Source organism: Mesoplodon bidens (genome assembly GCF_964165515.1).
Source record: "Mesoplodon bidens genome assembly, chromosome: 3".
Lineage (NCBI taxonomy): Eukaryota > Metazoa > Chordata > Mammalia > Artiodactyla > Ziphiidae > Mesoplodon > Mesoplodon bidens.
Window position 1 is genome coordinate 32,853,492 of NC_138178.1, and position 132,515 is coordinate 32,986,006.

Genomic DNA, 132,515 nt, shown 5'->3' on the forward strand with positions numbered 1-132,515 from the left:
GACGAAGTGGCTCCAAGTAATACCCAGTCCCTGTGTCCAACCCTCCTCTCCTCTCCCTGCCCTGAGGGGAGCTCACCACATTCCAGTGCCATCTGCTTGGGCACAGAAGGCCAGGCTCACCCTGGCAGGAAGGGCCCTGTTGGCAACAACGGTCCCAGGGCCACCATGGAACCAGCAGCCAGAGTAGGTGGGCAGAAGGTGGACACAATGGTCTGGGGTCAGGGACACAGTCCCAGCTGCTGAGTCCCATGGAGGACATGGGAGGTGAGCCAAAGGTCTCTACGGAAGGCAGGATGGTGGAACGGGCTGGCTCTGGGGGAAAACTGTCAAGCCATGAGGGATGGCGTCCTGCTGGCACTGGGTGTGCCCTGAATCCAGAGGGTGAAAGTAAAGAAAGAATGCAGTCAGGACAAGGTGAGGAGTCTGGCTCAACACCCCTAAAGGCCAGACTGGCTGGAGAAAAGGGGTGTTGGGACTTTGTTAATATCCGTTAGTAGAGCCCTGGGTGGGGTGCTGGATGGTAAGCCACGGTTCAAAGGGCCACAAGGGAAGGTGAGGTAGAGAAGTCTACTCCTCCCACGTCTGCGGCACACCTGGAGGGACCCCAAGGGGAGGTCAAGGCACGGGGCAGACAGTGTGAGCAGCAAGACCGGGGGCACATACCTTTATTAGGGCTCAGGGTGGAGTGTTTCTGGGGTTCCCAGGCTAAGGCAGGAGAGCAGGGTTTTGGCAAGCTCCACGGGGTTCTGATCTAAGGGACACAGAAGGGGAAGGAGCTGGGAGGAACAAGAGACTGTTCATCACCAAGGCCTTTGGGGAAGTCATGTCAGGAACTGACACTCACCTGTGACTGTGGGCTGTTACCTGGGGCGTGCTCTCAAGGGAGGGGTTCTTGTCAGCTCACGGCCCCTGCAGGAGGCTCAGCCCACAACATGGATGCCGAGGCAACAGTCTTAAGCTGTCGTTTAACTAAACTCTCCACGAGGGGCTAACGTGTGTCCTCATGTACCAGCTGGAGTCAGGATCCGGTCTACACCAGCACAAGAGAAGGCAGGAAACATCCTCCAGACTAGGAGAGAGGCCACCAACAGCAAATCCACAGTACTGCTCAACTGCGACAAGGCCCTTGGTGCTAAGATGAAGGCCACCTGCCATCTCTGAAACAGGCTTGCGGTGTGGTACTCCCTCAGGAATGTTAGTAAAAAGAGCAAGGCTTGTAACTGGGGAGATGTGGGTATGAATTCCAGCTCATCCCCAACCAGCTGTGTGACCTCAGGTAAGTCACTTAACTTCTCTGAGCCTCCTCATCTATATGGGATTTGTAAACACTGCCTCACAGGATTAAGGAAAAGATTTAGGTAAAGTGCTTACTGTGTGCCAAGCAGTGAGCAAGGCTCTGTAGATGAAATTGTGAGCAAAGCCAGGCATGGCTCCTGCTCTTATAGGACTCGGGGCCTAATGGGAAAGATGGACCTGAAGCAAGTTATCTCACAAATAAATGTTTCATCACAAGTTGCAGTAAACTCTAGGAATAAAATGTATCAGAAAGCTCAACATCTCTAATAATTAGGGAAATGCAAATCAAAACTACAATGTGATACCATCTCACACCCATGCGGATGGCTAGTATCAAAAAAAAACAGAAAGAAACAAGTGTTGACCAGGATGTGGAATAATTGCAACTTTTGTCCACTGTTGGTAAGAATGTAGAAATGGTACAGTTGCTATGGAAAAACAGTATGGGGGTTCCTCAAAATATTAAATACAGAATTACCATATGACCCAGCATTTCCATACCGGGGTATACACCCAAAAGAAATGAAAGCAGGATCTTAAATAGATATTTGTACACCCAAGTTCATAGCAGCATTATTCACAAGAGTCAAAAGGTGGAATCAACCCGTGTCCATCAATAGATAAATGGATAAACAATATGGTATATATACAAGGGAATATTATTCAGCCTTAAAAAGGAAGGAAATTCTGACACCTGCTACAACATGGAAACACCTCAAAAACAGTACATTAAGTGAAATGTCAGTCACAAAAGGACAAATACTGCATGATTCCACTTACATGAGGGCCCGACAAGAGTCAAATTCATAGAGACAGAAAGTAGAAGGGTGGTTACCAGGGGCTGAGGAGGGGGTGTGGGGAGTTAGTGTTTCACGGGTACAGAGTTTCATTTAGCAAGATGAACAGAGTTCTGGGGATGGATGGTGGTGATGGTTGCACAACAGTGTGAATGTACTTGACGCCACTGAACTGTGCACTTAAAAATGCTTAAGATGGGGACTTCCCTGGTGGTCCAGTGGCTAAGGCTCCATGCTCCCAATGTAGGGGGCCAGGGTTCGATCCCTGATCAGGGAACTAGATCCCCCATGCTGCAACTAAGTGCTGGCATGCTGCAACTACGGATCCCACATGCCACAACTAAGGCCTGGTGCAGCCAAATAAATAAATAAATATTTTTTTTAAAAAATGGTTAAGATGGTAAATTTTATGTTTCATATATAGTAACACATAACATTTTTTCAATTGGAAAAAAAACCATCAGAAGCTAGAGAGTGGGTAACAGTAGGCCTTTACCTGGTGTAGTTTTGGGGTCCTCCTGGAGAAAATGACATCAGAGCTCTGACGGATGAGCAGGGAGATCAACAACAGCCTAGGATTAAAGGGGGGAGAGGAAAAGAGCACCTTCCAGGGTGAGGGGTGTGTGTGGCAGCTTGGGTGGGAGGAGCTGGCACTTTGGAGGGACTGAGAGGAGGTCACAGAAGCAGCCAGCGGATCCCAGAGGGCACTGTCACCCCCGACAGGAAGCTGTGACAAGCTTCCTAGGTCTGGCTTAGCATCCATCAGGAGGGCAACCCTCAGCCTTACACACAAAAGAGCACAGCACCTACCTCAGGATGGTTACCAAGTTATTCAGACATTCCCCCAAGAGCATAGGGCAGCCTTGATTGAGAAATCTTTGAGGTTTCTTGATTGAGAAGCCTCTGAATTGAGAAATCTTGATCCCTTTGTCCCCAGATCGGGACCTAGTCCCAAAAGGCCTCTCTACTACTGCTCTTGGAAAGCCCAGCACATGCTCAGGACAAGGGTTTCTGGGAGCCAGGCTAAGATCCCAGGATCCTCAGGATGGGTGTGCACATAAGGTGAGCTCTGCACCCACCTGTCCCGGCACCCAGCCTGCTCACTCAACAGGACGGACCATGGTGCTTACATCCACCAATCTCCTTGTCAAAGCACCAGCAGGGATTCTTTTTATGTATTTCTTGGCTTTCTCCCCCAAGTCACCTTTTCTTAGAGTCTCTGCCCACAAGCTCCAATAGCTACAGCTTTACAAAAGGGGGAATGCAATACAGCAGTTTCCAACCTCTCAGCTCCCTTAAGTCTCTGCCTCTTCTGTCTCTGTCGACTTTGCCTCTTCTAGAGTGTGTAATTAAACAAAAGAGCATGGAAAACCCCCTTCTAATCAATAAATCAAAACGTTGGTCTCCTGTGACATTTTTTTCATTACAGTTCTGTAGGTCAGGTACTCATTAATTCTCCAGGATGGAGTTCCCTGCTGGGACATCCAAGTAGAATTAATGTAGTCTTTGAGTAATTATGTATTTTTTAACTATCCTCCTTTTCTTTCCTAAACAGCCAGAAAGAATTGTTTATAAATGAATGAAAATGTTATGGTCTCATGAGTTGGGTATTTGTAAAGAAGGAGATTCAAATGAGGGTACAAATTAGAGTAGCAGGAAACATTTGGGGTAATTGCTGAGTCAAGGAAGACCCATAGAAAGAGGTGAAAATAGTTCAAGCACTGTTTAAAAACTCCTGACATGACATTTCAGCTTTATAATGAGTACAACTGGGGTACCAGTGGCTTTGAGCTCTCATCCTTATGCCCTCCCCCCACCTCCGCCATCCCAACATCTCTTTCTGCCTAGTTGTGATAGACATTGCTAGTGGCTTATCCAACACTGTTTCTCTCCTTCTCTCAATATTCTATTCCAATAATAGAACCCTGATTTTGTTCAGCATGTCAACATGTCTAATTTAAAACATCTCCCCAACTCCACTGCAGGTAGAGGTGACCTGGTGAACCTGACTAGCCAGGGATATGTCAACAGTAGTCTGCTGTGTGGGACCTCAGGGATAACAAAACCAACTCACCTGGCATATGGCTGTGCCTTTCTATCCTCTTCCTGCCTGCGATGTGAAAGTGATGCCTAGAGGAAAGGCAGCCATCTTGCAACCATGAGGATAAAACCCACAGGTTAAGAATGACAAAGCAGAGAGCCAAAAGAAAACTAGACTCTTGGTTTCTCCCTTAAGCAGCTGCGCCGGCCCTGAATAGGCTTCTTTAGGAAATTCCTGTGTGTTTAAGACATTGTTAGATAAGTTTTCTGTGACATGCAGCCAGTGCAAGCCCTATATGATGTACATTTCTAGCTATCAGGACACTTGCAGAGCCAACTAAATCATCCCAATTTGCAAGAGTTCCCCTCTGTTAACTGGAAAACTATTACAACAACCCAATTCAGGCAGGACTGCTAATGACCTAGGCAGTAATCAGCAAAATGTAGCCCACAGGCCAAATCCGTCTCTCCACCTATTTTTGTAAATAAAGTTTTATCATAACACCCATTTGTTTATGTGTTGTCTATGGCTGTTTTGCATTGTAACCACAGAGTTGCATAGCTGAGAGAGAAACTCTATAACCCTCAAAGCCCGAATGTTTACTATCTGACCCTTTACAAAAAAGTTTGCCAATTCCTGGCCTAGATCCACCATGTAGGGAATCTGCTGAAAGCAAAGGAAATATTGAATGAGTAATGAAAGAAGGTAATTATAAATGCCAGCTATGGCCAGCTGTAGAAAATGAGACTACAATACTCATGAATATTTCTTTCTTATTTTGATATAAATATTTGTACAAATAAGCCAAGTACTTTTTGCTTTATCATCCCCTGATCATTTGCATAAGCTGTGTTAATAGCAGTTAGCCTTATATGTCAGTATTTAATATCTCAAAGGGAGAGTGTGAATTGGCTATGAAAAGAGTGAACCTTACCCCAAGACCAAAAAAGGGACTTTATATCCTGTTCTGAGGAAAGAGTTAGTGCCTCTTTGGCTGAATGCAGGTTAGTTGTAGCACATGACACAGAAGCATGACTTTGTCGTTGTCTTTATTTGGAGACTAAGTATGGATTAAAGAGATGCGTGTGGGTGCCAAGCTGACAGAAGTGGACCATAGTGACTTTCTTAGGCTGAACTACATTTCCCAGAGCCCCCTTTCCTGTAGGCTTCTGGTTAGGGCAGGGCACGGGGGGATCACTGTGGGAGATCCGGGCAGTGGGAAGGGAGCAGTAGCCATTTTACTCACATGTATGGTCACTGCTCTGCTGACCCAGCCCATTGGTGTGATGCAGGAAGTCAGGCCTGCAACTGCCCCACCTGCCTCTGAATCCTTCAGCTTCTCCAATTCCTGGGCCAGGTGTGTATGGTTAGCTCCAGGATAAAGGGCCTGGCTTCTGCAGACCACCCACACCATCGACGTCAGAGGCAAAAGAACTGACACGGGTTCAGTCTATCCTTGTGGCCCAGCTTGTACCTGTGGTTCCAGCATATTCTTTCCCTCCTCTATCCATCTTCTCTTCCCTACGGCCCACCCCGTGATCTTCAAGCTTCAACACCAAATGCAACACATGAAATTCCTGTAACTAACCCTGTCACAGAACCAAATATATATGTATACAAGTTTCTAGGGTTTCTGCTTCTCTGTTTAAACCCTGACTGATACACTGAGTATCTTCCAAATGCAAGATATGCTTGAGGAGCTGCTGGCAGAGGAGGGGACAGAAAGCAATACCTGGAGCTCCCACTGTGACAGAAGGAAAATGGGTTCCAATTTTTTTTTTTTAGATTATTCATTCCTTTAATTTCTCCTCAGATGCAACCATAAATCCATATTATTAGATTTTCAATGAATATTAATTTCTTAAGGGAAATACATAGATGCTCTAATTTTCTTTTCCCCTCCTAGGTTTATTGAGATGTAAATGATGTAGGACACTGTATAAGTTTAAGTTATATAAAGTGGTGATTTGATACAAGTATATATTGCGAAATGATGACCACAGTTGGGTTAGTTAACACCTCCATAACCTCATATAACTATCTTTTTTTTAAAATTAATTTTTATTGGGGTATAGTTGCTTTACAGTGTTGTGTTAGTTTCTGCTATACAACAAAGTGAATCAGCTATACGTATACATATACCCCCTCTTTTTTTGGATTTCCCTCCCATTTAGGTCACCACAGAGCGCTGAGTAGAGTTCCCTGTGCTATACAGTAGGTTCTCATTAGTTATCTGTTTTATATGTAGTAGTGTATGTATGTCAATCCCAATCTCCCAATGGACACAAGGGGGTGGGGGGAGCGGGATGAATTGGAAAATGTGTTCCAATTGCTCAAATAAAAAGGAAAAGGGGATAAAGGCCACAGGACAGGTATAAACAATGTGCTCCAGGGATGTGGAAGTAGCTAGAGCTTTGGAGACAGCCAGACCTGAATTATAATCCTGGTACCACCACCTACCAGCTGTGTGACCTTGGTAATATCACCCAGTAGATGCCTTTGTTCCTTCCCCTTTTCTCTCTGGAAGGGAAATGACATTTTTTGGTGGTGGGGAACACGTCAGGAAACGTTTCATAGAAAAAGATGTGATGTTTCAACCAGGCCTTGCAGGAGGGTGGTTCATATTTTTCCATGGCATGTAGAATGAGTTAATGCATTTCCATGGGATAGAGTGGGAAAAGGTCATTCTGCAAATATTCAAAAGCAATTTCATGAAACAGTGAGCTCTCATCCATCTGCTGTAACAAACTGGCTGGGCACTGTGGAGCCTTAAGCAGTATACATTCAGTGAAATTATGACTCCCACCGGGGATATATCATATTTTCTTCAAGGCTGAAATGAAAAGATATACAGTACACTGTACACATAGGCCTATTAGGCTGGGAGAAATCTCAGAGCCATTTTGCTGTTCATGGAAGATCAATGATAAATCAACCTGTATAATCTGCAACCGACTGTTTCATTTGTTCTTTAATGTTCCTCTGATCTTTTGGAGATGAAGGAATTTCACATAAAACAAGTAGTTTGATGAACTTTAATCTTGCCCATAATTGGATAATAAAATTGGGTACGTGCAGTAATTAAAAGGATTGTGATAGAAGAGTCAATTTGCAGTTTCATACTGAGCCTCTTCCATAAACAGAGGAGTTCAGTTCAGGGCACACTCAGCATCAAAAAGTGGCCCCATGGGCAGGAAAGCTACACTTTTTTGTTAGAGGAAAATGTATTTATGGAGAAGATATACCATGTCAGTCATGGCTCATATTACCACCTAAGGCACCTTGAGATCAGGGACATCAGTTTTAAAGATTAGGCCCTGACCTGTTAGTGAGCAGGAGGTTAACCACTCGATTTTTACTTAAGTGAGTTCATTTTTCCAGGTTATCTGTAGATTGGTTCATCTATTACCCATTCTCCACTGCTGCTGGTTTTGCATAAGTGCAGACTTGCAACTTGCACACAAGTCTGCATGTGTCAAATCTTTGTTTCTGGGCTCCCTAGTGAGGCCTTCCATGCTTGGTCCCAGCCTTAAAAATCTCCAGTCTCCCCTCTGCCCAGTTGGGCTGGCTCCAACTCTTTTCTTAGGGCCTTCAAGTCCTATATCTGGACGCTGAGCTGGACCTCCAGGGAAACCACCTTTCCTTGGTCAATCCCTGCACCTTGAGGAGCTTTCTCCATCATCACTTTCTGGTTTTTCCAACACTTCTCTTTGGCCTGCTCCAGTCCTGGTCATGGCTTGCTACCAACCTCTCCATCCTCAATTAGTAACTGACCACAGACCCAACAGTGTGGACTGTCTGCCACCCAGATCCTGCCCAGCTTTAACTCGGCTACCACACCAGGCCATTCTAGTTCCTTCAAAGCCTTGCCCTTCGTGATCTTTAGGAAGCCTTTCTTTGCAATACAGCACATAAAAATATGATGGATTTCTCATTTATCAACTGATAATAAAATAGCCAATGGCCTACAGATTGTTGATCTCTTTGATCAATCCTGCAAGATACAGTTATGAGGACAAAATCAAACAATGGATTAAAAAAAGGATCTGTAATCAGGAAAGTCCTAAACACATATGAATGCTATTACATGGAGCAAGGGCTACTTCTATTTTACAGATAAGGAAACTGCCCCTCAAAGAACAAAGGTGACCTGCTCTAAGCCTCTCAAAGCACAGGAGGCAAATTCAGGACTAGAATGCAAGCCACTCTTCCTACACTCTAGTGATCAGTATTACTGCTTTCCTTCTATCGCTTTTAATAAATCATGCTTCTTTGATTTTTGTGTATGATAAAACAGAGATATAGCCATATTAACATTTTAGTATATATTCTTCCATTGATTTTTTTTCCTACAAAATGCAATTGCTGTTTTTTCCCCACAAAATGCAATTATTATGACATATTGCTTTGTAACCTGTTTTTTTTTTTTTTAACCTGAGAACTTGAACATTCCTCCTCTTTAAACATTCATCAACAATATATATTTTTTTTTGCGGTACGCAGGCCTCTCACCGCTGTGGCCTCTCCCGTTGCGGAGCACAGGCTCCGGACGTGCAGGTTCAGCGTCCATGGCTCATGGGCCCAGCCGCTCCACGTCATGTGGGATCCTCCCAGACTGGGGCACGAACCCGTGTCCCCTGCATCGGCAGGCAGACCCCCAACCACTGCGCCACCAGGGAAGCCCCATCAACAATAGTTTTAACGGCTATGCAGTGTATGATTGGTATAAATGTGCATGTCCCCCATCATTGTGTGGCTATATTTCACCAGATAACACAAGTTATCACTATGAAAACAGCCCTATGCTGAACATCTTTGTTTATAACTCTGGGCAAATAGTTTACATAATTTCACTGGCATAAATTCCTGAAAGTAAAAATACAGGGTCAAAAGTCATAGAAAATTATAAGATATATGTTACATTTTGCCAAATTGCTTTCCAGAAAGACTGAAAAACTTATACTCTCACAGCAGTATATAAGAGTGTCCATTTCCCTGCATCAGAGACAAAACTCACTATCATTGTTCTGATTAGTTTTTACCACTCCCTTGGTTTGACTTGGAGCTCTACGATGATATATGAAATTAAATATTTCTCACATATTTGTGGCTATTTGTGTCTCATTGTTTAATTATTTTTTAACATCTTTATTGGAGTATAATTGCTTTATAATGGTGTGTTTCTGCTTTACAACAAAGTGAATCAGATCTACATATACATATATCCCCATATCTCCTCCCTCTTGCATCTCCCTCCCACCCTCCCTATCCCACCCCGCTAGGTGGTCACAAAGCACTGAGCTGATCTCCCTGTGCAATGTGGCTGCTTCCCCCTAGCTATCTATTTTACATTTGGTAGTGTATATATGTCCATGCCACTCTCTCACTTCGTCCCAGCTTACACTTCCCTCTCCCTGTATCCTCAAGTCCATTCTCTATGTCTGAGTCTTTATTCCTGTCCTGCCCCTAGGTTCTTCATAACCTTTTTTTTTTTTTAGATTCCATACATATGTGTTAGCATATGGTATTTGTTTTTCTCTTTCTGACTTACTTCACTCTGTATGACAGACTCTAGGTCTATCCACCTAACTACAAATAACTCAATTTCATTTCTCTTTATGGCTGAGTAATATTCCATTGTATATATGTGCCACATCTTCTTTATCCATTCATCTGTCAATGGTGTGTCTCTTCTTTTATGAGTTACCTTTTCATGTCCTTTTCCCTTTTTCCATTGGGCATATTTCCTTGTTTTCTTATTGATGTTGGCAGCATTTACTGCGCAGTCCATGCATTAGGACAGTGAGAGACCTCCAAAGTGGGACGTGTCCTCCTGAGCCAGAGAGAACTAGGGAAACTGGTCTTACCATACAGTCCAGAGAAAAGGAATTTGACAACGTTATCCTCCTGTCTGAGCTCCCATCTGCTGAGAGGTGGTTCTGGAGAGAGCTGTGGTGAGGAATGATAGATGGAAGGTACACGAGAGGATACTACAGCCCCTTTTCTGATTCTGGAATAGGGAGAAGGAAGAAGAGGGGGAGTGGTGTGAGGAGAAGGAGGAGAGAAGGGAAGAAGGAGAGAAAAAGGAAATAAGGAAGAGAAAACAAGGGGAAGACGTTAATGCAGGAAAATGTTATTGGGGGACTCAGCAGAATGGCAGGGAATCAGCAAGGAGATGGCAGAGGAGCCAGCAAGGGTTAAAAAGGATGTCAGTGGTGAAGGTCAGCACTGTACTCTAGTCCTACGACTGGCAGTTGGAGGATGACAAACAGATATAGTCAAGCAGGCAAAGGGAGCTTACATTAATGCAGGGAGGAGAGGAGATGGCAGGGGACGCCCACATCTCCTAGGCCACCAAAGTACCCTGGGCTCATCCCTGATCCCAGATTGCAGGTCCCTTTCTACATTATCACACTGCCTTCTGTGCTAAAGCCATTGCAAATTAATTGGCTTCTAAGAGGCAAATAACTTCCCCTTAGACTGAAATGCTGGCAAAAGACCAGTCATTTTTCATCTCTGATTAAAACGTCTAAGGAAGAAATTGGAAATAATTCAGCAAAAGGAAGCTCCCACTCTTGAAGGTGCAGAATGCAAAAGAAATTTGGAGGGGGTGGTAAAAAGGCAGCACTCTGCCCTCTCTGCCAGGCTCTTTCTCACCAGTATACACAGGGGTTATTGGTAGGTAGGTAGGGTCACTGGAATAAGCTTAGGTAAGCAGAATACAATTGGAAAGTGCTCAAGACCCTAGAGTCACTTGTTCAGTGTTTCCAAATAGTGCCTTTGTTAGAAGTACTTGTTAGAACTACAAATTCCCAGTCCTTTTCCTTGGAGACTGATTCAGTATGCCTAAGTTAGGACCAGGAAATGAGACCTTTAAACGAGGGCCTCAGGTGGTTCTTATGATCTAGCAAGGAATTGATTCTGTCCAGTGTTTCTCACACTAAAACCTCCGAGAAGATCAGACAAACAATACCAAGGAGTTTCGTTCTAGGGCACACTAACTTATACAGATCAACATTTCTACTGCAAACAAATAGAAACTATGAACAAATTTACGTTTTTTTTAAATTCTGTTTAAAAAACAACAGAGAGCTAGCAAATGTGGCAAGATCTCAAGGCACTGAGATCTCAGAGAAGGAAATCACAGGAGGTGAACCTGACATTGGGCACAGCATTTGGCCTTGAAGCATTTGCTGATTCTTAAGAAAAACCTAAAAGCTGAGAAGTTGTGCTTTGTAGAAACTGATCAGTGAAGAAGCCAAGAGAAGGAGAAACAAAGTAGAAACCAGTGGCCAACAGGGTGTGAAGCTAAACAGTGTTTTTGTCGTCTCGGCAAACTGGGGAGAAAAATGGGGGCTCAGGGCAAGACGGGGTATCCTGGTACACACCCCAAGATTTCAGCTAGGATCTGAAACCTAGGAATAAGGACTAACCAGAAAGAGAGCCGTTTTCACAAAGACTAAAGCCTAGTTTCAAATCTGCTCAACCCAGACTTGATTATGATGATCTGCCCCTCCCTTAACTTCCAAAAGCAAAAGTAGATCCTCTCAGAGTCTCAAATTATCTCACAGTTTTTCATACACAATATCTGACATTCAATAAGCAAATTACAAAGCATCCTAGGAGAGGTGAAGGGCTAAAAACAAGAGAAAACATAGACATAGAAAGAGATCCAAGGAGATGCCAATATTGGAATTATCAGATAGGCTTTCAAGATAACTGTGAGTAATATGTCCAAGAAAATGAAGGACATAAGGAAATACAAAAAAGAAGGGACATATATATATATATATATATATATATATATATATATATATATATATATATATATATGTGTGTGTGTGTGTGTGTGTGGCTGATTCACTTTGCTGTACAGCAGAAACTAACACAATATTGTAAAGCAACTATACTCCAATAAAAATTAATTTTAAAAAGTATTAGTCATCACAATAAGGATTAATAATGAGTTCCAATCTGTAAGTTTGACTGAAGCATTTATCCTGCCTCTCTTGTAAAATCTATACCTCAATTAATCAAATAGTTGATGAGTGGAAGTTGCAACTTTTAGATGTTTTCCAGCTAATAATAAATGAAGATAGAATGATAGAGAATAGGAGAGAATGTAACCATTTTGCAATCCTAATAAATAAAGAAAAAAAAGAAAGAAAAGAAAATGAAGGACAAGGTGGAGAATATTAGTAAAGGATTAAAATGTATTTTTAAAAATCAAATAAAAATTCTAAAACTAAGAACTCCATAGATGAGTATAATAGTGAATTAGGCATAGCTGAAGAAAGGATTAGAGACTTCAAAGGTCACTAGAGAATATCTGGATTGAAAGAATGGAGAGAAAAAAATAGATGGAAAATATTGAATGGGGATGGGGAGGCAATTATATAAGACAAAATGGGACATGGCAAATAGGTCCAACACACATGTAATTGGAGTCTTGGAGAAGAAAGAGCAAATGAACAGAAGTAATTTTTACAGAGATAATGACTGAGAATTTTCCAAAACCGACCAAAGACATCAAGAAGTGTTATGAACCCCAAACAGAATAAGTACAAAGAAAACCATATCTGGGCACATCCAGTAAAACTGCTACAAACCAAAAACAAACAAAAAATCTGTACAACAACCAGAGATAAAAATTAAATTAAATTTTAATTTATTAATGTATTTTATTATTTACTTTCATTATTTTATTAATGACCAATTATATCAGAATCCCTGAGAGTTGGGCCAGGACACAGAGTGGGGAGTGCTTTTTACATATGTAGGTTCTAGAACCCCACCATCAGAGATTCTGATTTGGTCAACACAGAGAAAGGCCCACGAATGTGCATTTTCACCAATCCATTGAGGTGATTCTGATGTAGAAGTTCACGAAACACACTTGCTCAAACCTAGCTATGTCCTTATCCCTTTATGTTATAGCTGAGGAAACTGAGGCCCAGGCCAGTTGCAGGGTCACAGTTAGTGTACTGCATAGTCAGGGGTCAATTCTGAGATGCAGCTCTTCTAACCTGGTACCTGCAGCATCCTAGTCCACTGCAGGGAGGGCCTATAAGGACTCAAAACCAGAGGAAAGATGGCAGGGAGGGACTGGAAATTCCTGATCACCTAGATGAGACAGGCACTATACAAGGCACTTTCACAGACTTCCTCTGATTCTAAAAGTGGGCTCAAGCTATATACACAATTTATCCAACTTACTGTGTGCCAGGCACTGTATTCAATGCTTTATCCATTATCTTTTTAACCTTTACCACAAACCTACAAGGTAAATATTATTATCATTCCCCATTTTATAAAGAGGCACAGAGAAGTTAAGTACCTTATACAAGGTCACACAGCTCCTAAGTGGGGGAGCCAGGATTTGAACCCACAGATCTTGATTTTAGAGTCTATACTCGTAACTTCTATGTTCCATATGCCCCTTTCACCTACCAACTCTCACACATTTACCTCAGAGGCCAAAAGATGGCTCCTTTAACTGCTCCCCATCGAGACTGTTTTTGGTGGTGGAGTAGCCTGATAGAGCAAAAGGTGCACATGACCAGGACTTGGAAAACCTAGCTCTGTTGCTTCATCCTGTGGTTCTGTATTTAAGTTCCCTCCCTCCTGTGCTCACCAATTTTCTTCACCTGGAAAATAGGGGTAATAATATGTATCTCAGGATTGTGGTAAGGATTAAATGCCTCTGAAGACCTATAGCTAATCCAAGAGTGAGCTCCAGGGTGTGGCTTGACACTGGACGGGATGAGTTTGGGTTCTACTGCTCTTGGACAGACATGGACACTTTGCCTGCAGGGTGGCTGGCTGCACAGTGGCAGGTCCTAAGAAGCTGTGAGGCTCCATCTGCAGTGTGACCCTGTGCAGCTGGCCTGCAGCATGCCACAGTGGTTCATTTCCGCAACAGCCAACCCCTGCTGCCCAGGGTGAGCTCATCCTCTGTCCACAATCCGCACCGCCGACAATTCCCACATTATTAAGTGGCTCGCCTAGCCGCACTTGTTTTTTTAAAATGGCATGAGCAGCCATGCAGTTATCTATAGGTGTTTCAATAAACTTAGAAATCTGATCATCTCATTCTCTGAAATTTCCCTTCTGGTGCCTGATGTGGATGGGATTTTTTTAAAATTTTATCTAAGCCTTAATTAAAAAATGGATGGATTCGATGACAGAAATCAATGCATTTACAGGTGATAATAACACTGGCAGGACTAGGTCTGGGCAAAACTATCAAGAGGATAAAATGAGGTATGGAACCCCTCTCCTTTTGTCATCTGCTTTCTCATTCTGGGGGCACAGATACCCACCTTCACCCCTGCAGCATCTGCCCCAAATCCAGCACCTTCCAGTGATTTTCCAGCATATTCAGGACTCCTTTATGGTCCCTTAGTCCCTAGCAGAACATACGCAGGGTACTGCTTTCTGCTAGATAACATTGGAGGTCTCATAATCATGTGACAAGGACCCTTCCTTTGCAGAAAGCCCCATCCCCCTGGGTTCAAAGTGAGGGTGCTGGGAAAGAAGAGAGGGGAAGGGAGAGACATAGAGATGGGAGATGGATTTGGAGGGAGACAAAGAAAGAAGGAGAGAGAGAAGGAAAGAGAGGGTGCAAAGGGATGAGAGGGGAGGGAGATGGGAAAGAAGGAGAGAAAGATAAGGGGAGGGAATGAAGATGTGTAATTGTTGGACCATCTATAGAGAAACTGGAAAGCAAGAAACATAACCACTTGGTGGAGAACAGAAAGGCTTCTAAGGAAATCGAGAGAAAACCCAGATTTGGGGCAAGTAGCCCAATGAGGACTGGTTGAGTGCTGGCACTTTGTGATCAGAGAGAAGTAAGCCAAAAGGGCATTTCTGTAGGACTTCCCCGGCAGTCCGGTGGTTAAGACTCCACGCTTCCACTGCAGGGAGCGTGGGTTCGATCCCTAGTGGAGGAACTAAGATCCCACATGCCATGCGGCACAGCCAAAAAAATAGAAAAAAGCAAAAACAAACAAATGAACAAAACAAAAATGCATATCTGAGCTGATAGAGAAACCCCAGCTGGCCCAGTCCTGGAAAAAGCTGATTTCACCAACTGATTTCTACAGACCCAACTGGAGGGACTGAGCTACAGCAGCTGCCCTCACGGGGCCCAGGGCTCCCCAGTGGGAGGCCCGGTGAGACCACTATAACCACCTTTTCGACCGTATGATGACAGCCTGGCCTGGCCCCCAGGCATAGGTCCTGAAGGGGAGACCAAAGTCCAGCTCCACATGAAGGGACCCCTCTCCCAGTCTTCCCATTTATGCCAGGAGACTGTCTCTTCCAATCTGCCACATGCTCAAGTTCGTGGACTTAAGTACTTGAGGGAACTCAAGCAACCCAAACTGAGCTGGTGGCCCCAGGACCCAGGAGAGCTCCCTGTAAACGTTCAGGAAGAGATCAAAGAAAGACTTCCTTTCTTCAGCATTCTAAATGAAGATGGAGGCACAGGGTGGTGAAAAGAACAAGGGCTTTAAAATCAGGGAAGATTTGGTTCAAATCCTGAGCCTCTGCTTATTTGGAATATGATCCTGGTCTCAGTTTCCTCCTCTGTGAATTGGGCACAGTCCTACCTCCTAGAGTGACAAGGACCTGAATATGTTAGTGTATGTACATACATGGGAAGTAGCTGTCCTGCACCTCCGTGTCCCTGGCTCTGGTGGGAGACTTCAGCCAGAGTAATATTCCTGCCCTCTCTCCTTTCCTCCTTCCCCCCACTGGCTGCTAGGATTCACAGAAGGACCTATGAGTTTGATGGATTCAGCCTTCCCTGGTTTCTTTGTTTTGGACCTGTCTCCCCACAGAAAAAGTGCTCTCTGCCACACACTGAGCTCTTGCCCCTGCTAGGAGGGCCTGTGGGTGGCCAGTTGTACTCATGACTGGCTGAGGGTGAGTGCAGGAGGAGCCAGGCAGGAGCCAAGTCTTAGGAAGCCCTACATCCAAGCCACATCCTCCACCCACTATTAACAAAGCTGAGTCACAGATGTAGAAAACAAACTTACAGTTACCAGAGGATAATGGGGGTGTGGGAGGTGTGGATAAATTGGGAGATTGGAACTGACATATACACACTAATATATATAAAATAGATAACTAATAATAACCTGCTATATAGCACAGGAGACTCTACTCAATACTCTGTAATGGCCTACATGGGAAAAGGATCTTTAAAAAAAAAAAAAGAAAAAGAAAAAAGAAGAGTGGATACATGTATATGTATAATTGATTCACTTTGCTGTAACCTGAAACTAATGCAACATTGTATATCAACTATACTCCAAAAAAAATTTAAAAAAACAAAGCTGGTACTTGACTTACCCTCTGTTTGAGCCCTGTGTCTACCTCTCAGCTGGTTCTGAACTCAAGAGGAAGACGAAAGTTAATGTTTGGTGGTTCCTGGTACATAGAAAGCACTCCTTAAAAGCCTGCTACGTATGCATCCCCCAGAGGTAGGGTCCCTCCACCAAATATGGAAGAACTTCCAGGATTCTCAGTCCGCCTGAGGGACATCGTTCCTCCTATAAGAAGCCACGCAGCAGGCAAGAACCAGTCAGCAAACCTGTCTCCCGTTTTGGTGATGCACCCTGATGGACTTTGGGTAAAGTTTCCAGGGTTTTATTTCCACTTGCGCCTGCCCCAGGGTCAGGGGCAATCCTGTTCTCTGGCAACCTGTGAGCCATGGCACCCTCTGCTTAGAGCTCCAGTCCTCAGCCAACATATTCAACTTCTTCCTCCAAGGAAACTCCAAATACCATGGTCCAGAAGACACTTAACTGTTTTTCTTTCTTGTCTGCTGCTTCATGTAGTTCTGACGGGGCTGCAAGCACAGGGCCCTTCTTCCTGACCTTAACAAGCCCATCATATGTTCCCTACCAAGAATGTGAATATTGAGCAGAGATGCACTGACATCCCTCTAAAGGATTTACAAGTTTCTGCCACTAGGATCCCCAGGGCTGCCCTGTTTTCTGTCCTTCGTGCGTTTAGTTCTTCCTTCAGTTCTGTGAACTCCCAGTATCAGATTTCCCAGGAAACAAAGTGAGTTGGAGATTGGTGTGCAGGAAGTTTACTGAGGAATGCTCTAAGGCTTTGAGGGAGGGAAAGAAACAGAACTGGGCAGGGAGAGAACTGGAACTGCAATGCAGCTGTGCACAGCACACAGGCCTCAGCCAGTCCCATGGGAGCTGCAGCTGGGATGGCCCTTCAGTGGCGGCCTGCCTTGAAGCAAGGAGCCAGGCCTTCGTACCTCTACAATGACCAGACACTGGGTATGGGCTGTAACCAAGAAGGGGCGCTAACCTTGGGAAAGATGACTTTGTTTAGCCAAGAGCAATTCCAGGCGAGGGCCTCAGCTCTGAGCTACCAGCAGCCAACATTCTGGCAGCTGGAGGAAAGCATATTTCAGTCCTAAAGGGGGATCAGGCAGCTCATCACAGCACCCACTGCTCCTTCCAATATCTCTTTTTCTCTTACTTAAGTTCGGTCTCTGCTTGAAGTAAAGGACCATAGCTGATATAGTCAGACACAAAGTAACCTCAGACAGTAGACTCCAATTTACCTCCTGCCTTTGGAGAGCTCTCTTCAGCAGCTAAAGCAAGGTTTATCTGTCCACTGTACAGCACCCCCATTCAAAAACGAGAACAAGAACGTGAACTTCTATCAACAGGAATGCTGTGCAGACTGCTAACCACCATGGAGTTCCGCTTCGGTGATCAGTCTGTGCCTGTCAGCTCTCCATGTACAATTACCACGTGTAAAATGTTGTTCCATGGGGCTTTTCCTTGTCCCTGGAATTTCTGCAGTCTCCAAGGCAGGGACAATGGTGACAGGTATCTACACATTCTAAAGAGAAGTGATGAACATGTTTTAGCCTGGTCCCCTGAAAATCAGACCCTGGGACAAGGAAATGCATGCAGAAGTATATTTGGGGAAGTGACCCGAGAAACAGGAATGGGGGACTGAGAAGAGGAAGCAGAGAAAGGTCACGGAAGTTCAACGCTACTAGCCTGGTGATCCTCTGAGGAACAATGCAGAAGAGAACTCAGAATTGTCTGCCCAAAGGTTAGAAGTGGAGAGAATTCATCCACGGGCTCCTGACCTGCACTGGTCAAGCGCTGCCCCTTCGATGCTGACTTCCCTGCACTGCCAGGTGTGCACATGCGCCAGGATGACTGAGAGGGCTCTTGCAAGGGTCTTACTCAGACATGACATTCCAGGATGGGAAGCCCTGCAGGTGAGGAGAGATGCTGTCTTCACCTGTAGGCAGCCAGTTTGCTGCAATGGCTGGAGAAAAAAGCAGCCCCAGAGGACGTAGGAGCAGCACAAGAGGTGTCCAACACACATATCCGTGCCGGCTTTACCAGCAGGTAAAAGGTAGCCAGCATGGTTCTTCAACTAGCCACCACAATCATCCATCTCCAGGTTGTATTAGAAAAGATAAGAGATTAAGACGATTCTTTGAAATAAGGGACTCTGCAGGTATAGAGAACGCTGTGTCATTTTCCTTGCCCTCCCTGTGCCTCTGGAGGGCAGGGGCTGGGAGGAGGCTACCAGAGGTCAGCGGGAGAGTGGTTTGGTGCACGCAGTCCCAGTAGAGATTCTCACAAAGTGCATCTATGAAAGATAGCCCGTAAGTGGGCATTTGGCATGCAGAAGGCACTGATGGCCAGGTTACACCAGCGCCCACTCAGGTGAGCTTTGTCCTTATCCTCCATTGTCAGAACTTTCTGAGCCAGAAGAAAGGAGCAAGGGAAGTGAAATACCACACCGAGACCTCTCCCCACTTTCCCACAAGTGGAAGAAAGAAACAAGCATGGAGTTAGATGAGAAAGCGAACTTTTGATATAAGGTTGGACTGAACTTTTTGAAACCTGAGAATGGAACTTCTTTTTATATCTGAAGGGTGATCCAAAAACTAGAGGATCTGCCCAAAATATGTTCCTGCACAGGAAAGGGAGATCCAAAAGATCTAAAGAAAAAGAAGAGAACTATTTCTGGATTGTACTTACCTGGGTTGAGAGTCATCCCTGAAACTGAATGCAGCCTCTAGTCCTCACCAGATGTTAGCACCCGGTGGACCAGGAGGCAGGTGGGATCAGAGAACACATCTGGGACAGGCTGCACACCTGCAGAACACTCCTGGCTTGAGGAGTTTATACCTCTTCCACCCTACATGGCTTTGGCGTCAGAGGTCAGCTCCACCAGGTGAAACCTATTGCACCTGTAGACAACTGGACATATTTCCCATGGCTGACAGGAAGGGCATTCCAATTTAAGCTGAGCTGCTTGCTCCATGTCTGTCTCTGATATTTACCCATTCTCACATTAGACTTATCTCTAAACATCAGACTTTAGATCTCTGTAAAAGTTTTCCTATAACTTTAGCATGCATAAGAACCCCCTGGGGTACTTGTTTACAATGCAAATTTCCAGTCCCCTATCCCTAGAGATTCTGATTTAGTAGGTGACCTGTAGAAAACAGTCTGAAAAACAGTGCTCTAGAAAATAGTGCTAATAGAACATTCTACGGTGTTGGAAATGTTTTATCCCTGTGCTATTCAATACAGTAGGCACTTGATATGTTGCTAGTGTGACCAAAGAAGTGAATTTTAAATTTTATTCAGTTTTAAACAATGTAAATTTAAAGAGCTACATGCGACTGGGGCCGCCATCCTGAACAGCACAGCTTAGGGCTTTGCTATTCAGAGTGCACAGCAAACCAGCAGCAGCACCTGAAGGCTTGTTAGAAATGCAGAATTTCAGGTCCCACTGTGGACCTACTGAATCAGAATCTGCATCTAACAAGATTCCCCAGGCGGAACTTCCCTGGCGGTCCAGTGGTTAAGACTCCATGCTTCGAGTCCCCGTGTGAGCCGCGCCGCCACCGCCTCCTCCAACAGGAGCCGGTGGCACAGGCTGCGCTGCCGTGAAGTGGTTCTTGCAGCCGCGGCGGCAGCAGACAGATTCCCGGGTCCACGCCGGGTGGGGAGGCCCGAACTCGCGGAGGGGAATCCCTCTCGCTTCACTCCAGCCTCTGGCTGCACCTGCGGTGGGGCGGGGACACTGCCAGCCCGCGAACGGCAGAGGCGACGGCCGCGACCAGACCCATGCGTGCGCCTCCTGGGCAGGAGGAGGAAGGAGCGAACAGGGCACCCCTTATCTGGAGGGGACAGCCGGGCACCCCGCCCCTGCGTCCGGAGCGAGAGAACTCCGAGCCTCCCACCAAGCAAAGTGCAGAGGAGCGGACTGTGCACCCCGGGACCGAGGAACCTTGCGCTCCAGACCCCTTGGCAGTGGCAGTCCGGGCCCAGGGGTGCTGACTCGCACTGCACGCAGCTGCACGCAGCCTGCCGCCCAGGCAGGGGCGACAGGGCGGGGCTGACTTGCCAATAAAGTTGCGGACAGCAGCGTGGGAGAAGCCAGCACCCCATCTCCAGCTCATGGACGAATGATTCTGCCTGTCTCACCAAGGATTGATGCTCCAGAGTAAGGAAACTGCTCAAAGAACTCATGCAAGTGGAACTTACAGCTTCCTTGATCAGACTCAACATTCAGATATCAAAGTAGACTGCAATACCTGTGTGGAAATAGAGGACAGAAACCTGTGTGGAGGACAGGCTCTTGGTGCTCCAGCCAGGCATCAGGGCTGTGCCACTGAGGTGGGAGAGCCAAGTTCAGGACACTGGTCCACAAGAGACCTCCCAGCTCCACGTAATATCAAACGGCGAAAATCTCCCAGAGATCTCCATCTCAACACCAACACCCAGCTTCACTCAATGACCAGCAAGCTACAGTACAGGACACCCTATGCCAAACAACTAGCAAGACAGGAACACAACCCCATCCATTAGCACAGAGGCTGCCTAAAATCATAAGGCCAAAGACACCCCAAAACACACCACCAGGTGTGGACCTGCCCACAAGAAACACAAGATCCAGCCTCATCCACCAGAACACAGGCACTAGTCCCCTCCACCAGGAAGCCTACACAACCCACTGAACCAACCTTAGCCACTGGGGAGAGACACCAAAAACAATGGAAACTACAAACGTGAAGCCTGAGAAAAGAAGACCCCAAACACAGTAAGTTAAGCAAAACGAGAAGACAGAAACACACAGCAGATAAAGGAGCAAGGCAAAAACCCACCACACCTAACAAATGAAGAGGAAATAGGCAGTCTACCTGAAAAAGAATTCAGAATAATGATAACAAAGATGATCCAAAATCTTGGAAATAGAATGGAAAAATACAAGAAACATGTAACAAGGACCTAGAAGAACTAAAGAGCAAACAAACAGAGATGAACAACACAATAAATGAAATCAAGAATTCTCTAGAAGGGATCAATAGCAGAATAACTGAGGCAGAAGAACAGATAAGTGACCTGGAAGATAAAATAGTGGAAATAACTACTGCAGAGCAGAATAAAGAAAAAAGAATGAAAAGAATTGAGGACAGTACTCAGAGACCTCTGGGACAACATTAAATGCACCAACATTCGAATTATAGGGGTCCCAGAAGAAGAAGAGAAAAAGAAAGGGACTGAGAAAATATTTGTAGAGATTATAGTTGAAAACTTCCCTAATATGGGAAAGGAAATAGTTAATCAAGTCCAGGAAGCACAGAGAGTCCCATACAAGATAAATCCAAGGAGAAACACACCAAGACACATATTAATCAAATTATCAAAAATTAAATACAAAGAACAAATATTAAAAGCAGCAAGGGAAAAGCAACAAGTAACACATAAGGGAATCCCCATAAGGTTAACAGCTGATGTTTCAGCAGAAACTCTGCAAGTCAGAAGGAAGTGGCAGGACATATTTAAAGTGATGAAAGAGAAAAACCTACAACCAAGATTACTCTACCCAGCAAGGATCTCATTCAGATGTGATGGAGAAATCAAAAGCTTTACAGACAAGCAAAAGCTAAGAGAATTCAGCACCACCAAACCAGCTTTACAACAAATGCTAAAGGAACTTCTCTAGAGAGGAAACACAAGAGAAGGAAAAGACCTACAATAATAAACCCAAAACAATTAAGAAAATGGTCATAGGAACATACATATCGACAATTACCTTAAATGTAAATGGATTAAATGCTCCAAGCAAAAGACATAGACTGGCTGAATGGATACAAAAACAAGACCTGTATATATGCTGTCTACAAGAGACCCACTTTAGACCTAGGGACACATACAGACTGAAAGTGAGGGGATGGAAAAAGACATTCCATGCAAATGGAAATCAAAAGAAAGTTGGAGTAGCAATTCTCATATCAGACAAAATAGACTTTAAAACACAGACTATTACAAGAGACAAAGAAGGACACTACATAATGATCAAGGGATCAATCCAAGAGGAAGATACAAGAATTGTAAATATCTATGCACCCAACATAGGAGCACCTCAATACATAAGGCAAATACTAACAGCCATAAAAGGAAAAATCAACAGTAATAGTAGGGGACTACTACAATCATAGTAGGGGACTTTAACACCCCACTTTCACCAATAGACAGATCATATAAAATGAAAATAAATAAGGAAACACAAGCTTTAAATGATACATTAAAAAAGATGGACTTAATTGATATTTATAGGACATTCCATCCAAAAACAACAGAATACACATTCTTCTAAAGTGCTCATGGAACATTCTCCAGGATAGATCATATCTTGGGTCACAAATCAAGCCTCAGTAAATTTGAGAAAATTGAAATCGTATCAAGTATCTTTTCCAACCACAATGCCATGAGACTAGATATCAATTACAGGAAAAAATCTGTAAGAAATACAAACACATGGAGGCTAAACAACACACTACTTAATAACCAAGAGATCACTGAAGAAACCAAAGAGGAAATCAAAAAATACCTAGAAACAAATGACAATGAAAACACAGCAACCCAAAACCTATGGGATGCAGCAAAAGCTGTTCTAAGGGCTTCCCTGGTGGCGCAGTGGTTGAGAGTCCGCCTGCCGATGCAGGGGACACGGGTTCGTGCCCCGGTCTGGGAAGATCCCACATGCCACGGAGCGGCTGGGCCCGTGAGCCATGCCCGTGAGCCATGCCCGTGAGCCATGGCCGCTGAGCCTGCGCGTCCGGAGCCTGTGCTCCGCACCGGGAGAGGCCACAACAGTGAGAGGCCTGCGTACCGAAAAAAAAAAAAAAATCTTCCAACAAACAAAAGCCCAGGACCAGATGGCTTCACAGGCGAATTCTATCAAACATTTAGAGAAGAGCTAACACCTATTCTTCTCAAACTCTTCCAAAATATAGCAGAGGGAGGAACACTCCCAAACTCATTCTACGAGGCCACCATCACTCTGATACCAAAACCAGACAAAGATGAAACAAAGAAAGAAAACTACAGGCCAATATCACTGATGAACATAGATGCAAAAATCCTCAACGAAATACTAGCAAACAGAATCCAACAACACATTAAAAGGATCACACACTATGGTCAAGTGGGGTTTATCCCAGGAATGCAAGGATTCTTCAATATATGCATATCAATCAACATGATACACCATATTAATTAATTGAAGGAGAAAAACCATATGATCATCTCAATGGATGCAGAGAAAGTTTTCGACAAAATTCAACACCCACTTATGATAAAAACCCTCCAGAAAGTAGGCATAGAGGGAACTTTCCTCAACATAATAAAGGCCATATATGACAAACCCACAGCCAACGTCGTCCTCACTGGTGAAAAACTGAAACCATTTCCACTAAGATTAGGAACAAGACAGGGTTGCCCACTCTCACCACTATTATTCAACAGAGTTTTGGAAGTTTAGCCACAGCAATCAGAGAAGAAAAAGAAATAAAAGGAATCCAAATTGGAAAAGAAGAAGTAAAGCTGGCACTGTTTGCAGATGACATGATACTACACATAGAGAATCCTAAAGATGCTACCAGAAAACTACTAGAGCTAATCAATGAATTTGGTAAAGTAGCAGGATACAAAATTAATGCACAGAAATCTCTTGCATTCCTATACACTAATGATGAAAAATCTGAAAGTGAAATTAAGAAAACACTCCCATTTACCATTGCAACAAAAAGAATAAAATATCTAGGAACAAACCTACCAAAGGAGACAAAAGACCTGTATGCAGAAAATTATAAGACACTGATGTATATGTATAACTGATTCTCTTTGTTATAAAGCAGAAACTGACACACCATTGTAAAGCAATTATACTCATAAAAATGTTTAAAAAAAAAAAAAGACTCCACGCTTCCACAGCATGAGGCATGGGTTCCATCCCTGGTCGGGGAACTAAGATCCCGCATTGCCCACCGCACAGCCCAAAAAAATAAATAATAAAATTTAAAAAAAGATCCGCAGGCAATCGATAAGTCACTTTCGAGAACATTTTGGTGCCTCATTGAGATCTCCCATTGCTGAACCACCTGCTGTTAACACAGCTCTCTTATTCTAGATGCATTCTAATAGCCAACTGTATAATGATCTAATCTAGCTCCTACCCAGAATATGGGATTCTGATGTAACTAGAATTATTGGTCTAGAAGAAATGAGGGGTGTGTGTGTGTGTGTTGAGAGAGAAAGAGGGAGAGAGAGGTATGAAGGGAGGTTGTAATCAAGTTACAAAGGGTCCTAGATGCTAGCCAGGGGTTTACACTTTATTTTTTGGGCAACAGAGAACCATCAAAAGTTGTTAAGCAAACAAGCGATATATATTTTATATATTTTATGACGATAATGCATGGAAGCGTGGAGGATGGAGTGGAGGAGGTGTCTCGCCACACTGCTATCTCCATTGTCCACTGGGTCTTATATCAATATTTTAAGCATTACTACAGGGAGTAGCACTGGCTACCTTACCTTCTTGTTAGATTTGAGGAACAGCAAGTATTTAGGACTTATAGGATCTATCTATTCTCCAGCATCAACGTCCACAAGTATCCAACCCAGATCTTCAGAATAATATAGTACTCGTTATGTCTTTTCTTGAGAGGAAATAACAAACACTTTTTGCATTTCAATCCTAAAGAGATTATTTCTCAGTGATAAAGCAAATGTTCACCATTTCTAATAGTGAACTCTTTGGGATCTGATTCACCACTGAAACAATATCATTTTAAGACGAAAAGTATAAGTAGGGACTTCCGAGGTCGCCGGCGTTCTGGAGCCCAGACACAGCTTCTGAGTGGCCCGGCACCTTCTGTTCGGTGAGGGTCTCGCCGGGGCGTGTCGTCCGCTCCACTCGGCCCGTTGTACGCCTGTGCGCCCGCCCCGTTGGCCGGCCTGCGGAGCTCCTTCCCGTGTCCCCCAGCGGGTCCGGGAGGTCCGGGCACCGCCTCGATGGCGGCTCCGCCGGACGCGCAGACTGGACCGCAGCCCGCACCCCAAGCTGAGGGCGTCGTGAGGCACCTGCCGTACTTCTGCCGCGGCCAGGTGGTGCGGGGCTTCGGTCGCAGCTCCAAGCAGCTGGGCATCCCTACAGCTAACTTTCCTGAACAAGTAATAGATAATCTTCCAGTTGATGTATCCATTGGCATTTACCATGGTTGGGTCAGTGTTGGAAGTGGAGACGTCCATAAGATGGTGGTGAGCATAGGATGGAACCCACACTACAAGAATACGAAAAAGTCCATGGAAACTCATATCATGCATACTTTCAAAGAGGACTTCTATGGGGAACTTCTCAATATGGCCGTCGTCGGCTACCTCAGACCAGAAAAGAACTTTGATTCTTTAGAGTCACTTATTTCAGCAATTCAAGGTGATATTGAGGAAGCTAAGAAACGACTAGATTTACCAGAACATTTGAAACTCAAAGAAGACAATTTCTTCCAGGTTCCTAAAAGCAAAATAATGAATGGCCACTGATGGAAAAACATCTTATTTATTCATTCACTGTTTTCTAATATTTTACTGCTCATAACTCTACAGTCTCATCTTGGTTATATTTTAAAAATCAAACATTTTCCTACAGCTGTGAATTAAACAGTACAATGTAGTTACCATATTATGTTCCAACTGTTCAATTAAACCCATCATGTTACAGTACTGAAAAGGTTCATTTTAAAAATCAAGATTCTTTTTTATGTAATATGCTGATTAAAATGTACACTCGAAAAGTCTTAAGTGTTTTTTAATGGAAATGAAATATATATAAATATGGGTAACAGGCAAGTCACTGGTTTGAGATGAGAACTATAATTCTCATGGTAAAATTTTAGCATGCATGTACTGTGTAGCATGCTCTGCTAATCAGAAGGTTTATAAAAGTAACTATATTAAGCAGAGGTTTGACAGTTTATTACAAACCTAAGGGGAAAAATCCAGACTTTGTATTTTTGATATTTTGTGCATTTATATATTATTATAGACATAAAGACGTGAAATTTCATTTTAATTAGTCATTTCCTTTAAGGGCTCAAATCATTGTACTGGGTTCCATTTTTGTTACAGCTGCCTCAGTTCTAATTGGTTTAGACTCTCTCCCTATTAATTTTTTTTTCTTTTAAAACAGTAAAATGAGTGTTTTTCGAATCTCTAGGTCTCATTTTTGTGTTGTATAACACTTCTCTCTTTAAGAGTAGATATTCTTCAACATTTTTCTTAACCTTTGTTTTCTGTAAACAATTGTCAGTGTCAGTTTTTCCATTTAGAATATCCAACTCTACATTTACAAAATGTAGAGTTTCATCTGCGTATCTGCCATCCCATCCCTTCACCATATGAAGAGTGATTAAGCGCATATCTCTTGCATTTTAGAAAATACACCCAAAACTTCATCTGTAGGATTCCTCAAAGTTTAAATGAACATCTATCAGTACATTTATATATACCAGTTTCTTAAACAACACAAAATACTTGTTTCCCCCCTAGGGAAACTATTTAAGAGTCAACTAAACTATGAAATACAAAGTTATTTGTTTTTAATGTAATTATATGTTCCTGAGCAAATGCAAACTGTTGTAGCTATGTGTGCACAATGTAATTTAAGGCTAAAGGGTGCTATCTAGAAGGTAATTTTAAAGATAACTCATTATAAAACCATTTCCCCCTAATCTGCATAAATGAGAGAAATGATTTTAACAAAACTGTTTATATAATATTTAGAAAAACATCTAAAGCTAATGTTGGAGAAGGGGGAAGCAAGAATAAATTCAGTTGGAATGTTTTGACTTTTTGGTGTATGAATTTACGGCAAACAATGCAGTATGTGTCTTTTTCATTTCTTCTTTATAGAAATACTTAGAAAATGTAATTTAATGTTAGAAATCCTATACTTGAAAGAAGCCTCAATTATCAGCGGTTCTATGAAACAAAGTTAAAAACAAACATGGAGGTGTAAAAAAGATTTGTGTTTCTTTGAGTAGCTTGCGACTGATTATATCCTCGTTAAGTGTGAAAATTCTTTGATATTGTCACCTTACATTTTTTTTAAATAACTATTGTTTTTGAAAAACCTATAGTGTGTGGTTTAGGACTTAGTTAATAGTGTCTACAATTTTTTAAGTTTTATATTAAGTATTTATATATTATACGAAATTGCAGTAGGGCCACTTTTGATTAGTCCGTGTTTTCAGGCCTTGAAATAAATCTTGATCAAGTGAAAAAAAGAAGTATAGGTAGGATATTCACGGGACACATATAAGAAAAACAGCTGCAACTGGGGGGTGGGCAGAGGTATGAAATGCAAAGAAAATTGAGGGACTTAAAAAGTGCTCCTCGTCTTTTATCTAGGCTCAGAAGTCCTCTGATGCACCCAAACAGTGGATACTGGTCAGCCAGGCGAAGCCTGAGAGGAAAAGAACCGAAAGAAAGGCATCTGCTGTTTCCTAGGTGACAGGGTTCTTTAAGGCACTCTGTTTGTCAAGGACTAACTTAGAGAAATTATTTCTCTTAGTACTCAAAACACTGTGGGCAAGAGAACAGCCCCAAAAGAGCACTCAGAAGACAAGGAGACCGGTACTGGGACACGGGGGACCGGCGAGATGAAAGGGTCATGGGAGGTCAGATACAAACATGTGGTCAACAAGAGCCAAGGAGAGGAGGGGCGGATGAAGTCAGTGCCCTGCAGCTCAGGCCGTCTCTTAGTGGAGGGACCAGAGAACCAAACCCTCTACCCATCCAGCTGGGAGGACATGTTCTTAGAGCAGTGGTCTCCAAACAGGGTGACACGCCCCAGGGAGTGGGCAAGGTGAACCACTGGGGCTTGGGAAGAAATTAGAATCTTTAGCTATATTTATTTTTTATCTTTAAAAGACAAGGAATTAAGTTTTGCTGAAGCTTAAGACATAGACTGACATTGGCTCCTCATTCTGCCAGCACATCAGAAGGCCCCATGTCCAGTTAGCATGCAAGCCAGAAAAGAGCTGTTGGATATTGTGAAAGGAAGTGTTTCGTTCCTTTCAGCATACTGAGACGTACTGTGTTATTTTAATATTTCCAGGCACATGGATTTATGTGTTATATTATGTAGTTTTTACTAAACCAACCCTCTTAAAATGGAAAAGGGGCTTAAAAAGATTCTTGCAAAGAAAGAGTAGCACAAAGATAACTCGAATAATGCAAACACAAGCGAGCAACAATAACCGATATACTTCTGCTATGGGTAAAAGCTATTCATCAGCCATATGACGAGGAAAAAGAACAGTGAGATTTGCCAGGAAGTGAGCTGCCAAACTTGAAATGATCACAAAGATATTTTGTAGCAGGGATCTGTGCTCATAATAGCAATGATGAACCTCACTCTTCATATATATATTGAAAAGTGTGAAGCCATCATGGTTAGCGGACGCTATGGGTCCAGAAGATGAAGACAAACCTCCATAATGTTTTCAGTAATATTTAATATCATGAATTACTAATATATTTTAAACAATGTTCCCTAAATATAATCCTAAATGTTTATGTCTTTTTTCTTCCTTAATAGTAAAAACCCAAAATGTAGCATACCATGTAGAAAACACTTGTTCTTCCTGCCATGGAAATATGGATGAAATACTCATAAAACAATTTAGGGGTAAAAATATCTGGGCACATCTTTTTTGTCAAGATATACTATTGGATACCATGTAGAAAGCACTGCTGGGGCTTCCCTGGTGGTCCAGTGGTTAAGACTCTGCACTTCCACTGCAGGGGGCCTGAGCTCGATCCCTGGTCAGGGAACTAGATCCCACATGCATGCCGTAACTAAGAGTTTGCATGCCACAACTAAGGAGCCCGTGTGCCACAACTAAGGAGCTGGTGAGCTGCAACTAAGGAGCCCAGAAGCCGCAACTAAGGAGCCCAGACGTGACAACTAAGGAGACTGCCTGCTTAGACTAAGACCTGGTGCAACCAAATAAATAAATAAACACTAAAAAAAAAAAAGATGAGTTTTGTACGTATTTTTTTACACAAAGGTTGAGTGTTCAAAACTTTTTGACTTTCCTATGATTATAAATGGCCACCAGTAAATTGCTACCTAAGCAAATATCTCCCTGCATTCCACACCTCCACCCCAAATACATCTCATTTGAATCTTCAGGGTAAAAGTCATATATCATCTAAGACACAGAAAGGAACTTTTTTCAGAAAGAAACATGATATGGAGAGAGCATACTGAAAATGGTTATTTGGAAATATTTTCATTATTATATGATTATGTTGCGATAAACTATGCTTGACACCTATAAACACTTTCATATCTGCACAACTAAAAAACTTGGAAGCAGAATTTTTCTAACTCAGTTTAAAATCTTTCAAGGAGTTTCAATAAGTTTAAAACCCATTTACTAACAAAGTAAATGTGCAGCATCTTCTGATTAATATGCAAGAATAATCCACCTCAAGAATATGGATACTTACTCGCCCAATTTCAACTTTTTTAAAAATTTGCAGAACTGACAGAACTGCAAATTTTAGTGTCAGGGCAGTACTGCTTCCATGTGGATCTGCTTAATTCTGGAAGGTATCTTTTTCAGCTATAGAAGCTCTTAAAAACCAAATACTAAAACAAACTGAAATTAGAACCAGACTTTTGAATCATTCAAAAGGGGTTAAAATAAGGTTTTCAAAAATAGTAAATTTCCAAAAAACGTCCAGCACGTTGCTCTCCTTTATAGAAATTAAGTACATTATATTATAAATTATAGATATAACAGTTTCAATTATCTCATCTTTTCCTTTTATGTGTATGTTTCCTAACATACATAAGATAATTATTATTTTGAAAGAAATTTGCCACTTATTTTTTTTAACATCTTTATTAGGGTATAGTTGCTTTACAATGGTGTGTTAGTTTCTGCTGTATAACAAAGTGAATCATCTATACATACACATATGTCCCCATACCTCCTCCCTCTTCTCCCTCCCTCCCACTCTCCCTATCACACCCCTCTAGGTGGTCACAGGGCACCAAGCTGATCTCCCTCTACTATGCGCCCATCTCTGGAGCTTGCTTAGGTGGTGCTCTGCCTTCTGTGGGCACACTGGGAAGGAATCCCCTCTCCGCCGAGACAAAGGTCTTTTGCCTCTCTGGCAGTTCCAATTTTTCCCAGACTCCCAGCTAGCTGTGGCGCAGTAGGCCCCTTCAGGCTGTGTTCTCGCAGCCAACCCCAGTCCTCTCCCTGGGATCCACCGAAACCCAACCCTCAGCTCCCAGCCCCACCCATCCCCACCCGTCCCGGCGGCTGAGCAGACAAGCCTCTCGGGCTGGTGAATGCTGGTCGGCACTGATCCTCTGTGCGGGAATCTCTCCGCTTTGCCCTCCGCACCCCTGTTGCTGCGCTCTCCTCCGTGGCTCCGAAGCCTCCCCCAGCCACCCACCACCCCCCCGCCACCCCCGTCCCCACCAGCGAAGGGGCTTCCTAGTGTATGGAAACCTTTCCTCCTTCACAGCTCCCTCCCACTGGTGCAGGTCCAATCCCTATCCTTTTGTCTCTGTTTTTTCTTTTTTCTTTTGCTCTACCCAGGTACGTGGGGAGTTTCTTGCCTTTTGGGAGGTCTGAGGTCTTCAGCGTTCAGTAGTTGTTCCACATGTAGATGTATTTTTGATGTATTTATGAGGAGGAGGGTGATCTCCACATCTCAGTCCTCCACCATTTTGAACATCTCTCCACTTATTATTATTATATTTTTTTTTTGCGGTACGCGGGCCTCTCACTGTTGTGGCCTCTCCCTTTGCGGAGCACAGGCTCCGGACGCGCAGGCTCAGCGGCCATGGCTCACGGGCCCAGCCGCTCCACGGCATGTGGGATATTCCTGGACCGGGGCACGAACCCGTGTGCCCTGCATCGGCAGGCGGACTCTCAACCACTGCGCCACCAGGGAAGCCCTCTCTCCGCTTATTTTTAAGCACATAAATAAACATATATTTGGGGCAGGGGCTTGCAGGGATTAGAGATCACCCTTAAAGGGCAGGAGGCCTAAGACTGCCTGGACATAGGAGGAAAGATGACCACAAAGATGCAAAGAAGAAATGTATTAACAAGGTCAAACAGCACAGATAATGCAACACACACACATGGACTGGCCAAGGAAGGAATTGGAACTGCAGTAATAGAAAATGTGTTCTAGAATAATCCAACCCTGAGATGATGCTGAAAGGAGAGAATCTCAGCAGCAAATAGCAACCAACGTAAAAACCGGCAAGGTCACCACGGACTCAGGGCAACAAACACATTGGTTCATTCCTTCATCAAGGATTTATTGGCCATTTATTTTGTGCTAGGGACTGTGATAGGTACCGGAGTAAACCATGAACTTGGCAGAAAATCTTCCTTTGAGGAGGTGACAGGCAAGTGGAGGAAATAAGCATGTTAACTTATGACTAAATGCAATGTGAGTAACTGAATTTCAATGATCTCTGAAAGGAAAAACAAAAAACAAAAAAAGAACTGGGACCAGAAACCAATAAGCTTCTGCACCATGTCACTCACGCCTAGACATAAGACACAGTTATCAATCTCTTCCTTAGTAGAATTCTGTAATTAGTGTACTGTTCTTACTGATCTCCGTTAGATGAACTAAAGTTAATGGTTTACTTTCTGGTTAAACTAAGCACAGTTCTATAGAATAGGCAGCAATTATAGACATACATATATTTCCAATTCCCCAATACTAAGGATTGTTCTGTTCAGATCTAGTTGCTATTTCTCTTCTGCCTAGACTGTCCCCTCACCTAAGACCATCATCATTCTTCTTTCATGTTGGCTCTCTTCCTGAGTTTGAGGCCTTGTTCTCAGCTTCTGCTTGTGTCACCATCACCTGCACCGTCAGGGCTTTTTCACCTTTCCTATACCCTCTGCGCAATGACCACTGCCCATTAATGGTCACTAGGGGAAGGTCCTCTTTCCAGGCGAGGGACCCTGCAGCCCTTGGGCTTTCCTGAATCTCAGCACCTGGGTCTTCTAGCCAGTTGATTCTGTGTTCTGTTTGCACTTGAGGAGCTGGGGAGGGGCTTTTCAATGCTCTCCTTTGCCAGAAGAACAACACAGATTAAGTTCTAATGTGTTCAAGTTCTAAAGTTTCCAGACCTGCAGCCTTAACCTTACGGTTGAAGTAACCCTAAAGATTTCTCACCAGTACAGTAATATGGTTACACAGCTTGTAGAAATTCTGTCTGCCTCCCATTTCTCACTGTATATACTATATTGTGAATGTTTGATTTTAGCCCAATTGACATTTTTAAGTGTTTTTACTTTTGTGCATAAAACACCAAATCATATGGTATTATGAACAGGGATGCGTGTTTCAAATGAAACACATCTGAATGTATTCAACTAACTCATTCAAAAAAAATTCTCATTGTCATACTAGATAGTCAGAATCTGAATCAGCACTTCTCCGTTCAGACTGGCCACACATCCAGAGTTCAAAGGCCACATGTAGCGCTTATGCTGGCCAGTTCTAGAAAACCGATTTGTTCATGTGGGTGAGAGTATCAGATGAGGAGAGACACAGTTCATTAAATAAATTGTTTCCTTCACAAACTAGAAAATATGTTTCTAGAGTCGAAAACAATGTCGAAGAAGTAAAGTCTTTCCTCCAAACTAACAAGTATTAATTTCTAAGCTAAATAATTTTATGTCAATGTAAATTACAATTAGCAATCTAATAAATTCTAGTACCTTAGATTTTTTTTAAAATTCTCTAACACCCGCCATTTGTCTGTGTGTCTACCGAGAGTGGGAAGTATAAAGATTATCCCTGTTCTTTGGCACTCACAGTCTGGTGAAGGGGTAGACATGACCATTAATATTTGACATGTAGGACAATGTGATAAGGAGGACAATGACCAGGGCCGCTTAAACAAGTGAAGGAACACAGGAAGACTTCACAGAAGAGGTGACATTGGAGCTGAGTCTTGAAGGATAAGCAGGAGTCTTCCAAATGAACAAAAGAGGAAAGAGCACTGCAGCCAGAGGAAAAGCACACTTACAAGGCACAAAGGGCAGAAGAAGTTGGCAGTGTTTAGGGAGCTATGTGAACGTTTGCGTAAGTTGTACAGAAGAAGAATACGGGGAGAGGAGAGGCTAGAAAGAGACAAGTAGGGGTGCTTCATGATCAGGTTCATGTTTGATAAGGTCACTTTGACTGTAGTTTGAGAAATAAAATGAAGAGGACCAGACTGAAGGCAAGGAAGCCACAGCTGAGGCTCTTGCCCAGTTCAGCTTAGAGATGCTGAGAGTCTGGACAAAAGACACGACAGGAGGAGAGAAGGGAACAGATATAAGAGGGTTTTGGAAGCAGAATCAACAGGACCTGGTCAGAGGTAGGATGTGGGGTGTGAGTGAGAGAGCAGGACCCAGGAAGCCCCCTGGGTCTCTGGTTATAACCAAATCTTCCCCCCACAAAATTCCCGTTCCCTGGCTGTGATGGCATCTGCCAGTCTTCAGCCCAAATTTCATTTCCAAAGCAGATACCACCCATAAACAGAAATAATTTCTAACTTACAGGATATCAGATCTTAAACTCGTAAGTGACTGACACACAGAACAGCAGAGATGGAAACAAATCGGCTGAAATTAAAATATTTAAATCATAAAAGGTTTCAGTCCTTTAACCATCAAAAGCTACTAACTGTCAGACATAAAATTTCAGGTTGAGTAAGTGAAGCCATGATGAAAGGGTATAACATTCTTGGAGAACTTTGTACACAAAGCAAACACCAATAAATCATTTAATAATTTCTGAATCTCCATATGTGTGCCAGACTGACCCAGGCCCATGACAGGACTTAATGAAAGTGTCCACTTCAGATGAGTTTATTTTCCCCTCACACTCTGAGTTGGAGCATAGTGCCTCATAAATATTTAACTTAAACTATAAAACAGAAAGATCAACCTGGGACATTAATACCAGAAAGTTAAGCTGAAAGTCATATGGTGATAGCCTCCATTTTAATTAATGTTCTATTACACACACTGCTATTGATTTTTTAAAATGGTTTCATGTTCGGTATCTAACAATTACACTGAAAACACTACAGCCCATGTTCACATTATTGTGCAATTTCCACTAATTTCTGACAAGGGAAAATACACGTCTGGCTTTCCTCTGGCACAAAACCTTGATTATTTGGCTGTGGTCATCAGGATTTAAGATGCTGAGGAGTCTTCGTAAAGCACTTCATCTACCTTCATGTCATTTTCATCCACGGGGACCTGAAGGCAAATCTGCTCTTTGAAAGCCAAGGCCAGGGTGTAGGGCCTCACATCCTGGGACTGCAGACAGCGCTTCAGGTAGGCATCGTAGTAGCCCTTGCCCCGCCCCAAACGGTTGCCGTGTTTGTCAAACCCAAGACCCGGCATGAAGATGAGATCAAGTCCCCCTGCGGAAATGAGGAATAAATTTACGAAGGTTAATGGTGTCTGGAAAAGACTGATCACTTCCAGATCTGGTTTTTGTTTTTTAATGACATCTATTTTTCTTCTCTGATTTTTAAAGAAATACATGATCACTCTAGAAAAATCCTAAAAGTAAAGAATTGGACAAAGAAAGACGTAAAAATTACTCAGCAACTAGTAAGTCCATCATCCATCTCCTAGCCGTTCTTTCATGTATACCTGTACAAAAATGCCAGATTCCCAGGCCCTGTCCACACCTAGTTAAAGAGAATCTCCAGGGATAGGGCCTAAGAATTCCTTTTTCTCTAATTTTCTTTCTTTAAGCACACAGCTGACCCTACATACTGTCCCAGGACACTGACAACTGAAGGAGTGGGAGAGGGTCAGAAAGAAGCCAGAAAAGATGGAGCTATTCTCAAAGTCGATGAGCAGAAGGAGGGTTAGCTGTTACGAAGACCAAGCTTACCCTCTTCATTTCCCCTCTTACTGGAGAGGGAAGGCCGGGTTGTCCTGCTTCCCTGGATTCACATGAGAGCAACCTTCGACACACTCAGGAACATTCCAAAGGTACAAGATGGGGTCCCATAATTGGTCCTCTGGCTGGAACTCTCCCAGGGAACACAGGGACCAGAACTGGCCATGGCATCATCAGGGCAGAGCAGGCTGCTGGGGCTCAAGGTAGAAGGCAGGGTCTTGAAAGTTATAAAAAGCTGACCACAGTGAAAGGTGTGATGAATGCTCTAAAGGTCACGAGGATGTCCATGGATTTTGTGAGGTCCAGGGAATGGTCCTCCAGCCCCTGGCAGGGAGCATGACGCACCAGCACTACTCAAGAGCCACATCGCTTACGCAATGCAGCAGTCTGCCTATAGCCTTCCTGTACTGAGCCTTGGCCTTTTGAGGGCTGTCCTGGGGGCTTCTGGGTGACCTACAGCTTAGCAAGGGCTAACCACTCACACAATATTGCTGACAAGGACATACCAGGGTTGGAAGCCATGAATTCTCTGGAACAGGGTGTTCAGAGTAGAGGTACTCAGACTGCCAGCTAGGCTGGCCCCCCACTGTCAGCAGCTGTTATGACTCCCTGCAGAACTGTGAGGTGAACTCAGCTTCTCTCCGGCTCCTAGCACACACCTGTAATCCCTTGCCTGCAAAAATCTGGCAGAGCACGCCTCAGATTACAGTCCTGACCTTCTCATGGAAACATGCTCGCCTATTCCAATCCCAACTTGCTAAGAGGCCCTGGTCACTGACTTTCATCTTTCCTCCCTGTCCCTGCCCTGCTCTTCTCTCTCGGGAATAACGGTGGCTTGTGCACTTGACTTTGCTTCCTCCAAGTCCTCCTGCTGTTGCCAGAGCACTCTTGGGCTTAAAGTTCAGCTCCGTCATTTTACCCAGAACACACACGCACACATCTTTTCCTAGGTTTCTTGCCTCTTTACAGTGTGGCAAAGGTGCTTTGTAAAGTCCTCTGGGGGATACACAGATACATCCCTGCCCCTCAGGAGACGGAGTTCAGTTAACATAAAAAATGCACACATGTAACATCCATTCCAACGTAAGGCAGCAGTGCCTGCCAATTGCCCAAAAAGCAATAGGGACAAGAAGTCCTAGAGACTTCAGCAGAGGGAGAGCGACATGGCTGGGTAGTCAGGGAAGGATCCATGGGCAACTTTGACTTGACCTAAGTTTTTAAGAATGTGCCAGAGTTGGATCTGAGTGTATTTCAGAAACCATGGGAAGGATGGCAGGAGCAGAGTGATGAGGAGGGAGTAGGTCAGAAGGACCAGGCTGAGGAGTCGCAGAGGCATGTGGAGTCCGTCAGGCAGGGCACGAAGATATGGGAGTTAAAGGCAAAGAGACCCCTACCACCCAAAAACAAATAACCCAATTAAAAAGATGGATGAAAGACTGGAATAGACATTTCTGCAAAGAAGACCAAAAACGGACCAAAAGGTATATGAAAAGATGCTCAACATCATTAAATCATCAGAGAAATGCAAGTTAACACCTCCACGAGACATCACCTCACACCTGTTAAGACAGCCATATTTTTAAAAAACAGAAAATAATAAATGTTAGCGAGGATGTGGAGAAATTGGAACATTTGTGCATTGTTGCTGGGAATATAAAAAGATGCAGCTGCCGTAGAAAACAGTATGGAGATTCCTCAAAAAATTAAAAATAGATCTACCATATGATCCAGCAATCCCACCTCTGAGTATTTACTCAAAACAACTGAAGTCAGGGTATTGAAGAGATCCTTGTACTCCCATGTTCACTACAGCATTATTCACAATAGCCAAGAAGTGTTAATAACCTAAATGTCCATCAACAGATAACTGGATAAACAAAATGTGGTACATACAATGCAATATTATTCAACCATGAAAAAAAAGGAATGTGTCATATGCTACAACGTAGAAGTACCTTGAGGACATTAGGTGAAGCAAACTAAGCCAGTTGCAGAAGGACAAATACTGCATGATTCCACTTACAGAAGGTATCGAAAGGAGCCAAACTCATAGAAGCAGAAAGTAAAATGGTGGTTGCCAGGGGCTGGGGGAAGAAGTAAATGAAGAGTTAAATCTACTGTACAACATTAACAAGCCTGTACCATATATTTTAAAATCTGTTAAGAGGGTGGATCTCATGTTATGTGTTATTTACCATAATTTTTTTTTAAGGCAAAGGTAACAAAAGGACAGCCAGGAAAATTTCCGTCAGAGTCAACACACGAGAAAAAGAAGGTAGAATTTCAGAGCATTCACCCGTGGGCAGTTGGCAGACGAGATTGAAGGAAGGAAACAGAAAGCTAAGAAAACAATGTTCTCAAATCCCTCGTGTTAGAATTAATGCTGCCCCCTCTATTCCTGCTCCTCTCTGTACTCCAATTATAGCTCTCCCAGAAGTCTACCTTGTACTACAGCTGTCTGTATATGTCTCTGGCTGCCCTACCAGATCGAAAATTTCCTTGAGGGCCATAATTTTTTCCAAGTCATCCTCCATGCTTGAATTTTAATAGAATTCTAGGCCAACCTGAAAGATGAGTATATATATATATATTTTTAAATGATTTTCTTTTATGTGGACCATTTTTAAAGTCTTTATTGAATTTGTTACAATACTGCTTCCGTTTTATGGTTTTTTGGCCATGAAGCATGTGGGATCTTAGCTCCCCAACCAGGGAGTAAGGTAAGGACAAGACAATATCATTAGACTCAGCAACAAGGGAATCAGCAGGGCAAGGATACTTTAAGTGGCGAGATGGGGACAGACGCTGAGCTGCAGAATCTTCACTGACCAAAAAAAAATGAGGAAAGAGGATTCTACAAAGGCCTTTATTTATTCTTGAGACTGAAAGTCTGTGCTGGGCACTGAGGATTCAGTTCACCTTCACAAAACATCCTTTTTAACTCTGGCCAAGGAGGCAGCAGCTGGGCCACAGACACCTCTTAGGATGCTCTGAATTCAGACTCCCCATCCTGGGTTTTGCAGACGAATATAATCAGCTCAGCCAGTGGACTATCTTTGCCCTAATACTAAAGGGAAGGCTGAAAACAGTCAGTGTGAGAGCCCAGCAGTTAAACAGAGCTTTCTAACCCTACTTTCAACATGTCTTGTGCAGAGCCTTCTATTTCTTTCTCCTTTCTCTTTTTTCTAAGTCGGGTGTCATGGCCATGTCTCCCACAAAGTCCTCCTCAGGAACTTCATGACTCAGGGCCTCCTTCTCCAGGCAACTCTCTGCACTATTGCCAGAGTCCTCAGCTCCACTTGTGATTCTGAAGGTGCCATTTCTCCCGGAAGTCCAACTACTCACCCCACCTCCAGGCATTGCCAGTCCCAATCGATCCTAAAACGCGGCCTTCGTCATGACTCCCCATGCCCCAGAACTTTTAGTCGCTAACGATCTCTTAAAGATAACATCAAACTGGGTATGCGGAGCCCACTACGCTCTCACCCCAGTCACCTCTCCAACAGTACCTCCCGTTCAGTTACACTTGGGAGATCCTAGTTAAATGGATGGACTCGCTGTCCCACAAGCCCACCCCACAGCTTCCCGCTTTTGCTCTTGTGACGCTATTTTCCATGCCTGTAAGGTCCTTCTAATCTTTTTATTAATTTGTCTAATCATAACGGTCCTAACAAACCTCAGTGAAACTTCCTTCTAGTCCTCCCTACCCATGCAGTTCAGTGTGACCAGCTCTTATCCTACACTGCAAGGTGCTCATGGTCCATTAAGTAGGAGGAATCCTTTCCCCTACCTCTAGGAGCAGAGTTGTTGTGTTTCCCCAGAGAGATGCTGAGCTCAGTTCTATTTACTATGAAGGGAAGAATGAAAGTAAAAGATAGAATGAGATGTCTCGTGACCGTATTTATCTTAGTTCCCTGACTATATTCAAGAAGTTACCAATCCCAGGGCTTCCCTGGTGGCGCAGTGGTTAAGAATCTGCCTGCCAGTGCAGGGGACACGGGTTCAAGCCCTAGTCTGGGAAGATCCCACATGCCGTGGAGCAACTAAGCCCGTGCACCACAACTACTGAGCCTGCGCTCTAGAGCCCGAGAGCCACAACTACTGAGCCCACATGCTGCAACTACTGAAGCCCGTGCGCCTAGAGCTCATGCTCCACAACAAGAGAAGCCACCGCAATGAGAAGCCCGTGCACCACAAAAAAGAGTAGCCCCCACTCACCGCAACTAGAGAAAGCCCACATGTAGTAACAAAGACCCAGTGCACCAAAAAATAAATAAAATAAGTAAATTTATTTAAAAAATAATAATAAGTTACCAATCCCACTACTGGGCATATACCCTGAGAAAAGAGTCATGTACCACAATGTTCATTGCAGCACTATTTACAATAGCCAGGACGTGGAAGCAACCTAAATGTCCATCGACAGATGAATGGATAAGGAAGATGTGGCACATATATACAATGGAATATTACTCAACCATAAAAAGAAATGAAACTGAGTTATCTGTAGTGAGGTAGATGGACCTGAAGTCTGTCATACAGAATGAAGTAAGTCAGAAAGAGAAAAACAAATACCATACTAACACATGCTAACACATGTATATGGAATCTAAAAAAATGGTACTGATGAACCTAGTGGCAGGGCAAGAGTAAAGATGCAGACGTAGAGGACGGACTTGAGGACACAGGAGGGGAAGGGGAAGCTGGGACAAAGTGAGAGAGTAGCGTTGACATATATACACTATCAAATGTAAAACAGATTGCTAGTGGGAAGCTGCTGCAGAAGCACAGGGAGATCAGCTTGATGCTCTGGGACGACCTAGAAGGGTGGGATAAGGAGGGCGGGAGGGAGGTGCAAGAGGGAGGGGATATGGGGATATATGTATACATATAGCTGATTCACTTTGTTGTACAGCAGAAACTGACACAACACTGTAAAGCAATTATACTCCAATAAAGATGTTTAAAAAAAAAAGAACAAATAGATTATATGAAAGCAGGGCAGGAGCAATAATCTATAAAAGTATTAATTGAGCTTAATGCAAAAATGCAAGAAGAGAGCACTTCAATAAAATATCCTTGCATAAAAAAAAAAAAAAAGAAGTTACCTGTTCAGACCAGCCTACGCAGCATCTAACTCTCATCCAAAATCCAGCTTCTGGAAGAGGAGAAGAAAGCAGGGAAGCTAACACTTGTTAAGTGTCTACAATTTGTCAGGCACTATTCTATGCCCCAGGGATAGAAGGATGAATTAAATCAGCTGCTCAGTACCTCTACCTGGTGAGGCAGGAGGGCAAGGATTACTACTCTCCCCTGAAACTTCACAGGCGAAGAAACATACACAGTGCCCAGAGAGGTCACATTGCTCCTTAAAGGCATTCAGCTTATAAGAAATGAAGCTGAGGGCCGGCTGCCCAGGTGGATCACCATTTGACAGCACACAGTGCTCCTACTGCCAAAAGGTACACGTGGCCTTAGGCAAAGGCACAGAGGAAGCATGACCAGGGCAAGCGCCTTAGAGACAGTGGAGCAGAGGGGTGGCGTGTGCAGACTTGGAGACAGGCAACCTGGGTCTGCATCCCAGCACTACCACTCATTAGCTATGAAACATCAGTCAAAATTGCCTTCACCTAAAATGGATAAGCATAGTACGCTGTAAAGAGTCTCTAAGCTATTAATACCAAATGTCAACTTAATCAATTGCTGCATGCACACTCCTTAGGCCATGTAGAGACACGGGCGCTTCCATTAAACAGGCTGCTCAAACATGAAGAAGCTGAAACCCTAAAATAAAATGCAGAATCAATAATTCTTAATAGCTCTTATGGTAGAACTCTCAAAAATCAATACCATATGCTTTGAACTCATTAATGCCTGCCTCGGAAAGAACAGATTGAAGCACGACCCCCTTGAATCACTTGATAAATGGAAAATTTATAAATGGAATATTTCCTGCCATATCAATAAACAAAGGATGTCACCAGTCACCGATGATTGCAGCCCTCCAGCGTGAGCTGGTGAGCCCTGAGAAAACTCAGGGCTGAAAAGAATACCCGCCATCTAGCAGCCATCAGACTGCAGCCACTCCCTGCAGTGAGCCCTGAGGAAACTCAGGATGTGAAAATACAGGATACAGCCCCCAGATAGCTGAGGTGCACATCAAAGGAATGATTTCAGTGAGCCCAGACTCTTGCATCTTCCCATACATAGAAAAGCGTTATTTCCTTAACTTGAGATATCTGGTTTTCTTTGTTTAACAATAATCTTTTGACATTCCCGACTATCTGCCTTTTGTTGAAAAATTCCTATATATCCTGGCTCCTCCCTCGCCCCCTCGGAGCAGTTTCTAAGAGCTATCTGAGATGCTGTCTCCTGGGCTGCAGTCCTCATTTTGCCCCAGATACAACTTAACTCGCAACTCTCACATTGTGCATTTTGTTTTAAGTCAACACACTCTTCATAGTAAAACAGTAGAGGGCATACAAGCTAGTAAACAAAACCATTTATGTGCTCATAGTCATAAAATATACTCAAGTTCTGATTATATATAAAAATTGGGTTTTCAAAAAATGTATTTCCCTGCAAATCCATAATGCTCTTAAAGAGTATTCAATGAAACCACCTAACGCGGACAGCTATTTTTAAAAATCTCATTGTAAATGCACCTCCACTCTTTCTGCTATGTTTGGTCACAATGTATTCTGCCCACTTGGAAACCTCCATATAGAATCAAACACACTATAGTAAAAACCATCTATTAAAGACATCATTATCATATGATTGATATTTCTGTGTTGTTATTATAAGATCCTTTCTTTTAGCACAGGTCCTAACATTCATGTCAAAATACAGGGACTGTATTTGTCACAAGGGCACTGGGACAAGCACCCAACACCATGTGAGGCATCCGTTCCCCTAGGATCCCCAGGTATGACATGTCACTCCACTAATCAGCTAATGAGGTATTCAGAACGTAAGACAATCTCTGTGTGTCTTATATTTAAAATCTAAGTGTTTCCAAGTTCAAGCTTGTAAACCCTGCAAACACTGACTATGTGTTTAAATGAAGGAAGTAGGAGATGATAGGAATTTAGATTCTTCTAGGTAAAGCTGAGAGCAAAGAAATAAGAAACATGAATGGTATTTGGTGACTTAGCTGTTGAGTATCTTACCAATGACATTCTCCTCCTCCTAACCCAGAGAGCCCTGAAAAATATTGAGGACAACAGAACAGAATTTGAGCTAAGATGGATTATAAAGACTGATCACCCTTTTACCTATAATAAATATTGGTAAACCCCTATAAGAATATCTCAGGAAGGATCCGAAAAAAAACCAGCAACAGTGGTTGGCTCTAGAAAGGAATCAGGGAACAGGACGACTTACTTGGGTGGGAAGGACACTTTACACTTTCACTCTATCCTTTGGACAGTTTGTATTTTTTACCATGTGCCTATATAACCAAATTCTGCTAAAACCTTTTAAAACATGAGCCTTCTAGTGTTTCAAGGACAAGAGCCTTGGAGGCTATATAGCACAGCAACTGAGTGTGCCGGCTTCTAGAGAGACTGCCTGGGTTTGAATCCCCTAACTACCACTTACTAGCTAAGAAACATTAATCAAGTTACTTACTCTCTCTTAATTCTCAGTTTCTTCTCCTTAAGATGGAAATAATACGACTACCTACTTTGATAGAGTGACTAAATATATAAATAAAGGCAGGTATGTAAAAGCTCTAGTAAATGTTCAATAAGTGTTAGCTGTTATTATACTTAGGGTATGAATAATACCTGTTCTCTTTCTGTGAACTCTGAAAGTTAGTTCTTGTTGAATAATCAAAACAGTCCCAGCACTAATACTCCAACAGAGTTATGGTACGTAGATTTCCAATTAGCCCAAACCACCTGTAATGGTGGGTAGACTCTCTATTGCCAACTGTGTGCAGGCCAGAGATATCCACAAGTGAGTGCCCGAGCCCTGAGCAGAGCAGGGGGCCACGAGGACTCTCTGAAACACGAAGTCTCTGAAATAGATGTCATGGAAAGGATCCCGCCTGTTACAAATGGCCTTTCCCTTTACAAACAACCTTTGAAAAGAAGCTGTTGGGACTTCCCTGGTGGTGCAGTGGTTAGGAATCTGCCTGCTAATGCAGGGGACATGGGTTCGAGCCCTGATCCAGGAAGATCCCACATGCTGCGGAGCAACTAAGCCTGTGTGCCACAACTATCGATCCTGCGCTCTAGAGCCCACCTGCCACAACTACTGAGCCTGCATGCTGCAACTACTGAAGCCCGTGCACCTAGAGCCCATGCTCCGCAACAAGAGAAGCCACCTCAATGAGAAGCCCATGCACTGCAATGAAAAGTAGCCCCCGCTCGCTGCAACTAGTGAAAGCCCACACGCAGCAACGAAGACCCAATGCAGCCAAAAATAAATAAATAAATTTATTTTTTTTTAAAAAGTTATTTCCTTAAGTGCTTTTTATTCTATCATAAGGCTAGCAAGATATATAGGAAATAACTAAAATTATGTCAGTAGGAAATGATAATTTGATTCACATTATTTTCTAAATCATCACCATCACCACAAACAACTACAACTGTCTCCTATATGAGAGAGCAAGTTAGACGCTAAAGACCCAAAAAGTGAAAGTGAAGGTCCCAATACTTTACTATAGGGGCTGGAAAACTATGACCTATGGGCCAAATCTGGCCTGCTGCCTACTTTTGTAAATAAAGTTTCAATGGAACACAGCCATGCTCTGCTTTCACACTAAAAAAGCAGAGCTGAATGGTTGCAACAGACATTGTTTGGCACATAGAGCGCCAAATATTTACTATCTGGCCCTTTACAGAAAAAGTTTGCAAAGGCCTTCTTTGGAGCATCTACCATAAGTTAAAAAAGAAAAGAAAACAAAACAAAACTATATTTCAGCTTATCCTATCTTTGCAGACATCGACCAAATAAATCTTACTGGAAAAAAAGAATTAAACTGTCTTTATTGCAGATATGCAAAAATGCTTTGCAGAAAATAGATCAACAGCAGCAGTAGCTTTATCCAAATGGCATTTTCTAAATGTTTACTTTGGCTCTGAGGTTTGGGATACTTTCACTGTTGTTCATAATCAGATGGACCTTAAAAAGTTCAAAAAAACTGAGAAGAAATTATAGAACTTCCTATGATTTTTCACTAACATCAGGCAACCCCCGGTTGTCTGATTTTTCTCATCTGTAAAATGGATAGACGGAAACCTTCAATTTCCCAGATCTCTTTAGATTCAAAGCTTAGTGATTCTGAGAATTTGAAGGACAATTCCCTGTATATCTGTGTGACACAATCAATAAATAAATTAAGCCAGTCACAAAAAAGCAAATGCTAAATGATTCCACTTATATGAGGTAACTAAAATAGTCAAATTCATAGAAACAGAAAGTAGAACGGGAGTTACCAGGGGCAGGTGGGAGGGGGAAAGGGGGATTGTTTAATGGACACAGTTTCAGTTTTGCAAGATGAAAAGGTTCTGGAGATCTGTTTTACAACAATGTGAATATACTTAACACTACTGAACTTATACACTTAAAGATGGTTAAGAGGAAAACAAAGGAAAGACCAGCGGCTTCAGAAAGCCAGGCTGAGTCTTCAGGAAAATCAGAACTCCACTGGCAGGTGGGGAAATCACAGAGAACAAGTAGGCAGTATCTTCAAGATTACAGGGGAGAAAGCAAATAGATCTTTTCTGCCACTTAAAAAAACTCTACTAGTTAAGCGGTTTCATTCCTTATAAAATTTATTACAAAACTGCCCGCTCTTCCTACACACTACCAGCAATATGTCAGAAGGGACTCCTGAGAGGACCCTTGTCAGCCAGATCTCTGGGCTGCAAACGAGACCCAGGACTCTGGACACCACAGTTCTAGCCCTCCCTAGCCAATAGAAAATTGGATTTCCTTCGAAGCTTTTAAAAATCTTTAGAAAGGGTAAAACAAATATGTTCCTTTGTAGTCAAGAAACTGTTCTGTATTTTGATTGTTGTAGTGGTTACACAAATCTATACATGTGACAAAACTGCATAGAAATATGCACACACAAACATATAAATGAGTAGATGTTGAAACCTGAATAAGGTTGGTAGATGGTACAAAGTCAATGTCCCATTTTCGACCTTGTACTACACTTGTGTAAGAGGTTATTATCGAGGGAAAATGGGTGAAGGCTACTTAGGACCTCTCTGTACTATTTTTTTCAACTTATTATTTCAAAACAATAAATCTTTAGAAAAGCATCACATACTGTGACTTCCACCCCAGAAAGTCTAAAACCATGATACAACCACTATGGAGAACAGTATGGAGGTTCCTTAAAAAACTAAAAGTAGAACTACCATATGATCCAGCAATCCCACTCCTGGGCATGTATCCAGAGAAAACCATAATCCGAAGAGATAAATGCACCCAATGTTCATTGCAGCACTATTTACACTAGCCAAGACATGGAAGCAACCTAAGTGTCCATTGACAGATGAATGCATAAAGAAGATGTGGTACTTAGATACAATGGAATATTACTCAGCCATGAAAAAATGAAATAATGCCATCTGCAGCAACATGGATAGACCTAGAGATTATCATACTAAATGAAGTAAGTCAGAGAGAGAAAGACAAATATCATATGATTATCTCTCATATGTGATATCTAATTTTTTTAATGTTACAAATGAATTTATTTACAAAACAGAAACAGACTTACAGATATCAAAAACACACTTATGGTTACCACAGGGGAAACGTTGGAGGGGGAGGGATAAATCAGAAGCTTGGAATGAACACACACACTACTATATCTGACAGATAATCAACAAAGACCTACTGTATGGCACATGAAACTCTACTCAATATTCTGTGATGTCCTATATGAGAAAAGAATCTAAAAAAGAATGAATATATGTATACGTATAACTGAATCACTTTGCTATACACCTCTAACACAACATTGTAAATCAACTATACTCCAATAAAATTAAAAAAAAAAAGTCTAAAGCCAAATCTACCCTCAATCTTACCTTCGTTTCATTGACCTTAAACTCTAAACATAATCACCTTTTCACCAGGTGTCCTGATAGATTCACTTTCTAGCCTTCACAGGCTTGTCCCACGTTTCGAGTCTCCGTACTTTATGTAAGTCCCACCCCATCTTTAAGACTCAGCCCATGGGTACTTCCTTCACCTTCACACCAATCCACATGGGCTCTCACTCCTCCAAAATCCAGTGAGCGCTGATGTCAGAGGGGTAGGTGCTTAGCATATGTACCCTGGAAGCTTCCACCTCTGCGATGAAGATTAAATGGCCCATATTTTTTCTATAAGCAGATGTTGACAGGGAAGAGTCAGCTGATTAAAGGAAGGCTATTTCTCTGAAACTGTCACTTTGCCCACTTCATAACTTTGTCTAAAGCTGCCCTTAAGTGTTACCCTCGTTTCTTTACCCTGAATTCTCATAAGACAGAATAAAAAAACATTTTTCTATTACTTGCTGTATTTACTGGAAAAGATTATAGATTCTTGGATAATATTTTCTGACACAGGGGGTACTGAATGATTTATATCATTTCTCTTAAACATAACCAAATAGTCTGTGCAGAGAGTGGGCAGGGAGTTATTCCATTGGCCGTATACAAGTTCTGATGTTGTATCTACAGTATGAAGAACAGGACATTCTATCAAAGGTCACTTTCACATCCAATAATTCTACATTCAGGTAACAAAAGCCAACTGTTTTCTGTTCATTTCACCCAATTATTATTATAATCTAAGAATCTAACATCTTGTTCATACAAATTTTTTACTATTTACTTACCCAAACAAATGGAAGAGCATCTGCTTCCCTTTCTCCCAAATACAGCTTCTATACTGGACTCTACACATTTTCTTCTCTGTGGTTTTGGTGACTATCTTTTACCAGTCTTTCAGAGAGAGGGTGTTTCAGAAACAGGAACACCTGAGTTTCGACCTCACTCTGTATGACTGTGTGACCTTGGACAGGTCATTTCCCATCTACTACACCTGTTCTTTCTTCTGCAAAATCAAAGGACAGACTTAAATGATCTCCAAAATCTCTTCCAGTTCAAATAATCCCCAGTATGCTAATTAAATGACTAAAGAATATATAAATGTGGGAGACTGGAGACAAAACCTCCACCTCAGACTAATAAATTTATAAAACACTGACATCTGCTGGAAATTGGTGAAACTACTCAGCCCATCCAAAACACAGCAGCCTTTAAAAACCTAGTCTTAGATACCTCACTTTGAAAACATGTTATCAAAGATGCAAGTTTCTTATGAAATTAAGTTTTCTAAAATTTCATTTTATAGAACTTAAAATTTTGAAGGAAATAACTTTAAAATTACTTCAGAGACTTCTGGGACCAGAAGTCTGGTTCAAATAGAACCATTTGGAAATTTGAGCCTATGTTCCTAAGCCTTCCTATACGACAAAAATAACCAACTTGAAAATATAATGGAGGAGGAGCTTCAAGATGGCGGAAGAGTAAGACGTGGAGATCACCTTCCTCCCCACAAATACATGAGAAATACATCTACATGTGGAACAACCCCTGCAGAACACCTATTGAGTGCAGGCAGAAGAACTCAGACCTCCCAAAAGGTCTTTTTAAAAAGTTTCATCATGGGGGGGGCCCTGAATCAAGATGGCGGAGTAGAAGGACGCGTTCTCACTCCCTCTTGCAAGAACACCAGAATCATAACTAGCTGCAGGACAATCATCAACAGGAAGACACTGGAACTCACAAAAAAAGATACCCCACATCCAAAGACAAAAGAGAAGCCACAGTGAGACGGTAGGAGGGGCGCAATCACAGTAAAATCAAATCCCATAACTGCTGGGTGGGTGACTCACAGACTGGAGAACACTTATACCACAAAAGTTCACCTGCTGGAGTGAAAGTTCTGAGCCCCACGTCAGGCTTCCCAACCTGGAGGTCCGGCAATGGGAGGAAGAATTCCTAGAGAAACAGACTTTGAAGGCTAGTGGGATTTGATTGCAGGACTTCGACAGGACTGGGGGAAACAGAGACTCCACTCTTCAAGGGCACACACAAAGTAGTGTGTGCACACTGGGACCCAGAGGAAGGAGCAGTGACCCCATAAGAGACTGAACCAGACCCACCTGCTAGTGTTGGAGGATCTCCTGCAGAGGCGGGGGGTGGCTGTGGCTCACCGTGGGGACAAGGACACTGGAAACAGAAGTTCTGGGAAGTACTCCTTGGCGTGAGCCCTCCCAGAGTCTGCCATTAGCCCCACCAAAGAGCCCAGGTAGGCTCCAGTGTTGGATTGCCTCAGGCCAAACAACCAACAGGGAGGGACCCAGCCCCACCCATCAGCAGTGAAGCGGATTAAAGTTTTACTGAGCACTGACCACCAGAGCATCAGTCAGCTCTACCAACCACCAGTCCCTCCCATCAGGGAACTTGCACAAGCCTCTTAGATAGCCTCATCCACCAGAAGGCAGAGAGCAGAAGCAAGAAGAACTACAATCCTGCAGCCTGTGGAACAAAAACCACATTCACAGAAAGATAGACAAGATGAAAAGGCAGAGGGCTATGTACCAGATGAAGGAACAAGATAAAACCCCAGAAAAACAACTAAATGAAGTAGAGATAGGCAACCTTCCAGAAAAAGAATTCAGAAAATTCATAGTGAAGATGATCTAGGACCTCGGAAAAAGAATGGAGGCAAAGATCGAGAAGATGCAAGAAATGTTTAACAAAGACCTAGAAGAATTAAAGAACAAACAAAGAGAGATGAACAATAAAATAACTGAAATGAAAACTACACGAGAAGGAATCAATAACAGAATAACTCAGGCAGGAGAACGGATAAGTGACCCAGAAGACAGAATGGCGGAATTCATTGCTGTGGAACAGAATAAAGAAAAAAGAATGAAAAGAAATGAAGATAGCCTAAGAGACCTCTGGGACAACATTAAATGCAACAACATTCACATTATAGGGGTCCCAGAAGGAGAAGAGAGAGAGAAAGAACCAGAGAAAATATTTGAAGAGATTATAGTAGAAAACTTTCCTAACATGGGAAAGGAAATAGCCACACAAGTCCAGAAAGTGCAGAGAGTCCCATATAGGATAAACCCAAGGAGAAACACACTGAGACACATAGTAATCAAATCGGCAAAAATTCAAGACAAAGAAAAATTATTGAAAGCAGCAAGGGAAAAAGGACAAATAATATACAAGGGAACTCCCATAAGGTTAACAGCTGATTTCTCAGCAGAAACTCTACAAGCCAGAAGGGAGGGGCATGATATACTTAAAGTGATGAAAGAGAAGAACCTACAACCAAGATTACTCTATCTGGCAAGGATCTCATTCAGATTCGATGGACAAATCAAAAGATTTACAGACAAGCAAAAGCTAAGAGAATTCAGCACCACCAAACCAGCTTTACAACAAATGCTAAAGGAACTCCTCTGAGTGGGAAACACAAGAGAAGAAAAGGACCTACAAAAACAAACCCAAAACAATTAAGAAAATGGTCATAGGAACATACATATCGATAATTACCTTAAACGTGAATGGATTAAATGCTCCAACCAAAAGACACAGGCTTGCTGAATGGATACAAAAACAAGACCCATATATATGCTGTCTACAAGAGACCCACTTCAGACCTAGGGACACATACAGACTGAAAGTGAGGGGATGGAAAAAGATATTCCATGCAAATGGAAATCAAAAGAAAGCTGGAATAGCAATACTCATATCAGGTAAAATGGACATTAAAATAAAGAATGTTACAAGAGGCAAGGAAGGACACTACATAATGATCAAGGGATCAATCCAAGAAGAAGATATAACAATTATAAATATATATGCACCCAACATAGGAGCACCTCAATACATAAGGCAACTGCTAACAGCTATAAAAGAGGAAATCAACAGTAACACAATAATAGTGGGGACTTTAACACCGCACTTACACCAATGGACAGATCATCCAAAATGAAAATAAATAAGGAAACAGAAGCTTTAAATGACACAATAGGCCAGATAGATTTAATTGATATTTATAGGACATTCCATCCAAAAATAGCAGATTACACTTTCTTCTCAAGTGCGTATGGAACATTCTCCAGGCTAGATCATATCTTGGGTGACAAGTCAAGCCTCAGTACCTTTAAGAAAATTGAAATCATATCAAGCATCTTTTCTGACCACAACGCTATGAAATTAGAAATCAACTACACGGAAAAAAACGTAAAAAACACAAACACATGGAGGATAAACAATACGTTACTAAATAACCAAGAGATCACTGAAGAAATCAAAGAGGAAATCAAAAAATACCTAGAGACAAATGACAATGAAAACGCGAAGATCCAAAACCTATGGGATGCAGCAAAAGCAGTTCTAAGAGTGAAGTTTATAGCTATACAAGCCTACCTCAAGAAACAAGAAAAATCTCAAATAAACAATCTAACCTTACACCTAAAGGAACTAGAGAAAAAAGAACAAACAAAACCCAAAGTTAGTAGAAGGAAAGAAATCATAAAGATCAGAGCAGAAATAAATGAAATAGAAACAAAGAAAACAATAGCAAAGATCAATAAAACTAAAAGCTGGTTCTTTGAGAAGATAAACAAAATTGATAAACCATTAGCCAGACTCATCAAGAAAAAGAGGGAGAGGACTCAAATCAATAAAATTAGAAATGAAAAAGGAGAAGTTACAACAGACACTGCAGAAATACAAAGCATCCCAAGAGACTACTACAAGCAACTCTATGCCAATAAAATGGACAAATTCTTAGAAAGGTATAACCTTCCAAGACTGAACCAGGAAGAAATAGAAAATATGAATAGACCAGTCACAAGTAATGAAATTGAAACTGTGATTAAAAATCTTCCAACAAACAAAAGTCCAGGACCAGATGGCTTCACAGGTGAATTCTATCAAACATTTAGAGAAGAGCTAAAACCCATCCTTCTCAAACTGTTCCAGAAAGTTGCAGAGGAAGGAACACTCCCAAACTCATCCTACGAGGCCACCATCACTCTGATACCAAAACCAGACAAAGATACTACAAAAGAAGAAAATTACAGACCAATATCACTGATGAATATAGATGCAAAAATCCTCAACAAAACACTAGCAAACAGAATCTAACAACACATTAAAAGGATCATATACCATGATCAAGTGGGATTTATCCCAGGGATGCAAGGATTCTTCAATATACGCAAATCAATCAATGTGATACACCATATTAACAAATTGAAGAATAAAACCCATATGATCATCTCAATAGATGCAGAAAAAGCTTTTGACAAAATTCAACACCGATTTATGATAAAAACTCTCCAGAAAGTGGGCATAGAGGGAAACTACCTCAACATAATAAAGGCCATATATGACAAACCCACAGCAAACATCATTCTCAATGGTGAAAACTGAAAGCATTTCCTCTAAGATCAGGAACAACACAAGGGTGTCCACTCTCACCACTCTTATTCAACATAGTTTTGGAAGTCCTAGCCATGGCAATCAGAGAAGAAAAAGAAATAAAAGGAATACCAATTGGAAAAGAATAAGTAAAACTGTCACTGTTTGCAGATGACATGATGCTATACATAAAGGATCCTAAAGATGCCACCAGAAAACTACTACAGCTAATCAATGAATTTGGTAAAGTTGCAGGATACAAAATTAATGCACAGAAATCTCTTGCATTCCTATATACTAATGATGAAAAATCTGAAAGAGAAATTAAGGAAACACCCCCATTTACCATTGAAACAAAAAGGATAAAATACCTAGGAATAAACCTACCGAGGGAGACAAAAGACTTGTATGCAGAAAACTATAAGACACTGATGAAAAAAATTAAAGATGATACCAACAGATGGACAGATATACCATGTTCTTGGATGGGAAGAATCAACATTGTGAAAACGACTCTACTACTTAAAGCAATCTACAGATTCAATGCAATCCCTATCAAATTACCAATGGCATTTTTTTACAGAACTAGAGCAAAAAATCTTAAAATCTGTATGGAGACACAAAAGACCCCAAATCGCCAAAGCAGTCTTGAGGGAAAAAAGCGGAGCTGGAGGAATCAGACTCCCTGACTTCAGACTACACTACAAAGCTACAGTAATCAAGACAGTACGGTACTGGCACAAAAACAGAAATACAGATCAATGGAACAAGATAGAAAACCCAGAAATAACCCCACATGCCTATGGTCAACTAATCTATGACAAAGGAGGCAAGGATATACAATGGAGAAAAGACAGTCTCTTCAATTAGTGGTGCTGGGAAAACTGGACAGCTACGTGTAAAAGAATGAAATCAGAACACTCCCTAACACCATACACAAAAATAAACTCAAAAATGGATTAAAGACCTAAATGTAAGAACAGACACTCTAAAACTCTTAGAGGAAAACATAGGAAGAACACTCTTTGACATAAATCACAGCAAGATCTTTTTTGATCCACCTCCTAGAGTAATGGAAATAAAAACAAAAATAAGCAAATGGGACCTAGTGAAACTTCAGAGCTTTTGCACAGCAAAGGAAACCATAAACAAGACGAAAAGACAACCCTCAGAATGGGAGAAAATATTTGCAAACGAATCAACGGACAAAAGATTAATCTCAAAAATATATAAACAGCTCATGCAGCTCAATATTAAAAAAAAATCCAATCCAAAAATGGGCAGAAGACCTATATAGACATTTCTCCAAAGAAAACATACAGATGGCCAAGAAGCACATGAAAAGCTGCTCACCATCACTAATTATTAGAGAACTGCAAATCAAAACTACAATGAGGTATCATCTCACACCAGTTAGAATGGGCATCATCAGAAAATCTACAAACAACAAATGCTGGAGAGGGTGTGGAGAAAAGGGAACCCTCTTGCACTGTTGGTGGGAATGTAACTTGATACAGCCACTATGGAGAACAGGATGGAGGTTCCTTAAAAAACTAAAAATAGAATTACCATATGACCCAGCAATCCCACTCCTGGGCATATACCCAGAGAAAACTATAATTCAAAAAGACACATTCACCCCAATGTTCACTGCAGCACTATTTACAATAGCCAGGGCATGGAAGCAACCTAAATGCCCATCGACAGACGAATGGATAACGAAGATGTGGTACATATATACAATGGAATATTACTCAGCCATAAAAAGGAACGAAATTGGGTCATTTGTAGAGACGTGGATGGATCTAGAGACTGTCATACAGAGTGAAGTAAGTCAGAAAGAGAAAAACAAATATCGTATATTAACACATATATGTGGGACATAGAAAAATGGTACAGATGAAGTGGTTTGCAGGGCAGAAATTGAGACACAGATGTAGAGAACAAACGTATGGACACCAAGGGGGGAAAGTGGCAGGGGGTTGGTGGTGGTGGTGTGATGAATTGAGCAATTGGGATTGACATGTATACACTGATGTGTATACAATTGATGACTAATAAGAACCTGCTGTTTAAAAAAATAAATAAAATAAAATTTAAAAATTAAAAAATATATATAATGGAAAAAAATTCCATTCACAACAACAAATATTAATTGATTAGGAATACACTTATCAAGAAATGTGCAGAAACAACATGATTAAAAGCAAAAACAGGGCTTCCCTGGTGGTGCAGTGGTTGAGAGTCCGCCTGCCAATGCAGGGAACACGGGTTCGTGCCCCAGTCCGGGAAGATCCCACATGCTGTGGAGCGGCTGGGTCTGTGTGCCATGGCCACTGAGTCTGCGCGTCCGGAGCCTGTGTTCCACAGTGGGAGAGGCCACAACAGTGAGAGGCCCGTGTACCGCAAAAAAAAAAAAAAAAAAAAGCAAAAACATCTATAAAGGAGCAAAGAAAAAGCCTTGATTAGGGAAGCATGCCATATTCCAGGAGAAGGCTGATGTAATGAAATCCATTTTCCCCAAACTAATCTAAAAATCTGACACAATTCCAACCAAGGTCTCTAGAGGATCTGAGGGGAGAAACTGACAAAATAATTTTAAAGTTAATCTCAAAAATGAATGTTAAGAATAGTCAGCTAAGTTTTTTTAAAATAAGAATAATGGGGCAGGACTTATTCTACCAGGTATTAAAATACATTAAACAACCTTTATACAGCTATGTTAATCAAAATACCATAGCACTAGTGCCAGAATAAGCAAACAGATCACTGGAAAAGAACTAAAATGTCCAAAAACAGACCCAAACATATACAAGAATTTATACATGAAAATGGTGCCATTTCATACCAGCAAGGAAGGGGTATATTATTCACTAAATGGTGTTAGGACACCTGGCTATTTTTTTAATAAAAAGTTAGGTTCCTTCTCTATACATTAATGCACATTCAAAAAGGATTAAGGCTTTAATAAAAAACATGAAATAATAGGATAAAATGAAAATTTACAGATTCTCAAGAATAAAGATTCCCTATAAAGAAGCCAAAGGTAAAGATAGTAAAGGAAAAGACTGACAGATTTCACTAATAAAATTTTAAAATATCTGTATCCCCCCAAAATAAAAACATATACAAAATTAAAAAGAAAATAATAAAATGGATAAAAATATTTGCAGCATACATGACAGACTAATGATTAAATTTAATATATAAATAATTGTTACCAACCAGAAAGAAAATGATGAATACAAAAAAAAAAAAAAGACAAATTAGGAAGGGTTAAAGAACATATAGAGAAAAGAGAACCTTTGTACACTGTTGGTGGGAATGTAAATTGGTACAGCCACTAGGGAAAACAGTATGGAGGTTTCTCGAAAAACTAAAAATAGAGCTACCATACGATCCAGCTCCACTCCTGGGTATAGATCCAGAAAAAATGAAAACACTAATTTGAAAAGATATATGCACACCAATATTCATAGCAGCACATTTACAATAGCCAAGATATGGAAGCAACCCAAGTGTCCATCAACAGATGAATGGATAAAGAAGATGTGGGGTGTGTGTGTGTGTGTGTGTGCATGTGTGTGTGTATCTATATATATATATAATGGAATATTACTCAGCCATAAAAAGGAATGAAATTCTGCCATTTGCAGCAACGTGGATGGACCTAGAGAACATTATGCTTAGTGAAATACGTCAGAGAAAGACAAATATTATATGATGTCACTCATACATGGGATCCAAAAGATAATACAAATGAATGTGCAAAACAGAAACAGATTCCAGATATAGAAAACAAACTTGTAGTTACCAAAGGGGAATGGAAAGGGGGGAGGGGCAAATTAGGGATATGGGATTAAGACATACAAGCTACTACGTATAAAATAGATAAGCAACAGAATATTTTATATAACACAGGGGATTATAGCCATTATCTTGTAATAACTTTTCATAGAGTATAATCTATAAAAATACTGATTCACAATGCTGTATACCTGAAACCAATATAATATTGTAAATCAACTATACTTCAATAAAAAACATACAAAAGCTTATTATATATTTTGACATTTTCCATAATGAACATATATTAATCACTGTTAATTTTCTGAAGGAGGAAATTAAAATAAAATTGAGGATTACTCTTTTGATTAATTCTTCAAAACAAAACCAGAAACATTGATAAATCAAAACTAAGATATTTCTAAGGTTGAAAAAATTCAAGCAGTAGGGCTCATAAGATGACCCAAATGAATTTCTTCAGAGACTGTTAACCAACTTTTTCAATCTATTTATACATTGAGTACACTTGCAATATACTAGTCAGGTTTCCTGTGGCAATGCACTTTTTTGAGAAACTTATTAAAAGGGATATATTTCCTCCCAATAAAACCTCATAACAAACGACTATTCACACTTAAAGACTCGGCTCAGAGAGTACTTCTCTTCCCAAACACTTCCGGGCAAAGAGAACCCTGTCCTGGGTCCCCAGAGCACTCTGGGCGCATACCAGCCCCAGTGATCGTTACAATCAGGACTGAAATCGCTATTTCATGTAAAAGAGTAGTGATCCTCATCATCATCAAGCACTATGTACTAGGCATTGTACTAAAAGCTTTATACAAATTTTATTTCGTCTTCATAACAATGCAGTGAAACAGATACCCATTTTCAAATGAAGGAATAGAGACTTAGAAAGAAGAGGGGGTTTACTCATGTCCATTTGGCTAGTACACAACAGGACTGGTAAACAAACCCAGCTCCATCTGAGACCAAAACCCCACTCTTTTTTTTTTTTTGGCTCTGTTGGGTCTTTGTTGCTGCACGCGGGCTTTCTCTAGTTGTGGCAAGCGGGGGCTACTCTTTGTTGCGGTGGGCAGGATTCTCACTGCGGTGGCTTCTCTTGTTGCAGAGCACACGGGCTTCAGTAGTTGCGGCACGTGGGCTCAGTAGTTGTGGCTCGTGGGCTCTAGAGTGCAGGCTCAGTATTTGTTGCGCACGGGCTTAGTTGCTCCTCAGCATGTGGGATCTTCCTGGACCAGGGATCGAACCCATGTCCCCTGCATTGGCAGGCGGATTCTTAACCACTTGTGCCACCAGGGAAGTCCCGATCCCTCTATCATTTTATCCTTCCCTTTCTACAGCAAAAGCAGAGGTACCAGAAAAAAACTACCTTTAACTGTAGTCTCTTAATTCTAGCCCATAATTCATACCCATTTCCATATACTTAAGGATTGCTGTTTTCTCCTTTCAGCTAACCCTTCCCAAATTTATATTTACAGTTTCTCTCCACTTTTACAATTATCCTAGTCTAAGAAATAATTTCAAAATCATGTGACCTAGAAAACTCATCTAGAATGGGGAATTAATATTAGTCTGGCCCTATTTGTCATAGCCTCGTCTTCTAGCTACCAGGCTCCTGTCTGTAATCTCAGGATTCACCCCATAACCATACTCTGATGACTCCTGAATCAGTATCTCCTGTTTCCTAACCTCCAGATCTATACATCCAAATAGCTATCTCCCAGAAACTCCCTGAGGCCTCAGAGAAACCTCAACTGGGATTCATTACCTGTTCCCTGAACCTAACCAAACCTGCTCTCCCTCCTGCATTCCCCCTGCCTCAGTTAATAGCCTCACACGCAGATGGCAAAGCCAGACTGTCCCTCAAGGTCCTCAGATGGTCAGTCACCAAGGCCAGCAGGCTCTACGTCCCGCCTGTATTACCTGTATGTACCCCTCCTCTTCAATCAGGTGGTCATCATTTCGTATCAATTCTATTCCGTCAGATTCCATCTGATGCCTCACTCCTTTGGCCTTCATCTCCCCAGCCTGTCCTCCTCACAGCTGGCAGAGCAATCTTTCCGAAACACAGAACTGGTCATGTCACTCCCCTGATTGAAGTCCTTCAACAACTCCCCAGCACCGACAGAATAAAGTTCAACCCCTTAGGTATGACATACAACACCCTCTGTGATGTGGACCTGCCAGGCTCCTCCAGCCTCGGGTCAGCCCATGACGACCAACCGAGTCACAACCTGCCTCGGGCTGAGCATGGTACAGGCTGCTGGGGGCCCACCTAAACATCCATTCTCCCCTTCCTCCTTAGTTGCAGAACTAGGACTTTATTCAGGAGGCCATGAATCCCACTGTAAGACTGTATTTCTCAGCTTCCTTGGCAGCCACATACGGCCTCGTGCCCAAGCTCTAACAAATGGGGTTGATGACACAAGGGGTGCTCTTTTTCCCACACCACCCTCTTTTTCCTCCTGGTGCCTGGAATGCAAAGTTGACAGCAAAAGCTTGAGATGCCATGCCGGACCATGTGGCAGATGAAACAAGACTTGTCCCTGATGACTGTGGGGCTTCCACGGCAGCCACAGACTTCTAACACTACTCCCAGACTTCTTTTCCAAGTAACCCACTGTCACTTTAGGGTTTTCTGCCATATACAGCCAAACCTAATTCTAACTGATAGGTTCAACATGCCCTCCTCTTGTTCTCAGCCATGCACACAATGGCAGCAAGGAAGGGCACTGTGCTGTGTCACAAAGAGCGTGCCTTTGGGGAAAGCAGCCCTGGCAGGAACTCCTGGCTCTTCCTCTTAACTGCAGCGTGTCTATAAATAATGGGCTTTCTGAGACTCATTCTCCTCATCTGTGAAACTGACAATATTGTTGTCAGGATGAATAATGAGGGTCCATATATAAAAGCAGTTAGCATAATGCTTAGTATGTACTAACACACTCAAAGGGTAGCTACTCATAATTTACCAGCATCTCTGCTTCTGAACATAAAGATCCTTGGGAGACTGCGACCTCACCTTCTGTGCCCACTACGATTAAGTCTCCAGAATCTGAGCTCTCAGAGTCCTTTACACACCTTATGGTGTTTCCTCCAGTAGAGTCTAAGATACTTGACCCTTATAAGCAGCCCTCAGGCTATGCCAACTTAGTACTCTCATTCCTGGCACAAAGCCTGGCACATAGAGGGCTCAGAAAATATGTGCTGCATAAATGATTGAGCAAATAAAACATTTTAGAAAGAAAAAGAAAAGGACAGAGTGTTATATAATTGATCACTGGGCTCCGTTTCTGATTTTTACTTGCCTAATTCTGACTTCTTTTGGGCTTTAGGCATATGGAATACAGAATGTCTTTATGGCTGGCACTTACAGTTTCTTAGAGTTAAAAAAAAACACAAAAAAAATTTTGTTCAGTTAACGCAGATTTCCAAATATTGTGATATGGTTTTTGTTTGCTTCAAGGGAGGGGTTCATAAAAAAAAATCCTGTAGCAACTTCTATGGATAAATCCAAAATGTTATCAGTAATATAACTCCCACAGTTCACAAAGAAAAACCTTGATTTGCAAAAGATACACAATTTCTACTACAAGGAGACAAAGTAGAAACAAACCTGAACTTGTCAAATTATCATTATTAAGAAATGTCTTAAAATTCAAGATAAGGACCTCAGCACACCTACTGACTTTCTATTCTTCCAGTGAAATGAACAAAGGAAAATAAACTTGGGAGAAAATATCTATTAGTATTAGAAACCAGGAAAGGATGCCATGTCTATGTCAGAAACTTTGAGGTATTTTTACAAGGTAAAATTTAGGAAAAAAAGAAGATGATAATGAATCACATATTAAAGAAAAGCCTGCCTTGGGAACAGCTGGAAGAAACCACAGCAGAACCTCAGTCAAGTCACAAGCCAGGAAGAGCAGGTATGTTATGTAATGGTAGGTCTCTGCGCAGCAAGCATCCAGGAAGTGAACTTTGACCCTTCTAGGGCCTTGGACACCCAGTGCAAAGTCAATTTAATAAGAAAGATGCCTGGGTACTCATCCCAGCTTACACCTGGTGCAGTGTGCTGAGCGAAGTGTAGGTACAGCCACAGCTCCTAACAAAGGCTCCAAGCCATAGAGTTTCTGCCCCTTCAAATCTAGGGCTGTCACTACAATGCAGAAAACAAACTCTTTTTTTTTTTAAGTTTAGGTATAATTGGCATAGCATTGTATTCATTTCAGATGTAAAATGTAATGATTCAATGCTCGTATATACTGCAAGATGGTCACCACCATAAGTCCAGTGAATATCTGTCACCATTACTCAGCCATAAAAAGGAACGAAACTGTGCCATTTGCAGAGATGTGGATGGACCTAGAGACTGTCATACAGAGTGAAGTAAGTTAGAAAGAGAAAAACAAATATCGTATAATATCACTTATATGTGGAATCTAGAAAAATGGTACAGATGAACTTATTTGCAAAGCAGAAATAGAGACGTAGACATAGAGTACGGATACTGGGGGAGAAGGGAGGGGTGGGATGAGTTGGGAGATTGGGATTGACATATATACACTATTATGTATAAAACAGATAACTAATGAGAACCTACTGTGTAGCACAGGGAACTCTATTCAGTGGTCTGTGGTGACCTAAATGGAAAGGAAATCCAAAAAAGAGGGGACATATGTATACTTATAACTGATTCACTTTGCTGTACAGCAGAAACTAACACAACATTGTAAAGCAACTATACTCCAATAAAAATTAATTATAAAAATATCTGTTACCATACTTAGTTACAAAATATTTTTTCTCGTGAGGAGAACTTCTAAGATCCATTCTCCTACCTATTTTCAAATATACAGTTCAGTATTATTAACTATAATCACCATGCTGTATACCACATCCCTGTGACTTATTCATTTTGTAACTGGAAATTAAAACAAACTTCATACACTGGCAAAGTTCTCTCCAGCAGTTGCCTACAACACACTTGCTCCCTGCTCCCCTCACTTTATTACATCTCTAATCAAGGAAAATAAACTAGCACATTTAAACTTTTCCCTTCTTTCTCTATCTGGGCCTGAATATTCAGGCACATAATCTCTTAACAGAGCCCATCAGAAGCACCAATATGGGACAGACCTAAACCTCTTTCAGAAGAGTGAAGAAGGAAAAATCACTGCAGTTTGAAGTTTTAGAAGTTTAATTAAAAAGAAAAGGAACAGGGGTCACCTTTTTGCCTGTGTGACAGCTATGATGGCTTTTGAGAGGCTAATGCCTGAGGATAAATACAGTGGAAGGAATATAGGCAGAGCTCATGAATAAAAGGATTTGTGTTTTTGTCCAAGGGAGGCCCTGATCATAGGTCTAGAAGACCACTGCTTTGAGTTCCACAGTTTCCTTTCAGCCTCTAAGTTCTCCCTTCGTTGTCTCTCATGAGTGTCTCTTTATGTAAATATTAGCTTTACCTGTAAGGTATATTGTCCAAACATTTACCTTGACAGAAGAGTCTGAATCTACACTTCCCAGAGGTTACCCAATGGCATTTAAAAAGAGCACTGAGGAAGAGTCCTGGATACAGCAGAATGAAAAAACCTCTTGTCGGTAGTTAGGATCTGGGCAGAACCCAAAAACAAAAGGGGAGCTGATGTGGATGTGTCTACAATGTGGTGGGGTGACAGACAGCTTGATAAAACAGATACGCAGGCCATATCAAGCACTGCACTCTAGGTGTGCAGGGTCTATGCAGTGGCAACACTCTGGGGCTATGTGATCTATTCAGCGAGTGTGCATACACAGGGATGTGAATGCAAGCATACAACCGCCAGGACATTTTTCTGCAAGAACTTCTGGTAATAAAAACATACTCCTGGGACTTCCCTGGTGGTGCAGTGGTTAAGAATCCACGTACCAATGCAGGGGAAACGGGTTTGAGCACTGGTCCAGGAACATCCCACATGCCACAGAGCAACTAAGCCCATGTGCCAGAACTACTGAGCCTGCGCTCTAGAGCCCGTGCTCCGCAACAAGAGAAGCCACCGCAACAAGAAGCCCGCGCACCACAACAAAGAGTAGCCGCCGCTCGCCGCAACTAGAGAAAGCCTGCGCGCAGCAACAAAGACCCAACGCAGCCAAAAAATAAATAAATTTATTTTTTAAAAAAACATACTGGGCTTCCCTGGTGGCACAGTGGTTGAGAGTCCGCCTGCCGATGCAGGGGACACGGGTTCGTGCCCCGGTCCAGGAGGATCCCACATGCCGCAGAGCGGCTGGGCCCGTGAGCCATGGCCGCTGAGCCTGCGCGTCCGGAGCCTTGCTCCGCAACGGGAGAGGCCACAACAGTGAGAAGCCCGCGTACCGCAAAAAAAAAAAAATATACTCCTTTAGTATCAAAAGGGCAAACCTGCAAAACCACGTACATCAACTATTTATTTTACTTCCCACAGTTTCCCCCACTCCCCAGCCTCCGTCTAATTCACCTCTCCTCTGAAACAGCTTAAGACAATGTTAAATATTTCTATGCAAGGTAGTGCAGGTATATCATCACCACTCTCCTCACTAACTCTTCCAACTCAATAGAAACGTAAAAGTTAGCAAACTATGCAAATGAAGTACAATTCTTGATTGATTCCCATCATCAATTAACTGTTAGGTGATTGTAGAAAGCCACATTCTCAATGGAGTAAAATCAATATGCTCTTTCCAAAGACGTAAGATTGCATAGCAAAAAACCACTTTTTTAAAATGGTGAAGGGACACAGGTTTCCTGTGTGCCTCTTTATGTACATTTCCATATGTCACATATGCCAAATATATAATATCATTTTCACTCATTATTTTGATATGTATTTTTCTTATGGTGACCCAAAATAAACAGACTGCCAGATATTTCTCCAGCAAAGATGGGTTTATTCAGGATCTGCAGAGAATTGCAATTAGGGGTCTGCAACCATGGTGAGCCACATGCAAGTCTCCCCACAGCAAGGGAAAGAGAACACTTTTATGGAAGGGGAAAAGGAAGCTGGAAGTGGGGGACTATAGGAAACAAAGAGTCCATGCCTTTCATTGGCTGAGTCCTTGCCAGGAAAGGAGTCTATTCTTCCCATTGGGCTCTGCTATCATCCCAGGGCATGAGCGCTCCTCTCTTCCAGTCTCCTGACTATTTAACTGAGGCTTCTGTTTATTAATTTTTTACATTTATACTGCAGCTAAGTCTCTTTTTCCCTTGAAGCTTGTTATAACCATCAAATTCAGAAATATTTAAGTTTTTTTAATGTGGATTAGTGAAAAGTATAATGAGTAGAAAAAAGTAAGATGGTCAGAAAAACCAACAGAAGTTTTCCAACCACATTTATTAAAGACACCTAGTTACCAGTGAGCAACTAGAACAAGTGTGGGGAGAGGGGCATACCTAATGAAAGTTCTAAGAACTTTTTCTAATGAAAGCTTCTATCACAACTATGAAACTTGTAACTCGTCCAACCTAAAAATTATGTTTCTAAATAAGAAGATTAAGAACCAGCACTAAAGAGGCAAAATTTTAAATCCATAGAAGTCTTCAAACTCTTCAACTTGGAGAGGCATCTCCAGTTAACACACAGGCCTACAATTTAGTGAGAACATAGGAGAAGACATGTTGAAGCTTTGGTATAAGTGTATGTGGGACAGAGAAGAGGGGAGGAGAGGAGAGACAGAGACAGAGAGTATGTGTGTGTGTGTTCCGAGCTGCCCCAGTAATCAGCTATTCAAGGTCAGTACGGAGTGCTGTGGAATTTTTGATTTATGATTTCAGTGAGGTCTGAATGTTCCCTAAATGCTTTGTGATTTGTAGCACAGTGCCAGGAGACATAAAAGCAATAAGCAAGGTGCTGCATGCAGAATGAAGTATCTAGCTTGTTTTTAAGCACTCTAAACTTAAATAGGAATTTCCACTGAAACTGTATTCAATTCAATTGAACAAAAGAGATTAGAGAGGAAGACAAAATATGTAATAGTTTGTATTTTATATTAACTTTTTCTCTCCCATTTCAATATGTTATAATAAATTATCTGCCAGTTCAGTTATAATTTTATGATGTGAAAATGAGTCATCATTGAAGGGGCTCTTTATTGGGTCTCTGAATAGAGCAGATACTTTCTTCACAGAAAATAATCTTCTTAGATTCAAAGTGAAATATAACTTGTATTTTGAAGGCTTTGGGGAGAGATATTTCTAGGTATGTTTTTCAAAATGTAGATCTCTTCATGAAAATGAAAGAATGGTGAGTGTTGCTGGTTTATTTGGTAATATAAATATCAAAGCACTGAGTCCTAACTACTGGACCACCAGGGAATTCCACTAAGTATCAATGAATTCATAAAATTAATGAGTATGAAATTTGTAAATTTCAAAGATAATAAAAATTCCTAAAGAACCCAAGCAGCAAAAAAGCAAGTTTCTTACTAAGGAAAAAATGGATATGACACAAGACTTCTCATCTACAGCGCTAAATGCCACAAGAAAATGGATCAATTGTCTGGAACAGGTCAAGAAATTACAGCCCCAGGGACAAATCTGGCCTGCTGTCTGTTTTTGTAAATAAAGTATTACTGAAACATTGCCATACCCTATATAAATATTGTCTACTTTATATTACAACAGCACAGTTGAATTGTTGTTACAGAGATCCCACGGCCTACATATTTATTATCTGGCACCTGACAAAATGTCTGCCAACCCCTGGTCTAGAATTTTGAGTGAAAAAAAAAAAGTGTGACCCAAGAATTCTTACTCCATTCAAGAATTCACTGCATACACAAACACAGGCTCAAAAATAAAAGCATTCCAAAAATATGCCACCCACAGATCATACTGAAAAAAATTACTTAAAGGAATACTCCATCTGACCAAGAAATTAATAAAAATACGTAAGTCAAGAATGAGGAAGACATGATTTAAAAGCAGAAGCAATGAACCATGAACCTAGGAAAATTTAGAGTTGACTTTAAATGACTGTTCTTTATAAATATAGCAAGAAAATAATCAAATGTCAAAAAATTCCTTAAAGAATAGATACACATTTTAAAACTATTATTACTGATTTTAAATCCCAGTTTATGTTTATTAAAATCTAGGACAAAAAAGCACATTCACTTTCTTATCTTTTACAGGAGTAAAAAAGTCAATCAATACTATATTGATAATGCTAATGAGTATTTGAGGTTCAAAAACATTTTAATGTAACCAGTAATAGAAATGGATACCTGACCATGAAGTAAAGAGAAAAAAGGATACAAAGGAAAAGGAAATGGCAAAAAAAAAAATATTTTTCCAAAAACAGAAACCAAGATAACAAGTAACAGAAGGGAACGCCAAACACACCAGTTATCACCGAAAAGAGAACAGGCTGAACCCTTCTAATAAAAGAAGACTCCCAGTTGGGTGCAAAAACAAAAATCCAATTGTATGCTATTTACAAGAGGCATGCCCACAGACAATGGCACCAAAGATTGAGGAGAAAGTCAAAGGCATATTCAAACACAAAGAGGTAGCAAAATTGATAATGAGGTAGAATTTGAGACATAGAGCTTTACATGGAAAAAGAAGGTTGGTTTATATCCATTAAAAAAATCCACAATTAAACACAATAGTTAAGAAGTCTTCAGTGCTAGGAAACATAGTGTTGAAGCATATAAAACATGTTAAAAGTTAGAGAAATTAACAAAACTTGCATTTGTTTTCACCAAAATGTTTAAGTAAAATTAACACTTGAAGAAAATGTACTGTTTGTCCTATTGCTCAGTGAGCCCACTGATATTCCACCAGGGGCCAACTAAAAGATACACGCCCTTTTGAGAAGTAGATGCATAAACCACTGGCTTTCAAACTTTCTGGAACCTACAGTAAGAAACACACTGTGACCCATTTTATATACACATAGACACAGACACGTACACATGCATGCACACATAACACAGATACACATAGACACGCATACAAACCTTTACTTAAATAAAAGGTTTTTTTCTATGTCTTTCTTGGGGGTTTTTGGGGCGTTTTTTGTTTGTTTGTTTGTTTTTCCGGTACGCGGGCCTCTCACTGTTGTGGCCTCTCCCGTTGCGGAGCACAGGCTCCGGCCGCGCAGGCTCAGCGGCCATAGCTCACGGGCCTAGCCGCTCCACGGCATCTGGGATCTTTCCGGACCAGGGCACGAACCCGTGTCCCCTGCATCGGCAGGCAGACTCTCAACCACTGCGCCACCAGGGAAGCCCTGTTTGTTTTTTTGGGTTTTTTTTAATGCTACTAAACTGAATTTAAAAGCCCCAATGAGTCAGGCTTGAAGTGTGAAAACAACTGGTTTAGACAATCAGAGAAACTAATTCATCCCAGGACTTCTTACAAGTGATTCTGGCTTCCAGCATCACTACACCCAAAGAACACTTAAATTATTATGTGTATTTGCTTTAAACCAAAGTAATGAGATGGGCAGTTAGGAAGACATTTTTTGTTTCTGTTCAATATCCATCTTATAGCTCCCTGCCCACTTCATCCAATAGTAATATTGGCTTGTTCTGCTTGCTTACTTGCAGATAATTAGTTAATACATATCTGATTTTATAGATGATGAGGAGGATAAAAAAAATAAACATTGGTAGATTATGTTTGCATTTCTTTGCAGCTACTATCAATCATTCATTCAACATACAATCATTAGGCTTATAGAATACTTTTTTTTTTTTTTTTTGGCTGCGTTGGGTCTTTGTTGCTCCACGTGGGCTTTCTCTAGTTGCGACGAGCAGGGTCTACTCTTCGTTGCAGTGCGTGGGCTTCTCATTGCAGTGGCTTCTCTTGTTGTGGAGCACGGGCTCTAGGCGTGCAGGCTTCAGTAGTTGCAGCACGCAGGCTCAGTAGTTGTGGCACGCGGGCCTTAAAGCGAGCCGGCTTCAGTGGTTGTGGTGCATGGGCTTAGTTGCTCCGCAGCATGTGGGATCTCCCAGGACCAGGGATTGAACCCATGTCCCCTGCATTGGCAGGTGGATTTTTTACCACTGCACCACCAGGGAAGTCCTATATAATACTTTAAAAAGGATATTTAAGCCAATGTAGAAAAAGGTGATACCTCAAATTCATTGGGGGTACTGTTTCAAGCCCAAACACAACAAGGGAAATGTTTCGAGACTATTTATGTGTTTCTTGAAAGGGCAGCAGGACTGCCAAGTGAAAGAGTCACATGAAGGCACAAGCTTAAAATAAAGAATAACTTCTATCGTTTTATAAAGCAGTCTAAAGTGGAATGGGCTTCCCTCTTAAGTGGTGGGCTCCCAATTCCTGCAAATATTAAGGTAAAAAAAAAAACCTTTGAAATTACAAGCATGTGATGTAATAAAGCCAATTCAACAACACAAAGCACACTGAGGTGTCATAACATAGGTAGAAATACAAAGGAAGAAATGTTTAAATCTGACTGAGGAAGCTAAGGAGACTTAAAGGATGATTAAGATTCCAAAAGTCAGACAAAGAAGATGGGCATTTCAGGTTGAGGGAACTAGAAGAACAAAGACAGAAAAACCTCCCCAAAAAAGAACACACACACACACACCTCTTTTCCTCTTCCTTGAATCTTGCTACTCAATCTGGACTTATTTGCTAGGCAATGAAGACAAAGTTTTCAAGTGGTGGAGTGATACAATCCGGGTGAGTTTTAAGGTCACTTTGGCAGGAACGTGAGACAGAGAAGTCAAGTGTTTGGACAGGGGTGGCCAGTTAGGAGGTCACCACAATAACCTAAGATAGAGAAGTCAGCCCTGACATTTGCCAAGTGGACAAAGGCAGAACTTCCTTTCACTTTACTGGCCCAGCTTCCTTGAAATCATCTCTTGTCCTCATTTTTCAATGGAGAAAATTCCCTAAGTCACTTCCCTGGAAAGAAGAACAGGTTATAATTCATCATAAAGAAACATCCCAGTCTTATGGGCTTTCAAAATGCTTTTTTATTTTTTTTTTTGATGTGGACCATTTTTAAAGTCTTTATTGAATTTGTTACACTACTGCTTCTGTTTTATGTTTTGGTTTTTTTGGCCACGAGGCATATGGGATCTTAGCTCTCCAACCAGGGATCAAACCCACAGCCCCTGCACTGGAAGGCGAAGTCTTAACCACTGGACTGCCAGGGAAGTCCCCTCAGAATGCTTTAATGAAGAATTTTAAAGGGCTGTTCTCACTGCTGAAGGCATTCGAGGAAATAGATCCTCTGGGCTCCTGCCCATAAAACGGATAAGATGGAGGCTATCCCTAACCTGTGGTTAGACATTCTCTAAGACGTCAACAGCCCCATGCTTCCCTGGTGGCGCAGTGGTTAAGAATCCGCCTGCCAATGCAGGGGACACAGGTTCGATCCCTGGTCCGGGAAGATCCCACATGCCACAGAGGAACTAAGCCCATGCGCCACAACTACTGAGCCTGCGCTCTAGAGCCCACGAGCCACAACTACTGAAGCCTGTGAGCCACAACTACTGAAGCCCGCGAGCCTAGAGCCCATGCTCCACAAGAGAAGCTGTCGCAATGAGAAGCCCGCGCACCGCAACGAAGAGTAGCCCCCGCTCGCTGCAACTAGAGAAAGCCTATGTGCTGCAATGAAGACCCAACGCAGCCAAAAATAAATAAATAAATAAATTTATATTAAAAAAAAAAAAGGACATCAACAGTTCCAAAACTGTTCCATTAACCCTTGAGGATGGAGTGAGAGAAAAGGAGAGAGGACTTGCTGATGAAGAGAGCAGGAGTGGGGCACAGATACCCGTGGTGGTATTTATTTACAAACCAGTTTTCACCACTCTGACTTGAGGTTTAAGGATCAGAAGACGAAACTAAAAACAACTTATTTTTTTCTAACTCAAACTCCTCTTAAAAATTCTGCCTCGGGACTTCCTTGGTGGCACAGTGGATAAGACTCCGTGCTCTCAATGCAGGGGGCCCGGGTTCGATCCCTGGTCAGGGAACTAGATCCCACATGCATGCCGCAACTGAGAGTTCACATGCTACAACTAAGGAGCCTGTGAGCCACAACTAAGGAGCCCACGAGCTGCAACTAAGGAAAGTGTGAGCTGCAACTGAGGAGCCCACCTGCCACACCTAAGGAGCCCATGTGCCGAAACTAAGACCTAGCGCAACCAAATAAATAAATAAATATTTTTAAAAATTCTGCCTCTTCTCTCAAGTTAACATATACAGAAACATACATAAACCTAATAGACATTTTAATGTCTTGATTAAAGGTAATAAAATAAAAACTGAATTGGAAAAGGAGTTTAAACACCTGAAGTTCTATAGGTAGAGAGTTTTAAGTCACCTACATTAGCCCTTATAATGACACTTAAGTGTTCCATAGTACATTCAATGAATCACTATGTTTGAATAGAACATTTAGCAGGCTAACGCATCTTGGCAAGAATAACAGGCCATAATCCCTAAGGAAGTATCTTTTCATCTTAATGGGCTGGGAGTTAACAAAAAGTAAACTACCACTCTCAGAAATGAGAAGATAGTCTGAAGTTGCTGCTGCAAGAGATAAAATAGACAATCCTGGAACAGCTCCAAGGAAGCCTACCATGTGTACACTTATCATTCATATGAAAGCCTAGGCTGTTCTTCCTGTGCATTTACTTGAATATAAAATGACTGAAAAAAAAGCTTAACTTCACAACCAGTGTACTTTTAGATACATGTGACTTAGCGCAAGTTCTTCCTTGGGAAAATATGATGATGTTCCCATGCATACAATTACCAACAGTACCTATTCCGTGAATAATGGTTCTGGTGCAGTATACTGTCAGGAGAGAAGGAAAATCCAGGTGGTAATAAAGCAACATTAATGAATGAGGTGTTAAGAAAAGAGAAATGGCACTTCAAAGGGCACTGGAATGGAAAACAGGAGAACTGGGTGATCACTGCATTGTTATTAACTGCCTGTATGAACTTGGGGAAGTCACTTGACCTCCGTGGTCTTCGATGATCCCCCCTGAACACAAGGAAGATGGAACGAGGACCATTAGTGTTTGCTCCACCTCCCGCAGTGCCTAACTCTGAAGGCAACGTTCTCAACTGTCCTGAGGGAGAGGTCACCCAAAACTCCTGCGAAGGCCTGTGGAGTGTGCAGAACATGATACGTTAATGCCCACAGACTGGATTATGAACGCAGCAGGGACCCAGAGGCTGTTACACGTTTCACCGGGCACTCTGACTCAGGAAACGCAACAGACCTCAGTCTAGGTATGACTGTGCGTACTTGGCATTATAGAAGGGCACAGAGCAGCATCTCCACCTCCTCCTGGGCCCAGGAGCTACCCCAGCATGCAGCTTCTTTTGCTCCCTCATCCACATGGGGTGCATCAAGAGCCAAGGTGTGTGCAGGTCCCCTTGAGACCTGTGAGTTCCTACCAGGTTTTTACATGGATCAAGACTCAGAGACCCAAGGCCTATGCACCAACTCATAGCTCCCCACCCAGGTGCAACAGCGCACAGCACACACGGCAGGTACAACATTCCACCTGGATCTTAACTCTACAGCTTCCCCAAAGCGAGTGCTGGGAGAAGATCAACTGCAAGGTTATTCCAGCCCAGGTCCAACATGAACCCTTTATTCCCAAATACCAAATAAAAGTGTCACAGCATCTTATAAAACAACTATTTCTGATATATTTTTTAAATGCCCCTAGGTAGATGCTTATTATTTTTTAAATCCAGCTTTCCTTTAATGACTATAAAATATTGATCATCTATAAATTTATATAAGCATTCTTTGAATTCATAATAGTGTTGGCTTTACCTCAAGACACTTTCACTGAAAGTCTGATGTGAACAACATGATGTTGGGGGACTTCCCTGGTGGCGCAGTGGTTAAGACTCTGCACTCCCAATGCAGGGGGCCCGGGTTCGACCCCTGGTCAGGGAACTAGATCCCACATGCATGCCGCAACTAAGAGTTTGCATGCCACAACTAAGGAGTCAGCAAGCCACAACAAAGGAGCCCACCAGCTGCAACTAAGGAGCCCGCCTGCTGCAACTGAGACCTGGCGCAACCAAATAAATAAATAAATAAAATATTTTTTAAAATAATAAGAAAACAAACAAAAAAAACATGATGCTGGCACCAGGAGTACAGATGACTTAGGAGAAGGGCTCTGCTCTTAAAGAGTCCAAGTCGGGGCTTCCCTGATGGCGCGGTGGTTAAGAATCCGCCTGCCAATGCAGGGTACACGGGTTCAAGCCCTGGTCTAGGAGGATCCCACATGCTGTGGAGCAAGTAAGCCCAGGCGCCACAACAAGTGAGCCTGTGCTCTAGAGCCCACAAGCCACAACTACTGAGCCTGCGCTCTAGAGCCCATAAGCCACAACCGCTGAAGCCTGCGCGCCTAGAGCCCTGTGTTCCACAACAAGAGAAGCCACGACAATGAGATGCCCGCTCACCGCAGAGAGGAGTAGCCCCCACTTGCTGCAACTAGAGAGCGCCCGCGTGCAGCAATGAAGACCCAACGCAGCCAAAAATAAATTAATTGAAAAAATAAATAAATAATCCAAGTCTCCAATGCTTTTTCCTGGGCCACCAAGCAATTCTCTGACATCCAGCTGGGTGTCCTACAATTCAACTGAGTTCTGACACAGTCTACCTGGGGACAGTGTCAGATCCTACAGGGTAAGGGCTCAGTCCCACAAGACTGCCTGCAACCCCCATGTCAGATGCCAATGGCAAGTCCAGGTTGTTACCTGTACTTCTGACCTACAGGCTATACATCGGAGGTTCCCTCCTTGGGTTGGATTAACTTGATTAACTTGCTAGAGCAGCTCACAGGACTCAGAGAAACACTTTACTAACTAGATTACCAGTTGACTGTACAAGGATACAGCTCAGGAGGAGATATACAAGGCAAGGTACAGGGAAAGGGCACACAGCACCCAGCAGCTCCACAGGCTCGCCAGCCAGGAAGCTCTCCAAATCCCGTCCTTTGGGTTTTTATGGGGGCTTCACTGCAACGGCATGATTGATTAAATCATTGGTCACTGGTGACTGATTCAACATCCAGCCCCTCTCCCCTCCCCAGAAGTCAGTGTGGTGGGGAGACTTAAAATTCCAACCCTCTAATCAAAAGTTGATTCCCCTGGTTGCTTTCCAAAGTCACCACATCAACATAAACTCAGGTCTGGTTGAAAGGGGTGTGCTATGAATATCAAGACCCCTTTATGGCTCTTATTACTTGGGAAATTCCAAAGATTTTAGGAGCTCTGCCAGAAACTGGGATGAAGACCAAATATATATTTCTTATTATAAATCCCAATACTGCAAAGTCTCTCAGCAAAGAAAAGAAATATACCCCCTAGGAGAATTTGTACAACAGGTGGATATATGTTAAGTGCTGGGTGAGTAAGAATTAGAGAGGAAAGGGACTTGAGGATTGGGGGCAGTCAAGGAAGGGTTAGAGAAGGTGAGAAGAGCTTATTGTTGACAGTAACTGCCATTTTTGATCCCTCACTACATGAGCCAGTTCACTACAAGGCACTTCACATACATCATCTTACTTTATCCTCTAAACAGCACAATGAGTGGCCACTGCAACTATCCCTGATTTCATAGGGGAAAATGTGTACTTTGTGATGTTGAGTAATTTCCCCAAGTGGTAAAGCCTAGATTCAAATTCAGATCAGTCTGACTCAAAAGGCAATGACATTAAGCGCTAGACTAAAAGATACCACCTGGAAGGAACACCTAAGACATTCTAGCCTTGAAAAACAGTAGGTGTAACCAAATTTCACAGTAATGCACATAGTGTGTTCTCAGATGACAACTCAACCACTGCAAAAACAACAGAATCCACATCAGCAACAAGAGCCCCTTTACTGAGCACCTACTATATGCCAAGCACTTTTCATTCAAGCTTCATAACAGACCTGTGAGGTAGCTTCATCCACTCACAGGTGACAAGACTGACACTTAGAGGAGTTCAACAACCTCCCCAAAGTCACATAGTTAGAAAGTAGCAAAAGTAGAACTCACATCCAGGCTTATCTGATTCTCAAGTCTGGGTTCTCGATTGCTATGAAATACTGTCTTCCAGCAGACTACTTTGGCTGAAGCAGAGGAACTGCACCAGGCGGAAGAAGGAGTCAAGGTAAAAAGAGCGGCCCAGACAGTGGCCTGAATGTTTAAATTTTATCCAGTGTCCCTTCTCTTGGCAACAGTTAGCTAGCAGGAACTTCAGTCTGCTCAGGCACACAGATCTATGCTGGGTACCAGGAAAGGCTTTCAGGGTAGATGGCCTGTACAAAAAGAGGTACTTTAGGAAAGGCAATATGGCCAGGAAACCAACTGGAAGTGTATTCCAATGGAACAGATATGAAGAATCAAAACTGTAGACAAAGGATCCTCCAAAACTGGAATTAGAGAAAGACAGGTGATAAAAATATTACAAAGAAAAACCTGGTAATACTTGATAACTGGATGGGTAGAAAAGAGACAAGAATAAGTCTATGTGTACAAACTGGCTGCTAACAGAAATGTGAAAAACACAAAGAGAACGATAAGAATGAATTTTGACATGCTGAAATCCAGGGACAGTGGGACATCTAAGTGGCAACAAAAAGCTGAACAGGACCGCACAAAGGAGAGGTCCACCCTGTTCCCCGCTGCATCCCCCATTACTCCTCCCACAGAGGAGCACTCACGAAATATCTTCTGAATAAAGTATTACGATCCAACCCAAATTCCTCCACCCCGTCATCAAGGCTATCATGACTCTGCCAAATGCCTTGATGAAATTCATACCCACTCTCTTTACTATATTCTTGCAGGTGCCATGCAACCCTACTGAAGAAAGAAAGGAGCTCAGTTTCATGGGAATGACTTCAATAAACCAAGCCTAACCCTCCCAAAAGTACTGATCATGAACTACCTAGAGGGAAGTTACACATGTCAGGTTCAAAGATTCTGTCCTTGACACTGCCCCATTCAGTCACTTTAAAATGTTTTGGTTGAAGAATAGAAAGCTTTATTATGATCATTTATTTATTTGAGTTATGTGTCAGGCACCCACACATAGGTATGAATTCCTAAAGAGCTTCCAGAAAGATCAAAAATAAAAAATCAGCTCTGACAAAGTTATGACTGCAAAGAGCCTGTTATATTCTATAGAATTTCAGAAATGATTAACAGCATAGGTGAGTTTGATTTTGGACTGTCCAGTATCCATTGCCCTTGTTCTGGAAACAGTACTTCTTTTTCCTGTGGCAAAATGCTCCCAGCCCACTCTCAGCTCAGTGGTTTGGGTAGGGCCGCACAGGTGGGCACAGGACCGTGTCCAGTCAGTCAACACATTCTTTCTCCCTGGTTACAGTTTGTGGCTCAGGGATGGACAAGACCCAGGCCTAGGTCACTCAGCCTCGTCCATGTCCTTGGCCACAGTGATTGATTTCAGGATGGCCACTTGACCCAATTCGGGTCAGTAAGAGTTAAGACCAGGACTTTACTGGGACCGTTAGAAAACAGACTTGCTCTTTTCTGCTGGGACTGCTAGCAGTAAGGATGCTGTGGAACCTGGAACTACCACGGCCACCTGTGGCACCAAGAAGTGAAGCCAATATAGATGAAAGTGGAGTCAAAAGGCAGAGGTAGAGTAGATCCTAATGACTCTGATCTGGCCATATCTAAAGCTAGCCCTTCTGTGGATTTTTCAGTCTCTGGGCCAATAAAATCCTATTTTTGCTTAAGCCACGTTGAATTAGATTATGTCCTTTCAGTGGAAAGATTCTTGGCTAATCTAATTGTCCAAGCAGCCTTCACTTTGAGAACAAATTCAGTAAAGAGGCAGTCCCTCCACTTCTTTTGCCCTTCTGTTATTTTGCTATATACATAATACAAAAATAGCCCGTGTGAAATTTTTGCTTAGGAACTTATAATTGCAACTGAGGATACCAGAGCTCACTTTTTTCTAACCTGTCATAACGTGAGCGAAACAGAAAGATAAGCAGGCTGCATAAACTATACTGGGGACAATCTGAGCTCTAGTCAGCTTGTCACAAACACTGTGAAGCTAGATTTATGCTGTAGCATTGAAGATGCCACATTCTAAACTGCTGATGTGAGTAAAAATCCACGGTGCAGAATGTGATGCTGGGAGATAACAAACAGCAGAGACTGCGAATCGAATATTCTATAAACAACAGCAAAGAGCATTAGCTCCCAGGCTGCAATTTCAAGAAACTACAGGTATAATTCCCTAACCCTTTGCAATGCCAATTGCAAGCATCTGCAAAGAAAAACACATGGGGAGAAAAAGCAACCTGTCCCACAAATACAGCATGAATAAATGGTATGGAGGAGAAAAAATATGCACAAGCAGTTTTGTGAGTGAACTTTTTTCTATTCAGGGCCAAGCCCTGAACTTCTATATTCTTAATATTCTTTTCATTTGACTTATATTTGATATATACGACAGGTTGGGATAGTCATTCTACTTATGTATGTTTTCTGTCTCCCCACCTAGAGTGTGAGCGCCTTGAAGTCCAGGACCTTATCTTTCCAGAGCTAATACAGTGTCTGATACAAAGTAGATGTTCAGAAAATGTTTGTTGGAAATTATCAAATGTTAAACACTCAGGTAGCATTGAGTTGACTGCATAATGAATAATCCTGCCTTCCTTGTTTAAAATTAATAATAGTTACCATTTACTGAATAGCTCCTATGTGCCAAATGATGTGCTAAAACCTATATATAAATGATTTAGCTCACTTGTTTGAACGGAGTTTATCCTAACCAGGAAGTACAGCTAAATTAAGAGGAAAGATCATGCTTCTTCCTTACTCTTCCCCGCTATCGTACTTAAACAGAAATAGAACTAATACATGAAGGTTCAGGGTGACACATTTTAGCTCAACCAAAGCAATATATTCTACAAGGAGCAGAGCTTTTCTACAAAGACAATGGGCTGCCTCTGGAGAAACTCGTTACTGGAGGATACCAAGTAGCATTTCAATTAGCCGGGACATCACAGACTGATGCGAGCATGGAAGGAGATGTTAATATGGTCAACCAGAACTAGGAGGGTGCCCTGGGCTCCACCCATAAGCCCGTGAGTCTGGAGAAGTAGTTGATGAAGTGTGAGCAATGCCAGAGCCTACAATTCCTATCTTTCCTTATCTATAAGCCTAGGCTACCTCCCAAGATACACTACATTCCCTTATGTTTCATTGTCTTAAAATTTTTATAATGTTGGCATTCATCTGGTCTAGGAGGTAGATCTGAGTGTACTTTTGGTGTCTAAACATGTAGCAAAGCACAGGACTGTATAATATAGGAGAAAAAGTAGCAAAGTAAATAATCCCCCTACTACCACGAGACCTTGACTGTGTCCCTTCCCATGCTGTCATACTGATTTTATAGGCTATGTTGTAACAATGAAAAGGAACAGAAATTGAGAGAAGATTGCATAAAGCTTCACTGGGATTTCTTTGCAACTATTTAAGTCTTAATCAAAAATACATACCTCTAAGACAGGTTTGAGGCATCGTAGTACAAAATAGTACCCTTAGCTTGTTTTACTTCCAGCTCTTTGACTGCTTGATAATGACTAAATCTCCCAAGTGGCTGTTGGCCAGGGAATAGCACATATAAAGGTCCAGCAGTAGAAAAAGCAAAATGGGGTTGGCCTAATTTGAAAAGATACATACACTCCAGTGTTCACAGAAGCTATCTGCAATAGCCAAGACATAGAAACAACCCAAGGGCCCATCAACAGGTGATTGGTTTAAGAAGATGTGGTGTACATGTGTGTACACACACATACACACACACACATGCACACAATGGAATACTACTCGGCCATAAAAAAAGAATGAAACATCGCTATTTGTGGCAACATGGATGGATATAATACCAAATATTATATGATGTCACTTGTATGTGGAATCTAAAAAAATAATACAAATGAATCTATATACGAAACAGAAACAGACTCACAGACATAGAAAACAAACTTATGGTTACCAAGGCGGATAAATTTGGAGTATGGGATTAACAGACACAAATTACAATGTATAAAATAGATAAGCAATGAGGGTTTACTGTACAGCACAGGGAACTATATTTAATATCTTATAATAACCTATAATGGAAAATATACATATATATATATATGACTGAATCATTTTGCTATACACCTGAAACGAACACAATATTGTCAATCAACTATATTTCAATTTTTTAAAAATGGGAAACTGGGAGAGATTCAGAGTGGCTGAAACTCAGACTATAAAGTGAGGGAGTAGAAAGATGTAAAAATGGAAAGAATAGCAAGGCCAAATCAGGAAGAGCCTCATTAAGGAATGTGTGATTCAAACTAAGGGCAGCAGAAAGTCACTGAAAGACTTTAAACTGGGGAGAGAAATGGTCAGCTTTGCATTTCAGAAATCTTGTTTCAATTACTACATAGATAATAGATTGAGAGGGAGGAGAGGAAGAAGAGTTAGGAAGCTGTTATAATAACCCAAGCAAGGGAAGATGGTGGCTTAGACTGCAGTGGTAGCAGTGGGATTAGAGAGGAGTGGACAGGTTCAATAAATAACTCAGTAAGTAAAAGCACCAGGACTCGGCAATGGGCACACATGCAACATGAGGGAAAGAGAAGAGTCAAGGATGATCTTGAGATTTCTGGCACTGTGAATTGGGTGGTGATGGTACTATACACTAAGAGAAACACAGGATAGTGGTGGGCATGAGGGAATATGATTCAGTTTGGAACATGTTGTGCTGGAGATGACCATGTGATACCCAAGTAGTTGACAGGTCTGAGCTGGAGATATAAATGCTTATAGCATTAATAATAAGGTACTCATTACCATACAGACCATTATTGAAACCATGGGAAATGCAATATTATTCAGAGAAAACGTATAATCCAACCCACAAGGTCAGGGCAGGAGTCTGTGAAAAGGCAACAATACCTTAATACCTTACTATTACAGTTGACACTTCACAGCTTACAGAGGGCATCGCACCCTAAACTAGATTAGGTCGATGTCTTGGAATATAAGTGAAATACAAATTCATCCCTGTAGGAAAAGTGACCCCCACTGACCCAAATATAACAAGCGGATCAGAGGTCTAACAACCCATCACAGCCTGAGAGCATCCGAAGGTGCGGATTCTAATACCATAACACTTACCTGTGGACAAGGCCTCCTCCCGAACCTCGACCTCACTGGGCTGATGAATATTCCAGGATGTTTTGGGAAGTGAAGAGATTTCCTCAGGCGATGCTAATTTCACCATATCCATGTGATTGCTCTGGAACTGGTACCGTGGAATAAAGCAGGTTTTGCCTTGTTGGAAAATGTCCTTGATGATCTCTTCTGTCTCAATTTCATCTTGCATGCTCAGAAAGATGGAGATTCTTTTGGACTTTTGATATTGACTATGGGTAAACACCTAAATGGGAAATGATGGCGGTTATAACTTCCAAGGTTATACTTTTAAAAACTAGTGGCTCCCCTTAACAGTTTTAACACTTTCTCCCTTTTCTCTCAGCCTTCTCCAACCTCTTTATCCAGAAACAAACAAACAAAAACAGCAGAGTAGTATATAATAGGTCAAATAATACTGCATCCTGAAGCCTGACTTTAACTTCTGGACCCAACACTTACTTCTCTGATCCCTTTACACTTCTCTGGCACACCTACTCTGGCAGGTGTGACAATTCATTAAAAAGTCACTGTGAGGGGCTTCCCTGGTGGTGCAGTGGTTGAGAGTCCGCCTGCCGATGCAGGGGACACAGGTTCGCGCCCCAGTCCGGGAAGATCCCACATGCTGCGGAGCGGCTGGGCCCATGAGCCATGGCCGCTGAGCCTGTGCGTCCGGAGCCTGTGCTCCGCAACGGGAGAGGCCACAACAGTGAGAGGCCCGCATACCGCAAAAAAAAAAAAAAAAAAAAAAAAAAAAGTCACTGTGAGGCCCTGCTGTCTACATCGAGAATTCCAAGCTTGAACTCCACCTACCCGTTCTAGCAGACTTCCATCCTGTCACCCACTTCCCCAAGAGTCTCTTCTTTATTTTAACACTGAAGCTCTCACAAGCTTCTTTACTCCCTGGATAGTCAGCCTTCTCTCCTGCCAAATTCTACCCATTTAAGCCCAACTCAAGGCCTAACTTTTCCTGACTCCTAGAGAACCCTTACTATGTTTAGAGTCACTATACAACCTAACAATTATGTATTGTCATAAGTTGATTATTAATTGTTTGGTGTGCCCTAAATGTAACATCCTGGCCAGTCTGTAAACTCCCTGTGGCGGACAACATGCCATACAGTTCTCTTAGCTCTACCCACCTCCGTCCCATCTGCTATAAGCTCTTCTGTTCATATGAATGTTAAAATGTTCACAAAGATGGAAGGTGGGGGGGATCCTGGAGAGGCAAAGGCCCTCTAAAGCAAGCACCATGTTGTAAAGAAGGTGCACCTGGGGGAAAGCATCCCTTTGTACTCAGTTTAATTAATTAATTAATTAATTTTTGGACCATGCTGGCATGCGTGATCTTAGTTCCCCGCCTAGGGATTGGACCCGTGCCCCCTGCAGTGGAAGCACGGAGTCTTAACCACTGGACCGCCAGGGAAAGTACCCCCTCTGTACTCAGTTTAATCATTCATGAGGCAGAAGAAAAGGGCTGAGCTTTGCTCACATTAGAAATTTTAATAATCTCAGAACTTCCCCAGTCTCAGAAGTTAGCTCTTAGTTCCCTTTTTTTTCTTCCTTTTCTGTTCTTCCCCGTTTTCCGAGCTAAGAAGGAAAAGTTACTGCAGAAGTGAGTTATAGGGCTTTCCTGGTGGTGCAGTGGTTAAGAATCCACCTGCCAATGCAGGGGACACGGGTTTGAGCCCTGGTCCGGGAAGATCCCACATGCCACAGAGCAACTAAGCCCATGCACCACAACTACTGAGCCTGAACTCTAGAGCCTGTGAGCCACAACTGCTGAGCCCATGTGCCACAACTACTGAAGCCCATGTGCCTAGAGCCTGTGCTCCGCAATAAGAGAAGCCACCACAATGAGAAGCCCACGCACCACAACAAAGAGTAGCTCCAGCTCGCCACAACTAGAGAAAGCCCGCATGCAGCAACGAAGACCCAACGCAGCCAAAAATAAATAAATAAATTTATTTTTTTTAAAGTGACATAAATGTGAGTGCCAGAAAGACACAGGCACAGAAAGTCAAGTTATTCCTAATAAAAAGGGACACAGAAGTTAAGTAGATAGAGCACACCAAACCAGTGCTAAGGAAGGAAGTTTACCTTTCCGAGCAGTTACATAGCTATTATCAGGCCTGAAGTGGGCAAAGCAAATGGAACTGTGAAACCCAGATGTTAGGCAGATCTGAGGCTTTTGGCACCCAAGTACTTTCTGGGAAAGTTAAATGTCTATCTTGTTCTGTTTAAAGCAGAACACAGTAAATCAGAAGCTGAATAAGCAGTAATAAACATCAGTTAAAATTCAGTGTGAGACTATGTATACACACTTATCTTTCTTTCTTCCTCAAATCTCATTTATATGACAGTAAAAAAGCACCAAAAAAGAAAGCCATGATAGCACTGATAACAAGAGGATAGAGATTTGACTAGTTTCTGCAAGACAGAGTGGATGGGACAGTATTTACAGACAAAAGAGCAGCAGATCGCAACACTTGGGGAACATGGATGCAGTTCAGTCAGAATCCATTCTTCCCATGGAATTCCAAAGTGACTAAAAAAGCAAAGGAAATCCCCATTAGCTATCACACCTTCATTCATAAATATGTACAGACAGTAATGGTTCATCAAACATTTTAGAAAGCCAAAACACAAATTAGAAGGATTTTTTAAAAGGAGAATTGATATAGCCACTATGGAGAACAGTACCTTAAAAAACTAAAAATAGAACTACCATATGATCCAGCAGTCCCACTCCTGGGCATATACCCAGAGAAAACCATAATTCAAAAAGACACATGCACCCCAATGTTCATTGTAGCACTATTTACAATAGCCAGGACATGGAAGCAACCTAAGTGTCCATCAACACAGGAATGGATAAAGAAGATGTGGTACATATATACAATGGAATATTACTCAACCGTAAAAGGAATGAAACTGTGCCATTTGCAGAGACGTGGATGAACTTAGAGACTGTCATACAAAGTAAGGCAAAAAGAGAAAAACAAATGAATGCATATATGTGCAATCTATAAAAATGGTACAGATGAACCTATTTGCAAAGCACAAACAGAGACACAGATGTAGAGGACAAACATATGGATACCAAGGGGGAAAGGGGGAGGGGGTGGAAGGAATTGAGAGATTGGGATTGACATATATACACTACTATGTATGAAACAGATAACTAAGGAGAACCTACTATATAGCACAGGGAACTTTACTCAGTGGTCTGTGGTGACCTAAATGGGAAGGAAATCCAAAAAAAGAGGATATATGTATAAGCATGGCTGATTCACTTTGCTGTACAGCAGAAACTGACACAGCAGTGTAAAGCAACTATACTCTAATAAAAATAAATAAATAAATAAATAAATGAAAATAAAAGAGGAGGTGTGGGGAGCGATCCAACAGGAAAGTGAGATAATTATAATTCAGAGAACATGGATTTTTAAAAATTCTAATTAGCTTTCTCAGACAAGTTCAAGAAGATAGATGCATCTATAAAACAACAACAGGCTGCTTTGGAAAGAAAGCAATCGGAGAATTAAAAAACACCTGGAAATTAAAATTAAGATTACCAAAATTAAAACAATTCAGGAGAAAGCCTCAAGTAGGGGAAAAAGACAAAGACGTGGGGAAAATGAGAAAAAATGTTAAGAGACATAGAAGATCAATCTAGGATTTTTACTATTTGATTAACAGGAATTGCAGAAAGGAAAAGAAGTAATCAAAGATATAATAGGTAAAGATACCAGTCTTCAGATTGAATGGAGGTCATGGATGCTGAGCAGAACAAGGAAAAATAATTTTAAACTTGAAATTCAAACTCTCAATCAGGTAAAAACATTTCCTAATGTATAAAGTATTAAAAAGTTTACCCTCATAAATAGTTTCTCCCCAAAAGTTACTTGAGAATACAATCTAATAAGATAACAACAACAAAAAAAGGGGCTTCCCTGGTGGCTCAGTGGTTAAGAATCCACCTGCCAATGCAGGGAACACGGGTTCGAGCCCTGGTCCAGGAAGATCCCACATGCTGCAGAGCAACTAAGCCCATGCACACAACTACTGAGCCTGTGCTCTATAGCCCGTGAGCCACAACTACTGAGCCTGCATGCCACAACTACTGAGCCTGCGCTCTAGAGCCTGCGAGCCACAACTACTGAGCCCACATGCCACAACTACTGAAGCCCACGCACCTAGAGCCTGTGCTCTGCAACAAGAGAAGCCCCTGCAATGAGAAGCCCGCACAGCCCAACAAAGAGTAGCCCCCGCTCACCTCAACTAGATAAAGCCTGCACACAGCAACGAAGACCCAATGCAGCCAAAAATAAATAAAGAAAAAGAAGAAGGAAGGAAGAGGTCTAAGAGAGAAGATACTGGATTCAAGAAACAGCCCTAACTTAAAAGCAGAGAAAGAGGAACCCCAGGGCAATGGCTATAGCACAGACTCAAAGTCGACCAGACCAGAGGGAGCAGTGGACTAGAGTGCTTTCAAGAAGAAAGTGGAGGGCTTCCCTGGTGGCGCAGTGGTTAAGAATCCGCCTGCCAATGCAGGGGACATGGGTTCGAGCCCTGGTCCAGGAAGATCCCACATGCCGCAGAGCAACTAAGCCCGTGCACCACAAGTATTGAGCCTGAGCTCAGAGCCCACAAGCCACAACTACTGAGCCCGTGCTCCACAGCAAGAGAAGCCACCGCAATGAGAAGCCCGCTCATCACAACGAAGAGCAGCACCTACTCACCGCAACTAAAGAAAGCCTGCACGCAGCAACAAAAACCCAACACAGCTAAAAATAAATAAATAAAATAAATTTAAAAAAAAAAGAAGAAAGTGGATTTATTTTAACAAACAAAATGAAAAAGAATCTATTGATCTATTGATAAGGCATATTCTTATTTTGCCAAAAAGGAAAAACAAAGGCAATCGGAAGCTTGAACAGAGAGCTAAATTAGAAATTTATACTCCAAATAGGAAAATTAAGAACGCCATAATTTCGAGCAATTATAAAGCATAAGAAAAAAGAAAGTATTTGATATTAATACTTGAAATATTCCCCTCCTAGCCACACACATCTAGTGACATTGAATTGTATATCCTTTTCTTACACATTCAATGATACAATTTGGTTCTGTAGTGAACACTATATATATAACCACAATACTGTAAATAATATTTACTTGAATTTCAAGTTTGGAAATCAGGCAGAGAAAATGCTCAGTAGACTCATTATAGTTACAGAACAGAGCACAAATATTATAAAAACTTGGCAATGTAAATATAATGATACAGGTGTCAGAAATTGGCAGATAGAATGGAAAACAAAATGAGTACTTGGCACTAATTTCCTCAACTTATTTGTTGAGGAGTCAAGATATGGCATAAAGTATAATTTGTTTACCATACATTACTTTTCTGATAAACTTCTAAATTATTAAAAAAGTGCTGTGTCAATAAGAATAAATTTGCCTTTTTTAAAATTATTGGGAGAAAGGCATCATTTAATACCTTTATTGTATTGAACATGCACTATGGCAAAACACTGTTCTAGTCCCAGTATGTTGATATTTTGGGCTTTGATCTATTGGTTGGTCATGAAGTCAACAGTGGGTTACAATCAGCAAATGAAATAGAAAATATTAAAATTCGTTGCATATAGTAAGAGTTGTCAAACACCTGGTTGTGAAACAGATTTCTTATATGAGTACATTTATTTGTATGGAGTAAAAAGTATTTATTACTGGGAGTCATGGGTCTGCTTCTGAATTTTTCTCTCTCTGATGCCAGCTCTCAGTTGTCAATCTACTGATATCAGTGGTTCTGTCTCTATATGGCTACTATTCCCACCTGGAGTTTTTTTTTTAACTCTAATCTACTATAGACAAAGAAACTAAACTGAACTCATCTTTATTGTCCCCATGCCCCTCCAAAATCTGCTCCAACTCTTACCTTCCTTGTGCCTAGTAATGTTCAAAACCCTTTATCCCCAGCTCTAAAGTTTGGAATCATAGGTGACTCCCCATTTCCAGTACTCTCTAATCTCCATCCAGTTAATTGCCAAGGCCCGCTGATTCTCACTACATAGTCTCCCATTTACCTGCTTTTTCCCCTCACCTTCACTGCCCATGCCCTTGTTTACATCTTTGTTACCTCTCACCCAAATTATCACAACAGCTCCTTACTGGTCTCCATGTATTTTTTTCTCATTCTTCCACCCCCAACCCATTTTCCAAAAATGCTGCCAATATTCTCTTCCTAAAGGATATATCAAAAATATGTAAAGCACTCAATGCATCCCTTAACACACTTCTTTAACCTTCACAATAGGTCTTCAAGGATGACATTATCCTTTTTACAGATAAGGAACCAGAGGCTCAGAAAGATTAGAGGACTTGTCCAAAGCCATATGCAGCTAAAACGCAGTGGAGCCAGATTAAATCCAGAGCTAAAGAGTTCCAAAACCCATGTTAAATTGTCTTTCCTTCTCTTGCCAAAATATTCCTGCACATATTCACTCACCCTATCTTCCCTTCACCAGACAAAATTCATCTTGTACTACAAAATATTTCTCAAACATCTCCCTATAGAAAGAAAGCCTTCTGATTCCCCCTCCCCTAAGCTAGGTTTCTACAGCTTTGGTGTTTACCTTTACCGTATATCTCAAAGCACTGCAATTCTTTATTCACACATCTGTTTCCTGTTGAAGACTCTCTGCTCCTTCAGAGCAACAATCCTACCCTAATATTTATTTATTTGGCTGCACTGGATCTTCAGTTGCAGCACGCGGGATCTTTTAGTTGCGGCATACGGGTTCTTAGTTGCAGCACGCAGGATCTAGTTCCCTGACCAGTGATCGAACCCTGGCTCCCTGCATTGGGAGCGCAGAGTCTTAACCACTGGAACACGAGGGAAGTCCAACAAGCCTATCTTTTTCATTCCTACAACCCAGTACATAGCAAAATATGGCCCACAGTATGAGTTCAGTATATGTGAATTAATTAGTTAAATTTTAAGCACCTAGAGAGTAAGGATAAGATCCTATACTTCTCTACATCTACTAAAGCAACTAATGCCTTCCTCATATAGCTAAAAATACTGAGTTTGAATAAATAAACTAACATCTGCATAGATCCCCTCCTGCACACCTATGTATATGAAGAGGGGAATGAAATGCTTGTATTTGCTTTACTGCTTTAACCCACAGGAACCTTGAATTTGAGAAACTAATGTTTGATAGACTAGTGAAGGATAATTAAGAAATTCTTACGGCATATCTAATTTAAGGGACATCAAGGAAAAGAACTCCCATGCTAATTTCCGAATATAACATTGGTATCTATGTCAGAGACAGGATGCTGGGGAAGACGGATCATTAGTTTGACTTAGAATTACTAACATTTACTTATTCACGGGACATCAATTTTTTTTCCCTCGGGCGTCCAACAAAAACCAGTCTCCCAGACATCTTTAGCACATGCCTTCAGGACAGGATCTGTCCGCCCTTTTACTGATATGAAAACTGGCATTACATGAACTTGTATTATACTACAAGGTAGTATATAACAAGTCAGTCTGCGAAAGTAACAAAATCGAGGTATTATAACCAACAGGCACGAAACTGGACTCATTCCCCTAATTTTTCTCTTCTGCTTCCTATCTTCTTGGGCAGCCTAAGTATGAGAATCAGTTCTTTCATTAATTCAAAAAAGCATTTAAGGGCTTCCCTGGTGGCGCAGTGGTTGAGAGTCCGCCTGCCGATGCAGGGGACATGGGTTCGTGCTCCGGTCCGGGAAGATCCCACATGCCGCGGAGCGGCTGGGCCCGTGAGCCATGGCCGCTGAACCTGCGCGTCCGGAGCCTGTGCTCCGCAATGGGAGAGGCCACAACAGTGAGAGGCCCGCGTACCAACAAAAAAAAAAAAAAAAAAAAAAAAGCATTTAGTGTTCACCTACTGAGTGATAGGAGAAGGCTAGGCCCTGAGGCTACGGAGACAGGGCTCTGCCCTCCACAGGCTCAGTGAAGGGCTTCCATCCTTGAGCATCTCTGCACCCCATTTTGGGCTCCCTCGTCTGAAGTAATTGCATCTTTCTCTGATCATTTTACTGCCATGACTGGACTCTAATTTTTCTTTTTTTTTTCTTTGGTCGCGCTGCGTGGCATGTGCGATCTTAGTTCCCCGACCAGGGAGCCAACCCGCGCCCCCTGCAGTGGGAGTGCTGAGTCCTAACCACCGGACCGCCGGGAGCAAGTCTCCTGTAATTCATTAAGACTCACTGAAGGCACACTGGCGCTCAGGTGTCCGCCCGTCTTACCCTCCAGATCTTTCTGCTCTCACGCTGCTCTTACCTCAGCATTCTGTCACCCACTTCCATCCTCTCCCTCACAAACCCCATAACTCTCCACGGCGCGATCGCCCCCTGACACTGAGGCCAACAGCGTCCCAACACCCACAACAGGACTTGCGCGCGCTGAGGGGAACACTGCGCGCCCTCAGCGGACGTGCGCGCGCCGGGCGGACGTGCGCGCGTCGGAGGCCTGCGCCTGCGCAGATCCGCAGGCCTGGAGGCTCCTGGGCTCGGCGTGATGGTGGCTGTTGTCGCGTTCTCCCACCTTCTGGGCCAAGAGGCGGGACTGGCGCAGCCGCTCCTCGGCGCTCAGCGCCCGCAGACGCCGCTTCAGCTCGGCCCGCAGGCTCCGCTTGGCGCTGCTCACGGCCGCCGCCGCCATATCGCGGGTGCGATCCGAGTCCCGTCCGCAGGCCGCTGGGTCCGCTGGCCCCGGGGAGTGTCCGGGCTCGGCCGGGCGCGCCCCCCGCTTCCGGGTCGCCGGGCGCACCACGCCTCCCGCCCTTGGTACCCGAACTACGTGCAGCTTTCGCGGTCAATGTACGCCCCTCCCCCAGCAAGTCGAGGGCAGCCGTGACAGATCTGCACGCCTGACCTCCCTGGGCCGGCGGTACTACTGGAAGGAGTTCTATAAAGACTCAGGATTCCCTGGGTGCCACGTGTCGTGTAGTACTGGGGCTCTCTGGGGCCTGAAAAGGCAAAGGCAGGCCGAATAGAGAAATCTACATGGTACACAGTCCCGTTAGCTAAAGGGAAGATGACTTTTGTCTGTAACAACGCCTTCCTCTTTTTCTTTTCCAGTAGCTGGGAGGGAGCTGGTTTACTGCCGATGGGCGGGACAGATGCTTGATGAAGCAAGTGATTTTCTCTTACTATCAGCATGTCTCTTCTGTTCACCTCTGGAGAACTCAGGACTGAAAGTTAGTTCATTACAGGCTCAAGGTCCAACAGTATTTTCGCTGTAGAATAACTGGAACTTACTATAAAAGTTCTGTTCCGGGACTTCCCTGGCGGTCCAGTGGTTAAGACAACGCTTCCAAAGCAGGGGGTGTGGGTTCATCCCTGGTGGGGGAACTGAGATCCCACATGCCGCATGGCTAAAAAAATAAAATGAAAAATTTAAAAAAAGTTCTGTTCCTTCAGAAACAGAAGACTTCAGGAAGTGGAGACACCAAGAATTTTTTTCTCTTGCAGGGCATGTGACCTGGATTGGGAAGAGAGAGGATAGTAGCTCAAGGGAATAACTAGGCGTGGAGAAAGGGTCAGTAATCTGATGAAAAGGTGAGAAATTTAATTATTCGGTGGATAAAGAAAATAAACTTTGAAATTGTTGGAAATTTAGAGAAAATATAGCAAGTCTATGTGAAAGTTTAATAAGTTTTATGTCAGTAAATCAGCTTTGCTAAAATGTGTGTGGAAAAAGAAGCATTGAAGAATAGCTAGGAAAACGCTGAAAAAACAAAAGACCGCAGCAGGGAACTAGCCTTTCCAGACACTGAAACATATTATAAAGGCTCTATAATTAAAACAGTGTGGTACTGCCACTTGAATATACAGTGGACCAGTGGAATAGAATAGAAAGAACAGGAGACATAGAACAGACTTCCTAGCCTCCATAATCACATAAGCCAATTCTTTATGTTCTCTTTCTAGATAGATATTGTCTATTCTGTATCAATACATACGTATATATATATACACATACACATATACCAGGAGATAATATTAATAGGAGATATACTATCAGGTATATATAAAATATAAGGTATATATATATATATATATATCCCATTCGTTCAGTGTCTCTGAAGAGCTCTAATACAGATTTCTATATGCTAACAATGAATAATCTGACATTTTAAAAAAATTCCATTTACAAGAGCATTAGAAAAATAAAATACTTAGGAATAAATTTAACAAAGGGAGAGTTAAACTTGTGAAAGCTACATGGCATTGTTGAAAGAAAGAAAACGTGTATAAGTGAAAGGACAGCTCATGTTTATAGATCGGAAGACTTAGTATTTTTAAGGTAGCAGTACTCCACAAATTAATCTATAGAATCAATACAGTCCCTATCAAATTTGGCCTTTTTGCAGAAATCAATAAGCCAATCCTAAAATTCATATGGAAATGCAAGGAACCCAGAAAAACCAAAGCAACCTTGAAAAAGAACTTTCCAACTTCAAAAGTTACTACAGAGTTACAGTAATCAAGACAGTATGGTATTTGCTTAAAGATAGATAGGAAAATGTCATAGAATTGAGAGTCCAGAAATAAGCCTTTACATTTATAGTTGATGGGTTTTTTTTTTTTTTTTGACAAAAGTACCAAGATAATTCTATAGGTAAAGAATAGTCTTTTCTAACAAATGATGCTGGGACAACTAAATGTCTACATGCAAAAGTTAACTCAAAATAGATCAAAGACCTAAATATAAGAGCTAAAATGAAACTCTTGGAAGAAAACATAGGCATAAATCTTCATCACCTTGGCTTCAGCAGTGGTTTCTTAGAACACCAAAACCACAAGCAAGAAAGGAAAAGTAAATTGGACTTCATCAAAATTAAAAACATTTGTGCATCGGGGGCTTCCCTGGTGGCGCAGTGGTTGAGAATCTGCCTGCTAATGCAGGAGACACGGGTTCGAGCCCTGGTCTGGGAAGATCCCACATGCCACGGAGCAACTAGGCCCGTGAGCCACAACTACTGAGCCTGCGCGTCTGGAGCCTGTGCTCTGCAACAAGAGAGGCCGCGAGAGTGAGAGGTCCGCGCACTGCGATGAAGAGTGGCCCCCGCTTGCCACAACTAGAGAAAGCCCTCGCACAGAAATGAAGACCCAACACAGCAAAAATAAATTAATAAATTAATAAACTCCTACCCCCAACATCTTAAAAAAAAAAAAAAATTTGTGCATCAAAGGACACTATCAAGAAAATGAAAAGACAGCCTACAGACTGGGAGAGAATATTCACACAAGTCATATATCTGACAAGGGACTTGTATCTAAAATATATAAAAAACTCTTCAACTCAGTAATTAAAAAAAAAAGATAATCCAATTTAAAAATGCGCAAAGGGGCTTCCCTGGTGGCGCAGTGGTTGAGGGTCCGCCTGCCGATGGAGGGGACACGGGTTCGTGCCCCGGTCTGGGAAGATACCACATGCCGCGGAGCGGCTGGGCCTGTGAGCCATGGCCGCTGAGCCTGCGCATCCGGAGCCTGTGCTCCGCAAACGGAGAGGCCACGGCAGTGAGAGGCCCACGCACCACAAAAAAATAAATAAATAAATAAATAAAATAAATAAATAAATAATAAAAATGCACAAAGGACTTGAATAGACATTTCTCCACATCAGATATCCATATGACCAATAAGCACTTAAAAAGATCACCATTAAGTCATTAGAGAAATCCAAATCAAAACCACAGAGAGGTACCATTTCTTACTAGGGTGGCTATAGTCCAAAAAACAAGAGATAAATGTTGACAAGGGTGTGGAGAAATGGGAACCCTTATAATGTTCTACATACGTATGCATACAAGAACGGTGTGGAGAGAAGCCAAAATAGAATACAAGCAGGGACGAACGGACTGAACTGTATTGTCAATGATTAGCATAACCACAACAAGTGGGTGGAGAAGAAAAAAAACTAAGTAAGTTTGGAAAACAGTATTTTGACTGTATACTGTAAGGCCAAAGACAAAAATAACTTTATACAAATATTGCACTCTAGTTAGTATGTTTATTTTTCACAGGGATGTATATTAACAATTGTGAAGCAACTTTATTCTAGAATTGAACAAATAAGGAAAGATATTGTGGATAATGAGTCAGGTTTCTCCTTGTTGGAAAAACAAGTTACACATAAAGAAAGAGAGAATTGGGGAATGAACCCTGTGGTGCTGGATAATTAGAAGTGTCAGTATTGAAACTAACACAACACTGTAAATCAACTATACTCCAAAAAAACCCTGAAGTGTCAGTATGAACCCATGGTTTTAAATATATAAACAAATGGATAGATACAGAAATAAATAGAGATATGTATGTTAAAAGCACACATATATTTCCTAGCTCTGTTTGGGAGAGGGCCTAGAAGCGGTGACACTGCAGTAGCAATGAAATCTAGCATCCAGATCTTGATTTCTAAATATTCTCTGATAAACAACCAGGGCTTCTTGATTCTAGAGTTGAGGCAGGAACAAGATGGGCCTGGAACAAATTGTAGGGCCATAGAGTAAGGAAGTGATTTTTTTTTAAATAAATTTATTTATTTATTTATTTATTATTGGCTGTGTTGGGTCTTCATTGCTGCACACGGGCTTTCTTTAATTGCTGTGAGCAGGGACTACTCTTCGTTGCGGTGCGCAAGCTTCTCATTGCAGTGGCTTCTCTTGTTGTGGAGCACAGGCTCTAGGTGCACGGGCTTCAGTAGTTGTGGCATGCAGGCTCAGTAGTTGTGGCTCGCGGGCTCTAGAGTGCAGGCTCAGTAGTTGTGGCGCCTGGGCTTAGTTGCTCCGTGGCATGTGGGATCTTCCTGGACCAAGGCTCGAACCCATGTCCCCTGCATTGGCAGGTGGCTTCTTAACCACTGCTCTACCAGGGAAGTCCCTATGTTTTTATTTCTTTTGAATAAATACCTAAGAGTGGAGTTGCTGGGTCCTACAGCAAGTATGTGTTTAACTTTATGAGAAGTTGTCAATCTGTTTTCCAAAGTAGTTGTACAGTTTACCGTTATCACCAGTGGTAGATGAGAGTTCCAGTTATTCCACATCTTCCTCAAGGGTGGTATTATTAGTCTTTGTTATTTTAGCCATCCTGGAGGATGTGCAGTGGTCTCATTGTGGTTTTAATTTGCATCTCCCTCATGATTAATGGTGTCCAGCATCTTTTCCATGTCTGTTGACCATCTACTTTTGTGTGTGAAGTGTGTTCCAATTTTTTGCCAATTTTTAAATTAGGTTGATGGTCCTGTTGTTATCGAATTGTATGAGTATTATATTTATTCTGGATACAAGTCCTTTGTCAGATAATAATGTGACATATATTATCTCTCATTCCATGGCTTGCTTTCTTTGAGTTTTTTTTTTAACAGCTTTATTGAGATATAATTCACATACCCTCTCTTTGACTGCTTAACTGTGTCTTTTTAAAAGAATTTTAAAATTTTGGTGATTTCTAAATTACCATTTTTTTTCTTTTCTGGTTCAGGTTTTTTGTGTTGTAGCTAAGAAATCTTTGCCTACTCCAAGGTTGTGAAGATTTTCTCCTGTGTTTTCCTCTTGGAGTTTTATAGTTAACATTTAGGTCTGTGACCTGTTTTCACTTTCATTTTTGTGTTTGGCTTGAGGTAGGAGTTGAGGTTCATAAAAACCTTTTTTCTTTTAAGTAAAGTGCTAAACAGAACACACAGTGAGCTGCACTTTGAAAGACCAGGTCACCAACCAAGCCAGAAATGGTCAGTGATATCCCAGTGTCACTTTGTTAAATAGATCATGGCAGTGTAAAAGCCAGGGTTTGTGGTTTCTTGTGCAAGTGTATTCCAGGTAGCAGTACCCTTACACATGCTTCCTGTTTATGTCCGTTCGTGACTATTCATTCCCACCACTTAGCTCTGATTAATGCAGAAATGAATTAAAACTTAACACAGTTCAGTAGGGGGAGGGGAGGCACTTGGCTGAAGGAGGAAAAAGAAAATGCTCCCTACCTCGTGCAGACACAAGCCCAGGTGGCCTAGGTAGTTGCCTCTCAGATGTGATTTGATAAGTAACCAAAGCTACTTTTGTCAAAAATATTTCCCTGCTGACTTGCCCCAATGTCCTAATCCCCACCATTAAGAATCACTATGAGAGGTAAAGCATGAATTAACTGAAATCCCCTGTGAAAATGCCCATAGCCTGAAGCGGGTGCTGGGGAGGGAAGGCTCTGGTTTCTTTATTGGATCAATCAACAACTTCCTAGGAAAGGAAAAGCAAGCCCCAGTGGGGCAGACATTGTATTGAGGGAGGAAAGGGAAGAGTGGGAAAGTCGAGAACAAGGTACAGTGCTCCCATATTGCAACCAGATTTGCTGACCTAAAAATCAGAACACAGGGGCTAATAAATGACATAATTTTCTACTTTGTGAAATTTTTAAATAGAGAGTTTAACAGTGGCCCAGTGTTGAATCATTTACCTGTCTTTGTTCAGACTATCCCGGAGTCTCCTCCATATCTGGTTGCCATATTCATCAACTTTACATGGCAACTCTAAAGTGTGGCAGAGAGGGCATTGGTGGAAAACTCTATGTAAGCATCTAGGGGCACTGGGGACTCCAGAAAGCTTGGAGCCCAGAGGTACATGGGAAGCAGACCTCACCCATCATCAGTCTAGACTGGCAACACCGAAAATGATTTTTGGGTAATGGACACACCCTTAAGAAAATCTGCCAAAGACATCACCTTCCTGGTAATCATTCTCTTAATTCAATCTCTGTACCCTGTATTGAGCTTTACCCTTTTGTTGGACCCGCAGGCAGGACACAAATTACGTATAGAGACAAATACATACAATTTATTCATTAACATGGGGACAAAATTCCCATAACTCTGGAATGTCAAGTTATATCATCAAAGTTCTTTGTTTAGAAGTAGAAGTAAGTGTTGGCAAGTGCTTCTTGTACAATTCAAGAAAATTAGGCAGATTTCACAATATGGAGTGTCCTTTTTGGTCAATAGTATTGCTTCAGGAGACATAATATTTCACAGATCTTTCCTGTAACTTCCAGAAAAGTCAGCCATCCAGATTTGGGTTCAAACTTCTTTACAAAGCCATTTTCCTATGAGAGAACAAATTTAACATTTTAAAAATTAGTGGAGACTAAGTTTGCTGGAATGAAAAGCAAAGAAACTTTCATTTAAATAATGCAGGTAGTCAATCTTCTCTGTACTTTCACCAGTTTTATTCTATTCATCTTATTATCATTCTCTATCTCCCATTCCAGACTGCTCTAGAGCAGCACTGTCCAATAAAAATATAGTGCGAGCTACCTATGTAATTTTTTTTAGTAGCCACAATTTTTTTTTTTTTGCAGGTTCTTAGTTCCCCAACCAAGGATTGAACCCACACCTTCTGCAGTGAAAGCGCAGAGTCCTTAACCACTGGGTCACCAGGGAATTCCCAGTAGCCACATTCTTAAAAGTAAAAAGAAAGAGGCAAAATTAATTTTTAAAATATGTTTAGTTCATCTAAAACGTTGTGATCTTGGGACTTCCCTAGTGGTCTAGTGGTTAAGACTCTGCACTTCCACTGCAGGGGGCGTGGGTTCGATCCCTGCTTGCTGAACTAGGATCCCGCATGCCTGCCTCACAGCCAAAAATAAATGAATGAATGAATGAGTAAATAAATAAAGTGTTATGATTTCAATATGTAATCAATATGGAAACAAGATATTTTACTTTTTTTTGTACTGAATCTTTAAAACCCAATGTGTGTTTGTACTTAGGGCATCTCTTAATTCAGACCAGCCACACTGCAACTGTTCAAGAGTCACAGTTGACAAGTGGCTGCTATATTGGATGGCATAGCTCTAGAGGACAGAAAATCTATCTTTTTTCCCCTCTTTTAAATGTCTGGTATTGAAATATGCATTTATATTTGTAAACCCCATTGTGCTGAGGGTCATAAGGACTCAACAGTAAAGCCAGATTAAATCAGTGCCTCTGAGCCTGTGAGAACATTGTGGTTTCCATTACAATTCATTCTCTTTTTGATCAGACATGTTTTTTTAAAAAAATAAGAGTATAAACCAGACACTGTATGTAATTAATTTATAATCTATTCTTATAGATCATCCTCACTGAAAAGTACCTCTGAGATCACTCGGCCTAATGCCCTCTCTTATTTTGACAAATGAGGAAACTGAGGTCCAGAAAAAAATAAGTTACATAAGGTTACCTGACTTCTTAGTGCTTGGACCTCTACTGGGATGCAGACACCGTTCTTTTCACTCCGTAAATTTTCAAACCACCACCAAGAAGATTAGAAAATAGTTAAAATAATATTTTTTAAATGTTCATCTTGTAAACATTTGCTCTACCTCCAGCAAGTTCCATTTCTGGGGGTTACAAATGTCTTCAAGTAGTTCACAGTCTATGTGACTAATATCAAAATGTAAACCAAGCATATTTCTTTGACAGAGAACTCTGTAGTGCCTTGGAATTGTCTTTTTGAGCATCACTGGCAGCGCAGACAAACACCAGTCAGGGGAATTTTCCATTGAAAAGATTGAGCCAGAAAGCCAGCTTCCACTAACCCTCTGTGTGAAGTGTGGAGTCATGCTGTGAGATGCATGCTGTCACGTACTAACAGAGGAGACAGACTGCCCCTTCTCTTCTTCCTCTTTCCCCTGCCCTTACACACTCACACATTTCCCGTACACTCTAGGTGTGCATCCACTTCAGTGCTCGCCTTCCTAGAATCTTCACAAACCCCGTATTATTGGGGCACTCCAAAATGATATTTATTATTGTTACAATGATCACCATCTATTACAATTAAGCAGTTCATATGTTATCCTCTTATATATATTAAAGTTCTAAACTAAAGCATGAACAAAGGAGGGACTTCCCTGGTGGTCCAGTGGTAAGACTCCGTGCTCCCAATGCAGGGGGCCCGGGTTCGATCCCTGGTCGGGGAACTAGATCCCGCATGCATGTCACAACTAAGAAACCCACATGACGGACTTCCCTGGTGGCGCAGTGGTTGAGAGTCCGCCTGCCAATGCAGGGGACACGGGTTCGTGCCCTGGTCCGGGAAGATCCCACATGCCGCAGAGCGGCTGGGCCCGTGAGCCATGGCCGTTGAGCCTGCGCGTCCGGAGCCTGTGCTCCGCAACGGGAGAGGCCACAACAGTGAGAGGCCCACATACCGCAAAAAAAGATTAATAAGAAACCCGCATGCCACAACTAAGACCGGGCACAGCCAAAATAAATAAATAAATAATAAATAAATGAATAAATATTAAAGCGTGAACAAAGGAAAAAACTGACAAATTCAGCAATACGAAGATTAAAGTTTTTTAAAACGATAAGAAACTAAAATAAGAACAACAGACCAGGAGACTATTTACATTTGCCACGAAAGAGTTCATTGAAATGTAAGAGAAAAATCATCAAGCCCTTAATAGTTAAAAAAGGCAAAGGCTGTTAAAAAGAGAAATATAAATCATTAACAGGTATATGGGGGGAAGAGGGGATGGGATGAATTGGGAGGTTAGGATTGACATATATACACTAATATGTATAAAATAGATAACTAACAAGAACCTGCTGTATAAAAAAATAGAATTGTCTTAAAAAAGTATATGGGAAAATATTCCACATTACTAGCAGTTAAATAAATTCACATTTTAATACATGTTATTGTTTTTTAGACCTATTAAATTGACCTTGTTATCTTAAGCCTATTAAACCCTCAAAATTATATCTAATGGTTCCGCCCAATGCTGGTAAAGTTGTGACATTGTCCCATTGATACAAACCTTCTGAAAGCAATATGTATTCCAATATGTATAAGTAGTGTAATTATACTCATATATGAACCAATCATTCTAGTGTTAGAAAGTGATCATGAGGCAGTCTTCTAAAATGTGGGGGGGAAACCATCTTCATGTTCAGTATTGAAGCATTATTTCTAAGAAGGGAAAACAGAAACCAACCCAACTGTCTAACAGTTGGGAATTGCTTAAGTAAATTATGATGCGTAAAACTGGTGGGATATTCTGTAGACACTGAAAGTGTTAACATGGAATAAGTGAGGCAAGTTGTTTAAAAAATCACTCTGACTGCTATGTGGAGAACAGACCATGGCAGGGCAAGTATGGAAGTAGGGACACTGGTAGGAGGCTCTTGACATAGTCAAGTGAGAGAGGAAAGTTGCCTGGATGCACTGGATATGCAGTATTTCAAAGGTGCCCCCAACAGAATTTGCTGATGAGTTGGACGGAGGGTATGAGTGAAAGGGGTCACGGGTGACTCCCAAGGTTAGAGAGCTGAACTTAGGTTTCCTGAAGGACCCACAGGAAGACTTAAACTATGTTTCACCTTAGTTTTCATTAAATGATTTTTAAATCTCAAGTTAAAATTCAAAAGAAATACAAGATGAATCTGGCCCCCAAATCTATTTAATCAAAGGATATGTAAGAATTCTTGAGATTGTATTACATTGCTGCTAGATCTTTACGCCTTTTGGAAATGCCTTTGCCGGATTGAATACTTAGTCAGTCGTCTACATGCCTGTGTATGTCCTTTTATTTGCCCTCACCAGACCATTATTTAAAGCAAGACAATCATAAAAAAATACAACCTACTTTGCCTAACTCTTATGACTCAGGCTTTAATATACTGGTCACTTGGAAAGCACCAATTCTGACTGTACATCCCTAATTTCAAAAGGGGCTTTCTTTTGGTATTAGAGTAGTTTTAAGAATTACATATTTAAACTTTCTGGAATTTCCCATATAACCTTCATAGTTGTATTAATATCTGACAGTTTACAAAGCACTCTTACAGAAATGTCCTTTAATCTTTTAACTTCCCTTCTAAGGTACGTATTACTGTCTTCATTATATATTACATATAACATAATATAATATTTATTATATTTATTATATTAGGAATTTGAGTTTCAAGTTACTTTTGAAACTCACTCAAGATCACAATTCTAGTGAATGGGAAAACCAGAGTTCAAATCTCAGTTTCTATGCTAGTTTATTCAATCACTCCATCAACAAATATTTGTTGGCTACCTTCTATACCATAGGCCCTGGGCCAAACCTGCAGTATTCGGTGGTGCATTAGGTAGACATGATTCCTCCCGTGTGGAGCTGAGGGCTGAGTGTCCTTTCCACTCAACCAGCACAGGCACAGGAGAATGCTTAAGTGAAGAGGGCAAAAGTAAGAAAGCCACCTAGCTGTAAAGGAAAGGCAATCCCAAGGGATGCGATGAATTTCATCTCAGGCACATTCTAATGGTTTTTAAGAACCAGCCTTTCCTCATGAATGCCAAAGACTGACAAAAACAAATAGCACTAGCTCTCCTGTGAGATCTATGAGAGCCTATTCATTTTCAGCATGTCAAATTGGCAGAGGGACAGGAGGAAATAACGGTAAATGTGGAAGGGGAATAGAAAGCGAGATGAGAAGCAGCAAAGAAAAGGAAAGAAAGAAAAGGGAGAAGGAGGGAGGGAAGGAAGAAAGGAAGGAAAGTAACTCACTTAATCTCAAAAGTAATCTAACTTATGAGATTATGACCCCATTTTTGATACACTGGTCTTATTTTTTTACCTTTAGGACATCTGTTTTAGATGGTGGCTAATATCTAACTATAGTTGATGATATTATTTCTGCAGATTAAATCTATTCAGGGAAGTTAGGCATTACTACTACTACTACTAACAATAGCCCTAAGCTTGTATTGAGTTCTTATTTGTAGAAACTGTGTTCTGGGTGCTTTATATATAATAGTAACTGATTTAATCCTTACACCAGTCCTGGGAGATAGACAGCAATAGTCTCCCCATTTTACACATGAGGTTTAGGGAAGTTAAATAACTTGTTTACGTCACACAGGTAGTAAGCATGAAATGAACTCAGGTCCGTCTGATTCAGAGTTGGTGCTCTTATTATCTCTGCTGTCCTCACATACCACATTCTTGATCCAAAAGTTTTCATAAAATCTCTGGGCACACTTAAAATTTAATTAAATATGGGTACTCTCTAGTTGTAGGCGAAATGCCCCTCTCATCTCTCATTATAGGCATGCATCTTTAATCTGGAGCCAATGACAAGCACATATGAATGACTGTGGACAGGACAAGAGATCAGTGACTGACTTGGAGAGTTTTCCAGGACGGTAGAAAGTCAGAAGTTGGTGCTTGCTTCTTGATGAAGTTGTAAAATGCCTCCTCATCTTCCTCTCTTCCTATGGGCCACCTGACTCCACTAGCACAGGCATGGGATTGTACCCTTTCCCTGGAAGTAAGTCATTCAAGAGTAGGTTCATTCATTTGAGCAGATTTGTCAACATCAGTATGCAAAGAAGATACTGGTTTGCCATGCTGGTCTGTACTGATTCAAAAAAGCACTGCCCGTCTTGAACAGATTCAGTGTCTCCTATGAGCTGGGAAAGGAATATTGAGGTTGCTTTGAAATAACATCTTAAAGGGCATTTCTATTCTGTCTAAGCTGTTCAAGTGTAAAAGTCAAGAGCTTAAAACCTACATAAGGACTTGGTGAAGGCTGATGTGTGTGGGGGGGGCACATGTGTGTTTATATCCTGCCATACTCACTCACACTTGCACCTGTACCACCCCCAAGAGATGAGTACACTTCTAGACTTTCTCAGAGACAATTCCACACCCTCCACTAATTATGAGTTCCAGGAGCTTACAAAATTTATTGTTAAGAAGTTAAAATTTTCAGTAACGTTTATTCATTTTCTGGGTGTTCCAAATACAGTGCACACTCATGCAGAGCTTGTAAACTAGTACGCTCATACGTGGGCCTCTGTGCTAACGAACTTCTCCTTTCACTTGAAGCCTACACAGTGTAATAGCTGAAACTTCCACCCGTCCTTCAGTATAGCTTTCCACAGCAACCAGGAAAAAACACGACCAAATATCTCACATGCTTTGTCTAGGCCCAAGTCAGGCTGAGTTCCAGGAAGAAAAGGTGATGGAGGAAGGGGAGTGGCTGCAGTAGGCCCTATCACTCTGCAGGAAGACCTCAACAAAATGCAAAAAACATCAAGTAAAAGATTTCATCAACGTTTAAAACATAAGCACCGAAGACAGCTATAGTTTTAAAAGACAACAAATTAGAAGATATCTGTCACATATATAAAAATAATTTGTGTCCAGAATATTCCAAGAATTCCTACAAATCAGTGAGAAAAAGACAAAATAATAGGAAAACAGCAAAGGATATAAATAGGCAGTTCTCTGAATAAGAATTACAAATGGTCAATAAACATATGTAAAGACGCTCAATATGAAAAGATGCTTAAATTCACAAGAATTAAAACAAGATAAATTAGGTATATATTTTTAAGCCAGCAGAATAGGGAAACTATGACAGACTACTATAACCTAATGTTAGTCAGCCGGGATGGGAGGAAATGTGGGATATTTGAACAAGCTGTGACGGGAGCATGACTTGGTAGAACCACTTTGGAGGACAAGAATCTAGTAAATTTTAAAAAGTGTTTACACCATGACCTAGCAATTCTATGTCCCAATATCCATCCTAGAAAAACACACACACAAGGGAAGACATGATTAAAGATATTCAATGAAGTATTGTTTGTGATAGCTCTGGAAATAAATAAATATCCATCAGCTAGAAAGAACCAAACATTCAACAGCATTTACATACAACAGCGTATATATATACGTAGTACTCTTTTTTTTTTTTTGACTATGCTGCGACTGAGCCCCCTGCAGTGGAAGCATGGAGTCTTAATTAACCCTTGGACCGCCAGGGAAGTCCCTGTAGTACTCTTTTAAATACTTATTAACGTGGAAAAACTAAGCCCATGCACCACAACTACTGAGCCTGTGCTCTAGAGCCCGCGAGCCACAACTACTGAACCCGTGTGCCACAACTACTGAAGCCCATGCGCCTAGAGCCCGTGCTCTGCAACAAGAGAAGCCACTGCAATGGGAAGCCCACACACCACAATGAAGAGTAGCCCCCACTCGCCCCACCTAGAGAAAGCCTGCACATAGCAACAAAGACCTAACACAGCCAAAAATAAATAAATAAAAATAAATAAATTTTAAAAAATAAAAATAAAATACTTATTAAATTGCCCTTGGATAAAAAAAAAAGCAGAATAAGTACCATGTACTATTTATACAAATAATTTATAAATACTATAAATTATTTAGTATTATATTAGTATTGTTACATAGTATTTAACAATTTATAACAATTGTTTTTACAAAGAAGTGCTGAGTATATTTTCTATGGATATGTTCAACAGGCATGTTTTGCATGTAAAAGAATTGATACCACTGGATAGCTCTGGGAAGAGGGGAGGCCAAGGTTTGTGTTGAAGAGAGGACATAAGTGCTGTAAAAAAGTAAGTATTCAGTGTATTGGGATATAAAGAAAAGCATATAGGTCCAGCTGGGAAAGGCCCCTTATCAATATGAGTTGTAATATAGGCTCCCTGCACGATCTTAGCTCTTTGAGACACTGATAATAAAGTGAATTTTTATTTGGAAATTCTTGAATAGTTTCTTGCCGGTGGTGCAGTACATTATTTTTTTTTAGTCACCAAGCTTTACCAGCCAGAATTTGTCATATTAGAAAACTGAAAAAAAAAAATCAATTTGTAAGCAATGAACCTGCAAAAATTTACACCTGTCTTTTGTAACATAATATCTAAATATAACAGCATCTAATACCAACTCTTTCTGTACTAACTCTACATTGTCATGACAACGCTAACAAGAGCTAAGTCTCAGACTAGACTCTGACTCTAAAGATGCATTAGGGAGGTGCATCTTTTATTAATCCCCAAAACTCACTCCTGCAATGTACACGGTTAGGAATAAAAACTGAAACCACAAGAGTTTTCCAACTATAAAGTTTTAAGGTTCATTGGAAATGAGCTAGACATTTTATTTTAAAATTTTAAAACTTTTAAAACAAACTACCCAAAGAAAATATAATCCTTAGGTAGTTTTTTTTTTTTTTTTAATCAGCAAGGAAACTGTCAATTCCTATTTCAAAGTAAAGAACAACAAAGAATATTTCCATCACACATACCCAGCCTCCGTTCTGCCTTATCCATTCTCCTGTGTTTTTGGTTATGAACTCTGCAACAAAGTAAGAAATCTCCTTGTAAGTGTCCACATCTGGGGCAATTCGCCCTCCTAGAAGTTTCTTGATGAGAATGCCTTCAAATGCAAATATGGTCACAATCCTTCCCCAGTTAACGATGCCATCTTCAAATTCCCTTTCCATCACTTGGTTGAATATTGTTCTGGCAGTGTCTATGGACACAACATCCATATTGTCCAAGCATGGTTTCAAATTCTTTTCAACTTCGTTTTGGACTGAGAAAGCAACATCTTGTAACACCCTGGATGTTTTGCTTGGACCAGATCCAGGTTGTGGTATCTGCAAGACGTACTTCAGGTAGTCCTGGGCCAGCATGTGAATATAGCCAAACTCGCTGTCGGTCATCATCTTCCTGCTGGAGAGCAAAGTCTTGAGCTTGTTCACCTGGACGGGACTGAGGCAGTCTGAAGCACAAACTCACGCAGCTTGGCGTAATATGACACATGGTATCTGGAGGCTGGTGGAATTTCTGTTTGCATCACTTGATAGTATCCTTCCTCCTTGTCACTTTCATGCGTAGGCTCTGTGTGAAAGAGAGTTTAACATGTGAAAGAGGAAAAATTTTCAAAGAGAGGCCACTTCCTCATCCTGTAAGTGATTAATGCACTTTTAAAAGTTTTAAATTCAAGGATGTGGAGAAATTAGAACCCTCATACACTGCTAGCAGGATTGTAAAAGAGTGCAACCCCTGTAAAAAGTTTAGCAGTTCCTCAAGAAGTTAAATACTATAGGGACTTCCCTGGCACTCGAGTGGTTAAGACCCTGCATCCACTGCTGGGGGCACGGGTTCCACCTCTGGCTGGGGAACTAAGATCCCACGTGCTGTGCAGCGCGGCCAAAAGGAAAAAAAAAAAAAAAAGGTAAATATAGAATTACCTTATGACCCAGAAATTCCACTTATAAGTATATGCCCAAAAGAACTGAAAACAGGGACTCACACAAATCCTTACACACGAATGTTCACAGCAGCAGCACTTAAAATAGCCAAAAGGTGGAAACAACCCAAATGTCCATCTGCAGATGGGGAGATAAATTGTGGAAGATTATTCCGCCATAGAAAGGAAGTGTGGATACATGTTACAGCATGGATGAACCTCAGAATCATGATGCCAAGTGAAAGAAGCCAAACGTAAGAGGTCACATATTGTATGATTCCATTTATGTGAAATATCCAGAATAAGTAAATCCAGAGACAGAAAGCAACTTGGTGATTGCTGGAGGCTAAGAGGAGAGGGGAGTAACTGCTTAGTAGGTACAGGATTTTATTTTGTGATGAAAATGTTTTGGGACCACATAGAGGTGGTGGCTGCACACCATTGTGAAGATACTAAACATCACTAAATTGTTCACTTTAAAATGGGTCATTTTAGGGACTTCCCTGGTGGCGCAGTGGTTAAGAATCCACCTACCAATGCAGGGGACACGGGTTCTGATCCCTGGTCCGGGAAGATCCCACATGCCACAGAGCAACTAAGCCCGCGAGCCACAACTGCTGAGCCCGCATGCTGCAACTACTGAAGCCCACACACCTAGAGCCTGCGAACTGCAAAAAAGAGTAGACCCCACTCACCACAACTAGAGAAAGCCCCCACGCAGCAATGAAGACCCAACACAGCCAAAAATAAATAAATAAAATAAATAAATTTATTAAAAAAACTAAAGGGGTTCAAGCTTCTCCATCCCTTTCCTTTCTGTTATTCATTTCCTAAGTCCAGTCTCCTGTCAAAACAGTCTAGTATCTATGGCTGCCCTAAATGTAAGAGATCCTCTAAAAAGTCACACTAGGAAATTAGTAGCTTGACATTTTACTCCTGAGAACCAGGATTATAGAAGAGTTGATTAGAAAGGACTCCTTAACCCAAAGTAATTTTCCTAGGATAGATTTCCTGAGCTAGACTTTCAGGTGGATCATCATCCTCATGGCAGTTGTGGTCATAGCCACTAAAGGTGTGATCACGGTGTTCCAAGCTCTCTTAACAGCATTTTACTCACAGTAATTCAAATACATTTATCTTTACAACCCAAGAACTTCTGATAGAAGACAAAATCCTGCTATAAGCCAATACCTCTAATTCCTCTTTTAAAAAATATCTATTTATTTATTTATTTATTTATTTATTTAGGCTGTGCTGGGTCTTAGATGTGGCATGCGGACTTCTTAGCTGCGGCTCGTGGGATCTTTAGTTGTGGCATGCGAACTCTTAGTTGGCGGAACGCATGCGGGGTCTAGTTCCCGGACCAGGGATCGAACCTGGTTTCCTTGCATTGGGAGCTCAGAGTCTTACCCACTGGACCACCAGGGAAGTCCCCCTCTAATTCCTCTTAAGTCAGCCAAATTGTCCAATGTATGGAGAGAAATTAGGAGCCAGAAAGAACACTAGACTTGGAGTCAGAGGACCCAGCCTCGGTCCTCCCCAAATCCCTGCTCCCTTACTATGTGCCCTGGGTTTGTAAAATGCAACGATACACATTGACCTCAGAGGGGTGAGGTATGAAACAGATGACCCCTGTAGCGCCTACAACCACACCTGGTGCAATGTGGGGGCCTAATCAGCCCTGGTTCCCCATCATTCTTTTATGGACTAATGTGAAATCGGGCTTCCCGGTAAAGGCGTAACTTCCTAAGTGCACAGTTTCAAGTGAAATGCAAATCTGCCATTTATTTAACTTTGGCACCAATTCTGGGAAACAGCTGGCAGACGTGGTGAAATTACTGGCTAAGAAGAGCACTGGGGGTTTGGGGGCGGATTTCAAGTCTCTTCACCAGAGTATCTGGCAATTAAGGCAGTTAGGGAACCATATCCCTGTCTGCTGGCTGTGTCTTACTGTCGACTGAGGAGCCAGTCTCGCTAGTAGGCAGGAGCAGTGGGTGGGAGAAAGAAGAGATAATGCAGGGTCCCTTGAGAAATGGAATTCACTTTTTTGTTTTCTATCCACTTATGGAGTAACTTAGATTCTTTGCATCAGTGTCTCTGAAGAGCTGCAAACAGGAAAAAAAAATCCATTTAACTTGTAGTTCTGAATTATCTCCAGAGAAGGAAGGGAGAGATGGTGCTTAGGGTGCTGGTTCATAGGAACTTGTGGGCCATGAAAACCCACCTCTCAGACCTCGTACCACGAGAATGTAATTGACTAAGGGCGCCAGGTGCTGGGCCCTGAATCTACTGCCTACCCGCCTCTGCACTGAGGCTGTGCTACCCACAGGCTGTCCCCAGTCAATGACTGGGCAAGGCAGGAATAGGAAGAGCGATTCCTGTAGGTCAGCCTCCTTCGAAAGGTGACTTTGATTCAGTGACTTGCCATCGGCTTTGTGAAGCCTTGCTTAGACTGCACTCCAGCCTGAGGCTCTCCTTGCCCAATCTTCCTTCCTCCTGGCTCTTCTTCTGCCAGGTCAGCCCTGCGCTGTGGTCTGACAGCTCTCCCAGCCTCTTCCACCTCCCTCCCCGTTTTCCCGCACAGACATTCCCCCCGCCCCCCAAATCTCTCACACATCTAATCCTCTCTTGGCATTTTCTCCATGGAGTTCTAAACTGACACGGGACCTGTATAGAACAAGGCAGCGTACAGACACATGGTCAAGCCACTTCTCCAGGATGTCCCCTGGGGAAGTTGCCCCCTCCCCTCCTAGAGGACGCCTGTGGGCTCACAGGAGCAGGAAGACAAGGGCAGGCGGCTTTCTCTCCTCCAAGCATGTAAGAACCACCACAGGGATGGGAAAATTTATTTTCTCCCACCATTACATTCCCATGGTGATGAGCATTTCTGGAAAAATAGTATAAGCATGTGGTTTAAGAGCGGCAATTAAGCCTTCCAAGGTCAGGGACTACTTTTTTTCTCTCTCTTGCCAGTGTTGAAGCCTGGACCCAGGGAAGCCAGGTAGTTGATCTTTGTTGAACAAATGAAACGCACTGATGCCACAACTGGGGCCAACTACGTTTAAGTTTCTATATTCCTGATCTTCTGGATCTGAAAAGGAATTATTTTAAAAATTCTTAAGCATTGTAGCCTGCTTTAGTTTATTTTGGAGCATTTCCAAATACTCACTTTTCAAGGATAGGTGGAAGAAAGACAAAGTCTTTTCCGAAAAGAATTATTTGTATATAAAGTGCAGAGACTGGAGTGGGGGTGTGTTGCGGAGGAGCAAAGTGTGGGACAGAGACAAGTAGCTGACCAGGAACCAGGCCGGGGACAAAGGGAGGTATCCTTTCTCAATGCCACTGTCACCTGAGTCTGCGTTCCCCAGGGTCCTGTATCTAGGCCATTAAGGACTGGCACATGGTTCCCTATCTCCTGAGCAGCTCTGTCCCCATGAGGAGCTTTTTATGAAATCAGGGGTTCACCTGAGTACAGTCTGAGGGGGTCAGCCAGAATGGGTGGGGTCTGGAAACCATATGTGTACTTTTTTTTTTTTTATTGAGGTATAGTTGTTTTACAATGTTGTGTTAGTTTCTACTGTACAGCAAAGTGAAGTAGAGTTCCCTGTGCTATACAGCAGGTTCTCATTAGTTATCTATTTTATACATAGTAGTGTATATATGTCACTCCCAGCCTCCCAATTCATCCCACCCCCTCCCTTTCCCCCCTTGGTGTCCATACGCTTGTTCTCTACATCTGTGCCTCTATTTCTGCCTTGCAAACCAGTTCATCTGTACCATTTCTCCAGATTCCACATAGAAGTGATATTATACGATATTTGTTTTTCTCTTTCTGACTTAATTCACTCTGTATGACAGTCTCTAGGTCCAACCATGCCTCTACGTCCAACCATGTCTCTACCATATGTATACTTAATTATTCCATAAACACACACTAAGTTGCTACTGAGTACCAGGGTTTGTGTTAAATGCCGGAGAAAACTTTCTGCCCTTAAAGAATTTTTAATCTAGAAGAAACTATGCCACATTATAGGGAATTGCATCAAAGGAACTGCAGAGGGAATAATTAGAGGAAGTTGCAGAGATATAGCTTAAAATATGGGGATCCTTCCTGGAACCCATCCTAAGGCCATGGAGCCAGGCTTCTGAGAGTCTGGAAGTGCACATGTATGACACTGATCTACTGTGGACTGAGGGGTGCAGATGGATGGGGGAGGGGGGTTGATGGTAGAATATGATTTCCCAAATCTGTGCACACCTAGTAAGCACCTAAGGCCTGATGAAAGTGTTCTCCATACTGCACTCATTTTGCCAGAAGTTTCTACTGAAGAAGCATGGTGTCTTGGCTAGGGCTGAGGGAATTACTAGTGTTTGTCATGAAAATAAGAATAAGAAGAGTATGAAGCCTCCTAATAACTAATTAACAACTTCTTCCAGTTGTAAAGTACTGGGGGCTGCAATGTTGCAATTATTATCACAAACATACATGTGAACTACAACCTCATGTCTAGCCATGGTGTTTACATAAATTGCCACATCCATACACATGTTGTCTATTGCTTTCTAACTGCTTTCTAACAAATCGGCTCCCAACACTTAGTGGCTTCAAACAATAATCATCTATTTTGCTCATGAATGTGAAACGTGGGCAGGGCTCAGGATGGATGACTGGTCTCTGCTCCACGATGTCTGGGGTTTAGCTGGAATGTCTCAACAGCTGCGGCTAGAACAGCTGGGGTTGGCCGGGCATCTCTCTTCGCATAGTCTCAGGATCTCTCTGCATGGTCTCTCCAGTGTGGCAATCTCAAACTGGTCATACTTCTCACATGGTGGCTGAAGATCCTAAGAGGAAGCATTCTAGTGACAAATGTAGGAGCCAAGTGGTCTCTTATGACCCAGTTTAGAACTCACAGAGTATCATTTCTATCATATTCTAGTGGTAGAAGCCATTACATGCCTGCTCAAATTCAAGGAAAGGAAACACAGACACTTTTATTGATAGGAAGAGTGTCAAGAATTTGCAGACATGTTTTAAAATTGCCACAATGTGCAACTCACACACAAAGTCACTTGTACACAATCATGTTGTACACAATCATGTTCGTGTACAACGTAACCAATATCATCCTCATACAGTCCTTTGGATTGGAAAATCAAGGAGGCAATTCTAATCTTGGGGTGATCCTGCCCACCTCTATAACCATCAGGTTACTGCAGGGCTGAGAATCCTCTGGATTAGATCCTCGGAAGCCAGAAGTCTTCTAAGTGGGTTGAGGCACAATTGCCTGGAGAAGACCTCATTTAATCTCCCTCCTGATCGCAGAGATCTCATGCCATGAGTCCACCTCCTGCTCTGACCAGGAAGCAGAAAGCAATGACTGACAAAGGTTAAGTTTTGATGGGGAATATGAGGGAAGAAGCCTGAAGCCACCCTGGCTGAAGACTGGCTTGAGGACTAAGGGTCCTGTGTGCATGACCTCAGGGAGAGGCTGCCGAGGTCCACTTCTCTTTTCCCCAAAGGCAGACCTTGGGTGGAAACTTGCTTGGCTTTTGGCTCCTTCGGAGGAGGTGGCCCAGGGGAACTCCCACCGTGGTTTACTCTTTAGCTCCTCTGAGCTTATCATGACTGCTTCCCTTTTCCAAGGCTCGGGCCGGGGAATATTCTCTGCAGAGAGCAATGGTCTTCAGTGGGAACACCATCGTAACACAAAAGGGAGGGGGGAAAATAGAAGCCACCTGGGTACCCCCCCACCCCGCCCCGTCATCTCCCTTGGTCTGGTGGAGCCAAGCCTCGATAATCAGAAAACACAGTGGAGGCAACTCCCCTCCCTGTCACGAAAAGCCAGTAGCCCAGTGTGACAGGGCTCCCAGTGGGAGCTTGGTTCCTATCAGAGGAGACGAATTTCCAGGAAGTCCTAGGAGCAAGATAAGCAGGTGGGACTTCCCCCAGTTCTCCTGTTGTCTTTGGGGAAAAGGCTGAAACTGGGCCCTGGAGAGAACAACCAGCTGTGGACCAAGGGAGCTGAGAGGCAGGGAAGGAAGATGAGAGGTGTCACCAAATGCGGCTTGTGGGGTGGGGTTTTGACTAAGGTTATAGAGGCCACAAAGGAGATGGAGGAGGAGAAAGAGTGGGGGGTGGGGGCGAAGCCAGGGGGAGGTGGCAATTATAAATGGGCCCACATAAGACAGAATGTCTGAGTGCAAGATGTCCTCCTGCACTGATTTGTCCCTCATCCCTTCTGCACACCTGTGTGGACAGGTGCGTGCTCAGACCATCTTTCCTCACCCTCTCTAAATCTCACTTGAATACCCATTGCTCATTCCGCTCCCCAGATCAGGATCCTCCAAGGGCTTCCTGCTGTCTTTGAAGAGGAGCTCAAGCTCCTCGAAGGGTCTTCATGCTCTGACTCGACCTCACCTCCCCCCAGCCCCGCCCCCACCCTGACTCTGGGGCGTGCTCTCCTTGCTCCAGGAATTTGTTCTTCCTGCTGTCTTTGAAGAGGAGCTCGAGCTCCTCGAAGGGTCTTCATGCTCTGACTCGACCTCACCTCCCCCCAGCCCCGCCCCCCGCCCTGACTCTGTGGGGTGCCCTCCTTGCTCCAGGAATTTGTGCTTCCTGCTGTCTTTGAAGAGGAGCTCAAGCTCCTGGAAGGGTCTTCATGCTCTGGCTCGACCTCATCTCACCCCAGCCCCGCCCCCCGCCCTGACTCTGTGGGGTGCTCTCCTTGCTCCAGGAATTTGTTCTTCCTGTTGTCTCCAACGGCAGCGGCTTTCCTCTTTCATCCGTGTGTTGCCAACCTTCTCCATCTTCAAGGCCCAGTCAAACCAAGCCTTCCCTACTCACCTGAGCCAGGAGAAATCTCAGTGTGTGTTCCCACAGGACCCTGTGCCCGAGCAATAACACATCTGACGTGTCTTATACGGCAGCTATGGTGCTGTCTGGTGCCCTTGGCTGGCAGCTCTCCTAGGAAGAGAGCTGCCTATTCAGCTTTGATTTCTTCAGAAGGCCCAGCACAGGGACTGACACATGCAAGACACATGTTGACTGGATTCTATTATTATCTTGGCTAGTAATGTCAAGTATTTGACAAATGGCCTACTTCACAATTAGACTGATACTGTGGCTGAAGCTATATTAGTATTTCGGTTAAGTTTTACTTGGCAAAGCCAAAGTAAAATTATTTTTCTTTCCCCAAATGTCATCTTGGGGGAAGTACAAGAGAAAACCCTATTTGAATAGGGCCTTCAAGTGATTTGGGCAGAGGGCCTCGGACTTTCCACAGCCCTAAATGGAATGGCAATAAGACACAAAGCAAATGAAGGAAGCAGAAGTGTGCTCGGTAAGAGCAAGTGAAACTGGGCCCCTTAAGGGCAATTCTCTGTTGGAGACACAAGAACTCAGATTTCCCCAAAGAGCAAAGGGCAGACGGCCAACAGCCACTCACTCAGCCGACTGCTCAACAAACTTGACTGAGTGCCCATCACATGCCAGGCCCCACGCTGGGTCCGGGGATGCATATGCAGGGGTTTTGTTTCATTAACACAGGTGTAAGGGGATATGACACAAACCACCGGAAAATTCAAATGCAGAATAAGTGCCACAAGACTAAATGACATCAAAGTTCAGTCTGGAGAAGAAAGAAAGGACTTCCCAGAGGAGGCTGGGAAGTGGCCATGCTTCTCTCTTTGGAAAGGCAGTTGGTAAAAGTGAATGAAGTCCCTGTGCAGAAAGGAGGGGAGCTGACAAGTGGGGAGAGGGTCCTAGTGCCTTCCAGTCCTTGGTTGCAATTGTTCCATCCCACGTTTAGGTATCTGAGACTCTCAGAATGCTTCCAGTAAATTCTTCTTTTTGTCAAAGTTAGAGTTGTTTCGTGGAAGGGCTTCAAAACAGATGTATTTCCCCAACACAGTGCCATCAGGAGAAGAACAGGCTTTGGCCCTACTGAGAAGATTCTTGAAAAATGGTCAGGATTAAAGTTTCCTGAGAAACTCTGTTCATAGTAGAGTGGGGTGAACAGTGGCTGCCGTGAAGTGGATGCATAGTGAGTGTCAGGGGTTTCTCCCTTCCCAGCATGGGACAGTGGTCTCATGACCTCCCTTCTTGCAGTTCACGGGACTGCACTTTCCTGGAGGTACGATTCCATGTGGTCTGGGTTGGACCGTCCTTGGCCTTCTCCTCCCATTCCCTCTGCCCCATGACAGTGAAGGCACTAGATCCTGCCCCTTCTTGCCTAGGATTTGCTCCCTCAGTTACCTCCACAGTCTCCTGAACTGGCAAATCTGTTCCTCCCTACTGGATCACTCTCATCAGCAAGATCAACATTTAGGAATTCCTCTCACCTTAAAGGAAAAAGAAAAAAGCCCCCCTTGACTCCCGTCTACCTACAATTACTACATTTTTCTCCTCCTCAAAAGAATTTTCTATACTTTCCGTCTCCATTTCCTCCCATCCTATTCTCCCTTGAACCCACCCCAACTAGCCCTTTATCCTCACGATTCCACCCAAACTGTCCTTGTTGAGGCATGACCGTCTTCCCTCCGGCCAGTGCGGAAGTGGAGGGCACCAAAGAGCCTTCCAGACTCTCTCTTTCACACCTATCAGTGTAGGTGTAGCAGGGGCGGAGTGGTGTGGTCTGACCCAGAATGTAGAATTCTGGGACTTCTTCTTCCCACCCAGTCTATCTCTCCGGCATGCCTTTCCTCTGAACTGCAGACTCATATACCCAACTGCCTACCTAACATCTGCCCTTGAATATCTAATAGGCATTTCACATCACCATGTTGGAACCAAGCTTTGAGTTTCCCACATGCCCCGTAACCTACCCCTCCCGCTGTAGTCCTCATCTCAGCAAACGGCCTCACCATCCACTCAGTCCAGAACACTTGGGACCGTGCTTGTCTTCTCTTTCGACCACACACTCCACGTCCAATGTATCAGCACAGCCTCAGAACTCTACCCTCAAAATATCTCCCCAATCTGACCATGTCTCACCACCTCCACTGCCACGAAACCTAGTGCAAACCTCCATCATTTCTTGCCTAAAAAACACAGCAGTCCGCCAACGGATGTCTCTGCTTCCACTCTTGCCCTGCAGTCTATACTTCCCAGGACCACCAGTACCCTTCACTCACTTTGCACTCACCACCCCCCACCATCTCTCGAGTCATCACTCTCTCTGTCCACACCAGGCTTGCCACTATCACCTAACCACCAGCTATAGCAGGTCACCTTTCTCCCTTGAAGAGGCTCAGCCTGGCAGATAAGAAGTGAGGGCGAGAGGAAGATCTTCCAGGAGTTTTCTGAGTTCACTGAAACAAAAGTACCTGCCACCTGTGTGGAAGATGAACTTCTTCTGAGAGAAAATCACAGCTGTGCACCATCTTTCCCATTGAATAGCACGGTACCTGGCAGGGATACCAGAAGGCCGAGGCATCCTCTTAGACACCTCCTTGAGGAGGTAGCTCTCTCCAAGGACATTTAGCACCAGAAGACTTGAAGCCTGTGGAGAGAGATTTTTGTATCAGAGTTTCCAGCTTTCATTGCAGCAAGTGATGGAGCTGGATATAAAAATGTGGTGTGCTGATTTAGACCAAAAGTATGAATTACAGAAGTGTGGTGTTTCTATGGCTTTTAAAGTGACATGGACAACTTGCATTCTGACATGTAGAGTTTCCTTATTGACACTTGCATTAAAGATTGCAAAGAGGAGGCCTTGCTCTTCAAGGCTACTGAAATGATTCCCTGTGTAAAAAGGCCGTCTGGGCCTGGCTGGGGACAAAGAAGCTGCCGTGGAGAATGGGTTGTACCTTTGTGACTGTGGAGGAGCTTCTGCACTAACATTGTGCCTCAAGAAATGAGGATCCATGCCTGTGATCACATCTTCCAGTGAATTTCCTAGCAGCAATGAGGTTTACACAAGTGACTTCGCTTACCTCATATTTAAACACTTGTTTATACAAAGAAATAATTGTCAGCGCTATCAAGATGGAATGAGAGCTAACTGAGGCCTTGCCTTGAGGTTTATTGGAATGAACTGCACTTTAATGAGGCGGTAGCTGGCGTTTGTAGCAGACAGACTTACGCTAGACCTGGATTTTAGAAAGATTTTGGAGCAGAAAATGCATTTGACTTTCGTGTGTATGTGTGTGTGGTAAAACATGCATAACATAAAATTTATCATCTTAACCATATTTAAGAATACAGTTCAGTGGCATTAGCAACATTCACATTATTGTGCAATTGTTACCAGAATGTTTCCATCATCCCAAACTAAAACTCCACACCCGTCTTCCCTCCCCGCTCAGACCCTGGCAACCACAACTCTACTTCCTGTTTCTATGAATTTGAAGTGCCTCATCTAAGTGAAATCATGCAATATTTGTCCTTTTGTGACTGGCTTATTTCACTTAGTGTAATGTCCTCAAGTTTCATCCATGTTGTTGTATGTGTCAGAATTTCTTTTCTTTTTAGGGCTAAATATTCCATTGCGTGTACATACCACATTTTGTTTATTCACTTGTCAATGGACAGTTAGGTTGCTTCCACTTTCTGGCTATTGTCAATAATGCTACTGTGAATATTGGTGTATAAATATTTGTTTGAATCCTTGCTTTCAAATCTTTTGGATATAGTATATCCATAAGTGGAATTACTGGATCATATTCATTTGACTTTATGAAGAATATGTTCATTGGAAAAGAAGACTAACTTTTTGGAGTGTAGGAAAGTAAGAGCAGATGAAAATGATGTCAAGTTCAACAGATAATTCTTTTACCTTATAAAATAACAGAAGACATGCTTTTATTTCACTGATTCTCTCTTTCCTTCCCCACTCCCTCTCACATGCATGCACACACACACATACACAGGGCTACTTTAAATGTATTAAGAAGCTAGACCATGAATTGACCATAATGGGGAAAATGTCCATTATTGGCATCTCTGAAACTACCTCAAAACCAGTGCTGTGGTGTTACTAGTGGTGTCACTTAGGACATGAGGTATCTAAGGCAAAAGCTAGATTGTTATGAAACTCTGGAAAAGTGTTGACAGTGTTTGGCTTTTGCAAGCAGGCTGACTTTTGATGACTTTTCTGTAACTGTACCATCAGCAATCCTGGCTATAAGAGGGGAGACCCATAACCTAGTTTGATTAACCCCCAAACTAAAGATTAAATAGTTGATTACCATTAGGCAAATGAAACCATATTGAATTTTAAGATATCAACCTCATTACTTCAAAGCAGACTTTAAAGTCTATTTACTAAATAGTTTGTATTGAAAAAAAAAAACAACTGGGACTTTAACACGTTTTATGTAGGGTCAAGGTTTAAAATACACATGTATTATAATTTATGACACTCTCCTGTTTGAAACCCTGTTATGGCTTCGTTTAACACCGGAACAAGATTCCAAACTCTGTACTATACCTCCAACAGTCCAGGCCATCTGGCCACTCCCCTTTCTGCCTAGTTCCTGCCTCCCTTCCAACTGCTCAGCTCACTCCGACCACCTGCCCCTCAGGGCCCTTGCACTCATGGTCCTGTGCTACTTGGAATCCTCCCCTCCAGGTATTTGCATGGTTTTCTTCCTCACCTTATTTACTTTATAGCTCTTATCACTACCTGGCACTAGATTACTTATTTGTTTGCTTCCGTTTTTATTGTCTGTCTCTCCCACTAAAACATAAGCATCCCGAGGGCAGAGGCCTCTCTTTTCACCACTGTAACCTCAGCATCTGGAACATAGTGGGCACTCCATCAGTATTTGTTGATTGAATCCACGAATGAGTGGAGAAAGCCTGTTTGAGATCTGGAGAGTGACAGAGCCTCAATGATACCATTCCAGCCCCTGAATCCAGCCAGACCTGCACCAGATGCCCTGCTGGACTTTTCAGTTACGTCAACCAACAAAATTCTCTTTTTTGGCCATTAAGATGTGGGAATTGTTTGTTACACAGCATTATTACAGCAATGGCTGACTAAACACTGACTTAAACAAAAAAGAGAATTTTATTGGTATATCTAGTGCAGGTATAGCTGGATTTGGGGGCTCAAATGGTGTCATCAACGTGTTGAGGGGGGGAGTCCACATGCCCGTTAGCTCCACATGCCTCTTATTCTGGGACCAGCAGCTACATACTATCGTAAATAGTGCTGTAGCGAGTAGAGGTTTTAAACGTGCATCGGAGTTTGGTGTGGCCTCTTGGGCTTCTGCTATCTGTCATGAGAAAAGTGTGTCCTATATAGCTGTGGCCAGGACATGGAAGCAACCTAAATGTCCACCGACAGATGAATGGATGAAGATGTGGTACATATATACAATGGAGTATTACTCAGGCATAAAAAGGAATGAAATGGTCTCATTTGCAGAGACATGAATGGACCTAGAGATTGTCATACAGAGTGAAGTAAGTCAGAAAGAGAAAAACAAATATTGTATATTAACACATATATGTAGAATCTAGAAAAATGGTACAGATGAACTTATTAGCAAAGCAGAAATAGAGTCACAGATGTAGAGAACAAATGTATGGATACCAAGGGGGTAGGGGGAGTGCAATGAATTGGGAGAATGGGATTGACATATATACACCACTATATCTAAAATAGATAACTAATGAGAACCTGCTATATAGCACAGGGAACTCTACTCAGTGCTCTGTGGTGACCAAAATGGGAAGGAAATCTTAAAAAGAGGGGATATATGTATATGTATGACATTCACTTTTGCTGTACAGCAGAAACCAACACAACATTGTAAAGCAAGTAAACTCCAATAAAAATTTAAAAATATAATAAAATAAAACCTCTACTCATGTCACATCTGCTAACATTCTATTAGCTTAGCCAAATCCCAATGAGACAGGGAAATATACTCTTCCTACTCTAGTGGGAAGTTTTGTAAAGCCTTCTGGAAAAAAGGTGTGGATTTATGACTTCATTACAGGGAAGGAGTGAACAATTGGCAACAATAATCCAATTTATCACGTTCAGTGAGCATCTGTTACTTGGTAATTTAAAAGTCTTGGCAAATATACATGAAACTTTGGGCTAAAGTAACAGAGAAGAGGCGAGGGGCTTCTCTCTGAGAATCACAGAATGGCAGAGAGGGAAGGGAACTGGAAAAGGTGTCCTTAGGTCCAAATGTCTCATTTTACAGATGAGAGAGGGAACTGAGGCCTAAAGAATCTCAGTGGTATAACCGGAGTCATGTGGTTCATAAAGAAAGCTTTTGCAAAAACAATAATAAATAACTAAATAAACAGAGAAGAAGCTGTCCTAAGAGAAGTGGTGATGGAGGTCAGAGGTAGAGACAGGTGGGCCAAGAGGGCCGTGTGAGTGCTGGCGGGGCCCCGGGAGACATCATCAGGAGGAGACAGACAAAGGACGGCAGCCCCGAACACATGTTCAAGCAGCAGTGGTGGCACAGCCTTGTTCCCCGGGAGCTGAGGCAGACGGGGAGGGGGATCTACGTTCTGCCTTCGGGGGCCAGGTGGCAAGGGTGGGAAGAGCCAGAGAGAACAGAGCTCTGATCCCAGCTCGGCCACTCTCCAACTCTGCGATCTCGGAGACATCTCCTAACTGAATACTAGCAATAACAGGTGTGCTCTGAGGATGGTTCGCCTTCCCCATCTGCAAAGAGCAGCATGAAAGGACTTTGCGCAGGACTTTGCCCTCAGGAAGCCCTCAGTCAGCACAGGGCTCCTCCACCCCCTAAGGGTCCTCCTCTGCTGGCTCTGCTTGTGCTCCAAGACTTTGAAAGGTAGGCATTTGGGGCTTAGAGCACATGTGAACGTATTATAGTATTTGCTTGGCCTAAAAGTTTGTTCATGTTTTCCTTAAGAGGTTACAAAACACCTGAACGAACTTTTTGGCCAGCCCAATATTTTTGCAGGACAGTATAGACAGGGCTGGCTTGGCTTTCTCAGCCCCCAGAAAGGGTCCTCCCTTTACCTGAAGGGCTATGGTGCTACCCCTCCCCTGCCCCTCAAGATGCTGCCCAACTGGCATTGAGGGAGAAGACTCACTCCAGATCAAACCTGTAGTCCCGTGTGCCCAAAGCCTTCTGGAATACTCTTCCCCTTGCTCTGCTTATATCACCTTGAGCCAAACCAGGAAGCAGGAAGATGCTCCTGCTTGACGGGGAACTCCCTGCAACCCTGGTCTGAGTCAGAATCTACAGTGGCATCAGCCATGAGCGGATCTTATACAGGAGAACAGATCCCTCCCTTCAAAAGCCACCATCTCTGTGGTTTTTCTTCTTCAGGGTGAGGCTGTAATTAGTGCTTGGAGGCCCAAGGCCATCGGGGTCCAGAGAGCAGGGGGCCCAGCAGTAAAGTACAGCCCCTTCCAGCAGGGACACAGCGCAGCTGAGAGAAAGGCCCTCGACAGGAAAAGACATTCTGAGACCTGGGTGCTAGTCCAGCCAGTGGCTAGTAAGCCACTAACTTAAATCCCTTTACCTTCCAGAATTTCCTATGGGTTTACAATGATAACACCTACCGTCATAGATGTTGGGGGGATCAAATGCACTAATCAGAATGAAGGTGTTTCACGAACTCGGAAGCGCCATATCAGTGTGAACCGCTTCACTGCGCTCTGAGGAGCGTGGGGTCTTTCGGAGTCCTCCCTAACATTTTCCCTCCTACAGAAGAGATTTTGCTGCAATGTTCTGTGGCCTTTCATTGCTTGGAGCTAGAAGAGTCTATGATGCTGGGAGTTCCGAGGCCTGGCTTCTTGCCCCATTTTCCTCATTCGGCTTACAGTTTTTCCACCTGTAACCTAAGAAAGTTGGACCAAAACTTTTTTTTTTTGACCGTGCCATGGACCACCAGGGAAGTCCCCAAAACATTTCCAGATTCCCTCCCAGCTCCATAAGTCCTTCGATCCTTATCTTAGATCCTTATAAGGGCTTATTAGCCTCCTAAAATAAGTTGGGTAGCTTCTACTCTAACAAAAAGGAGAAAAAAGTTGGGAGAGGAAGAAACAAGCTGGGCAAAATGTTGGAAATTTGTGAAGCTGGGTGAGGGGCACGTCGGGGTTCTCTATTCTCTTTATCTTGTGTATGTTAAAGTTTTTCCATGCTGGAACTTCCCTGGCGATCCAGTGGTTAAGACTCCGTGCTTCCAATGCAGGGGGCACGGGTTCAATCCCTGGATGGGGAACTAAGATCCCGCATCCCACATGGTGCGACCTAAAAACCAAAAAAAAACCAATTTTTTTTCCCATGCTGAAAAAAGGGTTTTTTTGTTCGTTTGTTTTTTAATAGACGCTCCATCGCATTTGAGGGTCTTTATGACCTTTATTTTCTGGCACCCTCAAGAAGTAACCGTTCCTAATAAAAGGTACCTTCCAAAGGAAACTCCCTCCCATTGTCATCTTCATTGTCCCCATCTCCATCCCTGCAACAGAGAGCTTCAACAGCCATACTGCTCCAGCATTAGAAAAGCTTGGGGAATTTCCAGAATCTTCTATTCCCACTTCCCATTTCTTAAGAGATGAACTATCACATACGTAAAGAAAAAAGTCACAAACGGGAAAATTCAAATCCTTGGCCAAGTTAGGGATTTTAAGGAAGCCTCCCAGTGGAGCTCCTCCCTGCTGAACTGTTTGTAGTTCAGGGTCACCTGCACAGTTCTTCCCTCAGCCAGAGGGAACTTGGGGTCTCTCCCCTTTGCCAACCTGTCTGGGCTGGCAAGCCCCAAGGAGTGTACTGCTCCTCCCAGGCCTAGGAAAGGACTCCCAGGGAGATGCCTGACCTATTCCCCCAGGAATAGAAGGGCTGGCAGGATTACTGGGACTCAAACAGAACCCCAAACAGAAGGAGGGGAACCCCGGCCCACCCACCGTCTCTGGCTCTGTGTCCTCTCTGCCTGCCAAGCCAGGGTGGCAAGTGCCGCCTGCTGGCTCTGCCCACAACAGGTGCTCCTGTGTCTACCTTAAGGAGCTGCGCGCCTCTTCACAGCCCAGGAGGGCCGCCTTTCTAACAGGACTGCAGGCAGGCTTTCCAGACTCTCCAGATGGCGCGTGCAGGCAGACAAGCCTCTGGGATCACTGGCAGCAAAAGTACCAGCTCAGATTTTACCAGATTTTCTCAATTGTGTGTTTTATGCAAAAACAGCCACCACCCTAGACCTAAATAACTTAGGTTTTTATCTGGCCCAGGAAGAGGACCATGGGGTGGGGGCATGAGGAGAGGAGTGCTGTATTTAGTCATCATCCTTTCATGGAATATTTATTGAATACCCGCTGTGTACCTAGCTCTGAGCTGGGTGCTGAAGTTAAAGAAAAATCAGACAAGTCCTGCCCTCAGGGAGTTCCCAGACCAGAATAAGTAGCAACAAGACAGGTATAGAAGCTATTTTTTAAAAAAAAAAGAAGAAAGAAAGCAATCAGTGTCAAGGAGGCATAGAAGGTGATACAAAAACGTTTAAAAGGGAAAATGAATATTCCTCAACCATCTAGCATGTGCCAGGAATGATGCCAGGAACCTTGCAAACGTCATTTCGTTTAAAGCTCACAGAGTATTATCTCTCTTCCACAGGGGAGGAATCTGACACCCCGAACTTGACAGTTCACCCAGCTAGAAGCAGCAGAGCCAGGAGTAAAACCCAGCACTGATTCCAACATATGTAGATAAAATGCTACTTATAAGTTTTTCTTAAATTCATATATGCACATAGATGAATATATGCAAACATCGGTTAGCTCTATTTATCATAACAGGTGAAGTGTCAGTCTTGCCGCTGATTCTGGATTATCGGGGCTCCCCTGTTGCTGGGCTGGGCAGGCTGATCACCCAGAACCTACCTCCGTAGGCCTCCGCAGGGCGCCACCTCGTGTTTCCAGGTAGGACTGCAGCAGAGGAACAGAAGCCTTTGCCTCTCTGTTCAATATCGGAGTGGAAAGCGCTGCTGTCCCCGTTACCAAAGGTTTGGCCTGGACTGAGAAAACTCGGAGGCCCCTGGTACCGGGAATAGCAACTCCTCATGGGGAAGCACCTGCAAATCAGTGTGGCTACGTCTGTTTTGTTTGCAATACACATCCCTTGTATTTTAAGAAATCTCTTGTCTGTGACAGCCGTTTGGTAGGCACCGGAGATTTGGCAGGGAAGATGTTGGCCCTTGAGCTGTTCCCAGTCTAGTGAAGGAGACAGCCAAGTGCATGACGATCGATCGTAATCCCCTGGGCCAAGTGCTCTGATACAGGGGAACACAGGGTGAGTCGGAAAGCCTCCCGACGAGATGACAATGGAGCTGACGCTTTAGCATGTGTAGGAGTTTGCTAGGCTGAGAAGGAGGCATGGAGAGATGGGGCGGGAAAGAGAAGAGAAGTTCGGGGTAACTGCAACTTCAATATAAACCAGAGCCCAACAACCAGGGGGAGAAAGGTGAGCTGTGGTCAGGGGCTAACAGGAATAGTACTTATCCTGTGGATAGTGGGGCTTAAAGCAAGGCACTGACTCAGTCAGATTTGCATTTGAGAAAGAACATTTCAGGAACAGAGGAGAGTTTGGCTGGGAGAGGATTGGAAATGATAGAGGCTGGGGAGGATGCTTTTGTAATTCTGCAATGCTTGTGTAACTAGGAGAGACATGCTTGGGACCCAAATTAAGGTAGAGATCATGAGGATGGAGAGGAAAAGATGGATAAGAGGCATTCAAGGAGCAGACCCACAGTGACTAGCAACAAGGCAGTGAGGAAGCTGGAGGCGTTAAGGAGGTCAAGGACACACTTGCTGAGGTAAGAAACCCAAGAAGGAGGGCATGTTTGGTGGAGAGGATGAGACCCGCCCAGGACATGCCGGAGGCACCGACGGAATATTTAAGGGAGGTGGTCCAGTGGGTCTACAGCTCAGGAGAGATGTGCCTGGAGGACTCCTGGTGGGGAGAGGGGGAGTTAAAGGATCTGGGCTCTGGGACTACCCTGGCTGTCCAGTAGTTAAGATTCCTTGCTTCCACTGCGAGGAGGGGGGGTGGGGGCGGGTTCAATCCCCCTGGTCAGGGAGCTAAGAGCCCGTATGCTGCACAGCCAAAATATAAAATTTAAAAAAAAAAAAGGATCCAAGCTCTATGTTTTCCCTCAACGCCCCCCACCTCCATCAGAGCACCTCCATTTGTATGTCTTAGTGGTGGGCTCTGCATAGGAGTTCAATTGGAAAAAGGATTCTGTTGCTTTAAAAAAAAAAAAAAAGCTCACTGCAAGACCTAGTGACCTCTAGGGCTTTTCCTGTTCTCCTGCTTTATGTTTCTCTTGAAGGATATATTCAGTCATTCCCTAGACATGCATGGAACATATACTATATAATGACAGGATCTATAAACCTGAAGATAACCACGATGTGCCCCTCCCTTCAAAGGGCTTAAAATCTGGCAAAGGAGACAAGTAGGGGAAGGGGCGATCACACAGAACATGAAGTAGGGAAGGATTTTAAAGAGGAGATGGTGTTACCGAGTCCAAGCTCGCTCTGATCGCCGCATGACAGGCCAATTAATCGGAGACGAGCCGTTGAGGCAAAGGTGTACGACTTTATTTGGGGTTTGGATGCCAGTTTCTTTTACAGCAAAGAGAGTGGGAGGAGATGAGGAAGTAAAGTAAAAAGGCCATAAGTTTTTGAAATATACCCTGGAATGGCCAGCCTCCCAGAGAGGATGTGTTAATTTCTTCTTTCTTGCAGCAGTCCACAGGTGGACAGGGTCAGGATGCTTCCCTGAACAAAGGCACTTTGGTTTAACATTCAGGCAGAGGGGCAGGGTTCCCCGAGGCAGGCCATTATGTATATCCTTTTAGTGAACAAAAGCAGCAGGAAGCAAAGGTTAAAGTAAAAGAAACAGATCCAACATGTAGTCTGATTTGGCTCTTCCCTGTTACAATGGCATTTGCACTAGACTTTGAAGAATATATAGGAGTAGGATCTCCACGTCCAGCGATGGTGGACTAAGTGATTTAGACCAGCTCTCCTGAGGACGACCCGAACACCTGCTCACCAGGAGCGAGGCAGGAGTGAGATAGGAAGACAGCATTTGGGGCCATTTCTCCCAGAGGGCCAGTTACTGATTCTCAGTGGTACTGCTGAGACGCTGCAAGCTCTTCTGATGTATGCACATCATGACAAAGTTGGGCTGACTCCAGAATTCAAAGTTGTTTAGTATTTTTAAAGTTATTCAGTATAATTTTCCAAATTGACATAAAAAGGGAAATGGTTGGATCAAGTCAGGAAGTGTAGAAAAACTTTTGATAAAACAGAATATGTATTTTGAATTTTAAAAAGGTAACACACTAGTAATAGAATTTCCTTGATCTAATAAAGAATATCTACAAAAAAAACACCTGCAGCTGACACAGAATTATTATATGACCAAGCGATTCCACTTCTAGGTATATACTTGAAAGAACTGAAAACAGATGTGCAAACAAAAATGTGGACATAGCAGCATTATTCACAATAGCCAAAGGGTGGAAACAATCCAAACATCCATCAGCTGATGAATGGATAAACAACGTGTGGTATATCCATATAATGCAGTGTTATTCAGTCACACAAAGGAACGAAGCATTGATACGTTCATCATACGTTCATCATGAACCTTGAAGACATTATGCTGAGTGAAGAAGTCAGGCACAAAAGGCCACGTATTGTATGTCCATTTTAGCGATTGCCAGGGACTGGAGGGAGGGGAGAACGGAAACTGACTGCTTCGTGGGTAAAGGATTTCCTTTTGGGGTAATGAAAATGTTCTCGAACTAAATAGTAGTGCTGGTTGTACAACACTGTGAATATATTAAATATAACTAATAATAAAATTTATGTTATGTATATTTTACCACACACACACAACATAGCATTTACCAAATGTTGGTGAGGAGGTGAAGCAACCGGAATTCTCATGACTTGCTGGTAGAAATGTAAAATGGTACAACCACTTTGGAAAACAGTTTGGCATTTTCTTTTAGGGTTAAAAGTACACTTGCCATAAGACATCCAATTCTATTCAGGAATTTACTCAAGAAAAATGAAAATACATGTTCTCTACAAAGTTTTATAAAGAATATTCTTAGCAGATTTTTACATAATAGCCCCAATCTGGAAACAGATCAGTTGCCCATCAACAGAATGCTGAAAAAACAAACTGTAGTACATACATAAATGGAATACTACTCAGTAATAAAAAAAAAGAATGAACTATTGATACGGGCAACAAGATGGATGGATCTCAGAAACGTTATGCTAAGTGAAAAAAACCTTACAAAAAAGTAAATACTGTATCATCCCATTTATATGAAATTCTAGAACAGTCAAAACTAAGCTACAGTGGAAAAATATCAGAAGTGGTTGTCTCTAAGGGACAAAAGTGGGGACTGAATGCAAAGGTTGTAAGAGAACATTCTGGGGTGATGGCAATATTCTATATCTCGGTGGGGGTTCGGGTGACATATGCATTATCAAAATTGAGCAAGTGTACATGCATCATGAAGAATCTCGTGTGCCCTTAACTGACTGTAAATTTTACATCCAAATGAAAAACTATAAGCAAATATTAAATTCTAGTTAATAATATGTATGCTGAACTATACAGAAGGACTGTACTGATGTCTGCAGTTAACTTGAAAATTGACTAAAATAAAATAGGTTAATCAATGGATAGAGTTATGAAAAGATGGATGGTTATGTGATAAAGCCGATAGAGTACAAAGTTAATGGTAGAATAGGTATATAAGTTTCGATGCGTACATAAGATTTCACTGACTATAAAAGACTTTTGATTTTTGCATATGCTTGAAAGTTTTCATAATAAAATGTTAGGGAGGGGAAACCCTTTGACCCAGGAATTCCACCCCTAGGTATTGACACAAGAAAAAGGAAAGCATATGTCCATGAAATAGGCTGGTGCAAGAATGTTCATAGCAGCTTTATCCATTCTAACCAAACAAGGGAAACAACCCAAATGTCCATCAACAGAGGAATGTATAAACAGAGTGTTTATCCATACATACAATGTAAAACTAATCAGCAATAAGAAGTAATGAACTAGTGGTACATGCAACAAAGGGGAGGAATTTAACAGATATTTGCTGAGAGAAAGAAGCTGGACACAAAAGAGTTTGTAGTGTATAATTTCATTTATATGGGACTCTAACATGGGCAGATCTACTCTAAAGTGAAAAAGATATCACAACAGTGGTTGCTGTGGAGTCTGGGGAAGATTGACTGGGAGAGGGTATGAGGGAATTTTCTGGGGTAGAAATGTTCTACATTTAGACGTGGCTCTGTTTTACACAAGAATATCCATTTGTAAAATATGTACTGCTGAGACGTGCATTTCAATGTATATAAATTTTACATCAGGAATAAAAAACTATAATAAAATGATAATTGAGTGGAGGTGGGTGGTGAGCAGAGGTATACTTGAAACAAGAAAGGCAGGATGTTGAGTCGCATTAAAGCTGTATGATGGGAGTTCATTAAACTGTGCTGTTTATTTTGCATATGTTGAAATTATTTCCATAATAAGAGACTTTTAAAAAGACATGATCTGGGGCTTCACTGGTGGCTCAGTGGTTGAGAGTCCGCCTGCCTATGCGGGGGACACGGGTTCATGCCCCGGTCCGGGAGGATCCTGCACGCGCGGAGCGGCTGGGCCCGTGAGCCATGGCCGCTGAGCCTGCGCGTCCGGAGCCTGTGCTCCGCAACGGGAGAGGCTGCAACAGTGAGAGGGCAGCGTACCTCAAAAAACAAACAAACAAACAAAAAAGACAGTATCTGCATTAGCGTTCAAAAATATCAATATAGCAATAATTTAAGAAAAGATGTACAAAACCTCTGCAGAAAACTATTAAACATTAGGAGAAACTGAAGAAAACTTAAATAAATGGAGAGATACAATGTGTTTATGGATTGGAAGACTATCTGTTAAAGAAGTCTATTCAATGTAATCTTGAAAAAAAAATTTCAACTGGTTATTGTAGTAATTGACAAGTTGATTCCAAAATGTTTGTATGGAAATGTAAAGGACCTAAATAGCCAAGACAATGTTGAAAAAGAAAAGCTGGAAAACTTGAATTACCATATTTCAACCCTTACTATAAAGCTACATTAGTTTAGGACAGTGTGATTTTAGGACAAGGATAGGGAAATAGACCAACAGAACAGAATAGAGTCTAAAGTAGATCCATATGCTTCTATGAGTTTGACTTTTTTTTTTTTTTTTTTTTTTTTTGCGGTACGCGGGCCTCTCACTGTTGTGGCCTCTCCCGTTGCAGAACACAGGCTCCGGACGCGCAGGCTCAGCGGCCATGGCTCACGGGCCCAGCCGCTCCGCAGCATGTGGGATCCTCCCGGACCGGGGCATGAACCCGTGTCCCCCGCATCGGCAGGCGGACTCTCAACCACTGAGCCACCAGTGAAGCCCCAAGTCTGACTTTTTTAGATTCTGCATATAAGTGAGTTCATGCAGTATTTGTCTCTCTGTGCTTGGCTTATTTCATTTAGCATAATGTCCTCCAGGTTCATCCATATTGTCACAAATGACAGGATTTTCCTACTTTTATAAGGCTGAATAATATTCCACTGTATGCATATGCCATATTTTCCTTATCCATTCATCACTGATGGACACTTAGGTTGTTTCCATGTCTTGGCTATTGTAAATAATGCTACAGTGAACATGGGAATGCAGATATCTCTTCAAGATATTGATTTCATTTCCTTTGGATATAAATTCCCCCCCCCGAAGTGGGATTGCTGGATCATAAGGTAGTTTTATTTTTAATTTTTTTTTTTTTTGCGGTACGCAGGCCTCTCACTGTTGTGGCCTCTCCCGTTGCGGAGCACAGGCTCCAGAAGCGCAGGCTCAGCGGCCATAGCTCACGGGCCCAGCCACTCCACGGCATGTGGGATCTTCCCAGACCGGGGCATGAACCCGTGTCCCCTGCATCGGCAGGCGGATTCTCAACCACTGCGCCACCAGGGAAGCCCCATTTTTAATTTTTTGAGGAGCCTCCATACTGTTTTCCATAATGGCTGTACCAATTTACATTCCCACCAACAGTGTACAAGAGTTCCCTTTTCTCCACATCCTTACCAACACTTGCTATCTTCTGTCTTTTAGATAAGAAACAAAGAGTAGAATGATTGTTGCCAGGGGCTGGGGTAGGTGGGGGAAATGGGGAGATGCTCATCAAAGTGTACAAAGTTTCAGTGTGCAGGATTAAGTTCTGAAGTTCTAATGTAGGCATAATGACTACAGTTAATAATATTGTATTGTACACTTGAAATTTACTGAGAGTAGATCTTAAATGTTCTTACCAGAAAAAAGATTAAATATGGAAGGTAATGGATATGTTAATTAGCTTGATTGTGGTAATCACTTTACAATGTACACATATATCAAGACATCACATTGTACACTGTAAATACACACAATTTTTATTTGTCAATTATGCCTCAATAAAGTTGAAAAAAATTAACCCATACATATAATCCCTTGACTTACAATTCAATGAGGGAACAGATGATCTTTTCATTAAATGGTAGTGGGTAAAGTGGATACTGTACATGGGGGGAAAAAGAGAATTTTAACTCTTACCTCATATCACACACAAAAGTAATTTGAGCTGAATCATGAACCTAAATGTGAAAGGTAAAATAATAAAGATTCTAGAAGAAAACACAGGAGAATATTTTCAAGACCTCAGGGTAGACAAATAGTTCTTAAACAGGACAGAAAAAGCTCTATTCATAATAAATAATTGATATATTATACTTCATTAAAATTTAAAACTTCTCTGAATTAAAAGGCACTATTAAGAGGGTGAAAGACAAACCATGGACTGGAAAAAATTATTTACAAAGCATATACCCAACAAAGGACTCATAACTACAGTATATAAAGAACTTCCACAAATCAATAAGAAAAAAATCAACCCGATTTTTTTTAAATAGACAAAGGATTTCATAAGGAACTTCATAAAAGAGGATATACAAATGACCAATAAATATATAAAAAGGCATTCCATATCATTACTTGTTAAGGAAATGTGAATTCAACTATAATATGATACTACTAGCCATGAAGAAGAATGGCTAAAATTAAAATAAATGACAATACCAAGTGTAGGTGAGGATGTGGAGCAACTGGTACTCTCTTACATTGCTTTTGTGGGTGTAAACTGGTATCTCGCTTTGGAAAAGGTCTGCTGATATCTACACATATGTCAACACCATGACCTGACTATTCTTTTCCTAAGTGTGTGTGTGTGTGTGTGTATCTATCTATATAATATAAGAGAAATCTGTGCTATGTCCACAAAAAATGTGTATAAGAATGTTCATAGCAACTTATTTATAATAGTCAAAAACTGAAACAACTCAGATATCCAACAACAGGAGAAAAGATAAACAGATTTAGAACAGTGGCTCTCTTAGGGAGGAGGTTATAAGGGATTGGAAAAGGCGCTGGAAAGTCTTTTGGTTTGCTATAAATTTCTATCCTGATCTGAGTGGTGGTTACATGGGTATATACATCTGTAAAAATTCATTGAGCTGTACACTTAAGCTCCAGTACTTTATATACTTTATGCATGTTATATCTCAATTTAAAATATTTTAAAGTTCCTACTAGATACTAGAAAAAATATATTCATGACAAGTATTTCCTAAGTAGAAAATTAAAGCACTAACAGTAAGGAAAAGACTGATAAATTTGACCACATAAAATTTAAAAACTTCTCTTTATCAAAGGATTCTGTTAAGAGAATGACAAGCCTCTGAGTAGTAGAGAGATTTGCAATACATGTAACAGACAAAAAGCATCACATTCACGTTACATAAAGAACTGATTATATATACATATATGTATATGTGTACATATTATATAGAGATAATTTAACATACATTTATATATATACTATATACATTTATATATGTACGTATATACATACGTATGTGAATAAAATATACATGTATTCTATTATGTGTTTATTTTATATATATGTATGTGTATATGAATGCACATATATACATACATGTATATTTTAAATATATATGTATACATACATACATATGCATATATATATATATATATATATCTCCAGAATAAGGAAAGAAAGAGTACACAGTAAAAAAATTAGTGAAAGACTTGAATAGAACTTTGCAACAGAGAATACTAAATGGCCAACAAATAGATACAAAGGTGTTCAATCTCACTAATCTTCAGAGAAATGCAAATTAAAACCATTTACCCCCCACCAGAATGGCTAAAATTTAAAAGACCAACAATACCAAGTGTTGGTACAGATATAAAGCAGCCACTGCTCTCATAAACTGCTGATGGGAACATAAATTGATACAATCACCGGTTTGCTGGATTTGTTAAAGTTGACAATATGCATACCCTAAGATCCAAAAATTCCACTCCAAGGTTTGTATCCAGCAGAAATGAAGGCCTATATAGAACACGAGAGATGCAAAAGAATGTTCACAGCAGCATTATTCATAATCACCAAAAATCAGAAATAATCCAAATGTCTATCACAGCAGAATGGATAAATGATTTGTGGTGTATTTATACAAAGGAAATCTATACAACATTGTAAGTGAACTAGCAACAGCTACGCACAGCAACCTGGATGAATTTCACAAGGACAAAATTGAGGCAAAGAAGCAAAACACCAAGAGTACATTCTGTATGATTCCATTTATATAGCGTTCAAAAACGGCAAAACTAAACGGTAGAATTTAGGGTTGCATTCCTATGTGGTGAAAAGAAAAAAGAAAACGCAGGGACGTTTGCATAAACATCAGAATGACGGAGAGAGAGGATTGTAATTAGAAGAGCCTTTGGGGGAGGGGAGTAGAAGTGGGAGGAGGCGACGCTGGTGGACTGAGAATGTTCTCTTTCTTGATCTGGGTGTTGTTACTGGGATATTTGCCTTATAATAATTCACAGAGCTGTGAATTTATGTTTTTTACACTTTTCTGTGTGTGTCACATTTCACAATTTTTTTTAAGACGAGACAAAAATTAACTGCGGGGAAAAAAGAGTATAGAGGACTTCACCAGGCAGAGAAGGGAGAAGAGCCTCGGAAGGATACGGGCCCGCAGAGCCCACGCCAGAGTGGGGCAGTAGGGTTGTCTGGTGGTCCCACAACAGAGAAGGGAGCAATGGCAGATGAAGCCAGAAGGACAGTTCGAGACCAGACGATGAAGGACCCTGAATACTGCCGCCACGTGAGCCTGTGAGGCTGTGCTCCACTCACGCAAGAGGGCAAGGGGTCCAGCCTGGCGTGTGCTGCGGGAAGGAGGCGACTCTTTTGTGCAAAGCTCCACCTCCTGGAGGGCACAGTATCTCCTTCCATTATCTCCTGTAAGTGTGAAGCTTTTTTTTAATATGGTAAGGCCATGGAACTTTACTCAGGAGGCACAGCGCGTGATAACGTGCACCACGCACCAACATCAGACTCCTCGAGTCTGTGCAACGCTTGCTTTGTGGTCCAAGGAGGGGGCTCCCGAAGAGGAGACTTTGGCTTCTTTGCCACCCCGGCCCCTGCCGTTCCCAGCAACCTAGAGAGCACTCTGCGTCTGGTAAGGGTTCCTCAAACACGGCAGACTTCGCTGACTGACGGGCTCCACGCCTCCACTTCCCATCACTACTGAGGCTGGGCCAAGGATGGCAGAAGAATTAAGCCACTATAATCATTAGTGGAATGAGGCGATCTCACGGCAGGGGGAGGGGGGCAGGTCCCAGCTGCTACAAAATACAAAATACGGGAAGGCCAGACTGTTTGCAGAGATTTTACTTTGTGGATGGTGGTGTCAGAAGGACCAGTGAAGAGTCTTACACGAGGTGCCCACGGCCTGGGGCCACGCAGGTGAATTTCCTCAATCCCTCCTCCCACCCCACTCCCTTGCACTTCCAGCTCCTCTCTACAAAGTTCTTGTATTGGCTGAATATCTTGGAAAGCCTCCTCTCCCCATCATTAGACCGGGTAAGGAAACTAAGTATAAACAAACATTCTTCAAGCCAGCTGAAGGTGAGCTAACGAAGATGGGTAGGAAGCCATGTCATGTTGACTGTCCCTCACGAGCACATCAGCACCTGTCATGCCCCCTGCTGTCCTCCTTTCCTCTCTGTGGCTCTCTGACTCCCATCTGCCCCAGGCTCCTAGACAAGACTTAGGGGGCCCCAGGGGCATTGAGGGCCTTCAGCAACAAGGCAGTCTGGCTGCTGATCGTATAACCCAGAGTCCCCGTGTCACAGGGACCTGAATCTCTTTGCCTGGGCCTCAGCTCTCCGAGAAGCTGTGGATTCTGCCCGGGTCTCCAGCTCATGCCGTCTCCTACTTTCCCATTCCTGTCCCATTCCCTGCGCTGTGGTGAGCAGTCCTGCCATTTCTTTTCTTTATTTATTTAGGCTGCGCCAGGTCTTGGTTGCAGCACACGGGGTATTTAGTTGCAGCATGAGGGCTCTTAGTTGCAGCATGCATGCAGGATCTAGTTCCCTGACTAGGGATGGAACCCAGGCCCCCTGCATTGGGGAGTGTGTAGTCTTAACCACTGGACCACCAGGGAAGTCCCCTCCTGCCACTTCTTGCAGGACCTCCTGGGCAAAAGCTAATACTCAGAGTGCATCTTTGCTTTTAGTCTTTATACTGATTGAATAGCAAAAATGGGAAGTTCACCTTATAGCAGAACAAGAAAACATGGGAATCCAGCTTCATAGCCGATAACATACTCTATCTTGTTTTATGTCCAATTACATAATTTGGCCAATACACTCCTTCCGTGCTCTGGAAAGTCAGGATATTGGGGTGACATGAGTAAATGATGTTGAAATGTGGGGAGAGAGGCATGTTATTATGTACACAGGGATATGAATCCCTCCATCCATGCTATACCCCTGTTCCTAGAGGCCAACCATTCACCTGGACCCATCCACACCTCTTGACAACACACTCTCTGGTTTCCACACCAAGAGCCCAATGGGCACATCTAGTTGCAGGTTCTTGGCCCTTTTGACCTACTTCATCTAGTTGGAGTTAATTGCTCCATATTCAACCATGTCACAAAAAAAACCCGGAGGTGAGGTAACTATAGTTCAAAAGCTGGCCATCCTAATTTGATGCACTAATACATTTTGCATGACAGTTAGGAAGATGAGGCGTTAAGTGGCTCAAAATGAAACTCGGTCATGTATAATTACCATGTAATGAAAAGAATATAATTTAAAACTATTAAATTAAAAAAAAGTGTCTGCATTGAGAGTTAGAGATCTTCCATTAAGGATAAATCTTCATGAAACATATGGCTTATAGTGGCCTAGGGGTCTCGCTTAAACCTCACCAAAGGTGAGTTCAATTAAAAGTTCATCTTAGCTTCAAACTTTATCAAAGCCTTGAATTCATTAATATTTTCAATGGCTCATCTCTCTCATTTTAAGCCCTTCAGGCTCTATTACATCTAACTGTTTGCTGGATTTGGACCGCTTAAAGTCTTTTTTTCTTAAAACCCAGGTTTTTGGACAGAGCCATATTTTAATTATACAGTATAATTTTTCAGTTCCCATTTTCTAGTCTCTGTTATTGTCAACTATTTATCGGCAAATGCTTAGACAGCTATTCTTTCTAGGTTGAAGAAGCCAGAAACTATCCTCATACTATAATAATCTCAAACTATACAGGTTTTTCTCACAGATTAAAAAAGTGTGGGGAGGGCTTCCCTAGTGGTGCAGTGGTTGAGAGTCCACCTGCCGATGCAGGGGACACGGGTTCGTGCCCCGGTCCGGGAAGATCCCACATGCCGCGGAGCGGCTGGGCCCGTGAGCCATGGCTGCTGAGCCTGCGCGTCCGGAGCCTGTGCTCCGCAACGGGAGAGGCCACAACAGTGAGAGGCCCACGTACCGCAAAAAAAAAAAAAAAAAAAAAAAAAAATTGTGGGGAAAAAGTTGTGTCTCTTCAAGTAATCTTTTTTTTTTTTGGCCGCGTTTGGTCTTCGTTACTGCACACAGGCTTTCTCTAGTTGCGGCGAGCAGGGGCGCGCAGGCTTCTCATGTTGCAGAGCACAAGCCCTAGAGTATGTGGGCTTCAGTAGTTGCGGCACGTGGGCTCAGTGGTTGTGGCTCGTGGGCTCTGGAACGCAGGCTCAGTAGTTGTGGTGCACAGGCTTAGTTGCTCCGCGGCATGTGGGATCTTCCCAGACCACGGATCGAACCCGTGTCCCCTGCGCTGGCAGGCGGATTAACCACTGCGCCACCAGGGAAGTCCTTCAAGTAATCTTTTAAAATATGTTTACACTGTATGTCCTCACATCTTTATAAAGAGTGGCCAGCAACTCCACCTGCAGAAGTGGAAGCACAGAATATATCCCGCATTCCCCCACTCCTCCCAGCCCCCAGTCAGTGGGGGGTGAGCAGGAGGTAGTGGGATTCTGGAGGAGGTCCCTCAGAACTAGAGAACAAATGGGGCCAATGGACCAAATGGTATAAAAAGGCTGGAGGTGAAGGTAGAGACGGGAGATGCAAACAGAGGGGGGATATCTGGGACTGAAGGAGATCCCCAGCAAGGATGGGAATGGACTTCAGAATGTGGGAGGTGAGAGGTAAAATCCCACAAGAACACTCCTGGGGGCAGGTCAACAAGTAGGATCAGAGGGCTTTGGTCTCCCCACCCTCTATTTTTGTGTGGCACCAAATGTTGCCTTGAATCTGGGGGAACCAGAAATTTAGGTCAGCTCCCTCCCTTATGTGATGACTGAGCAGCTCATTGATACAGAACCCTGGGTGGTACTCTGGTGAGGATACCAACGGACACTCAAACAGAACCACTGTGGCAGAATTTTTCAGCCTACTTGCCTGATACCAGCCCTGCTTGAGCAGTCATAGGAAAGCATGGTGGTTAAGAGCCACGGGCTAGTCTGGATGGGTTCAAATCCTGGCTCTGCTACTTATTAGCTGCATGACCCTGGGCAAGTTACTTAATTACCTTGTGACTCAATTTCCCTATCTATCTGTAAAATAGGGATAATAATAGTACATATTCTACAGGGTAGTTGTAAAGATTTCATGATTAATACACATGAAGATCCTACAACAGGGCCTGGAACATAGCAAGCACTCAATAAATACTAGCTACTATTATTATGTGAAGTAAGTCAGAAAGAGAAAAATAAAATATCATATAATATGGCTTATATGTGGAATCTAGAAAAATTGTACATGTGAACTTATTTGCAAAACAGAAATATAGACACAGATGTAGAGAACAAACTTAAGGATACCAAGGCGGGGGGTGGGGGTAGGATGAATTGGGAAATTGGGATTGACATACATACACTAATATGTATAAAATAGATAACTAATGAGAACCTGCTCTATAGCACAGGGAACTCTACTCAGTGCTCTGTGGTGACCTAAATGGGAAGGAAATCTAAAAAAGAGGGGATAAATATATACATATAACTGAT

The 132,515-nt window shown here is 42.3% G+C and overlaps 3 protein-coding genes across 4 annotated transcripts; 1 reads left to right on the top strand and 2 right to left on the bottom strand.

Annotated features, from left to right (window-relative positions):
- Positions 1-25,408: 25,408 nt before the first annotated feature.
- On the top strand, positions 25,409-26,838 carry LOC308613561 (riboflavin kinase-like). The gene has a single exon (XM_081227254.1). It carries the CDS (start codon positions 25,512-25,514, stop codon positions 26,037-26,039), a length of 528 nt encoding a protein of 175 aa, XP_081083380.1. The 5' UTR covers positions 25,409-25,511; the 3' UTR covers positions 26,040-26,838.
- A 4,175-nt stretch (positions 26,839-31,013) lies between these two features.
- Positions 31,014-86,773, bottom strand: LOC308613605 (5-formyltetrahydrofolate cyclo-ligase). Of its 2 annotated transcripts, none has more exons than XM_081227322.1 (3): positions 86,564-86,773; positions 77,938-78,199; positions 31,014-34,980 (listed from the first exon to the last, which is right to left on the bottom strand). In XM_081227322.1, exons 1-3 carry the CDS (start codon positions 86,678-86,680, stop codon positions 34,748-34,750), a joined length of 612 nt encoding a protein of 203 aa, XP_081083448.1. In that variant the 5' UTR covers positions 86,681-86,773; the 3' UTR covers positions 31,014-34,747. The 2 variants fall into 2 exon arrangements, with proteins under 2 accessions (XP_081083448.1, XP_081083449.1); XM_081227323.1 differs by lacking the exon at positions 86,564-86,773 and adding an exon at positions 86,300-86,419.
- A 6,122-nt stretch (positions 86,774-92,895) lies between these two features.
- Positions 92,896-101,527, bottom strand: BCL2A1 (BCL2 related protein A1; the record flags this gene model as incomplete). Its single annotated transcript, XM_081229486.1, has 2 exons — positions 92,896-93,111; positions 101,108-101,527. 2 exons carry the CDS (start codon positions 101,525-101,527, stop codon positions 93,004-93,006), a joined length of 528 nt encoding a protein of 175 aa, XP_081085612.1. The 3' UTR covers positions 92,896-93,003.
- Positions 101,528-132,515: the final 30,988 nt, after the last annotated feature.

Excerpts from the sequence above, each read along its gene's own strand:
- LOC308613561 (XM_081227254.1), top strand. The coding sequence starts at position 25,512 with ATGGCGGCTCCGCCGGACGCGCAGACTGGACCGCAGCCCGCACCCCAA.
- LOC308613605 (XM_081227322.1), bottom strand. The coding sequence starts at position 86,680 with ATGGCGGCGGCGGCCGTGAGCAGCGCCAAGCGGAGCCTGCGGGCCGAG. Across the intron at positions 78,200-86,563 it reads CCCGCCTCTTGGCCCAGAAG|GTGTTTACCCATAGTCAATA; the intron begins GTGGGAGAACGC and ends TTTCCCATTTAG. Across the intron at positions 34,981-77,937 it reads GGAGGAGGCCTTGTCCACAG|GGGGACTTGATCTCATCTTC; the intron begins GTAAGTGTTATG and ends TCATTTCCGCAG.